Source organism: Sphaerodactylus townsendi, linkage group LG05 (assembly GCF_021028975.2).
Source record: "Sphaerodactylus townsendi isolate TG3544 linkage group LG05, MPM_Stown_v2.3, whole genome shotgun sequence".
NCBI classification, from domain to species: domain Eukaryota; kingdom Metazoa; phylum Chordata; class Lepidosauria; order Squamata; family Sphaerodactylidae; genus Sphaerodactylus; species Sphaerodactylus townsendi.
In genome coordinates this window covers 117,773,759-117,917,937 of record NC_059429.1, presented here as the reverse complement: position 1 = coordinate 117,917,937, position 144,179 = coordinate 117,773,759, and the positions used below count along the sequence as shown (strand labels likewise).

Here is a 144,179-nt window from a genome sequence, read left to right as displayed (position 1 = left end):
ATGCTTTGGTGTTTGGTGCTCTGTGTGGCATGCTTAGAGGAGTAGAAGTTTCAGAAACATAGGTTTTATCATCCAGGATACGAGGGGTCCAGTAAATATTTCACAGCCAACACTTTTGGGACCAAGTACAAATGGGGTCCCTCAATGGAAAGACAGGTTAGCAACAATTATTTTTCTACCCAGTTCTAGAATTATTCTCACAAGTGTCGAAGTCTTGTTGCAGTTGAGACTAATTCCTAGGTATAGGGTTGCAGACCAGTTTCAATGTGATTCCTCTAATAGAACTGTGTCACAGCATCCTTGACTTGGTTGAGAGCTTCCTGAGCTTGGCATGAAAGAACATTCTTTGTTGTACTTTTTAATGACATTTTTGATGTTAGGGTGTGTTTGAGTCCTTGAGATGTAATTAGGAGCCTAGGAATTTCAAAGGATCTCTACTATTGGATGCATGTTTAATCTAGTATTGTGAGAGGAGAATTGAGATGGGAGGGTTTATACAGAAATCTACCATTTTCTACAGTTTTAAGTGTGTGTTGGTTCACAAGTTGTTCCAATTAGCACCACGAACTAGTTGTTCAAACTCCTCCCGTCTGCCTTCATCAGGACATAGTGTCTCGAATAGGATCAATCACTTTCTGTGTCATCTTACAATTTCAGCATTTTAACAGATGGATCATTTGAGATGCAAGTCATTGGTATACAGAGAGAAGAGAAGTGGTGAAAATTACACAGCCTTGGGGGACCTGTGCTCATTATTACAGGTGTGCGATGTAATTTTTTCTAAACACACCTGTTGTTTCCTGTATCTATTCAGGAAACTTGTCAGATGCTACTTAGAAATAACTATAGGTGCTGCTAGCTGATTTAGTTTGGTTAAAGAGAATATCGATTCTGATGAATTATTGAATGCTGAATTCGAAATTCAACAGCAAGAGGACCCTTACGCGGGTCTTTACGCATTCAAGATGCTGTAGGATATAGTTTAAGCCATATTAACCAGCATCATCGGCAAATCCTATTTTGCCTCGGGTATACAAATTGCAAAGGTTAACAGTGGATCCGGTGGATGGTTTCAAATGGTACATCACCAGCTCATGCCAAGTTTTCTATACCTTCTAGATGTTGAAACGTCTATAGTCGTTAAGTTCAACAGATGGAAGGCTGTGGCTTTTTGGGAGGATGATGGAGGCCCCGTTGAGAAGCTAGGAAAAGGAACATAGCACATCTCTGGTGATTTGTTAAAAGACTTTGGTGAAAGATGGGGGAGCCAAGTTGGACATACACGTACTTTAGGCAAAGAAAGGGTGTTATCTTGTCTGGGCCTGGTATCACATATCATTATTATTTTTAAGCAGGCTTTGTTAAGATCAAATAGGTTAGGCTGACCCAGCAAGTTTCTATGGCAAAGCAGGGATTTGAACTGGGGTCTCCCAGACCCTAGTCTAACACTCTAAATACTACACTGCACTGGCGCTCTTTAAGGGGAAAAATGCCTGAAGCTTGCCTACCATGTTAACACCTTCTGGTGCATAAATTCCACATCAACAACAAAATGAAGGAGGGAAAGCCATTTGATTGAAGCAACAAATTCTTTTGTTGACTCATGAGTGCAGTTAAATTAATTCTGAAGGTTGTGGATCTGTTGCAAAATGTAGGCATCTTAATTGGATCATAGCTAGCAAGATCTGCTTTGAATTTCTAATCAGATTGCAGTTCACCTTTTGATAGGAGAAATACCTGAAGATGACTGGACACTTCATTAGCCCCCCTTAATTGGGGTCTTCATTAGCCACCCTTAATTGACTACCAGCACTGTAGTACATTTTAACCATCAATGCATTATTCTCACTACACACTAGAATAAGCTGATAAACAGATTACTGTTTATAGAATTCCAACTCTGCTTTGTATCCTAGATCTAGTATCCTAGATCTAGATGTATCCCCTCCCCTTTCCTCCCCTCCCTTGCATGCCACCCCTCCCTTGCATGCCACCCTTCACTCCCTCCCCTTCCCTAGCATGCCACCCCTCCTTCCCCTCTCCCTTGCTTCACTAGGGTGGGTGACCAGGTCCCAGATACTTAGACCCCCTCCCCTTTCCTCCCTTCCCTTGCATGCCACCCGTCACTCCCTCCCCTTCCCTTGCATTCCACCCCTCCCTTCGCTAGGGTGGGCCAAGTCAAAATGCCAGGCCCCCTCCCCTCCCCTTTCCTCCCCTCCCTTGCATGCCACCCTTCACTCCCTCCCCTTCACTTGCATGCCACCCCTCCTTCCCCTCTCCCTTGCTCCACTAGGGTGGGTGACCAGGTCCAGATGCCAGGCCCCCTCCCCTTTCCTCCCTTCCCTTGCATGCCACCCGTCACTCTCTCCCCTTCCCTTGCATGCCACCCCTCCCTCCCCTCCCTTTGCTAGGGTGGGCCAGGGCCAGATGCTAGCCTTGTTTTCCCTCCCTCCCTTTTCAGCCTTGTTTTCAAAATGGGTGGATTGGAACAGTTAATCATATATCTACACTTTTCATCAGGGCTCCTGAACCCAAGGCGAACTGCTCAGTTTCCAAAGAGGGGACGGTGAAAAAAAAACCCAGGAACTCTGGGTCAGTGGGAAACCTGGCCATTTGGCCATCCTGCCAAGGGGATCTGATGAATAGGACGAATCCATCTGATGGATGGGCATCATAAAACGTGATGAGGGAGAGCAATACAAGGGCTACCTGCCCTGAGATCCCATTGGCAGAAGGCAGATCAGTCCCCACAAGGGGCAACATTCCTTTAAATCTAAGCAGCAGAAGTGTTAAAAGATGAAACCTTCATTTGTTTGGATTCTGAACTGTTCATGGAGATGTCAAGACAGGGGGAGGTATTTGCTCCATCTGATGATGTAACTTGGTCAGATATATGTTTTCTTTTATTTCCTTAGATTCTGTATTCTCCTATGCTGCCTATATCCATGCATGTTTGATTTTTAGTAATAAAGTTTCTTCCCTGTTTAAGAAGAAGAAAAACAGTTTGAAATTATGCCTTCCCTTTCTCTCCTATAAGAAGACTCAAGGAGGCGTACAAATTCATTTCCCTTCCTCTCCCCACAACAGACACCTTGTGAGGTAGAAAAGAGACTGTGGCCTCTTCCGCACATGCAGAAACATGTATTTTCAATCCACTTTCAGTGCACTTTGCAGCTGGGTTTTACTGTGTGGAATAGCAAAATCCACTTGCAAATAATTGTGAAAATGGACTGAAAGCGCATTATTCTGCATGTGCGGAAGGGGTCTGTGCCTGAAATCCCACCTACATGCTGAGAGCACTCATACACTCTGAGTACATGCATGGGGGGAGCTAAGATGATTGGAAGCTCTGCCTTTTGTACTTGCTTAAAGGCAGCCTTACCAGTATACCCCAAGGTGCTGGTTACTGAGAGGCTGGGGTTTATATCTTGGTGTGGTGACAAGAAGCAGACGCATGTTTTCACAAGCAGGCAAACATGCAACACACAACTGAGAACACAGAGACCCAATGAGGGAATGTGACAACTACTGCCACTATTACTTCTAGCAGTAGTAGCAGTAGTAGCAACAGCAGTAGTGCTATTAGTATTATTTTCACATAATCACTGACAGCAATATAGCATGGTATAGTGGTTAATATGGAGAACCAGATTTGATTCCCCACTTCTCCACATGAAGCCTGCGGGTGTCTTGGGCTACTCACAGTTCTCTCAAAACTCTCAAAACCCCATCTACCTCACAAGATGTCTGCTGTGGGGACAGGAAGGGAAAGGAGTTTGTAAGACCCTTTGAATCTCCTTACAGGAGAGAAAAGTGGGGTTTAAAAGCAACTGTTGTTCATTTTATAGGGTTTTTTAAAAGTATTTTAATCATACTATGTAGCCATACATTTAAAAACAACCCTGGTGAAGTATTACTGTTCCACCATCAACACTGTAGAATGCTGAGAGTGAAAGAAGCCTGCGTGTTAACAGATGACCTCATTGCTTGACAGAGTGTTCAGTGGCCTGTTCACACAGCTGTCAGGAAGGAGCCAGCAAGGAAGGAACATAAGTGTCATGACATCATATTCAAATGTGCAAGAAATCCTTGCCACATAGAATGATCCCCAGATGTCTTGGCCCAGTAACGGACTTAAGAGGCAAGAGGTATAGTCAATCAAGTTATTTAGCTGAAGCACCAGTTTCAAGAGGCAGAAGCAAAGAGCACAAAAGGTGTCCAAGTTTTAAAGAAGTTTACAAAGTCATAAAGTCAGCATCATCATAATATCTTCAGTGAGGTCTCTCCTACATATTCTCTCATGTGAAGCCCACTTCATACAATGCAAATTCCAAAAGATGCCCCTTAGTACCTCCCCTGGGTGGAGATTTTATAATATAATAAATATAATAAATATAATATCATATTATATCATATTATATTATAATAAATATAATATAATATAATATAATATAATATAATATAATATAATATAATATAATATAATATAATATAATATAATATAATATAATGAAGCCTAGGTCAAGCCAAGGTGCCAACCTGACACCATGTGATACATTATTCTGGAATCTGGGTGATGTTTTGAAAAACAACAACAATATGTGGTTCTCATCCTTCAAATGCATTTCAAAGCTTCCTTGGCATTTATTGTTACAACTGGGAGGAATGTGATGGGCGACAGAATGTCTGTCAGTTACTCAAGGTAGCCTTGAGTGAGAATATTCGCATCTTGAGTCCCAGGCCAGGTTTTGCAAGGTTGCTATGCTAACTGAGCGGGCATTGCATAGTTTTATGGCTGTGCTCGATGAAGCCATCTGATTTTAACCAGAGCACCTAGCTGACAGAAAAGGAAAGACTGAAGACAGAGTTTAGAGCCATTTAACCTAAGCGTTGCTACAATTGTTTCATATGGCTGTTTTCCGATAAACATTTATACCAGAACACCTGAGAAATGGTCCTGAGCTGGACATCACAGAAGGTGCTGAGCTGTGAATACACAGAACACTGCCTTCTACTGAGTCAGACCACTGGTCTATTGAGGTCTGTAGTGTCTGCCCTGACTGGCTCTCTAGTGGTTCTCTCGATAGAACCTCAGGCAGAGGTTTTGCATATCACGAGCCACTACCTGATACCATGAACTGGAGATGCTGAAGACTGAACCTGATTCCTGCTTCATGGAAAGCAGATGTTCTGCTCCTGAGACATGGCCCCACCCCATGTTCCAGTGTTCACAGGAATTCCAAAAGGAATGCTGACCAGTCCTGGTGGACCTCGTTGCCCTATCTGCACTGACATTAACTGTGCACTGAAGGGGAAAATCAGCAGGCCAGTAGCTTTCAGGGGGAAGCTGTCAGCTGCTATGGAGCTTTTTGCTGAGGAACGCTCAGTACGTTTCCAAGAAACCTCAGGATCATCATTTGACAGCCGGTGGTGTCGTGTGCTAATGAACATGAGCTGGCAAGTCCTCATGTTCAACTCCGAAATCAGTCATAACCTTTCTAAGGAAGATTATTCCAATGCATTTTTGACAGCAGTTGCTGTGCTGCCATTTAAAGGGTCTGTTTAATCCTTTCCCTTATGGCATATTTTTCTCCACCAAAATTTGTCACCACATCCAGGATGCTTTTGTCTTCACTAGAGAAAACTTATTCATGTATTCCCTTCCCTCACTTGACTAGGAGCTCCGTGACGCAGAGTGGTAAGCTGCAGCACGGCAGTCAAAACTCTGATCATGATCTCAATTTGATCCTGGCAGAAGTCAAGTTCAGGTAGTTGGCTCAAGGTTGACCCAGCTTTCCAACCATCTGAGGTAAGTAAAATGAGTACCCAGATTGCTAGGGGTAAAGTGTAGATGACTTCGGAAGACAATGGCAAGACCACCCTGTAAACAAAGCGCGCCTAGTAAATGGTGCGATGTAACGTCACCCCATGGGTTGGTAATGATTTGGTGTTTGGTGCTTTACCTTTTTAAAAACATGACTAAAAAAATGTATGGGCATATGTGGGTGGGTATGGGAGAGTGATTTTTAGCAGGGAAATGTCACAAGAACTAAACACCCCCTCCCACAGATATTTACCCTACACATCATGCTTTAAACTGAAGACCCCAGAGACAGATTTCTTGTTTGTTTTTAAACATCAAACAGAATCATGAAACAATCCATTAGTATATAGTTCTGGGCTAAGTGGCTGTAGCCACCTATCCCTAGCTTTAGACTGCAAGATGGAACAATAATTATACTGACCTACCTAACAGGGTTACCAATAGGATTAAGGTATGGCAGATCTATGTATTGAAACCTGGAATTCCTACAACCATAAAAGGCAGGGAGGGAGGGTAAAGATGGGCTCCATTTCAGGAGAAAAGGAAATCTCTTGGCAGGGCTCTCTGCAAATTAGACTGCATTCCACAGTGGGCTCACCTTATGACCTTCACTTAGCAATGAACCACCCATCCGGCCCTGACTCAAAGCAGATACTTTTCATTTCACTGAATCACCAACTTCCTTTCCTGCAGTGAGCAAAACTTTCTCAAATTTCCTTAGTACTCTTGAGCCCCTGCCCTGATTCTACTAAATTAGAAATGCATGGCTGAGACTGTGCTTTGGAACGTTAAGCAAGTTTAAGCCATCGGTGGGTGGGATGGCCAGTTCTGCCCTGGGAAAAGTAAAATTCTATTTTATGATGTGTTTTATGGAAGACACTTGTCAAATTTTGGCACATGGAAACAACTCTCTGAATAAAGTAGTGATTTTTAGGTGAAAAAGAGACGGATACATTTTTTTCTCTAAACAAAAGTCCAGTGGCACCTTATTCTGCTATGACTAACAAGGTTTCAACTTCATAATACAAGAGGCACCCATAAGAACATAAGAACAAGCCAGCTGGATCAGACCAAAGTCCATCTAGTCCAGCTCTCTGCTACTCGCAGTGGCCCACCAGGTGCCTTGGGGAGCTCACATGTAGGATGTGAACGCAATGGCCTTCTGCGGCTGTTGCTCCCGATCACCTGGTCTGTTGAGGCATTTGCAATCTCAGATCAAGGAGGATCAAGATTGGTAGCCATAAATCGACTTCTCCTCCATAAATCTGTCCAAGCCCCTTTTAAAGCTATCCAGGTTAGTGGCCATCACTACCTCCTGTGGCAGCATATTCCAAACACCAATCACACGTTGCGTGAAGAAGTGTTTCCTTTTATTAGTCCTAATTCTTCCCCCCAGCATTTTCAATGGATGCCCCCTGGTTCTAGTATTGTGAGAAAGAGAGAAAAATTTCTCTCTGTCAACATTTTCTACCCCATGCATAATTTTGTAGACTTCAATAATATCCCCCCTCAACCGCCTCCTCTCCAAACTAAAGAGTCCCAAATGCTGCAGCCTCTCCTCATAGGGAAGGTGCTCCAGTCCCTCAATCATCCTTGTTGCCCTTTGTATAGAAGATAGTAATCTTCAGATGTTATATTCACACATTCCCAAAGTACAAGAATCAAAGCCAGTACTCTGCCAGTAATCTAAGACCTCTCAATAAAATATGTTTACATGTTTCATTGCATCTGCTACTTATTCCACCTATTCCTCCAGGGAAGAAAAAAATGCAGCTCAACAAAAACATGGAGTTTCTCTAACCAAAACCACAGATTTCCTCTAACCAAAAGTACAGCTACAAAATCCCTGTTTTTCTTAGAAGGGCTCAAAAAAGCTACTGGAGAACTCTAAGGGTCTACTTAGTGGTTAGTTGGGAGTGGGAATATCCATTTCCAGTCAAGCAAACCTCCAAAAATGGCTTCTCGATGTAGCCAGAAAGTTTTTAAAAGAAACGAAAAAATCTATTTTAGGGATGTGGTGGACTATGGCCTGGGAAAATTCAAAATAGATTCAGTCAAGAACTTCAAGATCCAGCTTTCTCAGGGGTTACTTACCCTATGACCTCAAAAGTTGGGCCTAGCTGAGATTCAAGTCAGTATGTTTTTCAAGAACAGCTCTGTACCACTAAAATATAGCCCAAAATAACTCCAGTCCTAACTATACATGGCATGGTATCTGATTACTGTTACTTAAGCTCCACAACATTCAGATCTTATATTACTTTAGTATGGTGCACAGGTTTAGAGAACTGGAGAACTAAAACATGCACATGCAGCTTGCTGGATGACCTTGGGATAGTCACAGTTCTCTCAGAACTCACCTACCTCATGAAGGCTCTTTCTGCATAGACACTTTAAAACATTTTGAGGAAGGAAATGAAATATTCCTCTGAGGAGTTCTGCATTGGTTCCACCACCACCACCACCCCCCGCAAAAAATGTTTTATTTGTAGCCTCAAACCATTTTTGTGAATCCCCTTTTAAAATTATTCTGAAAAGTTTTCTGAAAATTATTCTGAAAAGTTTTCTGAAAATTATTCTGAAAAGTTTTCTGAAAATTATTCTGAAAAGTTTTCTGAAAATTATTCTGAAAAGTTTTCTGAAAATTATTCTGAAAAGTTTTAAAATCATTTTTAAAATGGCTTCATTTGCTGAATGGTCCTTCATTTCCCATGCTTCTCCGCCTTCCCTGTGGGCATTTCCCCACTCAGCATGATTCCCCCCTATGCCGTGCGCTGCTCTCAGTGCGCGGCATCCCTGGCGCGCGCCCGGGCGTCCCCACGACGCAAGCGCGGGGTCATCAAAAGGCACCCTTTGCAAGAGCACCAGGGATGCCGCCTGCTGAGGGGGTGCCACAGCGGCAGCGTTGGGGCGGCTGTGCTGTCGCCGCCCCTCTCGTGGGGAGTGCTGGGGGACCCTGCCCTACTCTCCTCAAGTAGCGAGGGGCTTAAGGTAAGTGGGGAAAGGCCCTGTATTTCCTCATCAGTGCCAGGGAATCACAGCATGAGACTTCAAGATATAGAAACACTGATTTATCAACACACTGGGGAGTGGGGGGAGAGAGAAAAACAGAAACGGCAGCCAGGAATTGTTTCAGATGGGTGAATGTGAACAAAAATTGTGTTATTTGGGGAATCCAAAACATGTTATAAACGTTTTAGGAGACTTGTGCAGAAACAGTCATGGTGTCTGTTGTGTGGAGAGGAAGGGAGGGAATTTGTAAGCTACTTTGAGACTCCTTACAGTTGAAATAATCATGGTATAAATCCAAACTCTTCCTCTTCAAACTAGATAAAGATAGGTATAGCCATGGGACTCTTGGAGTTATATAATCATTTCCACTCTTAGAATGATAAGAAACAACTCCTAAGCGACATATTATCGAATGCTTTCACAGCCAGAATCACTAGGATGTTTCTGGGTTGTATGGCCATGTTCCAGTGGTATTTTCTCCTGATGTTTCGCCTGCATCCGTGGCTGCCAGATGCAGGCAAAACATCAGGAGAAAATACCACTGGAATATGGCCATACAACCCAGAACACCCAGAACATCCTCCTAAGCAATAATTTGCTCCTTATTGCTCTCTACCTGACTTACATTATTAATTTTTAGAAGGTTGGTTGTAGCCTGGTAGAACATATTATGAGATTAGCCTCCATTAATAGTGATTAATTAAGTAGATAGTTCAATCTAACAGTAAACAGGAGTAACATCTGCAATTATTTAATCTATACATACTTGCTGAAAGGAGTGATATTCCTGGCTTGTAGTACAAGTTTTTGCTCAGCTCTCCCCCCCCCCCCCAAGATATTGGGGACCTTAAATTTGACTGCTGGACTAGAAGGGTTCTGACGTGGATCCACTAGTTCTGAGAAATGCTAGAATAGTAAGTGTGTGAGAGCCATAAGATCTCAGTAGCTGACCTCCGTACCTTCTCCCTTTATATTTTTTTATTTTCTCTTTCTTCTTGTTAGTTTCTTTTTCTTTTTAAAAAATTATTTATGACTTATTTTTGCTTTTTTATCTTTAACTTCTTTCTGTTGATATATTTAACTACCAGGGCACTTGTGTTTCGCTATGCATACTTCATCACAGGCTCTCTATGAATTTCGTGGTGACATTCAACATACTTCTTTACAGCCTGTTTGTGCACTTTGGGGTGTCATGCAGCATATTTCCTCACAGCCTGTCTGTGGACTGATGGGTTTCGCATATTTTGCAGCAGTTTCCTGTAGTTGTCTTTTTCTAATGCAATGTGTTATTGCTCTCTTTCACCTGGTGGGCTCCAAAAGATGTCATGTGGAAGCAGCTGTTGTATTTTTGGGATGCATAAAAGAAGTGTTCTGCAATTTGGATGCTGATGAGTGAGAAGACTGTGAAGAGGTTCAGGGTAGGGTTGAAGGGCAGGGAGCTGGACTGTACCGCCACTGCAGCACATTCCTGGGGACTCATCCCAACTGCTTCCAGAGCATGACACCAAGCACAGGGAATTGATCGGAGGCCGAGAGCAATAAACTTGTCTCCACAGTAAGCAATCTGATGTCCATATGTTTAGTAGTCCAAGGTGATAGTGTGGTTTGTAATCTGTTTTGATAGTATTTGGCTGTAGCAGTGTTGTTAACGTGAGGGTGGGTGGAGGAGTACTTTTTCACAGCCTGTCTGTTAACTTCGGGGTGACATTCAGCATACTTTTTTGCAGCCTGTTTGTGAACTTTGGGGTGACATGCATCATATTTCCTCACAGCCTGTCTGTGGACTGATGGGTTTGTTTTCAAATAGGTTCACGTGCATTGTGGAGGGTAGTAGTAGAGTGCAGTTGGTGAAGGACATGAAGCTGGTGGTGTTGAACTGTCACTCTTAGAATGTTTGTGCAGCATGTCTGTGGACTGAGCGGTTGGTTTGCCCTTAGAATGTTCGCGCAGATGGCCAGAGATGAGCAGTGAAAACAGTAAATAGGTAATAAATTGAGTGAAAGTGAATATTTTGGGAAATCCTTTCTTAGTGAGCACCTGGAGTATGTAAGGAACAGGTATGCCAAATTTCATGTGTGTGGCTTTGGCGGTTTTTGAGTTCTGTGCATGAGTCAGTCAGTGAGTGGTATTTCGCATTTATAGATATAGATTGGTAAAATAACTTTTTAAAAAAAAATACATATATTAATATCACAAGAGAGAATTGTAGCAGAAAATCCTAATTATTTCCAACTAAAATTTTAAAATTCTCTTCATTAAAGTAAAAAAAAAATCTCTAAAGAGTAGCTGGTACTGCTGCCCTTTACATTACTGAAGGGTTTTTTTTTAAAAAAAATTCTTAATAATGTTTGACTTTCCCCTATCATTTCCTAATTAAATTACCTCAGTACAGCCATGAGGAAGATTCCCAAGCTTGTCTGGAAAGCTTTCGTACGGATGAAGTGTAAATCTACAAGGGACTCCCTCATAAAATGTGCCATCCCATTTCACATTTACCAATTTGACAAGAAACGTAATTAATCCAGGAGGAAGACTTTGAAAACTCATTGAGTAGCATACTTGCTAAGAAGTAAACACAAGTCCCAAAACTGGTTTGCAGCAAAATAGAAAAGGGTTTTACATTTCCCAATTCTTTCTCTAGTGCTTTCATCGAGAGCATGAGGCCATTCGAGTTCATTCTAATGAGCATGATTTAGCAAAACCCAGATTCTTAGTGGAAGATAGTGCTACTGTGTAGCAATCAAGAATATCCCCATTTCCAAATAAACAGCAGTTTTCATTGAGGGCCACGCTCAATGCTACCTTTAGGTCCATTTTATGGTTTGGGCATTTATTCATCTAGAAAATTCATACGGCACCTATCTAGAAACTGGCTTGAGGTGACTGAGGCTGGTCCTACACAGAGTTCTTGTTCCATGCCCTCCAAACTTCAGCAGTTTTTTAAAGGGTGTCTGTAAGGTAGTGTTTAGAGTGGCTACAGCAATTAGAATATTGGGCTGGGATCTGGGAGGCCCAGGTCTGAATCCTCACTGTCTACTGCTCATGAGGAGCAGTGGGGAATCGAACACAGTTCTCCAGATTACAGCCTGCTATGCTGAACCACCACACCACACTGGCTCTCAGATAATGGTAAAGTAAGAAAGGGAAGTCAAGGAGAGCATTACTAGATGTATTAGGATAAACAACAAGAATTTCTTTAAACACACCAGAAGCAAAAAAACCAAACAAACCCATCACTCAATCTGTCAGACCGTTAGATGACAGAAGTATGAAATGATTTTTCCTTAGTCTCCCATGTCTATAATATGCACAGTGCCCCAATAAACTCTTTAATCTGTTTCAGTTCTGCGAGTCTGTAGGTTCCCCTCCTAGCAGTCATTTGTGATACTGCTCATATAACTTTCAGTTTCTGTTCTTACTTTCACCCAAACTTGCGAGAGCATTGAGATCCATCTTTGGAGGGGTTTATATATACATTCTACTTTCAAGAAAGCTCTTCCCTCACAATCAGGAATCTGTCAGTACTCAAATTCCCAGAACAACTGGGCTTGCAATCAGAATCCATTAACATTAATGGATGCTTTTCCTCATTATATTATACAAGTTGGACTGCAGTCCTAGGACACAAACATCAACAGTCACTAGTTCTTGGCATACTTCTTATTTTCCAGTTCCTGTATCAGTATCAGGACCGTCTGCACCATATCTGCCTGGTGCTAAGTTCAGAGATGAAAACAGAAAAGAGAGTGTCATCGCATCCTTTTGCAAAAGCTGTTGCCTAAATACCTAGCCTTTAAAGAAATGGCTGTTGTGAGTTTTCTGGTCTGTGTGGCCGTGGTCTGGTAGTTTTACTCCTAACATTTTGCCCACATCTATGGCTGGCATCTTCAGAGCTATGTCATGGTATATTACCTATATAGTAATGCATCAGTTATCATAATACATAACACATGTACAGCTTAGATTGCAACATGAAAACACGACTTTTAGTCTCATAAATAATGGCCAACCATTCCAATAGACAGGAGCCATTTTGTCTAAAAAAGACTCGGTTGTATAGTGGTTAGACTGTCAAACTAGGAAAAACATGGCCAAACACCATTTCGGGAATTAGCCCATAGAACATGCAAGGCAGAGCTCCTATACAATGATACTGAGAGTGAGGCAATTTAAAGGATTGGTGAGTGGAGCGAGTGGGTGGGGTCTGGTATTACACAAGAGGTTCATCAAGTCTTGATATGTTTGCTTAATAGACCTACCTCAGATCTCAGTGTAAAGTTTGGTTCTGCATTTTTCTTCTGTTTTCCTTGACGAGAAGTAGAATGTTTGTACTAGTGGCTCCTCCCTGTGGTTTTTGTTTGCCATTCCGCCTCACGAGACTCATGGTTTACAGCAGAACCTTTCCCATTATATGATGGGTTATTGGTCTCTCTCTCTCTCTCTCTCTCTCTCTCTCTCTCTCTCTCTCTTACTGTTTATTGGCTATCCACAATGGACTGTAATATTACATTTGTTTTAATTTTATTATGTTTGTATGTTTGTGAAGGTGCTTAGATTTCGGAAAGTGAATAGTAGCCACTTGGCATGAGGGAAATAGGAAGGTACATAAGAATATATAGGTAGCCATGCTGGATCAGACAAGGATCTTGTTTCCAGCATTAACCAGTCAGATGCTGTAAGGAAGACAACTGTCCACTGGCAATAGCTCTTACCTGCTGAGGGCCTCACTTCAGAATTCAGAAGTCTCATTCAGATATCATAACTGTTGTTCTCCATAAATTGTCCTCCATATCTCCTGTTTAAAGCCATCAAAACTAATAATTATCACCACACCAGATAGCCATGAGTTCCACAAGTCAACTATTAATTGAGCGAATCAGCACATAACTGGAGAGGAGCTATGGCTCAGTGATCGAGCACCTGTCTGGTATGTTGAAGGATCGGGGTTCAGTCCTTCAGGCATCTTCAGTTGAATGGAGCTGATAATAGGTGGTATGAAGGACCACTACGAGATAGATTCAAGATGCCACTAAGAGTATACAATGCTCTCCTAGATCTGGTTCAGCATAAGGAAGCTTCACACCTGGCAAATAAGTGAAGCACTCCTTTTGTCTGTTATAAATCGTAGTTTGTGGTGACCCCAAGTTCTAGTATTATGAAAGAGTCAGTAAAAGTTTATCTCTGATCCACTTTTCCACACAGCCCTTAGTTTTGTAGGTCTCTCTCATGACACACCTCATTTGCCTTTCTCAATTAAAAGTATTTAAAAATAAAAATGAATAAAAATCACTCAGTACACACACAAGCCTTTATTGGTATATAAAATCACTCAGTATGAAAACTGAGAAGATTAAAATCAAGAAAACTGAGAAGATTAAAATCAAGAATTCAAACACTGCAAAGGAAGTCTCCAATTAAAGGGATTATCTTTTTTTCCCTTAAAAATGTTAATAGTTTTCTGGTATTATACCCTGTTCTACATAGAGACCTAAGTAAAACTGTAATTTCATCCGCCATTTTCCCCTGCCCCCCCCCCTTCATGTGCTCCACTCCCCCACACCTTTTGTTATCTAGTCAGACCAGGCTGCCATGAGTGGGGACATGAAACGGCAGGGGGGGGGGGGCAGGAGGAAATGGCGGATGAAGTTACAGTTTTATTTGAGTCATTGGCCCCTTCTGCACATGCAAAATAATGCATTTTCACACCACTTTCACAACTGTTTGCAAGTGGATTTTGCTATTCTGCACAGCTTCAAGGAGCATTGAAAGCAGTTTGAAAGTGCATTATTCTGCATGTGCAGAATGAGCCATTATGTGGAACAAGTAGAGTAAACATGAGTCCTAAGCAACTTGACAGAACTTAATATACACACACATATTTTAGCAAACAGCCTGTCCTTAAAATAATTCAATACTGCCATCTGCTGCCTAAACATGTCATGACAATTATGTACCCTGCCCTTGGTTGGTGTCTATCAGCAATCTGATGATACAGAGAAATATGAATTAATTGGAATAGTATTTTTATTGGACAGTTTATTTGTTTGAATAAATTGCAATATACAATTGTGCAATAATAACATAATAAATGTCATCGTTACAATATTATCAACCATTACAGCAAAGAATCAAGCCAATCTGCAAATTCCAAGTCCATCCAAACTAATCAGGTTTCCAGAGACAAAATATCACCAGCAGCATCCTTCAGGGCTGCTGAGAGAGGAAGGAGGCTAAGGAACATTTGTCCTGCTGATGGAAATTGCTTACATCAGCAGAGATTAGCTGTAGGATCCAAGACATGATACTTCCAATAAGTTCCAAATACTGGAGCCACCAGTTTAATAAAGCTGTACTGTAGATACCTTCCATGTCCTGGACATCATGTGTATGGAGGCAATCCCTCAGGTACTTTGGACACAAGTCATTTAGAGTGATAAATGTCAAAAGCCAGCATTTTGGACTAGGCCCAGAAACAATCTGGAAACAACCGATTGATTGGTGTTCATTACACTAATTTCCCTATTAAATCCCAGGTGCCACAGTTTGCTTTTCTTTTCTTTTTTTGAACTTTTGGGACAGTGTTCAGTAGTCTAATCTTGATTTTACCAAAATATGTGTGCAATCAGGTTTGTTTTCTTCAGAAAAAACCACATCAAGTTCCACAGTGAGTCAAGGCATTCAAGATACTGTAGAGCGGATTCCCCCCTCCCCCCTGGAATTAGATAGCAAGGAAGATATTACTTTCTCTCTCTAAATCTCCAGATGATGTCTGCCAGCAATTTTAAAGTAAACATTAAACACCATGGATGGCAAGAGATAACCTGGTGGCACCTCTCTGGCTAATGACCATGCAAGGAGAAAAGGTTTTCCAGGACTACAGCCTGAAACCTGCCTATCAGGAAGGGTAGGGACCACCGTAAAACAGTGCCTCCAAAATATTTTCCAACCAGGTAGCTCAGATGGATACCATGTTTGATGGCAACGAAAGATGCTGGCAGACCCAGAATAACCAGCAAGAATGCACAGCCTCTTTTGGCTGACCATCATAGGATAATGGCCTTTCCTGCACACACCATTTGTGACATTTCCAGCCTGGAAATAACATTTTCCTCTGTGGAGTTAGACACCCTCCCTCCCTCCCTCCCACACACGCACACACATACACACACACTTTCATTTCGGAAATGTTTCCAAGACACTTTTTCTCTGTTGTTTCTGAAAAAGCTTTTACGAGGGTGTATTTTTAAAAAAACGTTTCCAAGCAGGCTTCCCTTGTGGGGTGGCGACACTTGAAATGTTTTATCTTTCTTGCTCAAAAGTCTGGCCGTTTTCAACTCGCCGGTGCCACTGCCCAACTTCTACCTCCGTGCCTTGTCCACCATTTTTTTTTTTTTGCATCCCTCACATCACTGGGTTTTCTTTTCTGTTTTGGGTGGATCAATAAAGCTTCAATTAAACCAATCTACAAAGCATCGAATCAGTGGATCAAAGAAGCATCATTCCAGCAAATAAAATAAATAAACAAATGAAAACATTACAGCAGCCATAAAATGTTTTGAGGGGGTGAGTGTGGACAAACATCACTGTAAAGGGTGGGGCCAAAAACGTTTTCGAAAAATTCTAAGTGACTTGGACAGAAAAGGGCAATGATCAAGGCAGTTTTCAGCCGACAGAGGGCTGGTGTGGCATAGTGGTTACAGTGTAAGACTAGGGCTCATTTCGCACATGCAGAATAATGCACTTTCAAACTGCTTTCAGTGCTCTTTGAAGCTGTGCGGAATAGCAAAATCCACTTGCAAACAGTTGTGAAAGTGGTTTGAAAACGCATTATTTTGCGTGTGCGGAAGGGGCCCAAAGATGAGTGGGTTCAAATCCCTCACTCAACCATGGGAGCCTGCCAGGTGAGTTTGGGCCTATCTCATACCCTAATCTACTGTCACAAGGTTGTTGATGTGATGATTGGGTGGAAGATGAAGGAAGATGTGAAATAACGCTTTGGGACCCTTGTGTTCGCTTCCAACTCTATGAGGGAGAAAATGGGACATAATTTTTTTTTTAAATCCCAAACCAGAAACAAGACTGGGTATGGATTGAATAGAAAGCTTGTATGCCTCATGCCTCCAAGTATTTTGTCTCCATCTTCAAATTATGCTGACTGAAAGCTGGTAGAAATTGAAAAATAAATCAAGGAAAGCTTGCAAAATATTATACAGTATTAGCAGTATATTTTATCCTCACTGATCACTAAGCAAAGGCCATTATTATTATAATAAGTCATTAATGTCCATTGACCTTTCCCACGGAGATTAGTCTAAATCATGACAATGAGAGAGACATGTTCTGTTTATTCTCTGTCCGAGCAACCAGGAGCAAAAGGTATCTCTGGCAGGCAGTGGAGATTGAGCCAGGCTGAGCAGCATAGAGCTAGAAAGCAGGGAGGCATCTAGGATTAGCTGGAGCTGGAGCCAGCAGAGGCTAGAGCTCAATTGAAGGCTTATAGAGGCAGATGATAACCTCATCTCTTCCTGTTTTTGGAGTCCTAATAAGGCTGCATCCTATTTTCAGATAATTCAAGCTAGATGCTCCCTCTCAAATGCTTAGATTTAGAAGAGTTTGGATTTATAACCCCCTTTCCCAACCATAAGGAATCTCGGTGGCTTAAAAACTCCTTCCTTTCCTCTCCCCAGAACAGACACCTTGTGAGGTCGGTGGGGCTGAGAGAGTTCTGAAAGGACTGTGACTGTCCCAAGGTCACCCAACAGGCTTCATGTGCAGGTGTGAGGAAACAAATCTGTCCACTAGATAAGGGTTCGTCACTCATGTGGAGTAGTAGGGAATCAAACTTGGTTCTTTAGATTAGAGTAATCCATTTTTAACCACTACACCCTGTTGGCTGTCATCCCACACCAAGATAATTGTTGCTAGTGTTATAGCACTACTAAATATTTTTAAGTAATTGCAGCAGCTGTCAAGGCACTGCCTGGAGACTGCAATTAAGAAGAGAAATTGTGTTGGTTACAAAATAGTAAAAACATAAATATAAAAAGCCCAAAACAAATGAAAATTGAGACTCCAACGGAGAAAACACAAGACTAACAGGTTGAGGATGGTGATGACACTTGGGAGCACTGTTATAACTGCAGGGATATTTATTGCACCATATTTGACTACTCCACCTTGCTACAGCTAGCAATAGCTGCAAGTAATGTCATCCACAGGTGATGAAGGACATCTAAACTGGAAGCTGAGTGAATAGCAGGGTGTGGTGGAAGAGAATAAGCAGGTGGCATCAAGTGACAGTGTCACACTATGGCCTTCAGTGATCAGCTGAGATTCCTTCTGACGCAGAGAAAAGAAGCATGAGAATAAGAGTTGGTGAAGTGAATGGAGACTAGGATCTAATCTCTGGAACCAGCAGAGAGGAGTAGCAGCAGAAGAGACTTGGCCAGGAAGAGCAGAGTGACCTGCTGGTGTTCATTTTGGCAGCTCTTCTACCAAAAGCCACAGCACAAAACAGTGTATTTTAACTTAGAAAGGGTTATACCTCTCTTTTCTCCTTGTAAGGCTGCTGAATGTGGAAGGTGGGGCTTAACAGGGGTTAACAGAGTTCATCTCTTGTTCCTCTTTGTCCTGAGAGGTGGGGCTTTTGTCCTGAGAGGTGGGTCTTTAGTTCAGTCTCTGGAACCAGCAGAGAGGAGTAGCAGCAGAAGAGACTTGGCCAGGAAGAGCAGAGTGACCTGCTGGTGTTCATTTTGGAGGGCTCTTCTCAAAGCCACAGCTTTTTAAAACAGTGTATTTGCTAACTAGGGGTTTATCCTCTTTCTTTCCTTGTAAGGCTGCTGGAATCTGGAAGGTGAGGCTTAACGAGGGAGTTAACAAGGGGTTTCATCTCTTGTTCCCTCTTTGTCCCTGAGAGGTGGGGCTTTTGTCCTGAGGAGGTGGGGAGCTTTTAGTTCAGTCTCTCTGGAACCAGTGGCGCGATGCCCGTAATTTTTTGTTTGTTTTTAAATTGGTAAGGACATATTTGACAGATAGTACATGCAGATAGCTCCAGGGGGGGGCAGTGACTAAAAGCTTAATATTTAAATATCTAAACAAAATCAGATATGAAGGCAGAAAGCCAGCAGGGGATGGGAGGGCTTTCCAGTGTTTTTGCTACTGAGTGTCATGCATGTATGACTATCTGCCACTAGTACACGAGAAGTCGTGGGTGTGCCCTTGCTGCAATGAGCTCCTGGCACTCCAAGGAACGTGTGCGTTCTCTTGAAGCCAAAGAGTGGCGAACCTGGAGAAGCTAAGAAAGAGAGAGGCAGAGAGGGGTGACTTGAGGAGCCGAGGAGCTTTCTAGAGGACCTAACAGCTGGCGAGTCCCACTCCCAAGGTGACATCTCTTCGAGATGTCATGGAGGCCATGAAGGCCTTAGGGATGTGGAGGGTGCCAGTCTGAGGTGGGGGAAGATATATGCTCCCATAGATGGGATCCCACTTCCTTAACTGGTGATCAGCTATCACCTCTACACTGAGGATACCCCTCGGGGGAGGTGGGGGGCTCCTTGTAAGTGGGTGATTTGATCATTAGAAATGTAAGAGAGTTGGGTTTGTGAGAGGCGTGATGACCGCATGGTGACTTGCCTGCCTGGTCTGTGCGAAAGGAGTTCGCGGATGTCATGCTTACGTCTAGATAGGCTGTTTAGACAGTGCTGAGAGGTGGAGTCATGCAGTTGTGGTCCCACATTGGCACCAACGACGATTGGGAAATGTAGCCGGGAGGGTTCTGGAAGCTAAATTTAGGCTGCTAGGAAGCAGGTTGAAGTCAGGACCTCCAAAGGTGGCATTCTCGAGAAATGCTACCCGTTCCACACGTGCAAGAGGCCGGGAGCTAAACAAAGCGGAAATACAGGGTCTCAATGCGTGGATGAGAGAAAGTGGTGTAAAGGCAGAGGGTTTTCAGATTTGTGTCAGGAACTGAGGGAACCTTTTTGGGACAAGGGTAGGCCCATGTACAAAGCGGGGACGGGCTTCATCTTAACCAAAGAGGAACCAGGCTGCTGGCTCAACATTAAAAAGGTGGCAGAACAGCTTTTAAGAAAGCTGATCGCACACTGGGGAAAGCCCGACCCAAGGAGCTGAGAGTGACCGGTTGAATACAGTATCTATATGGGGATGCAGGAGACAGAGAGAGGGGAGGTTTTTCACAAATCAGCCACATACAAGCGAGGAACATAGCAATGTGCATGTGACAAAGGGAGTTAGATGTACCTACAGGAAACTTGAGCGTAAAAGCACATAAATCCCAGGTTAAGGACAGGGGCAGAAGGGGTATACAGGTGTCTCTATGCTAATAGTAGAAACATTACGACCTAAAAATGGGGGGGAGCTGGAGTACAGAGTTTTGAAGGAGGACTTTGATATAGTGGGCATTACAGGGCATGTGGTGGAATAGGGAGAACCAGTGGGATGCTGTTTTTTACCAGGCTTCAGAGCTCTATAGGAAGGATAGGACAGAGCATTGGGGGGTGGAGTTGCCCTTTTACATCCAAAGAGAGCATAGTATCACATAAAATAAAAGACAATGCAAAGGGGAGCTGGTTCCCCCTACAGGAATCACTGTGGATATCAATGCACCAGGTGTGAAGGACAGTTTAATATTAGGAATATATGTAGTCCCTGACCCAAAGGGTGCACGAGAGGATTACTGAGATGGAAAAAAAAATTAGATTAGAGGCCAACAAAAACAAAAAATGTAGTGGTAATGGGTGATTTTAACTATCCCCATATAAACTGGAAAAATGCATGTTCAGGTCATAGCCAGTAAGGAGAGAGCATTCCTGGATATGCTAAATGACTGTGGCTTAAGAGCAGATGGTTGTGGAACCAACCAGGGGAGAGAGTGATCCTAGATCCTAATTCTATGTGGGACCCAGGACCTGGTGCAGGAAGTCCAGTGTTGTTAGAGCCGATAGGGAACAAGCGACCACAATGCTGTCAGATTCAGTATCTCAGCATGTCACGAACAAGTGCTTAACTACTAATGTAGTTACACATTCGCCTTCAGAAAGGAAATTTCTCAAAGATGAGGGGGGATAGTCGCGCAGGAAGCTGAAAGGGAAAATCAAGAGAGTCAAAACTGTCCAGGATGCTTGGAGGTTATTTAAAAACACAGTCATAAAAAGCTCAGCTGGAATGTGTTCCCACAGGTTAGAAAAGGCAGCACCCCAGTCAAAAGAAAGCCACCATAGTTAACAAGAGAGGTTGAGGAAATTATCAAGAAAAAAGAAAATGTCTTTTAGAAAATGGAAGTCAGTTTGGCTGATGAAAGAATATGAGGAGGGAGACACAAATGGTGGCAAAAGAGAGAAGCTAAGTTAGCTGTAAGGGGAGGCAAAAAAGGATTATGAAGGCACGCATGGCCTTGAACATCAAGAGACCAGCAACAAACAGTTCTTCAAGTACATCAAAAGCAGGAAGCCAGCAAAGGGAAGCGGTAGGCCCGTTAGGCGTGACAAAGGAACAAAGAGGTGAAATTGCTAAAAGATGGCAGGAGATTGCAGAGAAGCTGAATGAATTCTTTGCATCTGTCTTCACCCAAAGAGGAGGTGAGGAACATTCCTGCACCTGAACCAAGCTTCTGTAGGAGGCCGAATCCGAGGAACTAGCTGGCGAAGATGAGTGGTAGACAAAGGAAGAAGTTCTGGCAGCCATTGATAAACTAAATGTTGCAAATCCCCTGGCCCAGATTGCATTCACCCAAAGGAGTTCTTAAAGAGCTCAGAAGCATGAAATTGCCGGATGTTCTCACTTTAATGTACAACTTATCCCACTGAAATCCAGGCTCTATCCCTGAAGACTGGAAGATGGCCAATGTCACACACCAATCTTTAAAGAAAGGGTCTAGGGGGGACCTGAGGAAATTACAGGCCAGTCAGTTTTGACATCTGTTCCTGGTAGAGAATTAGTAGAATCTATCATTAAAGATAAAATTATAAAACATGTAGAAAAGCGAAGACCTGCTGAGAAAGAGTCAGCATGAAGCTTTTTTGCCAGGAAGAGCACAAATCCTGTCTTACAAAACTTACTAGAGTTCTTTGAGGGTGTAAACAGGCATGTGGACAGGAGAGGAGGGTGAACCCGGTGGACATTGTCTACTTGGCAAAAAAAGTTTCAAAGGCTTTTGACAAAGTTCCTCACACCAGAGACTGTTGAGAAAACTCAGCAATGTGGAAAGGGAATAAGAGGGGAAGTCCTCCTATGGATTAAAAACTGGTTGAGAAACAAGAAACAAAGAGTGGGTGTAAATGGGAAGTTCTCACAATGGAGAGATGTCGGGAATGGTGTCCCCCAAGGATCCGTTTTGGGACCAGTGCTCTCTTTTAACCTATTCATAAATGACCTGGAAGTAGGGAATTACTTGGGTAGCGTGGTGGCCAAGTTTGCAGATGATACCAAATTATGTAGGGTGGTGAGAACCACAAAAGGATTGCGAAGAGCTCCAAGCGGACCTTGATAAATTAGGTAGAGTAGGTAGGCTCCAGAAAGTGGCAAATGCAAGTTCAATGTAGCAAAATGTAAAGTGATGCACATAGGGGCAAAAAAAATCAAACTTCACATACACGCTTCTGAGGGTCCTAGTGCTATCAGTCACAGACCAGGAAAGGGATTTAAGCGTCTTAGTGCAGTGATAGTTCCATGGGATATGTCAACTCAATGCATGGCAGCTGTGAAAAAGGAACAAACTCTATGCTGGGGATAATTGAGAGAAAGGAGTTGATAATAAAACTGCAAAAGATTGTCTTGCCCATATATAAAAGCAGTGAGATGAGACCGCACCGGAGTACTGTCCGTCAGTTTCTGGTGGTGCATCTCAAAAAAGGATATTGAGGGAGATAGAAAAAAGTGCAGAGAAGGGCATACAAGGATGACTGAGGGACTGGAGCACCTTCCCTATGAGGAGAGGCTGCAGCATTTGGGACTCTTTAGTTTGGAGAGGAGGAGGCTGAGGGGGGATATGATTGAAGTCTACAAAATTATGCATGGGGTAGAAAATGTTGACAGAGAGAAATTTTTCTCTCTTTCTCACAATACTAGAACCAGGGGCATTCATTGAAAATGCTGGGGGGAAGAATTAGGACTAATAATAAAAGGAAACACTTCTTCAGCATAGCGTGTGATGGTGGTGTTTGGAATATGCTGCCACAGGAGGTGGTGATGGCCACTAACCTGGATAGCTTTAAAAGGGGCTGGGAAAGATTTATGGAGGAGAAGTCGATTTATGGCTACCAATCTTGATCCTCTTTGATCTGAGATTGCAAATGCCTTAACAGACCAGGTGATCGGGAGCAACAGCCGCAGAAGGCCATTGTGTTCACATCCTACATGTGAGCTCCCCAAGGCACCTGGTGGGCCACTGCGAGTAGCAGAGAGCTGGACTAGATGGACTTTGGTCTGATCCAGCTGGCTTGTTCTTATGTTCTTATGTTCTTAAGTGACTTGGAGGTCTGAGTCTGAATCCCCACTTCTACCATAGAAACTCACTGTGTGACCTTGGTCCCATCACATTCTCTCACCTGAGCAGTGGCGTTCCTACCTAGGGACAGGGGGTACCCTATGTCCCCGGGCGCCCCCCATTTGGTCACGTGGGGGGGGGGGCGCCAACATTTCAGGGTCATTTGTGTGTTTTTAAATTTTTAAAGTGTTCTTTCACATTCTGGCCTGAAGGGGGCGCATTTTAAGGCAAGTGGCACCAAAATTTCAGGGTATCATCCAGAGACTGCCCTGATGATACCACCCAAATTTGGAGATTTTTGGTTCAGGGGCAGCAAAGTTACGGACCCCCAAAGGGGGTGCCCCCATCCCCATTGTTTTCAATGGGAGCTAACCTGAGGATGGGGGGCTACTACCCATTTTGAGGGACCTGGCACTTTGGTCCCCCTGAACTATAACTTCTCACCAAACTTGGGTGGCATCATAATAATAGTTAACAGATGATACCCTGAAATTCTGATGCCACTAGCTTTAAAAATACACCCCTTCCAGGCACCCCAAGAAATTTGCCCAAGATTCTTAGTTTTGCAGTGACTTTGCTCCATTTTAGCCAATGGGGAATTTCTGAGTGTGTAGGCAGGCTGCACATTTTTGAAGATAGAGGCACGAGACTTTCAGGGTGGCTCCAGGAGGGCCTCCTGGTAATAGCACCCAGGTTTGGAGACCTTTGCTTCTGGGGGTTCAATTGTATGGGCCCCCAAAAGGCTTATTTTGTTTCCCCACTCCTGCACATGAAAGCCTGTGGGCTGAGTTCTCTCAGAACTCTCTCAACTTCCCCCCCCCCACTGCAGAAGCAAAGCTCACCAAGCTTGGATGCTATTACCAGGAGGCCTCTTGGAGCCACCTTGAAAGTGTGGTGCCTCTATCTTCAAAAATGTGCAGCCTGCCTCAGAAATTCCTCATTAGCTACAATGGAGCAAAGTCACTGCAAAACAAAGAATCTTGGGCAAATTTCTTGGGGTGCCTGGAAGGGATTTATTTTTAAAGCTAGTGACACCAATATTTCAGGGTATCATCTGTTAACTATTCTTATGATGCCACCCAAATTTGGTGAAGTTAGGTTCAGGAGGACCAAAGTTATGGTCCCTCAAATGGGTAGCCCCCATCTCAGGTTAGCTCCCATTGAAAACAATGAGGATGGGGGCATTCCATTTGGGCGTCCATAACTTTGCTCCCCCTGAACCAAACATCACCAAACTTGGGTGGTATCATCAGGTCAGTCTCTGGATGATGCCCTGAAATTATGGTGCTGCTAGCTTTAAAAATGTGCTCCCTGCAGGCCAAAAAAAACACCAAAAATACCCCCCAAAAGCCCAAATACCTTGCATTCGCATTTGTTCATATTTGGGCAGGACAAAATCGAACAATTTTTGTCCGAATGTGCCCAAATTTGCCCAGATTCCAGCCAAATCTGCTATATGTTACATCTGAATCTCCAACCCTCAAAAGTGATGCTGTTTCAGGGTGGGGGAGAATCCACCTCCCAAACAGCATCACTTTTAATTTTGTTTTAACCCGGGGACCCCAGATTCTCCCTTTAAAGTAGATTTAAAAGAAGAATCTGAGCTCCCTAGTTTAAACACCATTGAAAATGATGCAGTTTAGGGGTGGATTCCACTGGAGATGATGCTGACATTTGTTTGGTAAATGTTTTGCTGGGGGTGATTTGTGAGAGATTTACATGCTTAATACCCACTTGCACTGGTTTGGAGTTGTTTCTCAGGCTAACAACCTACCTCATAGGGTTGTTGTGATTAGGAAATTAGGAAAAGAGTTGGTGGGGAGAGAGCCATGTATATTTTGATGGAAGTGGGAGGTGTTTTGTGAGCTGGTACAAAAAATCATTGTTTGGTCATGGTGGGGGAGGGTGGCTGCCCATACGCTTGGAAGCCAAACTCAGGAGTTTTGTCCCGAGGCCCGGTTTGCACCTAAGTAAGCCCTGCACTTGAGTAAGTGGGTTATAGATCAAATCAAGCCACTGAACCCTCCTTTAACACTAAAATGGGGCTGTTGTATTTTGATTACATCACAAGAAGACACGAGTCACTGAAAAAGGCAATAATCCCAGGAAAAGTTGAAAGTAGCAGGAAAAGAGGAAGCGTGAGACGCATGGATACCAACATGAGATGAATGGATTCTATAAAGGAAGCCATAGCCCGCAGTGTGCAAGACCTGACAAAGGCTGTTAAAGGTAGGGAGTTTTAGAGGTCATTAATTCACAGAGCTGCCGTAAGTCAGAAGTGACTTGACAGCCCAGGACACAAATACAACATATAGAAGATGGAGCAGAATTTTTAGTAATTCAAAATATTGCAGCCAAGGCAGGAAGTTTATAAGAACACTAGCGGTACCCGGCCACGTGTTGCTGTGGGTTATTGTAGTGAAATGGGAAAGGAACAGTAGCAGCAAATCAATTGCAGAGGCCAGCAGTATGTGCGCATGGAAGTCCCATCACAGCAAACCATGTTTCAAAGGAGATCAGTCTAGACATGAAACAGTTGTTTATTCTGTCAACTGGGTTTTCTTTATGTTTCAAACCAAAGGGGAGAAAGAGAGGAAGACGGAGGGAGGAGAAGCGTGGATGAAAATGGTGTGTGAAATCAGCGGCAGAGGAGGAGAATCAATTTTATCTCAGCTTCGCAGCAAACTGTATTAATGAAGTGAAATGTTTGGCATAGTATTGCAATCAATGGGACATATTTGGTGGCAATGCAAAACAGCGCATACAGGGGACCGATTGTGCTTCTGACATGCCTGCCTCACCCACCTCCCCTGCCATCCACACAATGGTTTTCTGTTTTCGTTTTGGTTCTGGCACAGCACCGTCTATTTTTTCTGGAAGCTCCCACACATGAAGAAATAGCTGTTTTCAATTTTGTCATTCTTCTAAACGTTATCCTAATTAAAAAAAATACTAATGGCATATTTTCCTTTTTATTGCTTTAGGAAACCTATCGTTTTGGCGGATTGGCTCTCATAAGAGCCAGTTTATGGCAGTGGATTGAAGGTTTGTCACAGGTTATGAATAAATTATTATAACTTAAAAACTAATGCTTGGATCCTAAGACACATGAGCAGAGTCATCCATGAGAAAGGCTGCTTTCCTCTCCCCCTCCCCTTCCTGTATTTTGTGTCCTCCAAAATGTCCTTGTGTGGGTCAGTGGACACCCGCTGGAACAGGGAAACTGGGGCAAAATAGAAGTCTGAAGCATGAGGGAAGAAATGGCAAAAGATCCCCACTGTAATTTTCCTTGTCTGAAATGTGGGCCAGAAGTATCCCAAATAAATAACTATTTCTCTGATTTTTTCCATTCATTTCTTTTAAACTCATTGAGCCACAAAGGCTGGCTGGCTATGTCTGTATGAAAAGGAAGATTGCAACCCCTTGTTCCTTCCAGCAAATTTTCTCATCTGCTTACCTGTTCAGACGTTAAACCCTGATGTTTCCAAATTGTTCTCTAATGTCACCCATTGCTGGTAACATCTGATCATGTGGCTAGCTCACGTCATGTGACTTACTTCCACGCCACTCTTTGTGATCTACAGACACAATCACAGAGACAATACCTTTGCTGCCACTGATACAAAGCATGATGGTTTATTTTTTCGATTTCTTTATATTCCGCTTTTCTCCCTCAGAAGGCCCAAAATTAATTCATCACATAATTATCTCTTTTTCCACTTTTATCCTCACAAAAACAACCCTGTGGGCTAGGTCAGGTTGAGGGACTGTGAGAAATACACAAACTCCCCTGGCAAACTTCTGCGGCATGGATGGCATTTGAACCTCGTTGTTTAAGTCGTGGTCCTCGGTGTTATGGCAACTTTCATTATGCGTTAGAATATTCCATTACTTGACATGTGAGATTATGGCACCACCTTCAGTTTTAACTCTTGTGGATCTAAACATTAATTCCTCACTTAGGTGAACAGGCAGATGACAGATAAGATGGAAGCAAACAGAAGGCTTGTTAAGTAAACACTGAGTTAAACCACAGTGTTTAAATAGTGTTACTAATTTTCCCATTAAACAATTGTTCTTTTTTAGAGCACCCACCCTTCATGTCAGTACTAGATCAGCCACATTTTTAAACGAGCTGTAATTCATCTTCAAACTACAAATATCTTCTGGACATAAGAAATTGCCTTACTGGACCAAGGATCCATCTTATTAAGTGTTTGGTTTTTGATGATAGCCAAAGAGATTATCCTGAGAAGTTCACACACAGGACATTATAATGTGTTCTCCATTGCATCTCTTCAGCTTTTGGCAATCAGAGATAGCCCAAAGCAGTATCTAGATCAGGGGTCTGCAACCTGCCAATTGGCCATGGTGGCAGGGGCTGATGGGAATTGTAGTCCATGAACATCTGGAGAGCCACAGGTTGCAGACCCCTGATCTAGATCTACTCCATGAGCTTCATTTGTTGCAGAGGCTACCACGCTCTTTCATAGGGGGACCTAGTCCAGGCCTCCCATTTACAGATACACCAGGGAGAATTATCTGCCCCTGAACCCTGTCTCCTGCCCCCAAGAATCTTACAAGGAAGAGGAAAAACTTGTGTCCACATAGGGGCACTCTAGAATTTCCCCTTGTCTCTGTGGTAAAGATGATAAAGACTAGGGCAGGGATGGCCAACCTATGGCGCTCCAGATGTTAGGGTTAGGGTTAGAACTTCTCACGATGATCATTTACACACTTGTGGTCTCCTTGTGGTCTCCTTGAGTATACTTTTGCTTCAGGTTGGATTCTTTTCGCTAACTTTTTCTCTTGGCTTTGTTCTCTCTCCTTATGGTCTAGCAAAAAGCAAGATGCTGCTGCAGATCTCTACTGTGCAAGCAAACCAGGACCACGCCTAAGATCTAATTCTTCCATGCATATACAGCTGGATTATAATAAGATTAGACTTCTGTTTCTTCTGCTGCTACAAATGCACGTGAATGGGAATAAGCTTCCATAAAAGTAAGTTCTTATTTCAGTTGCATACTGACTTGAAGACAGGTGACTGTTCATTTGTTCATAGCCCACTTTTCTCCCCAGTGGAAACCCAAAGCAGTTTGCATCATTCTCTTCTGTCTTATCCTCACAACAATCCTGAGAAGTAGTTTAGGCTGAGATTATGGGACTGGCCCAAGGTCACCTTGCAAGCTTTCATGTCAGAGGGAGGAGTCAAACATGGGTTTCCCAGATCATAATCTGACACTTTAACCGCTACTGTACACTGGTTCTTTGAATGTCATTCCACACTCTGGATTGGGAAGGAAGGAAGGAAGGAAGGAAGGAAGGAAGGAAGGAAGGAAGGAAGGAAGGAAGGAAGGAAGGAAGGAAGGAAGGAAGGAAGGAAGGAAGGAAGGAAGGAAGGAAGGAAGGAAGGAAGGAAGGAAGGAAGGAAGGAAGAAAGGAAGGAAGGAAGGAAGGAGGAAGGAAGGAAGGAAGGAAGGAAGGAAGGAGGCAGGCAGGCAGGCAGGCAGGCAGGCAGGCAGGCAGGCTACAGTTCACTGTTTTGAAGATCACTCCCTCAATCCCAGACTAAATAGGGATCTAAGCAGTGGTGGGATCCAAAAATTTTAGTAACAGGTTCCCATGGTGGTGGGATTCAAACTGTGGTGTAGCGCCAATGGGGCTGGGCGGGGCATGACGGCGGCATGGCCGGGCATTCCGGGGCGGGGCATTCCTGGGCGGGGCTGTGGCAAGGATGCAGCCGCTGCATGGAGATCCTTAGGCCGGGGAAAGCGAATGCCACGCAGAAGCAGGCTGCCACCCATGCAGTGCACCTCACTGCTGAAGCTGCTTCAAGTTCTGCGCGCTACTGCTGAGAGGAGGGGCGTAACTAAGGCAAAAATCACGTGGCAAAATCACCAATTAGTAACCCCCTCTCGGCACACACAAATAATTAGTAACCTACTCTCGCGAACCTGTGAGAACCTGCTGGATCCCACCTTTGCTTTATCCGCTACTGTACACTGGTTCTTTGAATGTCATTCCACACTCTCTGGATTGGGAAGGAAGGAAGGAAGGAAGGAAGGAAGGAAGGAAGGAAGGAAGGAAGGAAGGAAGGAAGGAAGGAAGGAAGGAAGGAAGGAAGGAAGGAAGGAAGGAAGGAAGGAAGGAAGGAAGGAAGGAAGGAAGGAAGGAAGGCAGGCAGGCAGGCAGGCAGGCAGGCAGGCAGGCAGGCAGGCAGGCAGGCAGGCAGGCAGGCAGGCTACAGTTCACTGTTTTGAAGATCACTCCCTCAATCCCAGACTAAATAGCGATCTAAGCTAAGTGGTGTGATTCTGCCGGTTCGCACCAATTCGGCAGAACCAGTTGTTAAAACGGTGCTTGTAAACAACCACTTGTTAAATTATTTGAATCCCACCACCGGAACCAGTCAAACTATTTGAATCCCATTACTGGATCCAAGTACTGGTCACAAACCAGGAAGCTCATGTATATTAGTTCAAGGGTATTTTTCGTTGCTTCTACTGAATAGCAAGCATGGTACAGCTGCTTTTTAAACATGGGGGAATCTTAAAAAGCAGTTGGAGGTGCAGTGGGAGTGGATGAGTCAGCTATTGTTTAGAAAAAGAGAACACAAGACCTCACCCGTGCGTGTGCAAAATTCCCCCACCCCACTAGTCTGGAAAATGTCCATTCACTTCCCTAGTGGGAGGGCCAGGAAGCAGTTTCCCAAAGAAAAGTTAATTCTTTTGTATTGCTGATGCTAACTGCAAGCTGGCAGAAAGCAAGGGTGTATTTTCAGTGACTGAGACTCATGAGTCAGGCCAAGATCAAGCCAAATCAGGTGACACAATGAAGAGAAATGTCTACATGAGAAATGCCAAAGCGAGAGAGCAAAATCCTCTGGCAAATAAGGGTAAAGCAGTTCTTCTCCGGAGTAAACACGGCAAGACCTTGAAAGAAGAGATTTTGCTTCTCATAGGGTAGCAAATTATTATCTGCTGGGTGGCCTGCCTCTATGAGCCATTGTCTTGAAGAAGCAGTACAAAGGATTGGGTGTGTACACCAAGATGACCATGCAGCTTTTCTTGCTGTGTTGCCACGGTCATCTCCTCCAGTTCACGTGTTAGTTCATCAGTCGCTGATAATCTTGTTCCCCTTTCCACTTCTGCTGGCAACAAAAAGAGGATCTTTGAGAAGAAAAGGAGGCTCGCTATCTTGAAGGGCACTTCAAATGAGCTTTCATGTATTTATTGTAATAATTTCGTTGTTTTTCCTCTACAAGCTCAGAACAACTCACAGCTTCTAGTTCTAGGCAGTCTCTTATCGGGGCACCACTCAACACAAGAGCATCTCAGTTTTATCAGCCGTGCACTGCTGACCAAATGCAGCTACTTTCCGTACTCTGGGTAGTTTATCCATCGCTCAGCTTTCCTGCGGTTTTCTGTATGCTTTTCTCTCTAATGGGCACCCCACACAAACAAGTACCCTGTCTATTTCCCACCAGGTACCAGCCTTTGACTGGCAACCCTAATGGGTGTATTATAGAGCCCAATTTGCAGACAATGACAATTTGCTCTCATGGGCCAATGTTAACTGAGGGCCAAACTGGATGTTATGGAGCATATCCATGACTGGATCTCTTGGCCTGTATTCATCATCCCCATTTTTTAAAAAAAATCAGTTGTAGAAACGCTCAGTTCAAATGAGAGCTGGGCTGAGGGTTAATTGGTTCCTTAGTCCAGCACTTCTCCAATGCTAAAATTAGCCCCAGTAGGGAAATAAGACAGGTACTGTTTTTACCTGTCTTTTCCCCTACTGATGTTAATTTCAATCTGGAAGAATAATTCAATCCGGAAAATAAAGGAGTTTTTTTTTTAAAAGCCCCCTGATCCCCACAGCATCCCAACTCTAATCCAGGAGGGAGGAATCCAGTACTACAGCATCTCACTCGAACATTAAAATAGACAGACAGAGAAATGGTGGGCATGAATCAGAATCCTCATGATGACCCATACAGTAAAAAAAGAAGATCAATTTCCTGTCCAGGAACAGTGATATATGATATCATCAGGAAGAAATAGCCTTGTTTATGGATTAGCTGAAATAAAAAAACTTAGAACCGTGAACTCTATTTCTGCTCAGGTAATATTGACTGCATCACAACAAACTGAGGATGATCTGTGATGGGCAAAAATAAAGCTTGTTGACGTACCTGTGGTTGCCCCTCCTCACTCTTCTTTTTTGTGCATTCAGCACACCTGACAGCTTTCAGCTTCTCTGGAGCTCTGAATATTAACAGCACAATGTCTGAGGGTGGGGGTGGGAAGACAGAAGGAGACATGCATCATGTAAGATGTCTGTAGGATATTACAGTGCCACCCTTAGCAGAGTGAAGATCAAAGCTGAAAGTGAAAAAATGAGCCTCCATCTCAATGTGAAGAAGACAAACATCATGACGACAGCTAGCATAGATTGGGCCCAAATTAGCATTGACAATGAGGTCATTGAGTGTGTCCAAGACTTCATCTTCCGGGGCTCAAAAATTGACTGTAGTGGAGAAGTAACCCCTGAGATAAAGCGGAGAATAGCATTAGGACGAAGTGCAATGCTGAGCATGGATAAAATTTGGAAAAGCAGAGACATCAGCATCCAAACCAAGCACAGGCTAGTCCAAGCCATCATCTTCCCCATAGCCATGTATGGGTGTGAAAGCTGGACTACAAAGAAAGCCAACAGAAGACGAATAGACATGTTCGAGTTGTGGTGTTGGCGAAAGCTACTACGCATACCATGGACAGCTAGGGTGACGCAGAAGTCTTGAGCTGCATAAAACCAGACACATCACTAGAAGGGAAAATAACCAGGCTCAGACTTACATACTTTGGTCATGTGATGGCATCAAATTCTCTAGAAAAATCTATGATGCTCGGATTGGCAGTGGCAGGAGAAGACCTGGATGCCAAAGAATACAATGTCTAGATACCATAAAAGCTGATACAGGCATGACCATCAATCAGCTGAAGGAAGCAGTACTTAATCGAAAAATGTGGAAAGAGCTTGCATATTGGGTCTCCAAGGGTCATGAATGACTGAATGGATAACATCATCATCATCATCAAGATGGGGTTGCCAACCTACATGTAAATGGGGTCTGGAGTTCTCTCAGAATTGCAACTGATCTCCAGACTGCACAGATGAGTTCCCTTGGAGAAAATTCTGCTTTGGAGGATGGACTCTATAATATCCCCCCACCCTCCATAAGCCCTGCCCTCCCCAGACACCATCTCCCAAATCTGTACAAATTTCCCTACCCAGAACTGGCAACACTATTTAAGCCAAATGATTTTCAAGTTCTCAGAATGATGTAATTCTACTTAGAATGGTGCTGCTCCCTGGTTTCAAATTGTAGCTCTAGCATGCTGGGAAGAAATAAACAAAGAAAAATGGGATGCGTGCTTTGAAAATACAAAATCCAGTTGGTGCACGGGATACGTACTCCCTTTAAAAGCCTGAGTGGGGGAAAAAATGGGGTCATCTTTTTATCAAAGATGCTGGAAATAAATTTTAATTGGGGTACAAGGTAGCAAGTCAGTAGGAGTCAAACTGGGTTGCGTTGTTTTGTGTTGTGATGAAAACCCACAAATAAAGTATTTTCACGGATTCTTTCTCATCCAGTTGATAAATCCCATGCTGAAAAAAATCCAGCATGAGTTCAGATCTGATTTTTGGCTCTCTTTAAATTGCTGGGTTTTTTGGGGGGGTGACCCCCCCCCCCGAAAAACACCAACAGCTTTTGCTGAATGCATACCCCTGATGGCAAATGGCTATTTATGGACCCACCTTTTCTGAATGTGTCTAATTTCTGATTAAAGCCACCCACGTGAATTCTACAAATAGTTATGATGAACATAAAAGCATCAGTAGAGTCATGCTGGATCAGACCCAAGGCCTATCAGGTCCTGCATTCTGTTCATTCAATGTCTGACCAGATGTCTCGAAGGAAGATCACAAACAGCAACAGCATCCTGGCACTGTTTCTTCTGCTGGAAACACCTGAAGAGCTACTTGCTTTTGTTCATCTTGAACTGATAAATGTCACTGAATGCTCCAGGCGTCTAGCATTTGTGCACTGTAAAACAAATAAGCATAAGCATTTTATTGTCATTGTGCACGCACAACGAAATTTACAGCAGCATTCCTCGATGCACACAATTTCAGACTCATACATCATCCTCACTTTCCCCTTCCTCCACCCATCCCTACACAGCCCCAAATACATCATAGCCCTCTTTCTGTTTCCACCTAAAGTTTTGATCATTTGACAGTGGAACTCCCTGCTACAGTACACAGTGGTGGTCTTTTGTCTTCCCTTTCAGGTGTCAAATATGGAAGGAGGTCCACTAAAAGGGTGTTTTCTGGTTTCTGTCATTCTTTTGTATGCTCATTTCCTAGTAAGGCCATGTAATTGGCTACACAAACCGTTTGTTTAAAAAAGAACGATTTGTTTTTCAGGAAAATACATTGTGTGCCTTTAACTGAACAGGTTTGGGTTGCCCTGCAAGCCTGGTAGGGAAAATAGTTTAGCAGGGCAGTTGAGTGTCACAAACCCCGCCCTGTCAGTGTGTTTCCACTTTAGCGTTTGCGAGGTTTCATTCTGAAGATTGCCCCAGGCGAAGTAAGGCACCTGCTGACCTCTGGGAAGGGTTATATTCAGACATCTGCCTGAAAAGCTTAGACTTTCCAGCCTGTTGGCTGAACATCTCCACCAGGTAAGCGATTCTCTCATTTTTATTTGCTTCTTTCTCCGTTAACTAAAAATAAAATCAGGGGGGTGCTGTTTTATTTTTCCCAGCTCCTTTCTTTCCTTCTTCACTGTCCTCTGCTCTTAGTCTCTTGGAAAGCTATGTAGGCTGAACCTTTAGAGGAACTCTCTGCCAACTTCTGCTATTGCAAAACAGAGTGGAGTTTGTTTGCTTGCCAATGTGGCTAGTGGGTCTGCTAATCCTCTTTGCTGGAGGTTGGTACCTCTGAGCTGAATGCAAAATACGCCACAAGGCAATGCAGAGCTTTTCCTACCAAACTGAGATCTCTGGTAAGAGATAGGGCCAGCTCAAAGGCATAAGTTACCCACCCAAGAGGAACCAGGGAAGCAATAGGATCTTCAGCTGTTGGGTGCAACTGTCGAATTGTTCAAGCTGGGACAACAGAGAACAAATGCATATTTAAATAAATATCAGATTTGCAGCAAACAGGAATATCAGTAATTAAATCCCCTTCCTCTGGGGTGAAAACTAACAGAAGAAGAGCTCATGGAGATCTGGAAAAAACGGGGCCTCAGTTCTGGAAGAGGGCAGCTTGAACATATTATGCAAGCCCCTATATGGCCTCCCTCTGAACCCAGTGTGTTGTCAATGGGGACCAATCTCACTTCTTTCTCACAACAACCCTGAGAGGAAAGTAATGCTGATAGGGTAAATGTGACTGGCTCAAAATCATTTGAACCCTGATCTACTCATTTGAGCACCCCAAAATGCTAACCGTTACCCCATTCAGTCTCTCCACAGGGCAGTGGGTAGTCCGATCGGAAAGACTCTGTTGGAAACACACTGTCCTATCTTCCAGCAAAGTGGTTTTAATCTCCCTCATCAGGTTTCTGTAAGAGTACTGCAGGGCTGGAGCAAGGGAGAACTGCACCCCTACCCTGCTCCAGAACACCCCTGGAACACCTCAGAATGCCACACCCATGCACTGGCACACACCCGGTGTGTTGTGCACCCCCTTATCCCCTTGGCGCTACGCCACTGGAGTACTGTATATGTTGTCCTGAACTCCTTGGAAGAAAGGCAGGATAAAATGCAATGGGAACACCAGCCCCTAATTTGGAAATGGTTTCCATAGTGCTTTAAGTGCATATGTTCATCTCACTAATTTACCCAACAGTCCTGTGAGGTAGACCACCAGTGTTCCAATTTTACAAAGTGAAGCTGAAGAGAAGAAGGCACGGCGTACTAAACAAAGCCAGTCCAGACTGACATCCATTCCGTAGTAGGAAACACCAATGCGGATTACATGGATGGCATGCACCATTAATTCATTGGACTGGGCAATTCCTGGAGATTTGGAGTTGGGGCTCAGAGAGAGCAGGGTTTGGGCAAAGTCTTTAAACCATCGATTCTATTCTCCAAAGTAGTCATTTTTTTTTCCTCAAGGGAACTGATTTCTGAAGTCTAGGGATCAGTTGTAATTCTAAGGCCCCTTCCGCACAACAAATGTATCGTGGGTTGCATTCAAGCTAAAGTAACTCATTTTCCAGTTTTCGCATTCACATGCATCCGTGCAGTCTGCGATTGGAGCCCACGGAAACAATCCGGGTTGCTATCATGCCTTCTCACGAGATGAGTCTCTTTTTAAAAAAATTACTTTCCACCGATGCACCGATGAACCCCCACAGCCGTGCTGACGTCTCACTATGTGACCATCTTCACCTGCGTGGCTATGCAAATGTAAGCCATGATTTATTTATTTTTTAAGGAAAAGGGGGGTGAATAAAGCGCCTCCTACCCGGCTGTTCACTCGCAAGTGGCTGCAACCTGGGATTTTCAAATAGCGCCATTCTCAAAAAAAAAAAACCCCGGTTTATGGGAAATAACACGGGGCAGACTCATTTTAGGGATGGGATTCATGCTGAGTCCCCCCCCCAACCCCCCCCCCCCGGCTTTTTACCATCCTAAGCCCCTATTTATTGACCTGCGCGGAGTGGACCTAAGAGATCTCCAGGCTCTGCTTGAGTCTTTTGCCAACTGAAACCCGGGTGCACTGTGGTTACATTGTGTATGAACAGCTTACACGTTTAATCCTTTGCATCGTATCGAGATATATATATGATTCTTGCCTCTCGTTACTGTTGTGTGAGAAGCAACGCTGAGCAGGGATCTGACCTGAATTAATATCTAAAATGCAAGTCTTCTTCATTCTGTTCATATCAAGTTTACAGCCTGGTTCTGTACACAGTCAGGAAAGGGTTTTAAATAGTGGGACTTGATTTCCTCTCTGGGACAGCTCCGAATGCCCCCTGTGTTGCTCCATTTGGGATGTGATACTCCTGAAGAACAGCACAAAGGGGGAACTGGAAGTCTTCCATGGGAAGAGAGAACAAGTGAAAATGGACTCCCCTTCTGTCCGTGGAAGTCCTGTTTAGGATCTGACCCATCATTATGGGTCAAATACCGTCACTGCAGACGGTATTTCACAAAGTTACACAAACAAAAAGGCCTCTGCCCCATTGAACTTACAATACAAACCTAAGTGGGCAGGGAAAGATAGAGCAGTGAGGCGAAGATAACAAGGGCTGATGGAGAACTGGGGTTGATTCCCCACCCCTCCACATGAAGCCTGCTCATTCATTTGGGGGCAGTTATCTCAGAACTCTCAAACCCTGCGAAGGCAGGCAATGGCAAAACACCTCTCAAACATCTCTTGCTTCGAAAACTCTGCAGGGTCTCCATAGGTTAGTTGTGACTTGACAGCACTTTGCACCGCCACCAACTGCAAGGTGACAGTCTTAACCCTTTCCCCACCTGCCAGAATTCTTTTTTTATTCCCTATCCCTCACCTAAAGCTGCTTTTTCCCTTGTGGAATTCCAATAGGGAGTTGTTCTGCTGAGTATAATGTATTAACTGGCCCATTTAAATTTGAATGCCTGGAATGAGCACTCTGAAGGCAAATGGGAATCCTACAGACTGGAAATATGGTACTAGCTCAGCTGTGCTCCAGTTTGTGTTGCTCAAGGGTGGGTCTTGTTTACTCTGTATGATTCATTCCAGTCCCTACCCTTGGCTGTCAACTCTGAAGCAGGCAAACTCTTTAAAAAAGAAGATAAGACACCCCCCCCCCTTAATCTGTCTCTAGGTTAACAACTTGGCCTCAAGAAAATCAACCTGGTTGGGTTCTGCCCCTTCAACATGCAAGCATCAGAGAATTGAGTTTTTAAACAATTATTATCATTTCTGCAAATCATCACTAGTTCCAGAGTAGACTCTCCTATCTGTAGGATAGACTGTTAAATTGCAAAAATGCGGGGGGAGGAGTATTTCAGAAATCTCTTCCCCACATGTTATGTGTCCTTGGGTAGGTAAATAGGCAGAATCCTTTTTCAAACAGCTGTGGAGAGTGTAACCGGATATTTATTTTAGCAACAGGTAGACATGTGTTCAACATATTTCCCCCGCTGCTTCACATGGCAGAATGTAATCTGACACCTGAGACTTCTGGGTTCCAGACTCATGATCCAATCCTGTTGTTCCTGAATTGTGCAACCAAGCTTCCTCTCTTAATGTGCTTTAGGCATAACAATTAAGCGTATCATACAGGATGTTTGGGTATTGCCATCGCTCAGGCGACTCAAAGGGGTAAAATGCAGCTCTCTGCAAAAATCCAACAAGGGCATGTGACAGAGGCAGGGCTGAATATTTAAAAGCACCCCCCTTCCCATCATGTATAAAGCAGTATATGTGCGGGAGAAGGTGTGGTCACCAGGGGAGAGGGACCTATGTCTCACCCCACCCCATCGTGATTCCCTATCCAGCCAAGTCGAAATGCTGGAAATGAGTCCAGCTGGAAGAAAAGCTGTGCAAAGGGCAAAAATTCAGCATTTCAACCTGCCTGCATCTTTTGCACTGTAAGGAATTTTCTGTCTCTAATATAAACAGACAGATCTGCCAATACAAAATGGAGTTAGAGCTGCACAGGTGATTTACAACAACTGTCTCTCTTGAGTGGTGTCTTTAGCTGCCCCTTTTACAAGCCTAGTCAAATCGATGCTTTCGGGAGCTTGGGTTGACAGCTCCAGATTGGGAAAAAATGTTTTGAGGGTGGAGCCTGAGGGCCTTTCCCCACTTACCTGAAGCCCCGCGCTACTCCCCTCAAGTAGCGCGGGGTCCCCCGGCACTCCCCACGACAGTGGCAGCGACAGCGCCTTGTAGTCCATGCATGACGCTGCTGCTGTCAGCGCCCCCTCAGTCTTGCGCGCCCAGTGCATCCCCTGGCAGCTCTTATGCTTGGAAAACGCTTTTGATGACGCCTATGGGCGCTGTGCTCCAGGAATGCTGTGTGCTGAGAGCAGCGCGAGGCATAGTGGGGATCCTGGTGAGTGGGGAAAAGCCCTGAAAAGGGCACGGTGTAGGAGGAGAGGGATTTCAACGGGGTATAATGCCAGAGAATCCACCTTCCAAAGAGGTCATTTTCTCCAGGTGAACTGATCTCTGTTGCCTGGAAATCAATTGCAACCCCAGGAGATTTCTAGTTACCAATCAGAGGTTGGTAACCCTAGAAACTGCCCCATGCATGTGCATAAACCAATTACAGAGTGCTGATACATAGAGGAAAGGAGAGGAAAAGAGAGGAAAGTTATGGAGGAAAAGCAAGATGGAAATGGGAAAAATACACTCCCGAAGTTTTCTGATCAGAATGGGAACAGACTATTCCAGGGGTAGGGAACCTGCGGCTCGAGAGCCGCATGCGGCTCTTCTGCCCTTGCACTGCGGCTCCACGAGCCACCGGCCCCATCCTTGCCCACCCTGCAGGTAGCAGGGCGGGCGCACCAACTGCCGCCGCGGGCTTCCCCTCTCACCTGCCCCGTTGGAGCGGGGCGGGTGCTTTCCCGGCGGCCGGTGAGGTCGAGCCGCTGGCCCCATCCTTGCCTGCCCTGCAGGCAGCAGGGCGGACGCATCCATGCGCTTCTCAGAATGAGCGGAGTAAAAGGTTAAAAAACCCAATATATACAGTGTTAACTTTATTTTATATGTCAAAAATTATTTGCGGCTCCAAGTGTTTTCTTTTCCCATGGAAAACGGGTCCAAATGGCTCTTTGAGTGTTAAAGGTTCCCTACCCCTGGACTATTCACTAAAAGAAAGGGTGTCCCCTTGTGAAGTTGAATAGAATGTTAACTTTTATTAAATTGTTAGCAGAAAGCCCGTTCTGCGAGGAAAATACAACAGGCTCTAGAAAACTGTTGTTGGTTATTTCTTTCCATTGTTCACTGAAATTATTTCCATTTCTCCCCCCTCACTTTTTTGTGTGTGGCTACCTTCTGGGATTCCAGAAAAATGGGTGCGATCGAGGTAGAATTAAGTAAAATCCAGTGTTGCCCGTTGACATGGCTGTGAGTTAAGGAGGTAGGTAGTTAGATGATGGATACATCATACAGGCAGGTGGCACAGATAGAAAGTTACGATGCCTGTCTATCACCCCTCCTCCCTGGCCTGTCTTGGGCACAACAGTTTTGGTATTTTATGAGTTTATATAGTGTTATTATTTTTATAGTTTCATTCTGCCCCTCTTCCCCTGCAATTTGCCTCTCTTTTCAACTTTCTGCCCTGTTACCCCAGCTATCTTTTTCTGTTCCCCGACCCCAAGTCTCTCTTTCTGCCCACTTAGTCCAGCCCTCTCTTTCTCTCCATGTACCCCAACTCTCTCTGATCCTGGGCACCTTTTCATCGCAAAAAGAACATACCGGTAGTTTTACTCAGCTCTTCCTGCTGATTTCAGCAATATATTGTTTTTCAAAAAAAAATGGGATGGGGGGAGGAGCTGAATTTGTGTCTGCATATCTTCCCATGGGCCTGAGCGGGGAGGAGAAGCAGCCACAACACAGCAAGCTGGACTGTCTTTTCTACTTGGTGGTGGTGGAAGAGAGCATAATCCTACATGCAGGACAGAGCTAGCTCCACCCCACATGCAAGATCACTCTCCCTGCCCCACTTCATGTTTATTGGACATAACTCTCATTGCAAGGACAGCTTCTTCTTTTAATCCAACTGTTCTTGCTTTTAATATCACCATACATAATTTGGGGGGTAACGTGTGGATGACTGCAGAAGGCGATGGCAAATCTGCCTAGAACACATCGTGCTGTGATGTCATCTCATGAGTTAGTAATGACCTGGTTTTTGCACCAGGAACTATCTTTACCTTTACATAAATCTAGAGACATACCTCACTAACTGACTCCCTTATATTACATGGCATGCACTGTATAGTACTCCAGTAATGTACTACTCATGATCTTCATGAGCATCTGGAGGAACCAGGTTTGATTCCCCGCTCTGCCACCTGAGCTGTGGAGGCTTATCTGGGGAATTCAGATTAGCCTGGGCACTCCCACACACGCCAGCTGGGTGACCTTGGGCTAGTCACAGCTTTCCAGAGCTCTCTCAGCCCCACCTACCTCACAGGGTGTTTGTTGTGAGGGGGGAAGTGCAAGAAGATTGTAAGCCCCTTTGAGTCTCCTACAGGAGAGAAAGGGGGGATATAAATCCAAACCTCCTCCTCCTCCTTCTCCTCCTCCTCCTCCTCCTCCTCCTCCTTTTCTTCTTCTTCTTCTTCTTCTTCTTCTTCTTCTTCTTCTTCTTCTTCTTCTTCTTCTTCTTCTTCTTCTTCTTCTTCTTCTTCTCCTTCTTCTCTTTGCATTGTGAATCTATGTTTTCAGTGTTGATTTTATCATACTATAACAATATTCTGAGCCAGTTGAAAAGCAGGGTCGAAACGTTTTAATTAATCAATAATTATTACAGGCTTTAATCCTGTACAGTATAAACATGTTTGCAATGTGGTTCTTTCCCACTTTTGCCCTACTGCCCCCTAAGACCCCTGAAAGATACTGGAACCACATGGCCAAAAACCTGGAAGGCATTAGTGAAAAGGGAGAATCGAGTGAACTCGCTCTCCCATTCATTTTTCATCCAAGCTGCTGCTGCTGGCCCACAAATGTATATATTTAGAAATGTTCTATGCAGCCTCTCCAGGGAACATGCCTGAGGCACCTTACAAAAAAAATCCCAAAATGCATATAGGTTATTAACTAAAGCCCCAGTCTGAGTAACATGCAGCAACTTAAAATCCATGGTTCTCAGTGCTAAAAGCAGACTATAAAAATCAGTCACAATTAAAAGTCTGGCTAGGCCCCGTGCCTAAAAGAGTGTAGTGTAAGCACCAGGGAGTTTCCAGGGGAAAGAAAGGCTACAGATGAGGTGATTGTTTCTGTGGCATTGAATGTAGTTTCTGGAGCACAAACAATACCTAACATGGGGTCTTCAAGGAAGCATGAGGGTTATTAGATGTTTCCATATGCCCTTGGGCAAGCTCAGTGTTTTCTAAGAACCTCATTTCCTGCCAGGATTGTTGAAGGGGTTGGATGAATGGGCCTAAGGGCAAAGGATTTAAAGAAAGTGTCTTTGAGAATGTGCCAGTATCCAAGAGAGGACTGGATATCAAATACTAGCTTAAATATCTGCACCCCTCTCTTTAATGATCTTCTAACGTTAAATTTAGGAAGCATGTGCCATTGTTCTGAGAGAGGTGAACATTGGTATAAATCTAACTGCAAAGCAAAAATAGAAAGAAAAAAAAGGGGGGGGGGGAAATACTGTGCCTAACAAGCCTTTAAGAAAGATATAAAATAAGTCAGTCACTGAAAATGGTGAGTTATGGCACAACACTCAGCAGTTTGCCACATGCAGGATCGCAAAGAGCAATCTTGTGAGCACAATAATATTTTCAGTGTCAACAGCTCCCAGAATCTCCTCAGGTCCCAAACTGACAGTTCTCAAAGACAATTCAAATAGCAAACCAGCTCTACCCCAAAACACTTCAAATGTCAAACTGTAGGCCAAAGCAGACAAATGTAAATAACAAATCCAAGTGAAATCTCAGCAGTTCAACATAGACGAAGAGCTCTGGCATGCTGGCTACATATAAAGACTGTGAGTGGAACAGACCTTCCTCCTGATGCTTCCTTTAGGCAGGTGATACACAAGTCTGATAGGAACACTATCAGAAGTGGGAGAAACTGTAGCAAAGGCAAGATACCTCTTTCTCTCAAAGGCCCCTTCCGCACATGCAAAATAATGCGTTTTCAAACCACTTTCACAACTGTTTGCAAGTGGATTTTGCTATTCCACACAGCTTCAAAGAAAGCAGTTTGAAAGTGCATTATTCTGCATGTGCGGAATGAGCCAAAGTGTTAGTTTCCAGCCACTGGAAAGAGCTAGCTGCCAGGAGTTAAGAAGTCCAAAGATCTTATCAAGTCAAGAGATTTCAGTTAGAGATGTTAGCCTCTTGGTGGGAGCTGGGGATCCCCTGCAGTTTATTTATTTATTTATTTATTTATTTATTTATTTATTTATTTATTTATTTATTTATTTATTTATTTATTTATTTCTTAAATGTATATACCGCCCGATCCCCGAAGGGCTCCGGGCGGTGGACAACGATATCCAAACATCAATAGGAGCAATCACGAAAATATAAATACACAGGCTCCATCATAGAATAACTTAAAATTCATAAAAACAGCGAACCCACAATACATAGTAACATGCTACCAGAATAAATTAAAAGCACAACAAGAGGTGTCCGACCCCAATTTAAAACCTACCCCCATGGGGGGGGGGGCGGTGAGGCCCTCAATATGAGGGGACCCTGATGGAACCGCCCCAGGCGCAGAGCAGTTGCAGTGCATCTTCAGACTACTGAGATTAGTTCCCCTCAAGGAAAAGGATGGTTTGGAGGCTGGACTCTGTGACATTCTACCCCACCGAAGTCTCTGGCCACCCCAGGTTCCATGCCCAAATATCCTGGAGTTCCCTGGTCTGCATCTGACTGCCCTACCCCCTCATTCCCTGCTGGAAGCCAAGGGAGACCTGGCAACCTTGATTCAGGACCTTTTCGCACAGCAAATGTACAGCAGCTGGGTTGCAGTCAGGATAAAGTAACCTCCCTACGCTCAGCAGTCCTGAGCGGCAGATTTCTCCAGATCCCATACCAACAAAGAACGTGTCCCTGCTCACAAAAAAGCCATCGAAACAATCGAGCACATCCTCCTAGATTGCGAACTATATGTTTCACTTAGAAGACAATATATAGACACATATACTGAGAACTATGCCTATTCATCAGACAAGGTCAAATCTTTCTATCTGCTTTGTGATCAGTCTCCTCAGAGATCCCTAGACGTTGCCAAATTCCTGGCGCTGGCACAACAGATTCGCCACAGATTTTAGTTTGTTTATTTGTTTGTTTGTTTGTTTGTTTGTTTGTTTATTTATTTATTTATTGTTTTAACTGTTGGAAATGTCTGAATCTATCTATTTTAACTTGACTCTCCTCAACCTCTCTGTTGTATTTTAAACTCATGCCAATAAAAGGTTGTTGTTGCTGTTGTTGTTGATGATGATGATGATGATGATGATAAAGTAACCCTCTTTCCTGTTTTTGCGTTCACGTACCTCTGCAGCCAGCGATCAGAGCCCATGTGCCTTTCCACAGTGGCATGTCTATTTTTTACGTTTGCCTCCCACTGATGCATAGCTATTTAGAAAATGTACATAGAAAATGTACATGTACATTTTATATTTACCTCCCACCGATGCATGCACAAATGAACCCCCGCAGCCACACATCTTACGATACCACAATACGACCCTTTGCGCCTGCGTGGCTATGCAGATGTATGCCGGAAAATTTAAAAAAGGAAAGCACAGCCAAATAAAGTGCTTCCTGCCTGGGCGTTAGCTCAGAAGTGGATGCAACCTGGGATTTGTAAACAGACTCATGAATAGCGTGATTCTAAAAAAAAACCCGGTTTAGGGAAAATAACACGGGACAGATTCACTTTAGGGGCGGGATCCATGTGAAGTCCCCCCCAAAACCGGATTTTTTACCATCATTAACCCGTGTTTCTTGGCCCATGCGGAACGGGCAGTGAGCATTTTGCCAGGTAAAAATTATTCCTTTCCTCCAGTATATAGAAAAGAACTGACATTTTCACACCACCTCTAGCTAAAAGCTACAGGTTAGGGCAGTGGTGGGATCCAAAAAATTTAGTAACAGGTTCCCATGGTGGTGGGATTCAAACAGTGGCGTAGCACCAATGGGGCTGGGCAGGGCACGACGGGGGCGGGCATTCCAGGGGCGGGGCATTAATTATTTCTCTGTTACTGTAAAAAACTCTTACTATAAAAAAAGTTCCTAATTTCCAGCTGGTATCCTTCTGTCCATAATTTAAACTCATTATAGCAAGTCCTATTGTCCACTGCCAACAGAAACAACTACTTCTCCTCTAATTGACTGCCTGTCAAATACTTAATACTTTCAAATACTTAATTTTGTTTCTAGAAATCAAAAGAAGGATACTTTCCTTAAACAAGGAACTTTACCATATTTCTAAAACATATTTTTGCAACAGCCCAACAGGGAGAATGATCCCGTTTTCTACCTTTGCTAACCAGCCACATAGGAAACAACAGGACTTTATGATTTTTGGACCTAATGGAATTTCAAATGGAAAAGCAGACCCAATTAGTAACCCCCTCTCGGCACACACAAATAATTAGTAACCCACTCTCGGGAACTGGTGAGAACCTGCTGAATTCCACCTCTGGGTTAGGGATGAGCAAGAAGCTCTGTTAGTAGCCTCTTCTCTGGCTACAAGAGGCATTAACTAAAATTCATAAAGTCTTACATCTTACAAAGAGAGATATCCTCTCTAATCCAGTCCTGCAGCGGGTTCCATATCATAACATTCAATTAAAATTCCACGGAAGCTCCAGAGATAAAATGAATTGTAAGCAAATTATAATGTTCTCATAAAGGAACCTTCCAGTCTTCCAAACTCTGTCTCTTGTTTCCCGGGGAGGAAAATTTATCACACAGATTAAAACAAATTAAAGCAAACAGATTAGGAAGAGCAAGATGTCAGGATATCTGCACCAGACACCATTCTCACCGGAAGACAGACTGTTTTATCAATATCATTTTATGCAGCTCATTATTCTTTTATGCTGTTTTATGCCCCTACCTTGTTTTTAATAGATTGCTTTTATGATGTTGGTTTTATTGTATTGTTTTAGTTCATGAGCTAAATGGAGCAGGTCTGTGGAGAAGCACTATGCACATTTTCTAAATAAATACATAATTTATAATCTTACATTTTCAGACCTGAAGGCACAGCTAAATTCTGTTCGTGGCTAAAACCTGCAGTGGCTCAGTGGTACAGTACTTGAAAGGCCCCTTCCGCACATGCAGAATAATGCACTTTCAATCCACTTTCACAATTGTTTGCAAGTGGATTTTGCTATTCCACACAGCAAAATCCAGTTTCAAAGTGCATTGGAAGTGGATTGAAAGTGCATTATTCTCCATGTGCGGAAGGTGCCAAAGAGAAAGTCCCAGATTCAATTCCCAGATCTTCCAGTTAATGATCAGGTAGTACCTGGTACGAAAGACCTCTGCTTGAGACCCTGGAAAGCCGGGACAGGTCTAAGGAGGCAATACTGTCTTTGCTGGATGAGGCAACTTCATGTACGTTCAGGACTGCATCTTCTGAACTTCTATTTTTTTCAATTTCTCAAACACAGCCACAATGGGGAACAGCCTAACGAAAGAAGAGGAGCCTACAGATCAAGAAATCATTCACAGAACGTCATATTCAGAGGTAACTTTCAGTCGAAAGCTTTGTCGTGTTTGACTTGGATATTGCTGCCTGGAGAAATCAAAAGGCACTTTAAAAGTCATACATTTGGCCTTGCCAAGCATAATTGTCCAGAATTAAGGCTTGTTGCAATGCGGTGAATACTGGTGATATTTAAAGACGGAGATGGGATAATTGGAACGGAGAGGCTAACCAACTACAAAGTAAGGGATTAGAATCTGGATTTTCTTTTTGGATGTTGTTTTACTTACCGGTATATTTGTGCTCTGGTATTAAGAGATAGGTCACTTACATAATGGGTCTTTTGTTCTGGGTTGGATGCTACTGGAAGGTTATATTTTCCTTGCTTCCATGCAGCATTATGGAATGTTATTTACCAGGTTATTTCCTTCCATGCCATCAAAATTTTCAACTTGAAGCCTCTGCTAAAGATATAGGACTTTTTTTTCCCAGAGTGGTTGCCAACACAACTGGTGAGGATTGTGGACAGTTAGCATGCATAGGATGTGTAAAGTGCCATCAAGTTGCAGCCAATTTACGGTGGCCCATAAGGGACTTTCAAGGCAAGTGAGAAGCAGAGGTGCTTTGCCCTCACCCTTCTCAGCTGAGTCTTCCTTGGTGGTCTCCCTTCTGAATACTGGTCCTGTTTAGCTTCCTAGAGTGGGGCTATACCAGGGGTAGGGAACCTGCGGCTCGAGAGCCGCATGCGGCTCTTCTGACCTTGCACTGCGGCTCCATGAGCTGAGCCGCCGGCTTCATCCTTGCCCACCCTGCAGGCAGCAGGGCGGGCACACCAATTGCCCGCAGCCAGCTGGGCCACGCCACGGGCTTCCCCTCTCGCCTGCCTCGTTGGAGGGTGGCGGGCAATTTCCTGGTGGCCGGCAAGGCCGAGCAGCCGGCTTCATCCTTGCCCACCCTGCAGGCAGCAGGGCGGGTACATCCATGCACTTCTCAAAATGAGTGGAGTAAAAGGTAAAAAAACCCCAATATATACAGTGTTATCTTTATTTTAAATGTCAAAAATTATTTGCGGCTCCAAGTGTTTTCTTTTCCCATGGAAAACGGGTCCAAATGGCTCTTTGAGTGTTAAAGGTTCCCTACCCCTGGGCTATACCATGCTGCCTTCTCTCCTGAGCATGCAAAGTACTCTTGTAATAACTTTCCAGATTTTTTTTTTTGCTTTACAAGGTAATACATTTACAAGGTAATACATCGGACTGTGGCAAGGTGATTTGGATTACTAACTTATCATTTAATATTCTAGATCTCTTCTGAACCACCTGACAATATTCAGAATGGGCCTGTCACAATCGAGACTGTACAGATCTCTTCTACAAAGGGTGAAATAGGTATGTTCTGGAAAGGAAGACCTGTTCTGTCTATTCCCATAGTCTAGTATGATTATCCCCACGCCGTGTTGGTCACACAGAAGGTAAAGTGATACATTTCCAGCTGCAGAATTGCAGTGTTGTCCTAAGCAAAGTCTACTAAAGTCAAGGGGGTTAATTAGAAGGTTATAATTCTGATTAAGAAAATGTTACTGTGTTGGACTTACACTTGAGGAAAGTGGTTCAGTTGTAAAGCTCATTAAGTGACTGGGGACTATTTACTGGCTGCATTCAGATAGAATGACAAACCTTGGGCCCATGGGCTGCTCTTTGAAGGTTGCCATCCTCCAGATGAGGACTGGAGATCTCCCAGAATTGCAACTGGTCTTCATATGACAGAGGTTAGTTTGTCTGGATAATATGTCTGCTCTGGAGGGTGGGTATTACACGCTGCTGAGGACCCTTCCCCAAATCCTGACTTTCTCAGGCTCCACCCCCAAATCTCCAGGGATTTCCCAACCCAGAGGTGGGAACCCTGTCTCTCATTCTCCCTCTTTCCTCCTCCCCCAAGGCTTAGGAATTGACAATTTCTGCATTCCCAGCATAACTGTACTTGGTTGTTATCATCCGAGTCAGAACTTTGATGTATTTTAAAAACTGGGTTTTTAATGTGTGTTTTTTAAGAATATATTTTGACCACTTCTGATTTAATTGTTGTTCATTTGTCCTTGTTATCCACCTTGATCCCTTCAGGGATAGGAAAGGTAAAAGGAATAAGTGGGCAAAGAGATATATTTTACTGAGTCAGGTTCTTTTCTATGGAGACCTGTTGCTCTACGTGGTATGTAAAAAAGTTTAAGGTGGTTTGTTTTAGACAGCAAACTTGACTGATGTGTGTACACTGGTGTTACATAGGTGTTCCCACATAACATGGACACACCTTTGACAGTCTTAACCATGTGCCTGGGAATAAACTGGCTTCTACAGTTTATAAGATTGTTGCATGCCAAATTGGTGTTCAGTTCTGGCGTCCATGTAGAAAGTGTGTTTGAGGTATGAAATGTGGTGTTGCATTCATTCTCATGTCTACATAGGGACTTATCACTTATTTCACATAGAACTAGTTAGATACTTACAAAATAGTTTACTTTTCTTTTCTCCGCAGTTCATAAACTTATTTTTCTTTACTATACTACAAAAAAAGTTAGACCCATACAAGAGTTCAACTGGTGGTATTCTCTTACTCATGCCCAGCAGATATTGCAATTCATATACATAGTGTAGTGGTTAAGATCAGGTATGTTTCCTTGCTCCTTTACATGAAGCCTGCTGGGTGACCTTGGGCCAGTCACTGGTCTCTCAGAACTCTCTCAGCCCCACCTACCTAACCAGGTGTCTGTTGTGAGGAGAGAAAGGGAAGGAGTTTTTAAGTGGTTTTGAGACTCCATGCAGTTGAGAAAAGTGGGGTATACATCCAAACTCTTCTTTTTCTCTGTATTCCTTGTGCAGTGTGGAATGAGGTATTCATTGCTGAATTTTAGTCGCCATCTGGTTTTGCTAATTGTTTTAAAATTGTTTAAAATTATGATTTTTTTTGGTAATGTGTTGTATTGGAAGCCAACCTGAGCCCGAAAGGGAATAAATGAAATGAAATGAAGGAGGAATGACAGTGTAAACCTAAGAACACTTTCTTGGAGGAAACCCTGTTGAGTGGGCCTGAGCAGGGTTCTCTGAGCACACCTTTTCAGAGCTGTTCTCTTCATCATCTTTAGCATGGGCAAAAGCTAGGAGCTAAAAAAAAAGGCTTGAGATAAAACCATGCAGGACAAACACCGCAAGAACGATCACACCCCCTTAGGAAACACCGGCTTACTACTGAGCTCCATGGCTTTGCATGACTGATTAGTCCATAAAGGTGTGTGTTTTAAAATCAGGACATGGAGAATCAGTTTGAAACACAGAGAACCAGCATCTCAGACAATCCTTAGGGTTGCCAACCTTCAAGCTGTTGCTGGAGACCTTTTGGGGATTACAACTGATCTGTAGGCCAGTTCACCTGGAGAAAATAGCCACTTTAGGAGTTGGACTCTATGGCAGTGGCATAGCGCCAATGGAAAGGGGTATGCATGATGCAACAGGCGTGCGCTGGTGTGGGGCATGGCAGAAGCATTCTGGGGGGGAGTGGCAGTGGTGCAGGGCACCGCATGCCCCGGGCGTAGTTCCCCCTCGCTCCAGCCCTGCTCTATGGCGTTATACCCCATTGAAGTTTCTCCCCAAACTCTACGATCTTCAGGCTCCTCCCCCTAAATCCCTAGGTATTTCCCAATCCAAAATTGGTAACCCTATGCATCTTGGATGGTGAATATTAATCCATCAGGCCCTTAAATCACATTGAAGCGGCTCCGCTTAGGTCCTTGAAAGGGCATCTGCTAAACTGGTTACAGCCTTTGGCTCTTGCCAAATCCAAATCCAAAACCTTTATTAGGCATAAAACCGGTGTGTGTCAAGAATTCCAAATACAATAAGAAGATCATTATTGCACAACTTGCAGTACACAGAGTAAAAATATAGCAACAGCTTCAGAGATTTCAACATTAGAGTTATTTAGAAGCTTAGCCATTTTTATCTTATCAGAAAGGAGCATAAACTTTGGCTCTTGCATGAAGTAAAAAATCACACGAATAGTTGGATAAAGGGGCAGATTGTAGACCACCAAAAAAAAAAAGATGTATTGTGCTTTACCAGTGCTTAGTACCCTTCCTCCATGGATTTCAGGCACATGCACGGGCTGGGATCCAGCTGTGTTTTTCACAGCAGAAGGACTTCTGTCTGTGGAGTATAAGTTTCTTGCTTCCCCCCCAAATATATTTTGGGGATCTCTCCCCCAGAAAAGCATTTTGGAAATACTTTAGGCTGCAGTGGCAGGGGGAAGGCAGGAAAGTTACTGTCTAGAAGTGGAAATGTGCCTGTGCATGGATGAATTCCTTGGGATCTGAGAAGCTCCAGGCAAAAATGTGCACTTCTAAAATAACACGGGTACAGTTCAAAAGTCATACAAAAGCTGTGTTATGTTAGCTAATGTAAAAAAGCATCTGATAATGTGAAAACCAAGCGAGTAGTTCCGGCTCGTCTTGAACCCCAAGTCCTGATCAGCAAATGTGTTTTAGTGACATGTGCTGTGTGTGAGATTGTAAGATTGTGAGTTTGGGCAGCTCCAAATGTAAGGATTTGTCACTGATCAAGTTAATTCATGCCATTACATTCCCTATTACTAGGTATGGGCATGGTAAAAAATCTGGGCAATGAAAAAAGGTGACAGGGAGAAAGGAGATGACTTCGAAATGTGGTGTAGAAGGAGAATGTTACTGATTCTGTAGACCACCAAAAAGACAAATCAGTGGGTTCTAGGTCAAATCAAGTGTGAAGCTACAATGACTAAACTGAGGCTATCATACTTTAATGAGAAGACACGAGTCACTGGAAAAGACAATAACACTAAGAAAAGTTGAAGGCAGAAGAAAAAGAGGAAGGCCCTTTCCACACATGCAGAATAATGCACTTTCAATGCACTTTGCAGCTGGATTTTACTATGCGAATAGCAAAATCTGCTTTCAAACAATTGTGAAAGTGGATTGAAAGTGCATTATTCTGCACATGCGGAAGGGGCCGAAGACTCAACATGAGATAGATGTACTGTTATAAAAGGAACTATGGCCCTCAGTCTGCAAGATCTGAGCAAGGCTGTTAGTGATAGGACATAGGTTTGCCATAAGTCGAAAGTGACTTGATGGCACTTAATGCACATATGTTTTCTTTAAGATATTCCTGCCATTTCCAGGACCCAATGATTATTTTAAGATATATACAGGTAAGTTTTGATTAAGGCGTTAGAAACAACCCTTCCATTATCTAGATTTTTAATTTTCTGTTGTCAGACTATTTCTGTGTGTTTGTGTTGTGTACAGAGGTGGAGGCATATTGTTTTAGTACAAAAAGGTTGATATGTCAAACTCATGTATGAACTGTGGGTGTTAGCTTGGAATGATTAATGATATTTGACTAGGTTCTGATTCATGCAGAGTTGTCACTCCTGTCTTTCACGTTGTGTTTTCAGTAAAATAGAAAATTGTTTGCCTATACTCTCATCCACCTGTTTGTGTGTGTGTGTGTATTTTTTCATGTCAACTCACAGGTGACTCATGGCAACCTCATAGGATTTTCTAGGCAAGAGATGTCCAGACATAGTTTGCTGTTGCCTGCTTCCACATCATGTCCCTGGTATAACTTGGAGGTCTCCCATCCAAACACTAGTCAGGTTCGGGACTGAAAGTATGTGACTGGCTCAAGGTCACCTCATATATTTCCGTGGCAGTGGGGATTTGAATCTGTGTTTTTCAGACCCTAGTCGGACACCTTAACCACTATGCCATGCTGGCTCTCTCCTCTGTGTATAAGTTCATATAAATGCCCAATTATAAGGGCTACAGGTCTGTAGTCTGTAACTTAGGCCCCTTCCGCACACGCAAAATAATGCGTTTTCAAACCACTTTCACAACTGTTTGCAAGTGGATTTTGCCATTCCACACAGCTTCAAAGAGCACTGAAAGCAGTTTGAAAGTGCATTATTCTGCATGTGCGGAATGAGCCAGAGGGAAATCTGATACACACAGACTGTGTGTAACAGACTTCCCTCTGTTATACACCTCTGAAGATGCCAGCCACAGATGCAGGTGAAACGTTAGGAACAAGATCCACCAGACTACAGCTACACAGCCCGGAAAACCACAACCAGTTGAATCCAGCCATGAAAGCCTTTCTCAGAGCATTTGCAGCAATAGCTTGCAGGGGGTTGGAGTCAATTTGCAGAACATGAGTCGAACAGCTTGCCATCACTCAGAGTGAGTGGGAGTGGGCTTGTCTACTAGGTCACCCTAGTCTAGGTTTGCCAGTTTCTCATTGCGGGCAAGAGATCTCATTAAGTAAATAAGCATTCTATTTTATGCATTTGCAATCTTTTTTCCAACCCCGGCTTCTTTGCCTGGAGACACCAGGGGTTGGACATGGAACTTTCTCCATGCAATGTAGCCACACTTCGACTTCATACTTCCTTGGTTTCTCAGCACCCTGACGGATGCTGTGTATTCAACTACATATTTAGTAATTGGGTGTAGTAAGTGTGCCAGTCTGCTAAAATAACAGAATCAACCCAGTTAGTCAACCTAATCAAACAGTTCCTCTGCTTTTCCTTGATGTGGATGCACCAATGGCTACCTATTACATTACTTTCCCTGATTCCATAGCAAAGTGCTCTGGCTTGCTGGAATAGAGTGAACTCAAAGCTGTGTCTACATGCTTTTCTTTGGCCATTACAAGTGACCAGTGGTGGGATTCAGCCGGTTCGCACCACTTCGGCAGAACCGGTTGTTAAAATGGTGCTTGTAAACCACCAGCTGTTAAATTATTTGAATCCCACCACTGGAACCGGTTGTTGAATTATTTCAGTCCCACCACTGGAAGTGACCTAGTACATTTACACATTAGACAGATCACAGGTTGGGTTCAGGCTTCTCACCTGCATCCTGTGTAATGGTCAAATATGAGTTGGAGGCTCTCGTAAACAATTCCCTTGTGATTGTTGTTTGATTCAGGTGTGACACAGTCTTCAATACCATTTAGAGGTGTGCACAATTTTTTAATCAGTATTTTTGGTGTTTTGGTTTAATGGACACAGAAATTTTCCCAAACCCCTGGGAAAAAACCAACACACATCTTCATTTTTCTGTCTCTCTTTTTCACAATACTAGAACCAGGGGGCATACATTGAAAATGCTGGGGGGGGGGGGGGGGAGAATAAGGATTAATAAAAGGAAACACTTCTTCATGCAACGTGTGATTGGTGTTTGGAATATGCTGCCACAGGACGTGGTGATGGCCACTAACCTGGATAGCTTTAAAAGGGGCTTGGACAGATTTATGGAGGAGAAGTCGATCTATGGCTACCAATCTTGATCCTCTTTGATCTGAGATTGCAAATGCCTTAGCAGACCAGGTGATCGTGAGCAGCAGCCACAGAAGGCCATTGCTTTCACCTCCTGCATGTGAGCTCCCAAAGGCACCTGGTGGGCCACTGCGAGTAGCAGAGAGCTGGACTAGATGGACTCTGGTCTGATCCGGCTGGCTTGTTCTTAAGTTCTTAAGTTCTTATGCTCATACCAGCTTTTATCAGGTTTTTGAAAATGATTGGGTTATTAGACCTGAACCCAAAAAAGGTCCACCTGCCTTTGAACTCAATTTGGATCTTGGAGGAAGTAGGCAGTGCAGAGCTGAATGTACTTCCTGCTGCCTCTGGGCTCCATGTAGAGTTTAGAGCTGAACACTGAATCCAGTCAAGCTGAGCCAAGTTTTCCACTCCATGCCATCTCCAGGCTCCATGCAAAGTTTGGAGGTGGCACATGAAGTTGAATGCTGGGCTCAGCCTGGCCACACCCCACCTCCAAACTCCACATGAACCCCAGAGGCAGTGTGTGAAGCTGAACGCTGGGCTCCCACGGTTCGAGTCCAGCATTCAACTCCACATTGCACCTCCAAACTCCACATGAAGCCCAGAAACAGTGCGCCGAGTTGAACGCTGGACCTGGCCAGCCAGCAGGTAAGTGAGGAGGGAGAGGGATTCCTTGTATTTAATGGCAGTGGGGCCAAAGCAGCCTGGAAAAAATGCCGAAAAATTCGGCATTGTTCAAGATCAATTTTTCGGCTCCCTTATATGGCTACCATTTTTCGGGAGAAAACGCTCCCCAAAATATTCATAAGGTATTTTGGGAGGGGGTGGGGTTCAGTTCAGCTTTGCCAAATTGCACACCTCTGAAGATTCTGGCACAGGTGCTGTAAGGTGAGGGTTGCCAACACTGGATTGGGAAATACCTGAATTTTATGGGTTGAGCCTGGGAAGGGAAGGGATCAATGCTATAGACTCCACCTTCCAAAGCAGCCATTTTCTCCAGGGGAAACAATCTTTATTATCTGGAGATCAGCTGTAGCAACAGAAGATCTCCAAGGCCCACCTGGAGGTTGGCAACCTTATGTATGGCCCATTGGAGGAACCCAAGAGTGTACACATAGGTTTGGTGTAGTGTGTACTAAATCTTATGTCCATATAAAGTCCAAGTGTTGCCCTCTTCACGTGAAATGGCGATGGTACATAGCTTCATGGGTATTGTGTGTCCCATTTCTCCCAGAACTTGTAGTTGTAGGGCAACATTGAATGTAATATAAGAACTGCTCAAGTGCACACCAAAAAGGACATTGTTACAGTGTACACACACACATCTGTTTGTAAAGTAAATTCACTTTAAACATAAAACTAAGAATTTGGGGTAGTTGTGGGGTTTAAATGGGACACTGAGGTACACATGCTTTCACACAAGTCAAGGTTACACACAAGTCTTGTTTACAAGTTATACTGAATGCAAGTGCAGTATGGAGTTTTTCTTTATACATGTGTTGAGTCATTTTCATGTTCTATTCAACGCTTATTTTGTTATTGAGGCCACACATTTATCCTGGTACTGGTCCCTGTTTTTGTTTGTAAAATGAACAAACTTTGACTCTTTCATGCAAACAGGTGAACACTAAAGTTTCCAGCCTCTAGGTCAGGGGTCTGCAACGTGCGGCTCTCCAGATGTTCATGGACTACAAATCCCATCAGCCCCTGCTAGCATTGCCAATTGGCCAATGTGTGAGATCTCCATGAACTTCTGGAGAGCCACATGTTGCAGACCTCTACTCTAGGTGATACCTGGAGATCTCACACTATTAAAACTGATCTTCAAGTGCGTTCAGTTCCCTTGTAGAAAATGGCTGATTTGGAAGGTGATATTAGATCACACTGAAGTCCCTCCCCTCTCTCCCTCAGGCTTCATCCCCAAAATTTCCAGGTGTTTTACCACCCAGAGATGGCAACCCACAAGTGGGACAGATGTGTGTTCACTGTAACATGTGAAAAGAGCTAGATCATACATATATTGACTATAAAATGTACAGAGCTACTGTTCTGCCACCCAAGTGAATCTACTTTTGGTGCCCTGTACATGGATAGGACAGAGTGGGGGAGACACAAGCCAGGTTCAACAGTTCATACAGTAGGTTTATTACTGGAGAGAATCAAGACTCTAACTCCTCCCTTGTGTCTATCTAAATCAGGGTACTTGCTTGTCTTGAGCAGGTTTGAAGCTGTAGACGGTGTCTTCTCTTGACTGCTTTCAAGAAAGTCCACTGTGCCTTGCTTCCTTTCAGTTCTTTCAGTCTTTGTCTAGTTCTAACTGCTGTTAAACTGAACTTGTGCTCTATGGACCACCATATACTAATATGGACATCACAAACATTCCAGTCTCCAACTACCCTTGGCACCTCACTCTGACTGACTGGCTAGAACTAAAACAGGGGATTACTGGGTAAAGAAAGGAAACTGCCCATTGGGAAATGTCTTAAAGGGACAGGTGCTAACTGAAATACCCTCCCTTAGACAACTTAACAATGAACTAAAGCCATGCTTTAGTTATGGGGAAACTGAAGCATAATAAGGAAACTGAAGCATAATGGGGAAATAACAAAAGCCTCTGTGGGGGCATGACAGCTACTATTTGTGTTGTTTTGGTTGTCCTTAATTAAAGACATTACACTGCTTTTGGATTTTACTTTGGACTGCAATGGCTATCTGCAGGAATATAGTTATCTACCACCTTTGTCATTTTTCTGGGGATTCTGTGAGGACATGTAAAACAAGCTGCATGCATTTTGTGGTTTTTTGCCAGGTCTGTATAAAGTCACCCCCACTCCCTCAGATAATTCCCTTTCCTTGATTTAGCCTTGGCTCATATCTTCTTACAGCTGTTCAAGAAATTCCCTCAGAAATCATTTTCTTGTTCTCGCTTCAGTTGCTGCTTCTAAAATCAAAGGCATGCCAATCTACCATAACCTGCTTTTATCTCTGTGTTTGGCTTCGCTTAGATAAGTGACAGGAGTTTCATTTTGAGGCCAAAAGCTGCTACGGTTTGCATCTTGACTAATAAGTTAATAACAAGGCTTTTAAGCCATTGCTGCAGGACCCAAATTCTCAAAGGATGAGGGAGTTGTGGGGCGTAATTAGGATAAGGTGACCAGATGGTCACCTTTGTAAACCAGGACGGGCGGGTAGGTGGGCAGCCGCGCAAGCACGTGCGCATGCACGCACAGCCGCCGGAGCGCACTGCCTTCTGGGGCGCTTCCCGGTTTCCCGCCCTGTCACTGCCCAGAAGGCAGTGCGGCAGCCTTCCAAAAATCAGGACACTTCAAAAAACCCACGGGACAAATTGTTTTAAGGCAGGACTGTCCCGCCAAAAGCGGGATGTCTGGTCACCGTAAATTAGGACAATCACTACCTTGAGAGGAGGATGGATGCTGGGCAGGTACTCCCATGTCAAGAGGTGCATTTGTGGTGTTCTTCAGGCTAAAATGGTCAGACAGACCAATATGACTTAGTGCATTCTAAACATGAAACATTTTCAAAACGTTTTTACTTCCTGTGCGATCTATTTACTGCATTTTCCATGCCTCTGTCTCATCACCAAATTTCCTCCTCGGCGCCATTTTATCACGGCGCTGAGTTCGCTCCATCCCCCCTTCCCTGTTGTTTGCATAATTTCTGTGTGTTTTTTTAATGGGGGGGGGGGTTAAAGTCTTAAAAGCATTGAGTACACAAGCTATAGAGAATTGAAGCAAGAAGCATTGAAGTACTGTAGCATCAATTCAACAAATAACTAAACAAAAAAAGAGGGAAAACCCCTCCTGGCAGCCATGAATCATTTTGAGGGGGTGAGTGCTGACAAACATCATGGTAAAGGGGGAGCTGAAGGGGTTTTATGCAGAAAGGGCCACTCTCGTCCTCTATCCTGGCAAGTAGGTGTATGGCTGACCTCCAAGGAATGCCAGGGGCGTAGCACAGAGGCAGGCAATGGCAAAACACTTCTCAATGTTGTGACTTGACATGAAAAGGGCAGTTGTTGGAATCTTCTTTTTTATAGTCCTGTAAATCTTCTTTTTTATAGTCCTATGATTTGAGGCATTATTGGAGCAGGCCACAAGAAGGCAGGGTTGCCAATGCTGTGTTGGGAAATTCCTGGAGACTTGGGGAGCATGATTCCACACATGATAGTGTGGAAAGTCTTGATCACTTAGATCCACATGCAAGAAGAAGAGGAGTTTGGATTTATACCCCACCTTTCTCTCCTGTAAGGAGACTCAAGGTTGCTTACAAGCTCCTTTCCCTTCCTATCCCCACAACAGACAACTGTGAGGTAGGTGGGGCTCAGAGAGTTCCAAAGAACTGTGACTAGCCCAAGATCACCCAGTGGGGATGTAGGAGTGTGGAAACCCATCTGGTTCACCAGATAAGCCTCTGCCACTCAGGTGGCGGAGTGGGGAATCATACCTGGTTCTCCAGATTAGAACCCACCTGCTCTTAACCGCTACACCATGCTGGCCAAAGCTTGCCCTTTATAAAGAGGATAACACACTCACTAGCCCTTTTCATGCTAAGATAATGCATACTGGGAGCCTGTCAATCACATGTATCAAGTGTAAGTACTACATACAATTCTCATGATATGGGTGGTACTTATGTTTTTTTAAAAAGGGGAATGAATAGATTTTGCATGCACATATATCTCCTGTAGAAAACCAGAGTTCTGGTTTATGTGTATTGAATCTGAAGATTCGATGACAACAATGACAACGATGACAATGCGTATAAGGAGGATCTATTTACAGTTGCCGACCTCCAGGTACACATGGACTTTAGCATCTGAAAAGGGCTCAGTGCGCATTCGGGCCATGCAGTTGACAGTCCATTGAAAGCCCAAGCTGTTAAGATTAATGGCGCTTCTTTCCTGTCAGAAAGGATAATGGTTGTTTTCTTGTTTGCACTTGTAGTGGATGCAAGAGTGAACAGCGTCCAGGATAATGTGGCTGTTTCTTCCCCAAAGACAATGGAGATAAGCTCCGTCTCCGAAGCCCCGGGAAATAATCCCGGGAAGGAAGCCAAAACAGCCCCGCCAGCTGCCAAATCTCGTTTTGCCTTTGCATTTTCACGGCCTGTACCAGGACGTACCGAAGAGTCGCCGACAAATGCATCAGTTGCATCGGCCCCACTGGACACCAGTTCAGAAGCAGGCCGGGCGAACAAAGCGGCGAGTGAGTCTGTGGATCTCCCCGCTGCAGCTGTGCCGGAGGAAGCTTCAGATAAAACCCTAAGTGAAACATCTCTCACTGAAATCGAACTCTCCGAGCCAGCTTCGTCGGAGGCAAAGGAGCCAGCTTCGTCTGAGGCCAAACCCAAAGAATTAACCTTTTTCGACAGACTCTTCAAATTCGAAAATCGGAAGGATAAGAACCAAACGCAAGCCCAGGGCCGAGGGGAGGTAGAGGCAGAAAATCCTGACGGGCCCATCACAGTAGAAGAAACTTCAGGATTACAAAGTGCACCGGATAATGCCCTGCCAGGAAAGGCAAGTATTTAAACAAATGTACCTGATTTGGTTCTTTATTAAACCTGTAAAAGTATTTATGGGGAGAGGTAGCATCTTATGGCACAGGTAAGGAAGATGGGGAGATTAAAGCTGTAAGTGAAATGTTGATGATTCACAGAACACATTGCCCACTGGAGGCCTACAAGCCCAACATGGCATGCAAAGCAATATTACCTGTCTGACAGTATTTTATTTAGTGAATTTTAAAAATCTGGCCCTTCCTCCAAGGAACTAAGGGCAATATACATTGTCTCCTTGTCTTCCATTTTCTCCTCACAACAATCTTGTATTGTAGGTAAGATAGGCTGACCAGACGTCCCGCTTTTGGCGAGACAGTCCCGCCTTCAAACAATTTGTCCCGCGTCCCGCGGGTTATTTCAATTGTCCCGATTTTTGGGAGGCTGCCGCACTGCCTTCTGGCTTATAGAACATTTTAGGGACTGACGGGTGGCAGTCGCGACGCCAAGAGTTTCTACCCCTCCGCCCCGAAAGTTCACAAAGGTGACCATCTGGTCACCTTAAGGTAAGATGGAGAGATAATTACTGGCTCAAGTCTCATGGCCCACCAAGGATTTGAACTCAGGTCTCCTTGGTCCTAGTTACAACACTGTAACCGCTACACAGCACCACCTTATCAAACTTTAACCAAAGTTGTTCACAATTCGTCATTATTATTTTCTGAAGTTGCAAGAAAAGGGGCTGTTCCATTAGCATTATACTGATCTTTGAATTTGGTGCACAAAGTTTAGTTCGAGCTCCAAAATAGCAAATTCATTCTATGTCCCAAGCTTTATTGTAGAGCTTCACCTCTACATAGCATTGTGTTTGGATAAGTGGTAAAGCTGACTTCTGGTGAATGGAGTGACCCCTGACAGCAGAGGAGTGGTTTTCGGTTTACATTATCTTATTAGAGTTCATTCCTTGGTTGCAGTAGCAAAAGGTAACTTCTATATTTATCAGCCACCAGTGGCCAGGGTGATCCAGGCAAACCTGTTATGTGTGAGTAGTTTTAACTCCAGTGAATTCAGCAGGCTTTGAAGGGGTAACTTGGCCGAAGATAGCATTGTAAGAAAGTTTCAAATGCAAGTGAGCCTTGTGGAAAGGCTGACTGGTTTGTTGCGACAGCCTACGAAAACTAGAACTGTCTCCACCACATGCCACCGAATCCCAGAAGAAAGTAAAGAGAGAAGTCAGGCTTCATGTTGTACAGGACCCCAAGATATATAAAATATATACGTAGGTAGAATGGCTGTTAATAATTATACACAATATCAATCCATGCCAACATGAACAAAAAAATCTGGAGATGAATGCTGATCACAGATAAGCCAGTTCCACTGACCACAGTCAAGGAACTATCAAAATATATCTAACTATTCAAAACATTTAGTGAAAGCTGGAATATCATCTTACATCAAAAGACGACTTCCTTAAGAGCATTCAGAAAGTTCCTTTAAGAACAGTCCAAACACCTGCAGAGGCTGTTGAATCCAAGAGTCCCCTATAATTCAGGTTCTGGAAAACATCTCCAGATTATATCTGAAGATCGTCAATAGCCAGTCATGCTGGCACCTGATGATACTAACGTTTCTATAAAGTGCAGTCAAAACATGCTACTGTAAGTTCAATCATAAAGCCTACTTTTTAAAAAGAAGGAGTCTTTAGAACTGAGATCATTGCTGGATTCTCTTCAAATGATGTACAAGCAGCTTGTCGTCCACTATTCCATAGGTCATAATGACCTGTTGCGGAAACCAGAAGCAATTGCAGAAACTGTCTACAGCAGGGGTAGGGAACCTTTAACACTCAGAGCCATTTGGACCCATTTTCCACGGGAAAAGAAAATACTTGGAGCCGCAAATAATTTTTGACATTTAAAATAAAGTTAACACTGTATTTATTAGGTTTTTTTTACCTTTTACTCCGCTCATTCTGAGAAGCGGATGGATGCGTCCGCCCTGCTGCCTGCAGGGTGGGCAAGGATGGGGCCAGTAGCTCGGCGTCGCCGCTCCAACGGGGCGGGCAGTTCGGCTCGTGGAGCCGCAGTGCAAGGGCAGAAGAGCCGCATGCGGCTCTCGAGCCGCAGGTTCCCTACCCCTGGTCTACAGGGTGAAACAACAATTAGCAATCCCATTCCTTGAGCTGCCAGTTAGTACTTGACTGGTTCAACCAGTAGAACCACGTTCTGGCAAGTAACCAGCATCGTGGTATAAAAAACCCCAATCAATTCAAAAGCCTTCACCATCATGACCCAACATTTTCCTCCTGTAACCTGTCAACTGGCTCTGCCTCAGCCAACACTGTTCTTTAGATCTTTCCCCAAAACTAGATTTTTAAAATTAAAATGTGTTGTTTCTACCCATGCCTCATTCTTAGAAGGTTTCAGGGATAGCCTTGTAGACTATTGATCTGAGATAGTGTACCACATGCTGATATCTTCCTTTGCCTTCTTCTGTCTCTAAAGCGCTAGCTGTTATTAACAGAGCTGTTGCTTGATTAAAGAAACATTATCCAATTCCTTGTGTAAGACTGAACTGAGTATTTCTATGCTAATCTGCAAAATATGAACAAAGCATTAGTATTCAAGGAGGCATTCTTTATTTCATATGTAGTGTACTGATCATGACAGGTACCACGTCAGAAGACGCAGTCCCTCCGATCTGTAGGAATGCCTCTTGTGAGAAGGTGTTTGGAGTAGTAAACATTGAAAATGCTCAGAGATGGGATCCAACCAGTTCTCACCACTTCTCTAGAAGTGGTTACTAATTTTTTCTGAGTGCCGAGAAGGGGTTACTAAAGCAACCTCCCTGCCCAATAGGGACTGGAGGTGCGTGTGTGCGGCGGCGCCACTGTTTGAATCCCACCATCATCGGAACCTGTTATTAAAATTTTTGGATCCCACCACTGAAAATACTGGCTGCTGTGGGTTTTCTGGGCTGTGTGGCTGTGGTCTGGTAGTGTTTGCTCCTTTCACGCTCATCTATGGCTGGCGGCATCATCAGAGATATGTCATGGTGAGATGTGCCACACAGAGAAACACATCTCACTGTGACACACCTCTGAAGATGCCACCCATAGATTCGGGTGAAATGTTAGGAGCAAAAACTATCAGAACGTGACTACACAGCCAGGAAGAAGAAGAAGAAGAAGAAGAAGAAGAGGAGGAGGAGGAGGAGGAGGAGGAGGAGGAGGAGGAGGAGGAGTTTGGATTTATATCCCCGCTTTCTCTCCTGCAGGAGACCCAAAGGGGCTGACAATCTCCTTGCCCTTCCCCCCTCACAACAAACACCCTGTGAGGTAGGTGGGGTTGAGAGAGCTCCGAGAAGCCGTGATCAGGCCCGTTGTCACCCAGCTGGCATGTGTGGGAGTGCACAGGCTAATCTGAATTCCCCAGATAAGCCTCCACAGCTCAGGCGGCAGAGCTGGGAATCAAACCCGGTTCCTCCAGATTAGATACACGAGCTCTTAACCTCCTACACCACTGCTACCCACAACAGCAGAACGTGACTACACAGCCTGGAAAACCCACAACCCACAACAGCCAGTTGATTCTGGCCACGAAAGCCTTTGACAATACATTAAGTGCTAAGTGTGCCTGAGAACTCCTTTTCAAACAAAATAAATTGAATAGTCTAATAGCCTAACTGCTTATTTGCCTAATTGTGGCAGTCCCTAAAATGCAAGAGCTGATTCCTTGGCTGCCAGCTACAGCCCTGCCTCCTTTACACCAGGCACAGAACTCACAAACCCTCACATTTCCAGCAATCTCTTGTGCGTGGGCTCCATTCCCTGGAAGCCACAACTCTGAGCCACTTCGGGGAGCCCCCAATGCATGCCTGTAAAAGAGTCACATAATTTATCAGGAATTCCAGTCAAGGCACTGCAATGTCACGAGCAGTTTGATTCTGAATTGTGCCTTGTTTGCCAAAAAACTGGTAATAATTCCTTACCAAGCAACATTGGTTTTATTCTGAAAAATAAATGTACCGATTCAGATTAAACTGCAGGAGAGTAAGTCAGTATGTTTCCTATAAAACTGGTTTCTTTCCTTGACCAATGGCAGACAGCCTAATTTCTGATTATATGGGTGATGTCTTTATACTAGGAGGCTAAATCGTTGATATAATCATAATTATCCAGATTTCATTCCAGGCACACATCACTCTTTGAGAAAGCTGTGACTGATAGCTTCTGTGGGAGCTGAATCACATCAAAGCTTCTCTCCCCCCCCCCCCCCCCCCCCCACCCCCCCCCCCCCCCCCCCCCCCCCCCCCCCCCCCCCCCCCCCCCCCACCCCCCCCCCCCCCCCCCCCCCCCCCCCCCCCCCCCCCCCCCCCCCCCCCCCCCCCCCCCCCCACCACCCCCCCCCCCCCCCCCCCCCCCCCCCCCCCCCCCCCCCCCCCCACCCCCCCCCCCCCCACCACCCCCTCCTCCTCCCCCCACCCCCCACCCCCCCCCACCCCCCCCCCCCCCCACCCCCCCCCCCCCCCCCCCCCCCCCCCCCCCCCCCCCCCCCCCCCCCCCCCCCCCCCCCCCCCACCCCCCCCCTTGCCTCCCACCCCCCCCCCCCTTCCCCTCCCCCCCCTCCCCCCCCCCCCCCCTCCCCTCCCCCCCTGCCCGCCCCCCCCCCCACCCCCCCCCCCTCCCCATCCCCCACATAGGAACCACCAAATGCAGCGCACAGACACGTATCAAAGAACACGAAAGGCACTGCAGACTATTTCAGCCAGAAAAATCAGCAATAGCAGAACACATGATAAACCAACCTGGACATAGAATATTATTTGAAAAAACAGAAATTCTGGACCACTCTGAAAGCCACTACGTCAGACTACACAGAGAAGCAATTGAAATCCATAAGCACATGGACAATTTTAACAGGAAGGAAGAAACTCTGAAAATGAACAGAACTTGGCTGCCAATGCTGAAAAATACTAGGGTCAAGACTGTGTCAAACCAGCTCCACACAAACACAGGATGACCATAGACAAAAGAAACAAAGGCCAGGATACTTCTATTCAGATGCTCCCACCAGTGACCTTGCTATCTACAGGGTTACTCCCAGGCTATAGTCTTCATTGTTACTCATACTTCTATTCAGATGCCCTCAACTATTGACCTGGCTGCCTTCTTTGTTACTCACAGACAAGGTTTCTTCACCCACCCTGGACACTCCAACAGATATATATATTCCACTTTCCCCCCCCCACCCCCCCCCCCCCCCACCCCCCCCCCCCCCCACCCCCCCCCCCCCCCCCCCCCCCCCCCCCCCACCCCCCCCCCCCCCCACCCCCCCCCAGCAGGCGAAACGTCAGGAGAGAATGCTGCTAGAACACGGCCATACAGCCCGGAAACCACACAGCACCCAAGTGATTCCGGCCGTGAAAGCCTTCGACAATATATTTTACAATGTATTTAGATTTTTATATCTACTTTTCTTCTCAGTGGCAACCCAAGGCATTCTTCTTCCTCCATTTTAAACTCATGACAACAGCCATGTTGTCAGGTAGTTTAGGCTGGGTTAGGGATGGCAGGCCTCCCAGTAAGGTGAGTACCTCATTGTACCTCATAGGCTAGTGAGGAAGAAAATGGGACATATGATGTCACTTCCTGCAAAAATGGGAAGTCATGATATGACATTGGGGCAGTTGTTTTATGGTTTAACCACAGACTGTGAGTAAGGGCCAGGTGTTTGTTGAGGTGGAGAAATAGACCATTAAAACATGAGTGCATACTCAAGGGAAGCTGGCTTGGAAATGGATAGAAAAAATGCGGTAAAAGTACTCAGGAAAACAAGGAGGAAAAATGAAGGGAAAACATTTTTGGAACCAAATGAAGGGGGAAAATGTATGGAATTTTAAAAACCCATAGTATTTGGCGGAAAGATTTGTTATAAACAACTCGTACGGAAAAGGCTCTTCATAGAACTCAGAGAAGTATAAATAACCCCTGTTTCCCGCACCCCACCTCACAACAACCCTGGGATTTGAGCCTGGGTTTCCCAGTATTTTGCCCTACACTCTAACTACTATACAACACTGGCCACAGGCAAATGAAGGAGTCAGGGCCTGAGTATGGGGAAGAGTGTGCAATGGCCTCAGAGTCCTAGGAGGACTCATTGCCATGACATGGTCTAGGTTTGTCATTTCAAAAATGAAATAATATTGTCCCTTTCACGACTCATGAAGCTTTATATATGGGATGGGATTGATGTGTTCGCAGCCTTGTGTTCCAAGTTTTTACCAGGCCCAGATAAATTAGTAGTTTTGTACACAGGGTTTTTCATTCAGTCCTTGGGTTCCTTTTGAGAAAGCCACTTCTTGATACAGACACAAGGGCTCATTCCACACATGCAGAATAATGCACTTTCAAACTGCTTTCAGTGCTCTTTGAAGCTGTGCGGAATAGCAAAATCCACTTGCAAACAGTTGTGAAAGTGGTTTGAAAACACATTATTTTGCGTGTGTGGAAGGGGCCTAGGTTTACTAGGATGTTGAAGACTAGAAGTACATTTTGGGAAGGACTCAGTACTATGAGTCCATCACTACAAGCCACATGTGGTTCATCAGAAGTTCAGCTGTTCATTTTGACATGCTGACGTCTCTTGCTGATATCAGAGGTTTATAGGCATGCTGTTACAGCAGTACTTTTGCTTAATAATATACTATTTGATATTGATTCCACCTTTTCAGTGCAGTAGTTCCAGAATTCCTCTGCCTTATTTATATTATTATTTTTGTTATTAATTCAGTATGGGAAAAACCTATCTTTATTGCATTCCCCCCCCCCCCTTTGGAAAGTATTTTCCCTGCTTACTGGTAGCTTCTTTTAATTGTTGCATAAAGTTTCTTAAAAGGCATTTTTAAACTCATTGAGACACTTGAAACCATTGTTCTGTATAACTTTTGGGGATCAACTTCCAAAATGTTATGTGGTAGGAGGAAATATCTGGGGGGTGGGGGTGGGGGGGTCAATTTCAACAGATGCCTTTAACTCTCTGGATGCCAGCCTGAAAATTAATCCTCCTTCCATGACTTTTTCATGAAGTTAAGGAGGACTTTTGTTATCCTGCAATTCCATGCATGCAAAATTTCACACTCATCGCTGTCCCCAGCCCACTGCAATCCCACTCAAATGTTGCTCTCTTTTAATAATATGTAAACAATTCTCCATATAAATTCCTTGTGAGAAGAGAGTGAAAAGGGGAGAGGAGGAAAACCGGAGCTAGGAGCAGGCCCAACTATGTCCCCAAAACAATCTTGGCAAATTACAAAAAGGTTTTTTTGCACATGGTCCTAAACAGAAAAGCCATAATTCTTATTAAATATCTCCAAGTATCTCTATCTCGGGGATATCTTCTGGCAGAATTTCTAGAGTAAGGCTGTTATAATAGTTAGACTGGGATCTAAGAAACCCAGTTTGTAATCCCCACTCTGCCAAGAAATCTTAATGGATAGCCTTTGGCTTGTTGCTCTCTGGGCCTTTCCCCACTCTCGTCGTTCCCCTCTATGCCGCGCGCTACTGCTCCTTGGCAGCTGCGAAAGCATCCCAGGCACGCGTCTCGACCATCCCTGACGACCCCGCTGCCTTCTGGCGCCTGGCCATCAAAAGGCTGCTTAAGAAGAGCGCTCTGGATGCTGGCAAGGCTTCGAGGGGCGCTGACAGCCGCAGCTGCCGGGGCGGCTGCACTGTCACCGCCCCTGTCGTGGGGAGCGACGAGGAACCCCGCGTTACTCTCCTCAAGTAGCGCGGGGCCAAAGGTAAGTGGGGAAAGGCTCTCTCTTTCAGCCTAACCCACCTTACTGGGTTGTTGTGAGGACAAAATGGAGGATGGGTGATTTTCATAAGCACTGTTAACAGCCCCAGTTTGTACTGGGATCATGTGGGGAAGGGGATGAAGGTTTAACCCTTCAATCTTCTCTTAGGCCTTTTCCGCACAGGCAAAGTTCAGCGGGTTGCACTCAGGGTAAAGCAACCCGTGTTGCTGTCAGGGCATTCGCATGCCTCCTTGCAGGCAGAGAACGGAGCCCGCGAAGGCAATAAAGGTTGTTGTCGCACCTTTGCACGGAGGTTTGTTTTCTCTCTCCCCTCACCCTGCCTCTGCTGCATAGCTACAGAGCCAGGCAGGCATGGACCTCCACAGCCTTGCTGCTTCCCCTATGCCCCTGTGTAGCTTCACAGCAGAGAGGTGGAGACTGAAAAAAAAAGGGAAGAGCAGCAAGTAACACACTTCTCGGGGCAGCCATTAGTTTGCAAGCAGCTGCAACCCACATTAACACCAAAGAATCGCAGATAGCGTGATTCTCAAATAACCCATTTGGGGGGGGGGAATGTGGGGCGGACTCATGTTAGTTAGGTTTTATCCCATTGTTACTCCGGCTTTATTGGCCCATGTGAAAAGGGCCTTAGTTTTGCCAGTTGAAACTGAGTTGCCCAATTTATTAGCATCTTAAAGGAGAAAATAGGTATTTTAAAGAGCTTTCCCCCTTTTTTAAAATTCTAACAATAGTATGAGGAAGATGCAAAAGACCAAGAAGAGACCGAAAGGTTATTTCCCCTTGGGTCACTATTAGTCTGCAATGTGCATTTTACAGATAAATGGTGTCATATGATCTTCATCTCAAGATCAGAGTATTACAGTGCAATCCTAGGCAGTTATATCCTTCTAAGTCCATTGAAGTCAATGGGCTTGGGATGGTGTAACTCAGTTAAGGACTGCCCTGTCACTCTTGTCCAACTGGACTGGACCGGGGGTATATCTAGCCTAGTCTCCTTGCTCTGAGTTCAGAGGTTTTCTGTTTCTGACTATTAAGATTCTTTTTCGTAACTTGAGCTAGCAGCCACTGAAGGGCGTATCCTCCAGAAATCTGTCTAATTTCCTCTTAAAGCTGCCCATGCTTGTGTCCATCACTGTGCCCATTAGTTGTAAATTCCACAATTTAGTTCTTGGCTGCTTCCACACGGCCACGCTGGGGGATGCGTCGGCGTATACGACGCCGACACACACACCCCGGGACGAACGGTCCTGGTAAGGACAGGGAAAACAGAGCAGCACTGTGCCGTCGCCCGATCGACTTACCTTCCCTGCGACCTTCCAGCGTGTCGCCGAGGCCAGGGGATACCCCCCCCCCGCCCTGCGCAACTGCTCTGGAGTCACAGGGCGGGGTGTAAAAGCCCCCCAGGTCGGTGCCATTACGCCAGAAGGTCGAGAGGGAAGGTAAGTCGATCGGAAAAGGTTGGGATATAGTCTTCCAGCCTGGCGTCGCCGGTCGACGGGCAGCGGCTGGAAGCCAGTTTCCAGAAAACCTAGCTCAAGGAGCGAGGTTTGGAAACAGCAGCTTCGCGCTGCGATGTAGCTGTGCCCCCCATGCAAACAGCTCCCTAGGGACGGCGTTTTTGCCGTCCCTAGGGCGCTGTAAAAGGCCCGTGCGGAAAGGGCCCTTCATTGAGTAAAGAAGATTACCAAGCTCTGGCATGCAGTGGGAGAGGAAGTGTATCAAGGCAAGAAATCCTGTTTTGATGCATGCTTCCTGTTTGCAGCGCACCAAGAGAGGAGTTGCATCAAGGCAAAACAAATCTTGTCTCAATACACTTTCTCTTTTCAGTGCACCGAGAGAGGAGGCATCTAGTCCCGACACATTTCCTCTGGCCCTGCATGGGCTTCTCACTTTCCCTAGAGAAAGCAACAGCACTTCTGGTGCAACTTTTCGTGCCAGAGCAGGGCAAGGAACGCCAGCAGTGGCTAATCAGCCCCTGTAGGGAAAATTGCAGCTTTGCAAAATGTGTGATTTGCATGGGGAGAGAAAATGAAGCCTACCTCATCACCATTTGCCTGGTTTTTGACCAGCCATTTGAGCTTGTGTCTGTGTATTTTGCCAGATAGCTTTGGACTCATGGAGACCCTATGAATTAATGACCTCCAAAGCATCCCATCATGAACAGCGTTACTAGGGTGTTGTAAACTGAGGACTGTGGCTTCCTTTATTGAGTCACTGCATTTCATGTCGGGTCTTCCTCTTTTTCTATGGCCTTCAGATTTTCCTGGCATAATTGTCTTTTCCTGTGAGTCTTGTCTTCTTATGCTGTAGCTAAGATACAATAGTCTCAGTTGTGATATTGCTGGTTATCAAAACAGAAGTCCAGCGGCACTTTAAAGACAAACAGTCCTTATTTCAGCATGAGCTTTCAACCTCTTTGTATTCTGCTTGGCATCAAAAATTGCCTGGTGTCCATCAAAACCATTTCTAGCCAGTTTGCTGTTTGTTTAGTTGTTTAGGGTTAAACATTTGATATCATGCTAAGAATCAGACATCAGTTCAGCAAACAAATTCTAGAACATTTTCTCCCAAGTGAAACTGAGTCTTGTATATCATGTCTGCTGTGTTCTACCTGTCGTAATTTGCAGGGATGGCCATTATTGGGGGTGATCCTATTATTTTAATATTAATTATCAATTATTCTGCATATAGTGTTTTTGGGGGGAAATTTAAGTGCAGCCACCATGTGCTTTAGAATTCCTGGCCTCTATCCACAATCTGAGCATTTATGGGCACAAGTTTTCTTAAGAGGGGCAGCAATTTACACTGGTGTTTTCAAAGCAACCTCAGGGGGAAAGTAAATCTGTTTTTAGCAAGGAATCAGCCAATGCATTCAAATTCTTTACAAAATAAATGTTTATTCTGCATTCTCAATCCATGTGGCTTCATGTGGTGGCTGACAGCATCAAAACATGGTGGGGGGATCCCAGTAAAATGTGTGGAATTATTTAACTGTCTGAACATCAAATCGTAACTAGCGTGAAAAGGGACATCTGAAACTGAACACTGAAATTAGCAAATCTAATGATTGCTGAACCTTTATTGGTGTGCCACCACAGAAAAAGAGAAGACCCTCTCTTGTGTACCCAACCACCTTTATTTAGAAAAGGAGGACAAAGTCAGAAGACCTTTATAATCAGGCAGGAACTGTTCAGTCCTTCTCTTCTTTTGCTGTCAAGTAACATCTGAATTATAGTGACACCTGGTGGGGTTTTCAAGCCAAGAAACGTTCAGAGGTGGTTTGCCATTGCATTGTGGAACTCTTTCATGGCTGGAATCAACTGCCTGTTGTGGATTTTCTGGGCTGTCTGGCCATTTCTGGTAATTTTTGCTCCGAACATTTTGGCATTTTCAGAGGGATGTCACAGTAAGATGTCTTCACAGTCACCAAGAGAAACTCATCTTCCCATGACATGCCTCTGAAGATGCAAGCCATAGATGTGGGTGAAACGTTAGGAGCAAAAACTACCAGACCACGGCCACACAGCCTGGAAAACCCACAACAGTTGGTTTGCCACTGCCTGCCTCCTTGTCCTGACCCTGGTATTCCTTGGAGATCTCCCATCCAAATATTTGCTAGTGTCAACCCTGCTTAGCTTCTGAGACCTGACAAGATCTAGCTAGCCTGGTCTATGGAGGTCAGGGCCTGCTCAGTTCTAAGCATCACTGAATTGATTTGGACACTCTCTAGTATGTGTGCTTAGGACTGCAACCTAAATAACTGGTCTCAGACCTATTAGGGTCCTAAAGGACTGAATTGCAGGTGTATTTGTGAGGGGTGGGATAGCAAAGGAATTCGTAACATTCAGCTAACACAGGGCCTTTCCCCACTTAGGTTTTGCAGCGCGCTACTCTGAGTGCGAGCGATTTCCGCCCCGGGGTCGTGTTCCCCACTGCCCCACTGCCCCGCACAGTAGCCGGGGAAGGGTGCCCGCTTTCTTCAGCGCTCGTTCAGATATGACGCACGCTTTGAAGGAGACGTTATGAAACTTCGAGAGTCGGAAATGCGCGGACTGGGCGTTGTCGCCGCCCGGACTCGTGGGGAGCACCGCTGGACCACACGCTATTTGGGGGCAGTAGCGTGCAGCAAACCGTAAGTGGGGAAAGGGCCACAGTAGTCAGTGCCAGACAAGCTTTTGCAGAGTCAATGAGTATGGCAGGGAAAGAGCCTTCCGTCATGGGGTGTGCCATGTGTTCTGAGAAGATCCTCCTTATTGTCTGTGAAGTGTTAGATGCTATGAAATCAATTAAGAGTTGCTGCTGAACAGGCAGAGAAAAGAAAAGGGAGGAATGGAAAAGAGGAGGAGTGGACGCCCAACAGGTGTGGATGCTGAACTTTGGACAGTTTCCTGGCTTCTGTGCTTTGCAGGAGTCAGCTGTGGAAAGAAGAAAGCACATTTATTTCTTCCTTTGCTTTTCCCATGAGGATGTTTGGCACAATTTGAAAGCAGGGTCGGGCGGGGAGCAGAGCATGGACACCAATCAAATCTGAGCACAGAGAGACACAGAGCTGCATACAGGACAGGAGGAAGCCTAGGTATCTGTGAGAAACTTTCACATCCAGTTCAATGGCACATCTTCTGTAGAAATATGGGTCTCACCCAGGTACCTACACATACCACACCCTACCCTGGTTTCTTGAAGCTGTGGGGAGGACTATTTGAAACCTACTCCTGTTGAGGTTTGAAAACACCCTTTCTTTGAGCCCAGTTCCTTCCAGTTTGTCCTGAAATGTCCACTAATCGCCATTATTTTCTTTTTCATGTATAATAAAGATTTTAGTTTTTACAGATATAAACAGAACAGAAAAAAATTAAAACCATATCAGAACAGCAGTTACAATTATATCAAAAGGCAGACAATACACAAACAAAATAGTAAACAATGATACAATAAACAATAGACAATGGCCCCTTCCGCACACGCAAAATAATGCGTTTTCAAACCACTTTCACAACTGTTTGCAAGTGGATTTTGCTATTCCGCCCAGCTTTAGAGAGCACTGAAAGCAGTTTGAAAGTGCATTATTCTGCATGTGCGGAATGAGCCAATAAGTGATAATAGCAATTATGAACAGTAAATATTGGCATAATAATAAGCTTTAAATAGTTAATTTCATAATAGCATAATTCATGATAGCCTGTACATTATTTGATAAAACCAATAGTTATACAATATTATAAGATGAATGTTGTAATATTATAATATGCTGTATAATATTATCAGATGTATTTTAATGAAATAGAATAAAAAGCCTGCAGTATGGATTACTATTGTACATTTCTTAAAAGTACTTCCCTAATATTGAAAATTAAATTCACATTTTATTAACATCTGTTCATAATATATTTAAACGTTCCCCCATTTTCAGTATGACTTTACAAAAGCTTATTAATAATTCATACTTATCATTTCAATAACCTCTTTTTCTGCTCCCCATTTTTTAGGGATGGTATAAATAAAGTGCTTTTTATTTATCATGAAATTCTTTAATTAGTCTTTTATTCCCAAAGGCCGTTTCCGCACGGGCAATGAATGGCGACCTGGAGACGGTAAAAACGCCGTCTCCAGGACGCCATCGATCCGCCATCGGGCGAAGCTGCAACGCTAGCCGCACCTGTACCCTCGCAGCCCTCCCTGCCTGAAAGCCGGGCGGTTTACGTTCCCCAGAGCCGCTTCCCAGCACTCTTTTGGGAACACGCCCGCGGTGAAGCCGCTGTCCGGCGAAACGGCAGCAGCTTCACGCTTCGCCTCCCCACCGGCATCTTCACCCTTCGGGCTTCTGGCGCTGCCGAAACCTGGGGACACGCCCTCTCTGCCCTGCGCCCGCTGGAGCAGGCGTGCAGGGCCAGGGTGCGTGGTGCCCAGCCTTCTCGGGCGACGCCGAGGCCCGGGGACATGCCGGGTCGGCCGGCCGCCGGCGTTCCGTGGCGCCGGGCGTTCTGTTTATTCCTTGGTGGACCATCCATGCGGACGGTCCCAGCGTCGTCGGGTCGGCATCATAAACGCCGACCCGGCCGTTTCCGCCTTCGTGCGGAAACGGCCAAAGTGTATTAGTTTTGCCATTGCTGCATATTCAGCTAGTTTGCTTTCCAAGTCCCCTTAGCATGGGCATTCTTTTGCTTTCCATTTCATTGCAAGCATAACTCGCGCTGTCCTTATTATGTATCAAAACAGTTCTAAGATTTTTGGAATTTTTTTTGTAAAATGACGAATAGCATTCTCTGGGATTCCATTGCAAATTTATTTTTTAAAAAATTCTGGAATACAGCATGCATTTTTTCAAATTTTGTTTTGTCTTTTTACACATCCACCATATATTTTGAAGACTGCTGTCTACTTCTTTACATTCCCAACATTTTCCTTCATGAATCTGGTCCATCTTTTTGATATCCTTTGGAGTAATATACCCCCAATATAATATCTTGTACCAATTTTATCTTAATGCTTGACTAGCTGTAAATTTAATATCTTTTGTCCATAAGGTTTCCAATTGTTGAAGAGGTATTTTTCCTCAAAATTTTGCATCTTTCTAAGCAGACATGTTTCTGTGTCAAATTGAAGTAATATCATATAAATTCATCCTAATAGATTGTCGAAGGCTTTCACGGTTGGATTCAACTGGTTGTTGTGGGTTTTCCGGGCTGTGTGGCCGTGGTCTGGTAGATCTTGTTCCTAACATTTCGCCTGCATCTGTGGCTAGTATCTTCAGAGGTGTATGACAGAGAGAAGTCTGTTACACAGAGAGTTTGTACCTACAAAAGGTGGTTTCATCACCTTTTTGCAGTAGACTTGGAAGGTGATGCTAGTGAATAAACCAGGGATAAACCATATTAGGCTAGAATGTTGATGTTTGAACATCCCATAAAACTGTAGTTAAGAAGAACCTAAGATGAGCCCTGCTGGATCAGATCAATGGTCTATCTAGTCCAACATCCTGTCACACTCAGTGACCAACCAGTTCTTCTGGTGGCTAGTAGCCACTGAATTGCCATAACCCCCCTGGAAGCAGGAGATTCCTCTCTTTGGACCCCCCCCCCAGTGCCACTCATGTGGCCAGTGGGGATCTTATTAAGGGTGAAGTGTGGCCTAACCCCCACATAATTGATGACACATCCGCAGAACATTATCATGTCACCAATGATGTAAGCATGCTCTGGTATTTGGGCTTGTAAAACAAGCTTATACCATAGATTTTGCCCAAATAGCAGAGTGTCCCTATGTCATCAGCAAAATGATGACATCACTTCTGGTGAGAATCAGAAATCATGTTGACACATCACTGACGATGTTATGCCTCAGTTTGACACTGGTAACTTCCCCCCACCCATCCCTCCCCCGCCAGTTGCCAGGAGGAACCTGGTAACCCTACTGATAGATCCATGTATCTATCTAATCCACTGTGGTTCATGAACCAATTTTTGAACCTGGCTTCAAATTTCACGGGCCTATCTTAGGCTGATTCCACATGGGCCAAAAACAGTGGTGTGAAAACGGTGTGAAAACAGTATAATCCCTTTTAGACCATTTTAAACCCTTTTACACCATTTTCACACCGTTTTCACACTGCTGTTTTTGGCCCATGCGGAATCAGCCAGAGTTAGACGGTTGGTTCTCCAGAGATTTTTCCCAATCGTGCCAGGATCCTGGGATTGTAGCTAAAATCTTACGCATAGAAAACATGTGCTCTATCCTGGGGTTTGGGTTTTCCATCTCTTCCGCAACTTATTCATTTTTAGGTTAATTCATGGGAACTCTTTAGGAGTTTAAAGGCAAGAGAAGTTCAGAGATGGGCGGCCATTGTCTGGCTCTGTGTAGCAATTCCAGTCTTCCTTGGTGGATTTCCCATCCAAATATTAACAAGGGCCAACCCAGTTTAGCTTCATAGATCAGATAGAAAAAGCCCAGCCTGAGCTAGCGAGGGCACCCCCCCCACACACACACACACCCTTAACGGAGACCATTAATGTCTGAGCATAAAGTCGGCAGCTTTATCATCCATGCTGAGAAGCCAGTCAGTCAAAAGCTGGTAGCTATTTGTTTTGACAGATTTCCCTGAAAAGTCAGGATTCCCTCCCTCTATACTTTTCCTCTTGCGCATAGAGGATCATGTGACTTTTCTGAATGCTAAGAATGTCCAGCTCTGGGTAAGGTCCTGCATGACAATTATATTCTTAACCTTTCCTTGCCTTTTAAATTAGCATTCCATTTTATCTGAAGAACCGTTTCAGATCATTTAGGCCACGTCTCAGCTTTCTGTACTCTCAGAGCAGGGCTTTGTTTCTTGTTACTGAAGTGCAGTTTGACTACGACGTTTGTTTCCCAGACGCATATGATGAAGCTAGCAATCATGTCTGGCTGCTGTGAAGCTCCCAATACGAATTTATACGTATTTATACGTATACGCCGACCCAACCCCAATCAAGGCCGTGCAGAAATGGCCTTTTTCTCAGCCTAACTTCCCACACGGGGACAATAAAATAGAGGTGGTGAAATAGTGGGTGTCGCCCTGAGTTCCTTGGAGGAATGGTTGGGATAAAAATGTCCTATACTCTATTCTACATAAAGGTGATAGCAGTTTTATATCCCTCTGCCACAGAACAAAGCATGCCAGACCTTCTTTGTTATAGACTGCTCTCCCTGAGTCCTAGTGCCTACCTAGCCCTGCTCCCCCAGTCTGTTTGAAAGTAAGAATACATTTTGGCATAAATGCTCTTGTATCAAAGTACCATGTTCAATAATGCACAAAATTATGGTTTTGACAGGCAGTATGTAAAAATGAATGATAATTCACATATTTGTTCAGGGCTATGTTCTACTGTGGAAACATACAACTTTCTTAGCCAGTGCATCTCCACTGACTGCACTACCATCTTTGTGTGCAACAGAGTATAGATCAGTGGTGGTGAACCTATGGCACAGGTGCCAGAGGTGGTACTCAGAGCTCTCTATGTGGGCACGCACAGAGTCACCCCTACTCCCCCCCCCCACACACACACACACACATCTAGGCTGGCCTGGACCGCTGGGATGAATTATTAGCATTAAGCCTAAGATCTAGTTTTGGGGAAGCAGTATAAGTAACCCTGTTAAGCGCTGCTAAACCCCACTGATTTTCATGCAAAGAACTAAAGCATGATCCTTTACCTGGGAGTAAGCTCAGTTGCTGGCAATGGGGCTTGCTTCTGAGTAAACCCTCCTAGGGTCGTGATTCACCTGTTGGAAGAGTTGCACAGTTGCTTCAAAGCAAAGCCACCAACTACCACCAAGCTTACTCCCGAGTAATGCACGCCTCAGAGCCAAACGTTTTTTCTAAACTAAAACCTCAGTATTCAGGTTAAATTGCCATGTTGGCACTTTGCGATAAATAAGTGGGTTTTGGGTTGCAATTTGGGCACTTGGTCTCGAAAAGGTTCGCTATCACTGTATAGATGCTGGAATGCTTATGGTCCAGTTCAAGTTCACGACAACATCCTGGACTGACTTAGCCAAATCTCAACAATAACAGATAAATGAAATCTAGCCTGAATTATCTTAACTTGCACAAATTCATTTCCATATTTTCTATAAAGAGTGGCAACCAGAACCCTAAAGGCTTCCCATGTCTGTAGTGATCTGACACAAAGAATTTGGAGATCAAACCTGGAGCCACGCATCACTTACTATTCAGCTGCATTGAACAGAAGGGGCAGTTTGCTCAGAGTGCCGTATGCAACTTGACTGCTTGTGTTTGTTGTTCTCTATCATTCGGAACAATGTTCCCCCAGCCAGTGGCAAATACTGCATATATTAGACCCAGCAAACATCAATGGCTGATTGTTCTGACTATGTAGGCTGAAGAAATATGGATGGAATTAGGACTATGACTCAGAGAGCAGATGGATGCAAGTGGCAAGTAGATTACTTTTAAAGTCTTCCGCCGGGCACTCAGCAAGCAAAGGACTAAAGGAACGGTACTCCCTTTTTGCAGGACGTAGAGTGTGAAGAAAACCCTGTGCAGCCGGACTCTCTGGGTGTCAGTTGTTTAGCCTCTGAGGATCTTACCCCAGAAGAGGTCGAACCAGAGAACGTGAAAACAGCAGCCGGAACAGACTACAACAACAGCGTCATGAGTTTCTTTAAAACCCTGGTAAGACTTTGCTTTCAATTTTACTCTGTTGCGTTGAGGTGAATTGTGAGTATCTCTTGTGCAGATGTAGAGGCAAATGCAAAGGGAAAATACTTGTCATTCAAAGCAGAAAATAAAATGACTGAGTTTCTGAAACTTGGGTTTGGATGTTTCAGGTATGTGGTGTGCAGTAGAAATATGTTGGTGTGCAGTAGAAGAGCTAGATTCAAATTCAGTAGCACCTTCAAGGTTTTCGAGGGCCTAGCTCTCTTTGTCTGTTTGGATGTGAAATAAGGGGTTTGAACATGGAGTTAGAAATGTTTGAAAATGAAAGTACTGGCTTCTATCCTGCTGGTCTGTTCAGCTAAAGAGCATTAGAAGGTTTCTTGCATTAGAGGAAATCACTAGCTGAGCAGATCTATAACATAGTGAGAATACCAGGTAATTATTAGCTAAAGCAGATCATTATTTGTCTTTTTAAAAGTTTTTGAAATGTAATTAAACTATGGAGAAACTTATGTTGATGGTTTTAACTAACTGTGAAAATCAGAACAAAATAATCAGTTTTTGCTGTATAAATGCTTCCCAATAGGGCTCAACTAAGAGAATTCAGTATTGTATAATGGAATGGTTGCTCTAAACCTAATCAAATATCAGTGCAAGATAACAGGAAATACTATGGAGAATTAGAAACTTTCCAAAGTGTGTTTGGTTAGAATTAGAATGTGTTTGGTGAGAATTAGAAACTTTCCAAAGTGTGTATGTTAGATTTTTTCAGTCAAGCTTCCTTAAGCACATGAATTAAGCCAGTTCTGGAACAATAAGAGCTGCTTATTTGGATCAGACTAATGAGCTTTTGGCAACAGATAATGCAATTTTATAGGGTTGTTGTCATGATAAAGTGAAGAGGGACTGCATGCTTCCATGAATGTCCTAGAAGAATGATGATATTAGAATAGTTTAAAAAATAAATGTGTTCACTGAATGTGGTATTCAGCTGTCTACTACCTCTGCTTACAGAGCTTTGAGTTAGATTTCTCCTCAGTGATTGCAGTTTTCTCAGTCTGAGAGCAATTAGTCCCATCATCTTTCTGTGACTTGACAGGTGTCTGTCAAATCTTCAGAAGAAGGCTTCATGCACCCCACCTAGGTAACTTGTCTAAGCTCTGAACTGCTATTTCAGTTTGTAAATTCTTCCTAGCATTTAAGGGTCTCCTGTAAGTTACAATGTCACGTCTGCCCCAGAACTCCTTACCTTGAATTTAATTCCACAGCATATCTAATTCAGAGAGGGATCATGACATGCAGGAAATTATGCACACACACACACACACCCCTGCCCAGATACAATATTTTCCTGACCTGAAATCACCCAGGGGAGCTGCTTTTTGATCCACTGGAAAGACTTACACGGGCAGCCCCATCCAAAGGGCCAGGCACCCTTATGTAGTGCCACGGCTGCACTGGCCCACCATTCCCAAAAGGGCTTTCCAGTGGCACAGAGAGGCCAAAAACACATTAAAAACTTCCCTGCCACCGGAAAGCCCCATTGGGCTTAATGGACTTATGTCACTGAAAAGGTGCCATAAGTCCACAGTTCTGGCTGCCAGTGTAACAGGCCAGTGGCCAGGTGGAAATCAACTAGTGTCAGCTTCTTCCCCGGCCACATCCCAGACCACCCCCACTATGCTGGTGGCAGTGGCGCAGGGACACTGGCACAGCATTCAGCACCGCATTCCACTGCCTCAGGGAGGGCAACTCCAACTGTGTGACTCTGCACCACTCCCAGCCACAGATTTGCTTCCCCTTTGGATGGTGCTGTTAGCCTTTCATTATTTCGACCCCGAGGAAAACATTTGTCCTCAGGCCTGCTTCAAGTAAGAAAACAGTGCAGGGAGAGGGCTAAAGTTCCCTCACTCTGTAGATCATGGTCCCAGTCCACATTTGGCCAGTGTACACCTGGAAATTAAATTCTGAGCACAGAACTCCCAGCTCCTACCTGATCAACACGACCAAGGCAGATATGAGATTACCTTGTGGTAAATGTCACTTACAGAGAGAAATCCCAAGCAAGTTTTCCGAGAACCCTGCTCAAGTCCATTCATTGAGGCTTACTCCCAGAAAAGTTCTCTTAAGATGACACTGACTAATGACAGCCTAACTTTATTTAACAATGCATACCATACCTTTCCTTTTGGCACAAGGCAGCCCACAAAACATTTCAAATTAAAACCAAATAGAATGCAAATCATAAATGCTTCCCTCCCCACCCTAAATGCCTGCTGTTCACACAGCATCAAAATCCCTGGTAAACAGGCAAGACTTGCAATACCTTCTGAAGATCTCCAGTGTTGGGGGGTAGGGGTTAATCTCTTCAGGGCTCCCAATCCACAGAGTGGGAGCCACAGTGGAAAAGACCGTCTCTGTTTGATGCCAGGAACTGGAAAAACAGCCAGCAGGGGGCAGCCTGAAGACAACAGTTGACATATCAGAGGAGATGTCTATCTCCCTGTCTGGTCCTCTTCCTATCCTCCATGTCTATCCTTAATTGTAAATGTGCACATCTGTAGTTTTCACCTTTGACCTTTGGTCGCGGATTCTTCTTCACATGCTTATTTGATGGTGCAGATTCCATGGATTTTTCTTCTTCTTGAATTCTAAGGTTTCTCCAAGTAAAGCAGATTCTAAGAGTGATTCAGAGGACAAGGTGAGTGTTTTGTTTGTTTCTGTCTAATCTGGACTAATGTACATTTTAGTGCTAGTCCATGCTAATTCTCATTTGAATGTGGGAACTGTTTGCATTTAAAATAAAGTAAAATAATTGCATTTGAGTAGGTATGATGTGATGCAGAAGTTCTGTGAGTGGCATTAGATCAATGATTTATTTATTATGACTTGATTTGTTGCACTTTTATCTGCCCTTTCCTTCAAGGAGCTCCAAGTAGTGTATCCAGACAGGGAATGGATCATTGTCACCTGATGGCATCCTAGCTGCAGGCAATTTTCACATGGGTTTTCTCAGTAAAAATTTGACAGTACACTCAGTCACATTTGCAAGTCATTCAAGGACTTTACCGCACAAGTCACTTAGGTTTCCAGGATGATAATAAAACATTTCTTCTGTGGACTTCTGCACATTTTCCCCTTGTTTGGTTCTGAAAACAATTCCGGGCAGCTTTTTCTCTGTTGTTGCTGAAAATACTTTGACGGTGTTTTTTTTTTACAATGTTTTTAAGTGATCACATGTAAAGCAATTTTTCTTTCCTGCCAAAACAATGGGCTGTTTTCCATGTCCCCTGTGCAGTCAGAGAACCTCTCCTTCAGTGCCTGTACCACCATTTTTTCCATTCCTCTCCTCACCACTTTGCCCCTCTTCTCTTAAATTTTGGCCCATTACCCACTGCCGGCGTTCCCTGGCCTTGTCCTGCTCTGGCATGAAAAGTTGCACCAGAAGTGCTCTTGCTTTCCCTGGGGAAAGCGGGAAGAACGCATGGGGCAAGAGGATGCACATCAGGACAAGCAATCTTGCCCCGACGCCCCTCCTCTCTTGGTTCAAACAGGAAGCACATCAGGAAGAGATTTCCTGCCCCAACGCACCTCCTCTCTTGCCATACTTCAAACAGGGAGTGTTTCTTGCCCTGACACACTTCCTGTCCAGTGGTAGGATTCAAATAATTTAACAACTGGTTCTGAAAGAACTCAGTGGTGGGATTACAACCAGTTCTCTGAACCAGACAACAAATTAGCTACCGGTTCTACAGAATAGGTGCAAATAGGCTGAATCCCACCACTGTTCCTGTCCCACCGCGCACCAGAGCACCAGGGGGTAATCAGCCTTTAAGTGCCTTTTTCTTCCCACACCCCTCATTTTGTGGAACAGCAAATCAGCGATGCTATGAATCATTGCTATAGTGACAGGAAACAAGGCATGGAGGAGTGCAGACAAATGCCATGGTAATCAATGGAATTGAAAACGCCTTCAAATGCGTGTGATCCATTTTTTGCCCCAAACACTTTAGACAGCAGCCATAATAGCCCTGAATAGCCTGATCTCACCAGATCTCGGAAGCTAAGCAGGGCCGGCCCTGGCTAGTATTTGAGTGGGAGGCCAGGCCACTGAGGAATACCAGGGCTGCTATGCAGAGGCAAGCAATGGCAAACCATCACTGATTGTCTCTAGCCTTGAAAACCCCATGGTCGAAGGATCACCATGAGTTGGTGGCAACTTGACAGCACACCCTTACATTACATACCTTTGATGTAGACAGGTAGATGCAAATGTGGAAATACATGGGTCCCTATTTAAATAGGGCCTTTACAAAGAATTACAATTGATTTATGAAATACAGAGATCTGTTCCCTGGAGAAAATAGCTGCTTTGGAGGGTGGACTGAATGGCTGCAGTACCTCCCCTCCCCAAACTTTGGCCACCCCAGGCTCCACCCACAAATAGACAGGAACTTTTCAAGTGTGGGTTAATAAGCAATAATGCAAAATTAATCCAGCTTTGTTGTTATTCTAATTATTAATTTTCCAGTAAGGAGTCACATAGTTGGATATCAGCTTTTGCATATGTATGGATGCCATTAGGTCACAGTTGACCTATGCTGACCCCATTGGGTTCCCAAGGCAAAAGATGGTGGTTGTGTGCCATTACCTACCTCTAAATTATTTCTCTTTGGTGGGGTGAGGCTTGAGAAACCAGAAGAGTCAAGTTAGGTGTTTTCTTAATCTTTGACATTCTGAGCCCAAAAGATTGGCCATTGCTGCTCTAGGATATGGATGGAGAGCTGGTAGCTTTGTGAGCTCATATGGCTACTAGGGTGCTAATTGGTCTCTGATGGTCCAACTACAAAAGCTTCAAGTTTTATGAAATAAACTGCACGCTGAAACGTTACAGTTCTTTTGAATTTTGCTTGTAATGTCTTAATGTACATATTTTATATCCAGTGCTGTGAAGTCTTTCTCATGCCAATTTCATTATGAGGCTGACCCATCATGGCCTGGGAGCCTACTGAAGCTAGACATCCTTTGGAAATGATTAAAGCAGAAGAATGTTCCAACCAACATGTGTTGTGACTGTGCCCTGCCCTTCACAGAAATGATTTTGTCTGTCCTCCTTAAATCGTCCAGCTGTGTTTACACTCAAAGCAGACCCAGCCCATATAGTATATTTGCTTCCAGGTAATCTAGTCCTACCTGTGCCAAGTTCCCGTTGATTTTAATGCTAGGAATACAGAGTAAGAATACAAAGTCATTTGCTTAAGTCAGTGTATTTACCATCTCCTTGGTCCCACAGAATAAGCAGTAGCCAGTGTGGGTCAAATCCAGGCTGCAGTTGGTTAGGCATCATGGCTGTATTATGAAATCATTTGCTAAACAAAATCCTTGTGGATTGTTGGGATGTAGACTGTTCAGGACCTAAGAATACATGATTAAAGCTGCAGAGTCCTCCATTACTGATGGGCCATTTGAGAACAGGGTTTAGAGTTGTGGGGCAGAATGACACATTGGTGAATGCTGGTAGCCCTCTTCTCTCCTGGTTTTGCACTGAAGCATCAGAAAGGATTGCTCAGGGAGAAAGGTTTGTTCAAGATGCCATAAGCTGATTACCCCTGACTTATAGGAAATTCAGTAGAGTTTCTCATTCTCCATGCTTTTTGGCAGGAATCTTGGAGAACCTGACCTCTCAACTGTTACATGTCTGTGAGATAGGTTTAGTTCTTAGCAAATAGCATTGTACCGTGAAAGACCAACGTGGTGCCTGTGGGTGCCATGGTACCTACCAACACCTTTTCTGGTGCCTGCCAAGTGTTTTTAGAAAGTGAGAGGAGCCAGGTAGGTCTTTTGCCCAGAGAAACTCCTGGTTGATGATTGGAGGTTCAGTTGGCTGTGTTTTTAATTTGTAATGTTGCTTTGGCAGCAGCTGCCAACATAGCACAAGGATCTGCACTGTGTTACTCGAGTGAAGCTGTGGCAATCATTTCGTGGCTGGCTCCGCCTCCTGCGGCAACCATTTTGTAACTGCGGCTACTATGCCATGTCAGAACTTCAAATGTGGCTGCAGGCTCAAAAAGATTGGGGACTCCTACTATAAGAACTAAAATGTTAACTTGGATTCATTTAACAGCTATGCATGTTCAAAATGTTGCCCTCACAGTAATTCTGAGAACACTGTTATTCCAATTCCAAAGGAAGGAACTGGGGCTATATGAAAATATTTTTTTCTGCCACCCACTGTATTCATAATTGAACAAAGATTTGAACACAAGTTTCCCAAGATCAAATACAACCTATTATCCATTAGGTTATACTCATTTAATTTTACTCTGGGGAGTGGTAATTCCATAATTATCCCTTTGTTTCCAAAACCTCTAAAAGTGAGTGGGATTGCCCTAGTGCATTTGTTTTCTAGCATTTGCAGGGAGGTTATCAGGTTAGGTTAATAAGATGAGGAGTACTGCTGGTAGACTGAAGGCAGATAAATGAACCAAATCAATGAATAATGGCCAAAATGCTTCCTTCAAAGACGGCTGATTACCGACAACCCTTTGAAATGCACAGCCTTGAGATTGTGTTGGGTGTGAATCAGGTTGCACTCTCAATTCGGGCAGACCGGTGAGGTCCAACTGGTAATGCTTGTCTCATCTCACAGGGATCAAATGGTTGAGGTCAAGGCCTGCCAAGAAGTGCTGAGAATATGAAACCCTATTGGATTTTCTTCTAAACTAGGCACTGATCTGCAGAATTTCAACATATGTCCTAAATCTTGTCCCAAAATCCTCTGCGATTCTCAGGGGTTTCTCAGCAGATGAAGTTGAAAGTATTGTTCTGGGCAAGAAGGGGTCATGACTCTTATGAGGCCTGTCAATCAGCAGAGTGTTTGAAGACCACTGCAACAGAACATATAATGGTGGAAATTGAACCAAGCTGTTAAACATATGAAGCTGTCTTATATTGAGTTAAGTCATTGGTCCATTTTCTCTGACTGGCAGCAGCTATCTAGGGATTCAGGCAGAGAAAGATCCTTCCCAGTACTTGCTACTTGGAAGATAGTTTCAGAGGGTAGCTCTATTGGTCTATAGTAGAAGAGCTAGATATGACACACTTTAGAGAACAACAAGAGTTTTGGAGTTTAAACTTTGTTAGATTCCTTCTGATAAAGGGAGTTTTGGCTCAAAAGCATACACCCTGAAAATACCTAAGACTCTAGTGGGCTTGAATCTTGCTATACTCTGTTCCACAGAAAGATGATAGTTCGATTAGTTTGAGGTGCAGTGGTTGGGAATATGCTTCTGCATTAGAATATAGTCCTGAACGAATATGAGAATTATCATTCATTTTTACATGCTGCCTTTGTCAAAACCATTATTTTGTGCATTATTGAACATGGTACTTTGATACAAGAGCATTTATGCCAAAATGTATTTTTACTTTCAAACTGAAGGGAGGCTACGTAGGCACTAGGATGCAGGTGGAGCTTGCTATAACAAAGAAGGTCTGGCATGCTTTATTCTGTAGTGGAGGAATATACAACCCTACTATCCTCTGTTGAACAGAATATACCTGGAGATACCAAAGATTGAATCTGAGACCTTGTGCATGCAAATCACTGATCCACAGCCCTGTTTTAAAAATGTACTTTAATGCATTTTTAAATAAACTGAGAGATGCTAGGCACAGATGCAGCTGAAACGTCAGGAAAAAATACTACTGGAACACGGCCATACAACCCAGAAAACCCACAACATTCTACTGATTTTGGCTGTGAAAGTCTTCGACAATACATTGAAAGATAGTTGCCAACACAGTAAAATACAGAATTCTCTTCAGTGAGTCATTGTCTATGGATGTAATGTTGTATTATAATAATGTCACTGATGTATATGGTGGATAAAAGGAAAATGGAACTCAACTTTGAATGATGTCGCACAAAGGCAACGCAGGCAGGCAAGATCCATGAAGGTCAGCTTGCTGAGAGGACGACGGCTGATTCCCATGCAAAGGGTACCAAGAAAAAGAAAACAGACAGCCCCAGATTAGGACACAGTACATTTAGCAAACTGTTTAGACACAAGGTCGGTACTGGAGAATACTAAAAGAGAACCCTGAATGGCAACAGATGAGTCCTAGTTAAACACCGGATGAAATGTTACAGCTGTCAGACTTCATAAAGGGCAAAATTTTGGGAGGTGTTTTGATTCAAAAACTGATCCCAGCAGAGAGGGGAGGGAAATGTCTTGAACATTTTGGAAGTCTGGAAATTTACAGCATCTGTGAATTCAGGGTTCAGTCAAAATAAACCCCTCCGAACATATCATCATAACCATTTCCTGTGTCATTGTCCTAAGTTTTTTTTGCTAACCAAATCTGTGTCCCGTAACTAGAACTTAGATCTGACAAACAATGAACAATGGAAGGCAAACCTTCTGCCTCATTTAACAGTAATGCTAAGCATGTCTATCTTGCGTTTGAAGAGATAATGTTCCAAAAATGTAGACCTTAACCCTTTCCTACCTGTTTCCAGATGGTAGAATGAATGCATGGTGGGAGGGGAGGAGAATGATGACAACAAACTCTGTGGCTAACCCACATGTGCTAGTCAGTAGGCATGTATTAAAAAAGATTCTCATGTACAAGTCTCTTGTATTCATAGCTCTCTGTTCATGCAATCAGGAATACTGAAAATGCAATGTTCCTAACCACACTGTGCCCATATATATGTGTTCATTCATAGATGGTGCACATATATTTTCAATGGATCTGAGTAGGTTTATTTATATTCATGCAGATCGAAGGTGGTGCTCACTGTCACAATTCCCATGCCACATGCATGTTCTATTCCCTTTGAACATCAGAAGAGAGGTTATATCTGGTTAAATGAAAAATCAGTTTCCATGTGTATTAAAAATAACTTTTCCCCCATTTCCAAGCTCCAGTCAGTTACAATGAGAATATTTTCCCCTCAAAAAAGCCTTTAAAAAGATCCCTTCACAAATCAATCAGAACTCATACCTTTCCATAACTATCGATGCTGTTTGTATTTTGATCACCCATGGCAAGCTGCAGTACTGCAGTCAAGACTCTGTTCGCAACCTGAGTTCGATCCCAATTGGAGTCAGTTTCAGGTAGCCAGCTCAAGATTGACTTGATTTTTCCATCCTTCTGAAGTCAGTAAAAATGAGTACCCAGCTTGCTGAGGGTAAAGTGTAGATGACTAGGGAAGGTAATGGCAAACCACCCTGTAAACAAAATCCTCCTAGTAAACATCATGATGTGATGTCACCCCATGGGTCCATAATGACCCAGTGCTTGCACAGGGGGCTACCTTTACCTTTCAAACACTGTCAAAAGCTCATCAAAATTCAAATTTGCTCATTTATCTGTCACCTTTTCTTGCTGACTTGTAATCAAGTCAGATTATAGAAAACGAGCAAAGAGCAACCAAGATTAGATTGATCAACGTGGATGGGTGCTTGCAAAAATGACAACGGCCCCTCGGAAAAAAGTTCCAGAGCAAAGCAAATGCATTTTACTTACTGAGACAGCATCCTGCTTTCAGCTTTCCCTGTTTCAACTTTTAAGAAGCACAGGCACCCAACAGGCAGGGAACAAATAGTGGTTGATAGTAGCCAAGAAAAGAGAACTGAATTGTTCTCAAGCTCATTTCAACCAGCCAGTATTCTCATTCCAAATATCACCCAGTCTGCTGTTGATATTTTTTATAGCTATATTTCTGTTTGAGCACCTAACAAATTCCATTAACAGTAGCAATAGATTATTGTTTGTTTTAACCCCACCTGCAAAGAGGATTCTAGTTTTTCTGGCTTTGAGACAGGGGTGTGTGACACAGTGTTGCTTCTGCTGGCAACTGGTTTGTGTTCCCTGTCTCACCATCATGTATACTAGCTACTGATTGACTTATTGCCTAAATGGTTCCAGGAGTTTATCAGTAATAAAATAGGCTTGCTTAATTTTGCAAACTTCATTCTAATAGGATTTGGGTTAGTCCACAATTCTAGGCTTCCTGACTATGGCTCCAACCACGTTCTTAACTTTGCCCGTTACTCAATAGTTTGACCGATTGATGAGTAGGGGGTTAGAGGGAAAGAACGGCAGCATTGTATCCTCAAGAATGTACAAGGACAAAGACCCTTGAGAAGTGGATGGAAAATATTAACCTCATGCAAAAATTCCACAGACACCCACATGGAATTTTTGTGAGTAGGGGGGCTTGTATAAGAAAGTACATTTATTTGTAATGGAAGAGGCAGCAGAGCTGGTATTTATACCCGGCTTTTTCTCTACCTTTAAGGACTCTCAAAGCGGCTTACAATTGCCTTCCCTTCCCCTTCCCACAACACACACCTTGTGAGGTAGGTGGGGCTGGGAGAGTTCTGAGAGAACTGTGACTAGCCCAAAGTCACCCAGAAGCTTCAAGTGGAGCAATGGGGGAAAAAACTCAGTTCACCTGATTAGAGTTCACCACTCTTAACCACTATACCATGCTTGCTCTCCACTGGAATATCAGTGGAACATAGGGGGATCCTGTGAAAATGTATTATATTTGATGTTGTTTTTAAAGGGGAAAAACACACACACAATTTGCTAATTGTACTTTCAGCACAACAGTCGTGAGCACCAGGCTCTCTTTGGGGTCAAGTTAAGACAGCGGCTCTAATTGTATTTTCAAGGACATCAGTTCCAAATAATACAGAGGCGCTTAGTTCTAAACAGACTTGGTCAGACAGGATGTCAGCTAGTAAACTTTTCCAGTGTAAACAGTCCAGCTAGCTCCATCTGGGAGACTAAACAAACAAGGATGAGGCAACATCTCTCCAGCCTCTTCCGAGCAACCCCCAACACGGAAGCCTCTGCTCATGTAGAGCTCCATATGTGGCACAACAAATTCAACACTGATGCAAGTGCAGTAGCCTCTGCTCATGTGGAGCTCCATTTGCAATGAATCAGTCTTAGCTCACACAGGAGGGACAATTAATCATTGGTCATCCCATGTGCTTTTCAAAACCACAGAACTTAGCCTGTTGACTATTCTGAGTTGAGACAAGACTCCCTGGGAAGGGAACATTGCAATTTTGGCACCACCATAGAAAAGGCCCTGTCTCATGTACATCCACTCCTTGTACATCCCATGATTGAGAGCTACAATGAATGGAGAACAGGAACCACCAGTTCTTTCGGCTTTCTGTCCTCCTTGTAGCTTCCTAAGTCACATTTATTTATCTATTTTTGCAAGAAAGCATTGTTTTTCAGGTCTTGTTGTTACTACTAACTCCAAATAAAAACTTTCCCCCCCTTTTGGAAAAGAACTAATTTTCTCATCGATTGATCATGGATCTAACAGCCGGATAAAAGTTCATTGTTACCCTTGAATTAATGGAGAAGTAAAATATTTTTGAATGGGAAATGTGTATGTAAATGTGTTTATGTAAAAATGTATGTGTCTTCACTTCCAAAATATTAATATTCAAGTGAGGGATTCTTAAAAATATTATTATTATTTATTAGATTTATAGCCCGCCCTCTCCCACCAAAGGCCTTCAGTCAGCAACAGTTTTAAACTCTCTGTGTTATAGGAAGACTTGGTAAAAAAAGGAGTCATTGGAGCCTACTTAGCAGATTCAATCCTCTGTGTAAGAGTTTATCTGCAGAGGGAAGAATTCACCAGTTTTTAGACTAACTGTTTTAACTGGGATTGTCAGAATGGTAGGTTGGGACCTACTGATTTGCCATGGAAGTGTAGATGTCTTGCTTGGAAAGATCTGAGAATACCACAAAACAATAGCAGGACTCATAATTTGGGTCTGGCAGAACATAGGAGATTGAGTATAGAGTCTGAATCTTCAGCTAAGAGACTGGTAGAAGAAGGAGGTAGAGGAGGAGTTTGGATTTATACTACCATGCTTTTCTCAACTGTCAGGTGTCTCAAAGTGGCATACAAACTCCTTCCCTTCCTCTCCCTACAACAGACTCCTTGTGAGGTAGGTGGGACTGAGAGAGTTCTAAGAGAACTGTGGCTTGCTAAAGGTCACCCAACAGGCTTCTTCTGTAGGGGTGGAGAAACAACCCTGGTTCACAAGATTAGAGCCTGCTGCTCACGTGGGGAATCAAACCCAGTTCTCCAGATTAGAGTCTACCTGATCTTAACCATTGCACAATAGTAGTTCTCATCCCCACAATGAATATTCCAAACAAGCAGGAAATTTTTTCCAGTGTTTCCCTTCTTCTGTCTCATAGAGCATCTCCTGGAAAACTGGAAATGGCCCCACTGTCCTCTGTCTACCAACACCTAAGAGATGAGAAGTGACCTTCCTGATCTTTACTATTGCTACTTGTAAATAAGCTTAAATGATCTGAACAGAATTTAATTCCAAGTAAGCATGTTATGAATCACAGCAGTCTGGGACCCTCGTACCTACGAGACCTTCTGGCCCCACATGTCCCACATCGCTCTCTGCGTTCAGCAGAGGCCAACTTGCTGGTGATCCCCGCCCCCTCTATGATGCGGCTGGCCTCCACTAGGGCCAGGGCTTTTACGTCCCTGGCCTCTGCCTGGTGGAATGCTCTCCCTCCAGCTGTCCGGGCCCTGCGGGACCTTAATGAGTTCCGCAGGGCCTGCAAGACTGAGTTATTCCACCGGGCCTTTGGGGAGACCTGCTGCTGATATGTGTGCCCGGAGCAAAATCTAAGGCCCACTGTTCCCCTCTTAAGAGGAGTTTTAATAGCCGGGTGCCATCTACATTTTAATTGGTTTATGGTAATTGAGCGCTGCATTTTAATGTTTAACTTTTATGTACTTTGTTTTCCACTTGTCTCGCTATTGTTGTAAACCGCCCTGAGCCCTCCGGGGGAGGGCGGTATATAAGTAGAACAAACAAACAAACAAACAAACAAACAAATAAATAAATAAATAAATAAATAAATAAATAAAAATAAAGATTTAAGTGTAAGGATCAAACTGCAGGTTTTTTCCCCAGAAAATTGATTGCCTGGAGATGTTCTATCATAAGCAATGTTAGAACCCTTTGGTACCACACCTTCATATCTTGTGGCAGTCAGTGTGGAATTGTATCACATTCTAGTGTGTCCTGTCATAATTATGTCACATTGGAAAATCACCCACATTTTCCAATGTGGGTATGGCAGCAATCAACTTCATCACTTGCCATGGATGCTTGGCGAAATACATTTGAAGACAAGAAAAGCATCACTGTAAGATAAGGATTGGTTGCAATAAATAATGTTGTAGGAAATGCTTTCCAAAGGGTAGACCTATGTCCCATGAGGGAAGATTTACATCAGATGAAGTAAAAATCAACAAGTAATTTAATGCATTAATTGTCTTTACCATAGTTAAAGAACTGAGATATCACGTTAATTTCTATTACGGCTGGTTCAGTGTATTCATTTGATAACAAGTGTATTGTGTACTAACCAGCCCATCTCATCTCCAACTCTAGACCCTAATTCACTTTCCCAGAAAACCTGAATGCATGTGGTTAACCATGTCAGCATGAGGCAAAATGTGTGAAGCGGCCCTATGTGATGGATTTGTGAAACTAACAATCAGAAATACCACCGGCCAGTACAGAATAGCAGTTAATCAGCGGCTTGACTTTGTGTTCATTTTCTCTCTTGCAGTCAAAGAAAGATCCTCAGCAAACAGCAAATACCAAAGTGAGTAATACTGCTGAAAAGCATTCATGTGGTCCCTGCTTTCCTATTGCAAGTAACATTGATGTGCATTTCAGTTAGCTCCCAAAGGTACCTGGTGGGCCACTGCGAGTAGCAGAGTGCTGGACTAGATGGACTCTGGTCTGATCCAGCAGGCTCGTTCTTATGTTCTTAGTTTTATGGTTAAAGTGACAAGCATTCAATTACCATGAAGCCTTCGTCATTGCCATAAGTCCATCTTTGGGAGTATGAACATGAATGCATAGGTCAGTACATGATTCAGTGACACAATGTCTTCCTTGTCATCACACGGGAGCAACCTGACTAACCCAGTTTGGCCTGAGCTTGACAGAGCTTGGGAGCTAACCAGTATTGACCCCAGACAGGACTTGGATGGGAGACCACCAAGGAAGACTGAAATTGCTATGTGGAGGAAGGTAATGGCAAAACCACCTGCTCCTCTCATGCCTGGAATGCCCCCTTAAAGTTGTTGGAGAGGGGGTGTTGGAAGAGAAGGACTTTACACTGTTTCCTGCCTCAACCACAGAGGGTTTTTTACTAGAAAGCCAGATGCTAGATAGGGACCTAGGGATTGACACTTTTACTCTTATCATTCTGGCATTATCCCTTTGATGTTAGACTGATACTCTCAGGGACTTCCTTCTGGCTCACTCACTCTCTCTCACTCTCCATCTTGCTCTCAAACCTACTGCACCATGTGCGTAGGGAGGACGGATGCTGGCTGCATCCATTCCCATCCAGCCTAGATTAGATTAGAATAGTGAACCTATCTATCTACCCTTCTATCCAGAACGAAGTTCACTAATAAATACTCTTTTTGTTAGATTAGAAACTACAAACGACTCCGTTTTTCTTTATGCCTAAGCTCACACGCGTGTTCGGGAAATGCTCCGCCGCGCTCCAGCCTCTGCGCACTCTGCTCGTTGTGAAAAGTGGGTAATCTCTACGAGGAGATTATTCAACAAAAGTCAGTTGCGACTTGACAACGCTTTCTCCTTCATCATCCGCTGTTTTTTTCCCATGGGTGGTATAGAGAATTGTTCACTTGGTGGTCTTACGAAGTCCTGTCATGCCTTCTTCTAGAGTGCTGATCAGCCTGTAAGCAGTGATAATGTGAAATCGGAAGCAAACGTCCCTCCGTCGCAGGAGACGCCCGCAGCAAAGCAGAACACAAAAGCTCCCGAACCTCCAGTCCAACCACAGGCACCGCCGCCGCCACCCCCTCCAGCAGCCATCATCACCAACGAAATTCCAAAAGAGGTGACGAAGGAGAGGTCTGCTTCTACCCCCACACCTCTAAGTAAATTCTTTTGGAGAAAGGTACGTGCGGACCCTAGATGTGGTATATAGTCATTCATTCATTTATAGCTCACATTTCAACTTCGGCAGAAATTCCCGAGGTGGAAAAGAGCATTAAAAATTACAAAACAATCAATAACACTAAATCCTAGAAAGGGACAAGTAAAGCTTTCTTGCAGGTAGTAAAGCAGCTGAATCCAAAGAAAGCTGTGTAATGCAAAAAAATCCCTGTTTTAAAAGGTCATTCTTTAAGGCACCTAGTTTCTAAAACCGGTGATCATAAAAAAGTAATTTACCTGGATCCATGATTCGGGGGGGGGGGGGGGGATTTTGGGAGTCAGAAGGAAGGGGGAAGAGAGGAAGTTACACTCTGTACGTGGTAATCTTTCTGCCCTCCAAAAAGCTGTGTTGTATCCTAGCCACTAACTATGCAAAAGGCCCTGTTTCCAGGGATCAGCAATCTGATAGATGGGGTTGCCAGGTCTGTCTGTGGACTCTATGGTACTGTACCCCACTGAAGTCCCTGCCCTCTTGAGGCTCCACCCCCAGTTCTCCAGAAATCCTCCAAACTGGGTTTGTTTCCCCACTTCTACATATAAAGTCTACAGGATGACCTTGGGCCAGTCATAGTTCTTTCCCAACTCTTTCTGCCCCACCTACTTCACAAGGTGTCTGTTATAAGGAGGGGAAGGGAAAATGATTGTAAGCCACTTTGATGCTCCTTAAAGGTACGGAAAAGTGAGGTATAAAAACCAACTCTTCTTGTAGCTCAATAGCTAGAATACCTCTAGCTCAATACATTTAAATGTATGTCATTTCAAAATTTGTCATTAGGTAGTGTCTGGTCAAAATGGTTCTTTGCACCTCTTCTATATTCTGCTTAATCCTTCAAAGTCCAAAACAGTCCAAAACAGATTGCCATAAAGAACAACAACATAAAAAACTTCACTTTGGGGTTGGCATGGTTTCCACCCAAGGCCCCCCAAAGTCTTCCTGAAGTGGTATCATCAACCTTAGCTGAGACTCTCTGATTCTATAATACCATTCTTACCCTATCACTACAAAATCTATTGTTCTTATTCTGTTTTTAGCAAACCATTAAAAAGCCAGGTGATTAGGTTTTCAGAGTAATTGAAGATCCCGAATTTTCTCTGAACAGAGGGGTGTCTGGAATTTCCTCCCAGGATACAACTGTTGTCACTAGCAAAACTAAACCCCCTGCATCAACATAGCCTTGGAGACAAATCTGTTGGGTCTACAGCTGCAGCAGCGGTAGCTGTAATCTGATCTACACTATAATGTTTTAAAAATGAACCCCTGGAAGACAGTTTCTTCTTTGTTGATGATGTGTTCTGTTTTGTGGAGAGAAGCAATTGCTACACCGAAATAAGTGAGGAGGTTTTGTCGGGCTTGCAAGAGCTTATAGTATTACAGCAGCAGCAGCAACAGAGATTAACTACTGAAGTAGGGTTTTGTCTTGTTTTTAACAATAGCCGTGGCAAAATCCCATCCAAGACATATTGGTTTAGCAAAATGAACATGGAGAGGATGCACTTTGACAAACACCACATAAATATTGGTTGTGTCTAAATTATTCAAAGGCTTTGAGAGTTTATTTAATGGCGGGTAGTTAAGTGCTATTAATATGAGATATCATCTTTGATTGGGTGATGTCTTCCTGTGTTTCTCTTTTCGCCTCGTCTGATGTATTATACCGTTATGGTGTGATACTTTGTATTCAGGAGCAGTGGCGTAAGTAGACAAACTGGCAAAACCTGAGTTTGATGCCCCCCCAGGCGCGTGCCCAGTGCAATGCGCACCCCTCCTGGCCCCCTTGTAGCTACACCCAAATTGGAGCTTGGCGCCCACCCCGATGGGCAGCCGCCCTCCCCCACTGTGACCAAGCAATGATTTTTTACACCAGGTCGCTTCAAAGTCACCATCACATTATAGAACATGCCCCAGCTCACAAATCTGAACACAGCAATAGGCCATGCCACACAGTAGAAATATTTTTTTGAAAACATTTTCAAAATGCTTTCAAAATGTTTTATTACTGCTATGAAAACATTATATGGTGTTGTATCCAGTCCCCCCAATTGGGGGAAACAGCATCACTTTCAATGTTATTTAAACTGGGGACCCCCGATTCTCCCTTTAAGGTGGATTTAAAAGGAGAATCTGGGCTTCCTCGTTTAAACAAGTGATGCTGGAATCCACCCCCAAACAGCATCATTTTCAATGATGTTTAAACTAGGGAGCCCAGATTCTCCTTTTAAATCCACCTTAAAGGGATAATCTGGGGTCCCCAGTTTAAACAACATTGAAAGTGATGCTATTTTGGGGTGGATTCTCCCCCACCCTGAAACAGCATGACTTTCAATGTTTAAACTGGGGACCTCAGATTCTCCCTTTAAATCCAAGCCAAAGGGGGGGAGGGTTAAAAGGAAAATCTGAGGAAATTTTGGGGGTGCCTGCTGTCAGGGGTGCAATTGTTAAGCTATCAGCACCAAACTTTCAGGGCATCTTTAGGAGACTATTCTAATGATACCACCCAGGTTTGGTGAAGTTTGGTTCAAGGGGTCCAAAGTTATGGACCCTCAAAGGTGTAGCCCTCATCTCCTATTAGCTCCTATTGGAAACAATGGGGGATGGGGCACCCCCTTTGGGAGTCCATAACTTTGGCCACTTTGCCCAATGGGCATTACGTCCCTGTTCAGGAGCAAAAGCAGGGTATCCTGAAAACTCACATAGATTACTGCTGTGAGGAATAATAGCACTCATTCTTTTAAATGTTAATTGTATCAGGATCTTACATATTTTTATATGATGGAGGGCTGGAACTCTGTGATCAGATCTAAAAATATTCGCCTTAACAATAAAAAAGCAGATATAGGGAGGTATCACTTTTGATTAGAGACTTCCCACTTTGTTTCTCCTGTAGGAATCCCTCATCCTCAAACTGCTGCTAGCCACAGTAGCTAATAAGAATACTTGTCTTTATTTTATTTATTAAAATTATTTGTTGCTACCTTTCTCTTGTCTCTATTCAAGACAGCTTACAGAGTACAATAAAATCCAACAGTGACCGATCGCAGTGAAATGCCATAAAACAAGAAAGGGGGGATATAAATCCAACTCTTCTTCTTCTTCTTCTTCTTCTTCTTCTTCTTCTTCTTCTTCTTCTTCTTCTTCTTCTTCTTCTTCTTCTTCTTCTTCTTCTTCTTCTTCTTCTTCTTCTTCTTCTATTGGAAGGAATGGTTACTGTTGATCTCTAAACAAAGCAAGCACAAGCAAATGTAAGAATTGATGAGTACCACAGACTCCTCTGGGTGCCCATGGCAAATCCAAGGAGAATGGGGTCTTGATATGTGCCCACCATGCTGGGTCAGAATTCCAGAAGTGCCTATAGTCTCAAAAAGATTGGGGACCCCTGGTGTATGTATCTAATGGTTAGACAGCCTAAGAACTCCTTCATAGAAAAATCTACTTGTGGATGATCAAAAAAAGAAGGAGACAAGCTCAGAAAGGCAAAAATACAAATGGCAATGAATGACTTCGGAACTGGTCCTAAGTGATTCCACTACCAGGATTGGTGAAGATTAGGAAGTTGTTGTTTTTTTCCATTTTTTAAACTGAAGGGAAGGTAGACTCTTGCCAACCTCTCCTCCATCCCTAATTGCAGTCAGCAGCCCCACACTGGAATGTTTACCTCAGAGATCATAATGTCCAGGTAGACTGAAGCCCTCTTAATCAAGCACTGTTTGGAAGGAAATAGGGAAGGAGGGAATGGACCATACCAGCAAGAACTTCTCTCCTTAGTACACTCAGGTCCCTCTTGTCTCCCTTCTTCCAAACTGGCTCCTAGGAAAATCTCTTTAGTTCATAGGTGTCAAACTCGCGGCCCTCCAGATGTTATGGACTACAGTTCCCATCATCCCCTGCCAGCATCATGCTGGCAGGGGATTATGGGAACTGTAGTCCATAACATCTGGAGGGCCGCGAGTTTGACACCTGTGGTTTAGTTGATGAAATCAAAAGGGTTGGGGGGGGCATGAAATTCTGGAAAACAGAATGTCTTGACCTATCTAGCTGCATTGTCATGGATGAATCAGCTGTGCAATTTAAAGCCAAATTGTTGCCAATAATCTGCAGACTCCAACAGATGACATAGAGGTGATAAACACAGAGAGAATGGAAGCCTCCCCTGAAGCCCCCGCAAAAGATGAAAGGAGAAACCTGGAAGGTGCAGAAACAAGATCCAAAGGAGAGGAAAAGCCCTCCAAAACAAACCTGAGGAAGTTCTTTAAGTTGGTAAGAAGCATATTTTTTTAACGTATATGGGAAAATATAAAACATATTCCAGGCAGCCAATAGCGGCCAAAGTTTTATGTGTATTCTGTTAGTCTAGGAAATTTTATCCCACCCTTCCTCCAAAGAGTTCAGGGAAGTCTTTTTGGTTCTCCTTTTTTATTTTATCCTCACAACAGCCCTGTGAGTTAAGCTGGAATGAGAGAGTGACCAGCCTAAGGTCACCTGATGACCTTTATGGCTGAGTGGGATTTTAAATCAGGTCTCCCAGATTCTAGCCCCGCACTTTATCCACTGTCTCACACCGTCTCTTGACACAGCAGTAGTCAGTCATTGGTGACTTGGCTGAACCAGTGCTGCAGAAATAATTTAAATAAATAAATACATGGCTTCACCAGTTCCTCTCCAACCCCTCTGGCCTGAAGAAATAATCCTATTAGAACCAGGCAGTGGGTTAACAATAAGTTTTCTCTTTCAACATATAAAAGCAGATAGATGCAGATACAGTTTATATAGCTGTTATATAGCAATTAAATGAACATTTTCTTTTCACACTCAGCTTGTGAAGAGCTTATGACTCCAAGCTTGAACACTGGCATCCCTATTTGCATTTCTGTGTGTGGTTGATGCAGAACTTTTCTTCTGTTTTCACAATGAGTATGCAGGCAGGGTAGGGCTTTGGAGCAAAGCCAACCAACCCCTCCTGGTTTCTCTACTATGCATTAGCAATATGCAATATGCGTGCAAGCAAGCATTTGGAAAGCTGTGATAAAAACTACACATTGAGCTATCTCTAGTACTGTAGGCTTGCAAATTGTTTATTAAACTGGCTTCCATTGCCATGAAGAGCTCTACAAATGTATTGGTTTGTCCTGCTTCTGCAAAGTTAGAAACGTAAAATCTATAAAATGCCTCGGCTGGTCGGTGACTTAAAACTGATAGTGCTGCTTGTACCTTGTTGAATGACCACTGTCATCCTCTCTAAATTTATCAATAATCCTGTCAGGCAAACATATTCAGTGTGTAATAGATGAAGCTGACTTATTCTAAAGCAGACGGATAGTCCATTTAGACCAGTACGATCTTCTTCAGCTAGCAGTAGGCTCACCCAGGAGCCTAAGTTCTCTCCGGCTCTCTTGCTTGGGCCAAGTCCCCAGCATTCCAAGGTCTGAGTCATGGACAGACGATATCATTGGGTGGGGCAATGATATCACACTGAATAGTCATACCAGAGGCATTTCTAGGAAAAAATGTAGCCTGGTGCAAAATCTGAGTTTACCCTCCCCCCTAGGGGCAGCCGTCTTCCCCCTACCACGACCAAACAACTTTTTTTGCACCAGGTCTTGAAGTCAGTGTATGGACCTGGGGGGGGGGGGGGGGGGGGGGGTCGGGGACAATTTTCTGCCCCCCACTTGACTAAATAGCCACTGTCTGGGGACATTTGATCCCATATGTCCCCCTGGGCCATACTTAGGGCAATATTTGCACAGTCCACTGGATGCTATCTGGAAAAGAAGATACAGTTATCCCTGCTACATCGTGACTTTCCCGTTCGCCATTTTGCTATATCATGAGATGGCATATGAAATTAAATGGGGAATTTTATTTTTTTAGGGAGTTTTGGGAAACTGCAGTCAACATGTGAAGGCCAGCATATGACACAGAAAAAGTTCAGAAACCCAGAAATGCATAGAATATATTTATAGTATTGTATAATATCAACATATTTTATCTTTTAATATGACAAATATACACAATTTCTTTTTAAAAGAAAAGAAAAAGAAAAAAAATCAGACTTAGTCGGAGGACCAAAATTTTTTACATGGATGTCCAGATTGCGGCGGATAGAATCATAGAATCATAGACTTGGAAGAGACCCCCAAGGGCCAACAAGTCCAACCCCCTACAATTCAGGAACACACAGTCAAAGCACTGCATTGGTCATCCAGCCTCTCTTTAAAAACCTCCAAAGAAGGAGACTCCACCCCTACCCCCAGCAATGTGAAAGGAATAACTGTCGTCATAATCTTGTGATTTTGAAGAGAGGGACTATTTACCAATCTAATGAATATATAAAATACCTTAGTAATGAATTTTGTGCTAAACATAAAACATAGTTGGGTTGATACCAGATTGTTGCCATTCCTCTGAATTGTATATTACTCATTCATTTATAATTTAATTTATATGCCACTCTTCCGTTGTAGTATATTCATCCACAATTCAGTACTCATAAATTTACAATTAAAAATTCCCAATATAAAATATACCCTTGGCGCCCTAACCGATTCAAAATAAGGGGTAGGTGGGAGAGAGCAAAGCAGAGGGAGGGCAGCTGTGATAAAATGCTGTTGCTGCCCTCACCTGTAGGCCTGGTGGAATAGCTCCGTCTTATAGGTCCTATGGAACTGTGATAAGTCCTGCATTGGTTGTACCTTGGCTACCATGCACTGGAAGTTCTAGCTGTCAGTCCTGAGATTTCAACCAACCATCTTGAAACTCTGAGAACAAGGCCCAAAAATCTCAGGCCCAAAGGCTTTTTTGGTAGCCATAAATGGGCCTTCTTCCCAGTTGACCTTCTATCCCATACATTGGGAGAGCCCCCTACATTTGCCCAAAGGAGCTGGCTATTCTCAAACCTGCACACGGCTTCGAGGAACATGCCTACTGAAAAAGTGAGGAGTCCCCAAATCAGTCTGAATAGGCCAAGTCCAGGAATCTCCCCATCTTGGGAAGAGGTGGGGCTGTGTAGTCCAAGAGTTGTGATTGGCCTTCTCCCTTTACAAAGGCTGAGAAAGAGACACGTGGAACTGGCCAGCGTCACCTGTTGGGCAACCTTAAGGGAGTTTGAGATGATTACCACAGAAGCACTCTAGAAATGCATGTAATGCTTTGTTATTTTAGTCAGTCAGAGGAGATGCAGGGGTGACCCCTTCAGAAGAGATAAACGGTCCAGCTCCCGATCAGCAAGTAAGTGTCTGGGTCCAGTCTTATCTTGGTGATGGGCTCAGGTGTGCTCAGAGCTTTACTCAGGGCTGGTTCTCCAGCCAAACCACCAAAACAAATGCTGGAGGTGTCACAATGCAGGGGGCACTTATGACCTTCAGGGGCTCAGCTCACTCTCTGGCATCAGTGGCGCAGTAGTGGAGTGGAATCACTTGCTGGTACTGTGCCTATTCCAGCCAGGCCCAAGATAGTGGACTGCCCAGATGAGCCCAGTAGGTTGAGCAGGTGATGAATTTGTGCTGACTACCTTGAACCAGCCCTGCCTTTGCTTTGATTTCTTATAACACTGTCAGTTTCATAAAATACTTGTGTTGTACCAAGTTCAGCCTCTGATCTACTGTATTCCATTCATTCTTTGTTTCCTGTAAATGTTTAGATTCAATGTGGCACTGTTAGGTGTATTTTTTTAAAAAAAAATTTCTTGGAAAGCAAATCTCTAAACTTAGTTAAGTAAGAAATGATTCCATTACATTCTCCATGCACTGGACTCAACTCTGTGATCTCTCCAGTATAAAATGTGGACCATTTAGAAGAAGAAGAGAAGAAGAGTTTGGATTTATATCCTCCCTTTCTCTCCTGGACAATGTGGCAAGTATGCCCGTTACCCCTGGTTTTCTTCAAAGAGCGGCACAGAAGTGTAATGAAGAAACAAAAGCCCTTTCCGCACGGGCAGTAAAGAGCGCCCCAGGGACGCTTAAAACAGCGTCCCTGGGGAGGGGTTCGCACGGCCACCGCCGCTGCATTGCAGCAGCGCCAGCCTCGCAACCCCCGAGCGGCACGAAGACGCTGCTTCTGAACCTCACTCCCCCAGCGAGGTTTTTTCGGAAGCAGCGTCTTCCAACCGCTGTCATGCGAATGGCAACGGCTGGAAGGCGCCATTTCCCCTGCACCGTCTCTGAACGCTGACCTCATCTCCTGGCTTCCGGCTCGTTGTCCAGCCTGCAGGGGTGTGTCCCCTGGCCTCTGTGACGAGGTAAGCGTTCAGGGCCGGCGCAACCTGTGCGAAGGCTGCGCCACCGCCTGCAGCCCTCCCAGGACCGTCCGTGTGAACGGTCCCGGGGGTGTGTGTCGGCATTGTATATGCTGACGCACCCCCGCACCGTTGGAAAGGGTCAGATAACCATTCTAAGTATGCATAGTGTAAAAAAAAGTTAAAACATGGGGGTGATGTCAGATCACAACGTTTACTAGGCACACTTTATTTACAAGGTGGTTTGCCATTGCCTTCCCCAGTCAACTACATTTTACCCCCAGGAAGCCAGGTACTCATTTTACTGACCTCAAAAGGATGGAAAGTTGGGTCAGCATGATGTAGAGGTTAAGAACGGTGGACTCCAGTCTGAAAAACCTGATTTGATTCCCTGCTCCTCCACATGAGTGGTGGACTCTTATCAGGTAAACTGGGTTTCTTTTCCCCTCTCCTCCACAAGAAGGTGGGTGACCACCATGGGGTAATCACAGTTGTCTCAGAACTCTTTCAGCCCCACCTACCTCACAACATGTCTCTTGTGGGAAGAGGAAGGGAAGGAGTTATCTGGTCACCTCTCTGCATCATGGGACTCCTAAAAGGGGACATGCATTTAACTTTCAGCATCAAGTTTTGCAAAGATGGCACTGGCGAGTAATTTGTTCCGCCAACTGTTCCCTTTGCAGCCGCTTTGCAAAGGAGCCCTTAAACTGGCCTTAATGGGGATCCCTAGCATCAGTATGGCCCCAATATTTCACAGTTGTTAATCACAACAGGGAAGCCAAGTGAAGAAGGGGAAGAGGTCACTGAACCAGCCGTGGAGGAGTCCATTTGGTGGGGCCAGCCCCCCTGCTCAGATGCTCTAATCTCATTTTCTGACTTGTCACAAACCAAAGATTCAGGAGCTGGACTGAGTCAGCTCCAAAGTCGATGAGAATCTTTCCTTCAGCCCCTGGGGTTGATGTGAGAAGAAACCCACAGGAAAGCATGCCATCCTGTGAGTCTGGCTCTCCTTTCTCAGGAAGCACCAACTGCTTATGAGCTGCGACAGGCTGTCAGGTCTCGATCTGCAAGAACAATAAGAGGAATGAATGTCTGGTTCATTATTTATGGCTTTCGTTTTGTATTTTCCTCTCTCCCTTCCATCAATATTGAAAGTGTCAATTTCAGGCTTTACAACATTAATACGGGAACCAACTCACAGATTATCTGCCTATTTTCTTTCTCCTGAGGTTCAGAAAGGAGTCTATCAGTATTCTGGCCGATCCAGGGATAAAATGACACACTTTATGAGGCTCCAACATGAGAGCATGAGCTTTTCTTGACATCCCTATTATCTTCAGCTGAAACATAAAATAAGAGACATATTGAAATTCACTATAAGGAATGTAACTATAATTAATTTTGAGGTGCAAATAGGGGCATGGGTAGGGAGATCTGCACACATGAGAGGAAGGGCCGAGAAGGGGAAACAGGCCCACCCTCAATCTCCTCACCAACATTTGAACCTCAACCAAAATTTTTGTGTGTGTGCTGTCCAGGCAAGAGACATTCAGAAGTGATTTGCCATTGTCTGCCTTGGTCTGGACTGAAAGAGTTCTGAAAGAACTGTAATTGGCCCAAGATAACCCAGCAGGCTTTGTGTGGAGGAGTGGGGCATGGATTCCAGTTCTCCAGGTTAGCAGTCGCCACTGTTAACCATTACGTCATGCTGGCTCTCAAACCAAAATTTAGACTGAGGTAGTTATTCCTGAGGTAGCAGTTCTATGCAATAAAGGGCTGGTTTGGAATTACCATTTAGAGAAACTTTTCATTACCCCCAGTTTTTAATGAATTCAGTGCCCATGCAAACCATCAAAGAGGGTTTTGCAATCTGTAATTGTTGTGAAACTGGGTGTTTTGTACTCAAAGGAATGGTGCCCTAGCAAATTAACAGGATTGTCCTATGTAGTGTTGTTTCAGTCTATTCTTAGAACTTTGCCTTCAGATGTAAGGTATGATATGATTACAATTTAAAAATCAATAAATAAAATAGAATGTTCCATTTCCCCCTCCCCCCATGTATGTCTTGTTTCCATAAATAATGATAGTCAAACCAGCTAAGGCCCTTTCCGCACGTGTGGAAACGCACCACCACCGGCATGAAGTATGCCGGTGGAGGCTCAGGGACCATTTGCACGCTAGCGTGCACGCAGCCCTGACGTCCCCTGCAGCCAGAGAGGCAGCTCTGCACGGAGCGGCCTCTCAGTGGTCCCCCTCCACTCACCTTCTTGTGCAGCGTCCCTCTTGTGCAGCGTCCCTCTTGTGCAGCATCCAGAGGTCGCAGGGCAGTGTGCGCGGGTCTCTGCAGCCCTCCAGAGGGACGCTGCACAAGAAGGTGAGTGGAGCCAACGGGGAAAGCAGCGGCTTCCCGGCGGTGCAGTTTGCACCGCACCACCGGGAAGACGCTGTTTATCAATAACCTCACTCATTGAGTGTGGTTTTCAGGGGCAGCTTCATGCCGCCCCGGGGAAAGCCAGGACAGCGCTGCTGTGCAGCAGCAACACATCCTGTGCAAACACTCTCCCAGGGATGGTGTTTTTGCCATCCCTGGGACACTGTATTTGGCCCGTGCGGAAAGGGCCCAAGAGTCACTTTTGAAAAATTTATGGCTTGGTTCCAGTGCAGTTTTTTCCATGGGGGAAGGATTTCCATCCCCAGAATGACTTTCTTGCCACTCCCTTTCGATATGGGGTGCAGTGGGACTGGGGAGAGAGGAAATTCACACTCCATCAGTGGAAAATCTGTCTACCCAAAGAAATACTGGCCTGGATCGACAACCATTTGTTTCTCAGTGCCTGACAAGGACATGACATCCACAACTGATGGATACAGACCAGAATGTGGGGAGGGATAAATAATTGGAGGGCCCAAACAATTCACTTCGTGATCTTGGAAAGCAGGAATACCAACAGTGCCACTTGTTTTCTTGTTCCTTCAAAAACTGTATCATTGTAAATCTTGTAAATGTTGAGCCTTGTCTGCGTCCTGCTCTTTTCTCCTCCTTCCTGTGGCGTAATAAATTGTTTGATACTAGTTTGGGCTTTGCCCAAAAAAAAAGGAAAAAAAGGAAAAATCACATTTTCTCTATTTGCAATTCTGTGCAGAATTTTGTGTGGCATTGGATTTCCTTGATCAGATCATGGCTTGTCAATCTTCTGGTGGAGTATTTTGATTTTACACAGTGGAATCTGTTCAGATCACCTTTCCTTTCTGTAACCTGGTGTTATGTATCCAGTGTCCTTAAAATCTCTTTCTCTCTACCCCCTTCTTTTCCGGTTTCTGGTTTCATAGCTTAGACTTGGAGGAACATTATTACTGTTTTGGTGGTGGTGTTCATGGTGTTGCATACATGTGAAAACTTTCTTACTGGGATCCTATGAACAAGTTTGGTGTGCACAAGGCTGTTAAGAGGGGGAGCTGGGAGGACAAAATTCCCAGGGCCCAAGTCAGCTGGAGGGCCCTTGAAGCCAGTGTCATGATGCAGTCATTCATTTGCACGCACGCACACACACACTCAACAAAGCGTTTGTTTTGCAGCCACTTGAGGTGCAGGGAAGGCACAACACTGTAAACAGGAGTTGTTCTGACTCTGCTGGCTGGGTTCTTCTGCAACAGGAGTCTGAGGCCCCTTCCGCACATGCAGAATAATGTACTTTCAATCCACTTTCACAGTTGTTTGCAAGTGGATTTTGCAATTCCGCACAGTAAAATCCAGCAGCAAAGTGCATTGAAAGTGGATTGAAAGTGCATTCTTCTGCATGTGCAGAAGGGGCCTAAGGGAAGCCCATCTCATATTCTGCTAAACTCATCAGCCAAACCAACACTGGAGCAAGGCAAGACCAACCAGGACACGCTATAGTCATTGCCTAATAACGTAATAATCTCCATGAGACTATGGTTTCTCTCTTCCTTTAGTTCCGTGCAGCTCCATAGTATTATCTATATAGCCACATCTTGCATAGAGGCACCCCTATTAGTGTGTGGTAGGGAAAAAAAACTCTTTCATTGCCTTTTCCTGAATTTCTCCAACTCTTTTTCCCACTTTTCTCCTCCTTTGTTTTGCTGTCTTCCTTTCATGATCTACCATACCTCTAACCCCACTTCTATTTTTTATCTTTCCTCTCCCCTCGTTTGTCAGTCTTGGTCTCAACTTCTTCTCATCCCTGGTTGGCAACTTAGAAAGTATTTAATAGTAGTACAGCAGCAAATCTATGTTAATCTGCCTAAGTGATAATAAATGAGAAGAAGTTTGAACTTAGTTTAGTTTCCATTGCAATTAGCATGGGGAGGGTGTCCAGAAGAAAGGAATATTCCAATTCCTTTCAAATTTGCCCTGAAACTCCCACAATCATCCTGAAATCAGTGGCCAATTTTGAGGTTCCTTGTTAAATTTTCTGATGAGTTATGCCTGTCACACGTGGACAGCCAGATGGACATGTGGATTCTTTTATTATTATAGATGCATAACAGCCAGCCAAGTGAATTGTTTTGTTATGATATCTGGTTTAGATCAGGGTTGTATGGAGACCCCAAGTGGAATTGTCATCTGGGAACCCATGGTGGCACTCGGTAGCCCTGTGCATGTGTTAGGTAGCACATTTCCTCTTGTGTTATCACATCTGTTTGTGCAAGGCTGGTTGAAAACAATCTTGCTTGGATGAAAGTGCCAGTAGGAGAGGAAGCAAACTGTGCAGTGGAGACAATCTAGCAGGCACTGAACTTGTTCATAGGATCCAAACCTCTGTCTTGAGGGGTGTGTCCAGACATCAACCTTGTGGGCTTCAGGCTGATCCTGGGCAACATGAACAGAAGAACGTGGGACATTGTCGCAGGGCACCTTTCCCCCAGGGAACACTGGTGCTTGGAATCAGTAGCATTCAGTGCAAACCCAGCATTTATCCTCTACTAGTCCTTCACCACTACATTGATCGATGGGTGGCTAGCATTGACGTAAGCATCCTGCACACCTGTCAAATGGAAGCTGACATACTGTAACACTCCAATGTGAGCACGGAAGCCCCCCAATTGTAGTAAGGCCTATGTAGCCTTAGACAAGCCCTGTCTCTCCATCTAAGCACCCCATCTATAGCATGGAGTAGATAATGAGTTGTTTTATAGTGGGTGTAGTAGGATGAGAGAATGTAGTAGGACTGAGAGAACACATGTGAGGTGATTTGAATACACGAAAGCCTTTCATGCACAAACACCTGAATCTACCTTATGATGAAGCCCTTTTCCACCCAGCAAATGTGAAGTCCCCCCCTCAAAAAAAGTTTTTTAGTGTCCTTAACCCGTGTTTATTTGCCTATGCAGAACATAGGCCTATGCAGGCCTGAGCTAGACCACTGATCTATCAAAATCAGTATTGTCTGCTCTGACTGGCAGTGGTCCTCCAAGGGATCCTATTTTAAATGCCTAATAAAGGTTGTTGTTGTTGTTGTTGGTCCTCCAAAGGTTCAAGCAGAGGACTTTCAGATCATCCTTCCGTGACTCTTTTAACTGGGAGATGTCATGGACCGGACATGGGACCTTCTTATGGCCAAGCAGATACACTACCACTGAACCATGACCCCCCAACATCTGTAATTATTCTAATTCGTCATCGTCTGTACTATAAGGAAATGCTAAAATGGCATGGTTAGCTTACAAAATACGAGTCCTCTGGACTTGCCCTGTGCCTTTAAAAAATTTCCTTGTGCAGGAAGGAATAAGAAAAATACAGAAATGTGTATAAAGAAATGCTTGGCAGACAGTGCAGTTGTCAATCATGTGAGCAGCCCTGCAGTTGTGTGAGGACCTAGTCATGTGAGCAGGGATAGCAGGCTGAACTCCCTTTTTTCCATATGTGGTGCGTCTGGATCTTCCGCACATTGACTTAGAAGTCAGTCCCAGAGAATTCAGTGGGATTCGCACCCAGTCCAAGCATGCAAAGTATCAACACCTCAGACATACTCAGTCCATGGTGGCGAACCTTTGGCACTCCAGATGTTATGGACTACAATTCTCATCAGCCCCTGCCAATTGGCCATGCTGGCAGGGGCTGATGGGAATTGTAGTCCATAACATCTGGAGTGCCAAAGGTTCGCCACCACTGTACTAGGTGAAGTGGTTTCCACAGGGCTGGTACAGTAGCCACCAAACCACTGCTTGGGGTTGCACAGTAAGGTCAGGGACACACTGATACCATGCAGGGGCTTGGCTTGCTCCACCCATCGACAAACAAAGTGGGAGGGAATCAAAGATGCTTCCAGACTCCACTGGCTGTGTCTGAGGGCTCAGCTCGGATGTGGACACGGGCAGCATGGAAGGGGGTACCGGGTGGATCTTGCTTGGGACCACACAGTCATTTGGGACCAGCCTTGGGTTCCCACCCAGTTGATGTCAAGGGCCAAGCTCTACATTGCTTCAGTGGGGATCCTCCTGCCAAATCAAATCTACTTCTAACTCTTCTTTTTTTAAAAAAAGAAAAATAACTACTGTTTGAAACTGCTTTAGACACTGGACTTCCCAGACAGGCCCTTTGCCCAGGCCGAGAGCCGAGAACCTGCAGGGACACGGAGTAAAGAGGGCTCAACAGAGGCACTGAACAAGCTGAAAGGAAGCAAACCGGATGTCAGGGAGCAGCAGGAGCCCCGGGAGCAAGAAAGAGCCGAGACGGACTCCCTTCAGAACGGAGGGGATGCGGCAAAAGAAAACACTCTCAAGAGGACAGAGAAGAAACAGTCGTTTGGAGGGTTTTTTAAGGGTCTTGTACGTTACCTTTCCTCTTTCTTTAGCAATCTGCATGTAGCTGCGGTGCCAGGAGCCTTTCTCATGTGGGTGAAACAGCAGCAGAAGTGTTATACATGTCAGTAGTATACACCAGTAGCATTTTCTGTTGGTCAGGTCAACAAATGTAGAAATATATGTTTCTGTTCCTGCCGAAAACATATTCTTTCCAGGTTTCTCCTCTTGCGGGATTTCCTGCTAACCTTTTCTTTTTGGTTACACTCACCGTGAGAATTATCTACCTGCCAGGTTTGTATACAGGTATCAATCCTCTGAAAATAACTGGTATTTGAAGGCCTTGCAGTGCTGATCAAGAGCAGGCTCGTGGGTACTGGTAACAACTTTCTGTGTTCTACGGGATATTTGCATAAAGTTAAGATGGGACTAGGAGCCCCGTGGTGCAGAGTGGTAAGCTGCAGGGCTGCAGTCAAAGCTCTGCTCATGACCTGAGTTCAGTCCGGACGGGAGTTGGAATGCCCACACGCTCACCAAACAAAATTGGCAGCATTCATCATGGAAAGGGAGTTACGTGCAGACACTTCCCCAGTGACAGAGCGAGAGGAAACTGCGCCCCGGGCACGACCTGCCCATGCCGGCCCCCTCTGCCCCGATCCACCCACGCCCACCCTGATACGCCCCTGAGAGGAGGGTCTGGGGGTGATTTTCTGCCCCACATGACGCCAACGGCGTGTGCCCGAGGCACGATGCCCCCCCACCTTGTTGCAGCTTTGCCACTGCACTTCCCCCATAGATTTGTCCCATGCAGACCATTCCGTGATTGCACGGAGGTCTGAGTAGGGCAGTGATGGCGAACCTTTTTGAGACCGAGTGCCCAAATTGCAACCCAAAACCCACTTACTTATCGCAAAGTGCCAACATGGCAATTTAACCTGAATACTGAGGTTTTAGTTTTGAAAAAATGGTTTGCTCTGAGGAGTAAGCTTAGTGAAGCAACCGTGCAATGCTTCAAATGGGTGAATCACAACTCTAGGAGGGTTTACTCAGAAGCAAGGCCAGCCTAGATATGTGTGTGTGTGTGTGGAGGGGGTGATTTTCCGCTCCCCCTACATGATGAACACTGTGCGCGCGTGCCCACAGAGAGGGCTCTGAGTGCCACCTCTGGCACGCGTGCCATAGGTTCGCCACCACTGGAGTAGGGGCTTGCAGGCTCATGCACTCTCCCATGTGGTGAGTGCCTATGTTGGTGGAACGTCTGTCTAGGGCACATGCGTATATGGGGCAGAAGGGGATACCCAACCCACATATTATTTCAGCCTTATATACATAGCACCAACCATGGGCTGGCATTATGTCCACACCAAGCCACTTTATAAACTAGGTAGTGACCATGATACACCACAGTGACACATCATGTGGATCAGCAGGTTTAGCAAGTTAGAATGGGACTGTATTTGGTGTGAGTTGAGTTAATATCAGTATGTTTGTCTTGGATGCACTTTGAACAGCAGATGCTTGTGCTCCCGCTCAGGCTATCGATGACTTAAATGTATTCCCGAATTTCTCAAGACAGCTGCAGTTTTCAGTCCGCCAGAAAACTGTGTGTGTATCAGATAGAGTTGTAAGTGGTGTGATAAAGCTGTCGTTCATGTGCTTCAAAAATCCACAGAATGTATTTTAATCAGAGATGATAAAGGAATTGCAGCAATGGGTATGCACACCGTTTGCGATGATAGCAGTGCCATGCCATTTTCAGCTCTCTGGAACATTACTGTCTGATCTCAGACTCTTCAAATGTTGGAAAAAAAATTTTCTTAATCCTTTTGTTTGCTAGTGGAATTCAGCAGGAGTTCTCCAAACTTATGGCATTTGTACTGAATTTTGCTAGCAGGACCTTTGGAAGGAAGTCTATATAGACCGGGTCTATATTAAGCAATCTACTCTTAGGAGCAGAGCATTAAAATGATGAGCGTGTGAGTGAGCCCAACTCCATTCAACTTCACTGCATATAGCTTGTATGACGCAGACAAGAGCCACTTAAGTACAATTTAAGCCAGCACACAAACTGTTCCCACATAAATCAGCAGACCTCAGCTGATTCGTACCTGCCAGCACTAAGAACGCAAATGCTTTCAGAATTAATCTTTGAACTGACAAAGCCCCATCCTGGACTCTAAAGCTCTGTCACTTTGACACAACATCCGAAACGCCACGAGTGTTACCAAGGACATGGCTGCTGCCATTTTAGATTGTGAGCCTTTGGGCAGGGTTCTTTGGGCAGGGTTAATTGTAAATCAGAGTAGTAGGCATTGTTTTAATGAAATATGGTAATTATGGGTTGGATCTTACCATTCTGATCAATAGCACCAGCCTGTTCCTGTGACCCAGGGAAGTTTGGGTGGAGACCAAGATGTCTTCCACTGGCAGAGAAGACTCTTCCATTTGCAGTAGGCTCATTGTACCAGAGAAACAAGCTGTCACCATTGGAACAGACTGGTGGGATTCAACCCACCAACGTTTAGGTGCTAATAAAGCTGTTCACTTATCCTATTGTCTGCCCAAAGGGGAGTAAAATCAAGGTCGACCCTCGTGGTCCCAGCAGGCTCTTCTGCTTTAACAATCCTTGCAGGTAGAAATGCTATTGGTGGAATTTTATTCTTTTTGTAAGCAAGGACAAAAATTTACGATGTGCTAGAATTAAAGACAATTCGTCCTGATCTGTCCCTAACATTCAAAGCACATCGAGACCTGTTTATGGGCTTTTTGCAGGAGCAATCCAGAAAAGGTTTTGCATTCTCTATGTATTTGGTGATTCTGGATAAACAAAGTGAAAAAAAAATACAGAATGTATGTACAATCTTGTTCATTTCGTTTTTAAAATTAAAAATAAACTTCTAGGCCTTTTGTGCCAGCAAAGGTATGCCTGAAAGTTTATGAACAACACCTGCTGAAGTAACAGACACCAATGAGATTCCAAAGGGACAAGGTATAGTACATCAGAGCCTTCACAGCTCCATTCCACCATCTACCCACCATGAGTAAGAGCAGGTTAAATTCAGCAAAATTAAGCCAGATTCCCTGTTGTTGCAGAATTTATCTTTTCCTGACACAGACTTTGACTTATCATAATAGAAAATTTTCACTGCAAAATAGAGCTCTGGGTATAGCGTACCTCATCATCTGTGCAAAGGGTCCTAGAGATTTTTTTTTAAAAAAAAATGTCTGTGTAACACTTCAAACTAATGATACTTGAGCTCTAAATCTCTCTCTCGTTCTCTCTTCCCACCCCCTCTTCAACAGAGCCCCAAACGGATGTCTGACGCCGAAGTGCAAACGGATCCAGTGTCTTTTGTGCCTGCTCCTGTGAAACCCAAGTAACGAATCCTCTAGAGCTATCGAAGAATCACTGGATCTCGATAATTTCTTAACCCTTCAGTTAAAAAAAATGACTTCCTGATTTGGTCCCTATCTCCCTTCCACCCTACTTTCATATGCCTGAATGAATGCTAGGCCTAAGGCAAAAACAGGCGTGCGTTTTGAAACCATCTTTTACAGAATGTTTTCTTCTACAAGGTCGCTTAGAAACAATGACTATGCTGTAAGAGCGAATGAATGATGGGGGTACAGTTAATAAAAAAGGGAGGACTACCAGAGCCATCCCTTGACTGTATAAAGCCTGCCCCCCCCCCTCTTTTTAAATCACAGTTTTAAGATATGGGCTTCTGTTCCCACATTTAGCTTGGACCTACCTCCTTATGACAACATAGCCCCCCACATCCCATTTCTGTACGGCCGCTGCCAACCTCTTTGCATAACCAAACCTCAGTGCATAGTCTATTAGCTTAGAGCTTTGGTTGTCAACTGTCCTGGAGGAAAGAAAAATGTCCTGGCCCTTTACCTGAAGTTTGCCATGTAATAATGGGTGGATATGACATCCTTGGTAAATAACACATCCTTGGTAAATTCCATTAAGTCTTTCTGAAAGGGCAGGACATCCCCACATCCCCGATGCCACTTAGCAACACTGGCTAGAAGTAAGACCACTGGCTCATCTCAGATCCAAATTAGAGTTTGGGAGTTCTGTGATACTTGCAGTTTGCCAGTCGATTTAATGTATACCCAGTGTGCACAGTCATCATCTGTGTAGTAATTGGTAACATATATAGTACACAAGTTATGTCCACCATTGTTCGTGGGGCTATGACATCACAGTCTTGACTGCGTCTGACCTTCCTTTTGTCCCCCTGAATTCTCATACAAAGATGCAGTTGGATTTTTAAAAGTCCACTGTTTTTATGCTTATTAATAATCCTTGCAGTGCATTATGTCCCTTTAATCTGGATTCGTGATAGAGCAGGCTTCACGTGGAGCCTCCATTTCTCCTAGAATTAAAACATCTCCAGACTACAGAGATCAGTTCCCAGTTCCCCCAAAATCTTCATTTGGAGCTGGCAGTTCCAATCCATGGATTTAAGATACAGAAGAGTGCTTGAGGGACCAGTTGAGAGACCTCAGCTGTGCCTGAGGGACAAATCAAGAGGCACAGATTCTTTCCTTGCTACAGCAAGAAGACAACATAGACTGATAGGGGTGGTATATCTAGGAAACGGTGCTCAAACATGGCATTTGCTTTGGCCAGAATAATTATGGACTAAAGAGTCCACTCTTTCTACCACTGACCCCATGAACTACTTTATATTGTTAGCAGACCACTGGTCCACATAGCCCAGGACTATCTTCTCTTAGAACTGCATCTCTCCCCAGGCAAAAATCTTCCTTGTTACCTAAGATCCTTTAACTAAAGAGCCAAGGGAGTGAATGTGAGCATTCTGCTTTCAAAGAACATGTTCTGTCTGTGACACATAAGCCTGTTCTGTCTGCTGTGGCTGGTCTAAGGCCCCTTCCGCACATGCAGAATAATGCACTTTCAGTCCACTTTCAATGCACTTTGCAGCTGGATTTTACTGTGTGAAATAGCAAAATCTACTTGCAAACAGTTGTGAAAGTGGATTGAAAATGCATTATTCTGCATGTGCGGAAGGGGCCCTTGAATGACAAATCTGGCTCAGTGAGAGATCTGCTGGAGTATGGAACAATAGTCCAGCAAGCCTCACTTGGGAAGGAAACAATCTTCTTGTAAAGATGCAGACTTAACAGTTAACCGTGGATATGATTGTCTTAACTCCCACCTGCGGTACAATGGTGGTTTAGGCTTGCCAAACTAAGTTCTAGCCCAAAGGACACACTCTGGGAAACACCAGTGAGATATGAAAAGTGAAAAGATACAGAAATTGTGGCTTGCTGTCTGCAGATCCATTGCTTATCTGTGGCCAATATAAATAATAGTTTGCAAGCACAGTTCGAACCGTGGCTTGACTCCATCAGAGATTTCCACAGATTGACTAGATTTCAAACTACAGAGTGGGACTTTTCTTTTCCTCTGCAGCCCAAAATGCCTGGGAACATCTTTGAGAGAGGAGTCAGAGGTTTGCAGTGGGAGAGATTCAGCAAAAAGTTACCCCCCCCCCTTTCATCTGTTAAAATTGTCTGCAGGGTCCAACCAAGGGATACAACGCATAAAGTCTAGCTGCACAAGACGAACGGGGCATTGAACTAACAAGTTTTAAGTCCTCTTTTTTTAAAAAAAGGAAATTATTGTTAATGTGATACAAAAGACTCAGTTTGGGTACGCAAGGAAGACATGAACCATTGTAGAGTTTTAAAGAAGCCATCAAAATCACCTTTGTGTAAACTATACAGTGAAATGATTTTTTTAAAAGTGGGTCACGTTTAAAAGACTCAAATGTAGAATCATCAGCTTTTAATCTATGCTTCAGTTTTGTTATCAAGCTATTAATATTATTTAAAGGCTGAAATGTACAGGGTTTATCATTCTCATCTGTTTCTTCCTCGATGTAGTGAAATGGGAGAAATTAACGTTTAGGGGGCAAAAATTAATTAAGGTATTAACAAGAAAGCAACACAAGGGGGCAGACCTGATCTCCTTTTTCTTACTAATTCAGAGATGTATCTACTTTTGTGTTACTAAAAAAAAAAAATTCTATCTTGAGGGGGGGGAGCAGACAGCTTTCTTAATTTATGTTGGTGGTTAAAGCTACTTTCTTTTTAAAAAAACAAACCACCAAATCCTAAGACTGGTCACAATTGTATCAGCTTTATGAAGATCCTGTGATGTGCACGTTTGATAACGCTGACAGAAAATCCAGAAATCTGCATTACTGTAACAGGGAGGGGAAATGACTAATGCTATAATTCAAAGCTAGCATCTGGACTCTAAATAAGTGTATATTTTGATTTCCTTCTGATTCAATAAACATTCAGTAAGAAAACTCATTTGTGTTCTGCGTCTGTAATGAGAGTCATCATCATTCATTCTTGCTGTATTTTAATGATAGGTTATGTGTTTAAGAACGCTGTTACATAACAGCAATATTATATAAGTGCGTACACTCACATACATTTGGAGATTGCTTGGGGAAGAACTAGGCTTAGTTCAGATACCTCGGTGAAACCAATCCAGTTTAACTGGCTGTTGTGGTTTTTCAGGGCTGTGTGGCTGCGGTCTGGTAGTTTTTGACTGTCACGGTGAGAAGATGTATCACAGTAAGGTGGGTTTCTGTGCTCAAAGAGACACACATCTCACATGTGACATGCTGCTGTGACATGCCGCTGAAGATGCCAGCCATAGATGTGGGCAAAACATTAGGAGCAAAAACTACCAGACCACAACCACAAAGCCCAGAAAATCCACAACAACTAGTTGATTCAGGCCATAAAAGTCTTTGACAATATACCACACTATACTTTCCCTTCTCACTTAGGCCTATAAGGTCACTTCAGGCCTATAAAAGTCTTTGACAATATACCACACTAAACTTTCCCTTCTCACTTAGACACAGTGAGAAACAGACTTTTCTCTGTGATACATCTCTGAAGATGCCAGCCACAGATGCAGGCGAAACGTTAGGAGCAAGATCCACCAGACCACGGCCACACAGCCCGGAAAACCCTCCAGAACCACTTTGACAAGATGTTTATTTTATCTGTGGTTCATATGTGAAACAAGGTTTTGACTAATGATCACTCAAATCCTGGTTTGCCTTGACCAAAGTCGATTTCATTGCTTCTGCTGACGCCAGATGAGTAAGAAGTGCCAAGGAACAAATCAAAATTAAACCAACACCTACATGGACACTCAACCCTGACAAAATGGAGGGGCTATTGGTAGGTGGAAGATAGGGTTGCCAAGTCTGGCTTGGGAAATTCCTGGAGATTTTGGAGTTATATGGGGAGTGGAGGGACCTCAGCGTGCTATAGTACCAGAACCCATCCTCCAAAGAACCATTTTCTTCAGGAGAACTGATCTACATAGTCCAGAGATCAGTTGTAATGATGGGAGATCATCAGGGCCTATTCAGATATTGGGAACCCTAGCAGAAGGATTGGCCCAGGAAGTGAAGTGACTCCTATTCTGAATGGAATTGGATTTCCCCTGATGTGGAGAAGGTTGGGGGGGGGGGGTTGCTGGGTCAGCAAGTAGCAGCTGTTGCTGTGTTTCACCAATGTCTGCTAACTGCAATTCACTGCAGTTCAAACCATGATTTCAGATCCTGTTTTGATAGACATTTACTAAACAATTAGTGAGGTAACTAGTGTTCAGACAAACATACCAATTATATCATACTGTTTCACTGTGTCTGAACCAATTTTAGCCATCACCCAAAGCCACTAATACAAGTTATGCCCAAATTAATTTTCCACTGTCCCATGTCTGCAAACTGAATAGGGTTTAGACTTAAGATACGCATTAGATACAATTTGGCCAAGTGATATTAACAGATACGTGTTCTGGATTGGATTAATTAAGTTTCATTTTTCTTAATCATGGTTAAGCACTGTGTTGGAATGATGCTCAAGAAATAGTTCTCAGCGTCTTAGAGATTGGCCTGAAATGATTTTTCTCCACGAAATAACAAAATCAGGAAGAAATGCAATTGAAATAAAAGGTCTGCTTAGTATTACTTGTGAAAATACAGTCTAGTCCAAATGCAGTATGAAGTCTGGTCTTCACTGATTGATTTTATGGTGCAATTGCATGAATACACATTCCCTGAAGAGTACAAACTGTTTCTGAGTGCAGTCAATGATTCAAGCATCTTGGATAAACATGAGGCAGTGGTGGCCAGGGGAACTTTTCAACAGCTTTGGCTAGAAAGCCAGCTATAGCCATTCCTGGGCAGGAAGCATCTGGCCACTGAGGCACATACCCTGGTAACATCTACATTAGATTACTGCAGTGTGCTGTGCATTGGGGCTCCCTTTGAAGACTGTCCAGCAGCTATAATTGGTACAGAATGCTGCTGCCAGAATGCTTACCAGAAGAGGTCATACGGACCATATCACTTCAGTCCTGTTCTATGTGCACTGCCTTCCAGTTTGCTTCCAGACTAGGCTTGCCAGTTGGCTGGCAACTGGCAGGAGTCTGGGAGGGGTGGAGACATGGGAGCTACTGGCCGATGGTCTTACGTCAATTCTGGGGAAAATCTGGAGGTGATGTCACTCTGCTTTAGGAATCTCCAGAAACTCTATGGGTTTACTGTGGAGTTTTGGCAACTCTTGCAACAGGCTAGAGCAGATTTTCCCCAGATGTGACATAATACTATTGGCTGATTGTGATTCCCCCAGCATAAACCTAGCAGTCCTATTTCAGGCCCAGTCAAAGTGCTGATATTGACCTATAATGCCCTATATGGCTTTAGGAATGCATACCATAATAGATCACCTATTCCCATAAGACCCTGCGGCCAACCACTTGAGTCATCTTCAGAGGCCCTGCTTCAGATGTCCCCCCCCCAGCAGAAATGTTTCTAAACTCCTACATTCCTGCTGGGTGACCTTGGGTTAGTCACAGTTCTTAGGAACTCTCTCAGCCCCACCTACCTCACAAGGTGTCTGCTGTGGGGAGAGGAAGGGAAAGGAGCTTGTAAGCCACCTTGAGTCTCCTTACATGAGAGAAAGGTGGGGTATTAATCCAAACTCTTCATCTTCATCATACTAGACAAATGGCAACCCAAAAAAGCGTATTTTGGTTGTGGCATAAAAACTTGGAAATTCCTTCCCCGGGGAGATTCATCTGTTGCCCTTTACTGTTGACTTCCACCAGCAGCTGAAGATGTCTCTGTTTCGTTTGATATTAACTCTTATTAGCTCTTATTAGCCTTCCTCCCTTTCGCTATGTTTTATGAATGTATAAGTTTAACTTTTAAAAAATATTATATATATGTAAATATTTTTGTCTGTGTGTTAAATGCTTTTTTATGTTTGAAATGTTTCAGTGTGTATTACCTTGAGGATTCTGAATTGGATGGAAAGGTAGAGACAGAAACGTTTTAAACAAATAAGTAAATGCAATTTTCTTCGATAGCAATAGTGCTTGATTGCACACATAAGTTTCTAGTAGTGTTGTTTTACACTTGGAGGTTAGTAGAAATGAAACTTACAGCAAGCTACTAAGGTTGGTTGACCTAGATTGCAAAATCAATATATTTCAGATCTCTGCAGAGTTTGCTGCTCCCAGACCGGAAAGCTCTGAATCATTTCTTCAGCTGACTTGCAGCATCTCCACTGACACAGCGAGGCCAATAAAGAAAGGATTAGAAGGAATGAATTCAAAACAAGATTCAGTTTAGATATTGGGAGATACTTCCTCTTTGTAAGATGAGTTAGTAGATGGAAGATGCTGCCAAGGGAAGTTGTGAAACGGCATTCTCCTAGTGGTGTTTATTAATTTGGAATTTCTAAAAGCATCCTGTCTCATAGGGTTCAAGGAGAGCAGGAATGTAAACAAACTAATCCCAAGTTCAGTTCAGTTGTTCAGTGGAGTTTATTTACAACTATTTGACCAGCAAATAAAAATGTGAAAGGGTAGTCCACAAACAATCAGCAAGGTGACAATTTTGTTACACCAATCAGAGATCTCTGCATTCTACTGGCTATATAACAAAACTTAACCTCTGTGTGAGAAACAGTTATATCCTTATCCTTGAGTAAAAAATTTACAATAACATCATTTGAATGTCTAAACCACAGGTGTTAAACTCGCGGCGCTCCAGATTTTATGGACTACAGTTCCCATCATCCCTTGCCAGCATGATGCTGGCAGGGGATGATGGGAACTGTAGTCCATAACATCTGGAGGGCTGCAAGTTTGACACCTATGGTCTAAACATTCTGGTCAACATGGGTAAAATCAACTGATTTCTAACATCCTGATAAAATCCACAATACAATAAAATGTGGGTAGTTATTTCAGTTGCATCAGAGTTGCAAGGGCACAGTTGGGCCTCCGCTGGTGGCGTACCAGGCCTAAATGTCACTGGGGGCATGACCGCCTCCCTGCCCACTTATTGTGTCCCATTAATGGAAGCCAGCAGGGAGGGCAAGGCTCGGTGGGGGGTGGCTTCCATAAGTGGGGCACAATAAGTGGGCGGGGAGGTGGTCTTAAAAAGAAAAAGCAATACGTTTGTGTAATTGACAGGTAATATTGCGTTTATTCATGTAGTTAAATTACTGAAATGGTGGGCAGCCACAACGTCAGCTGAGGAAACATCCGTGGAAACATTCAGCAAATGGCGGGCAGCTTGGAGAATCTTGAAGAAGCAGGAAATGGCGGCTGTGAGCAGCGGAGAAAACTAAAGTGAGAGCTGTAAACTAAGGCAAGAAATATAAAACATTTCCTGCCCTCTGCACAGCAAGCAGGAAACATATTGAAACTGTCTTGGGTGGGGGGAAATCTCCAGCATTTTCATAAAAACCTTTCTTGGGCTGAAATAGACCATTTTCAAGAAGGTTTTGGGGGAAAAGCTGCGCAGAGTGCCTCCCAAAATGCTCTTTTTCCTATCCTGAAAACACTTTATTTGTGCTGCGCAGGAAAAGTCAGTGTTCAGATGTAGCACTTACATATGGCTTGTTTCTCTTAATCCAGTTTTAGAGATATGTCTGAACTACCTAGCTAAAGATTGGCAGCAAATCAAAGATGTGTAACCATGGGGAGAACGCTGCTATTCTGCTTAGCACAGTCTGAATCCTTCCTCCAAAGTAAGAACCGCTTCTCCCGACGGAAGAACTACTTAAACTGAAGGAAGTCTGCTTAGACTGAAGCAGGCTGCAGACTTTGCTCAGTGAAATAGCTGGAGCCACTCCCATGTTTGAAGTGGTTTGATAAACCACGGTTTGTATTCACCATGGTGATGTCACATCTACTTTGAGCAAGCTGTGTTTAAGGCAGCTTTTCTTCTTCTACAACATGCCTTCATGCAAGAAGTCCAGTTAAGTTTCACTGCAATCTCTTGTAGCAAGTTAAACTGTAATTTCTCTGCAGATCTGTCATTGTAACCAAAGTTAAGAACTTGTGGTTTGTGCTAACCATAATTAGCTGTTATGTCTGCACTAGGACTGAAATGATCTTCTCATCCTAGGACACAGGTTTCTCCCTTAAATACAGAGCTGTCATGCAACCTAATGATATAGAGACAGTGGGTGGAACAAGATCCCGGTTGTCACTTCTATTAAAAATTGCAAAGGACTTCAAAAGGATCTAATGGCTACAAGCCTAAATGGCCCGGGAAAGTTAAATCCCATAGATAACTGCTGGAGTCAATATTGCCACTGGATCAGCCTATAGGACAGTCAACATATTGTAGTCATTTAAAGGATGAAGTTGATTTTTATTGGAACCTTAAGTCCACCGCTCTTCCTATGGTCTCGGCGCAAAAGCCTGGGAATTCAGAAACCTACATCTTGTCTCGCTTCAGATCACTGACAATGTGGTGTAGTGTTGTGTGTTGGACCAAGATTCCCACTCTGCCATAGAAGCTTGCTGGATGACCTTGGACCAGTTACATACTCTCAGTCTATCGTACCACACAAGTCAGTCGTCGTGATGATAAATGTAAGGGTAGAGAATTACTTAAGCCACCTTGGAGGCCCGTCTGGGAGAAAGACTGGGCATAAATGAAGTAAATGAGAATGTCAGTAGGTTGAGGAACATACCGTTCGCTGAGTAAGAACACAGTAGGTTGATGTGTTGTCATGTGCAGGGTGATTACTTTCTAAAGACTTGTCTGATGCCATTAACATCTTCTGGTTTTCAGAAATATTTTGTTATGAACGAAGAGTGGAGAGAAACAGATGGGCAACACATTTATCTGACACACACACACACACACATCTGAGATAGCATCCACTGTGGAACTGTTTTATATTCCTAACCCTTCACTTGCAAGTGCTAAAACAAAAAATTTAGGAGAACCACAGACTCCTTTTTCATCTAGACCATACACCCCAAGAATTTGCTGACAACCCAGCTTAGCAACGTACAGACTGCAAAAACAGGAAATTCTTCACCCAGCACTGGTAAAGGTTACAGCGGTGAGTTAACCCCCTTGTGTAACCAGCTGAATAATTTGCTTAAAGAAAATGCAAAGAACCCCAAATACAGCAACATCTTTCTCATTTTGTTTTTTATTGTTCCTTTTCTCCAGACCGGGACCACAATCTGTCATAGAAATATATGACCTTAAGTGCACTTCACTCATGCCAGTCTGCTGCAAAGGAGATTTGTGGTTCTTTGAAGTCGAAGGAATTTATAGTTGCCCGAAGAGGGTCTTGCCCCCCCAGACATTTGTGCTGCAAGTAGGGGGCTAGTCTCAAAGGTCCCACAAAGCTCATTATTTTTATTTATTTGTCTTCTGTAACAGATTAACACAGATACTGTTGTGAACTATTCATGGGAGAATTGCTGCTCTGCAGTGGATTCACATTGCCATTTTTAGACTTGGGTATTCTAGAGCCTTTTCGACACAAATTATTTGCCCTGGGTTAGATACTGTTGGAAAGAGGGTTGTTTTCGCTTCCCCACAACTGCTCCGTGCATTTCCATACCTCCTGAGGTATGGTTTTTCCTTGATCTTTCACCAGTGGTGTAGCGCCAATGGGGGGCGCAATGCCCTGGGCAGAGCAGCGGTGGAGGCGCTGGGCCGTGGTGGAGTGTTCCGGGGGCCCATGGCTGGGCTGTGGTGAAGTGTTCCGGGGGCCCATGGCTGGGCCGTGGTGGGGTGTTCCGGGGGCCCATGGCTGGGCCGTGGTGGAGTGTTCCGGGGGGCCATGGCTGGGCCATGGTGGGGTGTTCCGGGGGCCGGGCAGAAGCAGGCAGCACCGCGGCAGGGGTGCAGGGCGCATGCGTGCCCCGGGCGCGGTTTCCCCTCGCTCTGCCCCTGTCTTTCACAGACCTGTTTTGCCCTAAAGTTTTGGGAAAGATCACAACAGGCTGAATGGCTTCCAGGCAAGTAGAAAAAAGTCAGATTTGACCAGTCCCACCCACATGGTAGCCATTTTCTCCACAGCAGTTCCCTTCCCCCCACCACCAGGGGGCCTTTTGCTTTTGTTTAAAATTGAAATCGTCCTGGTGGAAATTTTTGGGGTGGTGCCTGGAGAGGATAGAGACTGCAGGGTATAATGTCATGGAGTCCACCCTCCAAAACAGCCACTTTCTTCTGGAGAACTTCTCTCTATTACCTGGAGACCAGCTGCCATGTCAGGAGCACTCCAGCCATTACCTAAAGGTTGACAACCACACCTGACATAGCACGTTTTTATGGCTTATGGAGTCACAGTTGACTTATGGTGACCCTAGGCAAAAGATGTTTGCCGGTGGTTTTCCACTTTCTGCCCTGGTATTCCTTGGAGGTCTCCCATCCAAATACTTGCGAAGGTCAAGGCTGAGACAATTCTGCACAATTCATTTAGAACATTTTGAGGCAGGAAATAAAAAGTTTCCTCCATAAAGCTCGACATTGTTTTTACCACAAAAAAATTTATTGCTAGCCTCAAAATGTTTTAAATGAATCCCCTTTTGATTCTCTCTCTGAAACGTTTTGAAAATGTGTGCTACTTCAGAAAGCCTGCTTCTCGGTGTGACCCCTGGTCTCTGCCTTCCGGATTTGCTCTCCGGACTTGTGTTTTGGACTTACTACTCGGTTGGCCGGTGAGCTTTCTTAACTCGGACTGGACTCTGATAATTGTTTTGCCTAGTGTTTGGGGGACTATTTTGCCTGTGAAATAAAGACTGTGGACATTTGCTAACTTCAGCCCACCTCCTTGGCTTTCCTGGCAGCCAGCCCATGACAAGTAGAGAAGCAGGAAGGAGCAGGCAATATGGAATGGGGCAAGGGGAAGTCATGGACGGCAGTGCCAGGAGTGGGGAGGGTGGAGCCATGGGCAGACGGAAGAGGGAACAGATCTGGGGCAAAGCTGTGCTTGCTGAAAGATTTCCCTGGTCTAACTGCAAAGCAAAATTAAATTTGTGCTAGAAGTAGTCTTGCTTGCCACAGGGGAGACTACAAAGTGAAAGTGGAACTGGAGGAAAAACATCCGCACAAGAAATCTTGCTGTGACAGACATTTGCCCTCATTGCACAGCAGATGTTTTGGGCGTAATCGACCATTGAAAATAAAAGGAGTACAGAATGTTAACACGAGGCTGTGAGGCGTTGACGCATCGATGCAACACAGAACGAAAAAAGGGAAAGTCACAAAATGGCGGCCAAGAATCATTTCAAAGGGGTGAGTGAGGACAAAAGGGGAGAATTGAAAACATTTTGTAAATGTTTTAGGAGATTTGTGCCGAAAGGGCCTTTGTGAGGGTGTGGGGGATTCCAACCTGGGGTTCCCAGTTCCCAGTCTGACACTTTAACTACTTCACCACACTAGCTCTAGTACAAGTTAACCTTCTCCTTTTTTCAGGCTTTCCTCCTTTCCTCCCTGTCTCCATTAGGGAAGGACAGTTATTGTGAAGGAGTCTGTAAGGGAGCCGGAGCCTTTGACTAAATAATGCTACTCCACTCTAATGACTGTGGCTGTTCCCTGAATGGGCATTTGAACGACCGACCGAGGTGGAGCTGAAGAGTTGATTGTGTGTGAGATTAATGGCTTGGAAAGGCCGAGGAAAAGAGCAGAATGTTTCTAGATGGAGTGACATGAAGCCAGGATCCAGTTTGGAGGCTGGCCAAGTTGTGCTTGTATAAACTGAAACTTGTTCATATGCCCCCATTTGTGCTTCACAGGTATATATTTTAACACAACAAATGTTAGAAAGGCACATTGAGTCTCCAGCGCTCCCTTTTCCAAAGGAAGCCAAATCTGGCAGTGCCATAAGGAAGTGAGGAAGACGATTAGAAGGACTTGGCAACAGGAGAAGGAAATCACAGCGGCACTCACTTCCTTGACAGCTGCAGAATCAGTCTCTTCAATCTATGCTCTCCTTCTGCAGGTGCCAATTCTTTTATTTCCACAGCTTCTGTTTTGAGCTCATGTCCAGCATTTTTGCTCCCTCTGTGTCAGGCCTGCGCCATTCTCGGCCTGGCAGCTCGCACATCTGCATCAAGGCCACAGCTGGCCCAGCCATTATCATCACCCGAGGCGAAGGAGGCCTCCCTCCGCTCTTATGTAACTAGTTAATAGAGCTTATCCGTCCACTCTTATCTGCCTTCCTCCAAAGGAGTGAACAGTCTGCCCTTAAACAATGCTTCTGTTCTCACCATCCTTTATAATGCTGATATTATGGGAATGGGAGAGTGGGAGGATTATGGGTTCAACCAAACTGTAACTTACAGTTATATACCAGAGGTCAGAGAGCCAAACTTCAGTTTTGTTCATCTGAGCCTTGGACTGACACGGTTCCAATAAAGCTCTTGAAACCTTCATGAGTCTCATTTGTTGATGGTCCCTTATGCTCTGCTGGTGTGGGTGCCTATAGGGCAGGGGTGGCCAACCTATGGCACCCCAGATGTTCATGGACTATGATCCCCATCAGTCCCAATTGGCCATGTTGGCAGGGGCTGATGGGAATTGTAGTCCATGAACATCTAGAGTGCCATAGGTTGGCCACCCCTGTTTAGGGGGAAATCCTGGGAGGCCAAAGGAGGCCAAAGGTCTCCAGCAGAACAGCTCCATAAGAGCTGGGTGGGTCAGAATCGATGGCCTTTCCACAAGGCTGGTAGAAGCCATTGCAGTTACAATAGAGGGGTGATGGCTGTTTCATGTGAGGACAATGGGTGGGATTAACAGACAGCCCTTGCTTTGAAAGTAAACCCTCAAAGAGTGGTTGGAATTTAGTCACAAAGGGCCAGTGAGGATGCTCATCAATTTTTTTATCCCAGTGTCATCACCTTACATTTACCAACACTGAACTTCATTTGCCACATTGTCCCTCACTCACCCAATCTGTGGGAATCCTCCTGGAGCTCTTCACAGCCATTCTTAGTTTTCACCATCCTTAATAATTTTGTGTCACCTGTTAACTTGGCCACTAAGCTATTCACCCCAGGTTACAAATTATTTATGAACAAATTAAACAATACCGACCCCAGTACTGATCCTTGTCAGACTGACATTAGGCTGACTGGCCTGTAATTTCCTGGTTCCCCTCTTGACCCCTGTTAAAAAATTGGTACAACAGTTGAATTTAGTGATAGGTTACATATGTGGGTCAGTAGATCAACCATCTCACCTCTTGAGTTCCCTAAGACTGGGAGACTTTTTGGTTTTTAATTTCCCCAATAGAACTAGAACTTGTCTCTTGTCACTTCAATTTGCTTCAGTTCTTCAGATTCCCTTCCTGAAAATAATGGCTGTGGCATGCCCCACACTTTCCACAGTGAATATAGAAGCAAAACATTCATTGTGTTTGCCATCTCCCCATCTTCCTTTAGCAATCCCTTCATTCCTTGGTCCAACTGCTTCTCTGGCTGGTTTCCTGCTCTAGATATATTTCAAGAAGTGGGGGGGGGGGGGCAGGATTGCCTTGAGGTTAGCAGCCTGCTCCTCAAATTCTCTTTTTTGCATGCCTAATTATTAATTTCCTGGCTATTTCACAGTGACAAATCTGTCCAATTGGGGCAATTTCGCTAAAGAAGCTTCTTTACTGAATTTATAAGCTCCCTTGACTTGTATTGTTAACTATGCAGGCCTTCTTTAATTTTTATAGCTCCCTTGACTTGCATTGTTAACTATGCAGGCCTTCAACCCTAACCCTTTCCTAGCCTGTGGAATGAATGCGATCTGAGCTTGAATTAGCTTGGTTTTAAACAGCTTCCCAGCATACTTTAGGGATTTAACTCTCTTGGGCGTTTCATGCCGCGGGCCGTGCGTACAGAGTGGTAAAAAACACCGCCCCAGGCATGCGTCGCACCTGGCGCCCGCTATACCGCAGCAGCGGTCTTCCTCTGGAGCAGCGTCAGGCCACCTAAACAACAACGAAGAGGGTTGTTGTTGTTGGGGAAAGTGTCTTCAGCGGCAGTCTTGAACATGGCGCCCGGAAGGCACTTCTCCGCTTATCCGCGGTTGATAAATTAGTGATGCCTGCGCAGCCCACCACACTGTCCTCCGATCCAGAGTGGGACGGGCAATGAAGCGGTACGGCACTGCAGCGTGCTTGGAGCCGCCTGCCGTCAACCGACCTCCGCATAGCCCGTTCATCGCGGGCGAGGCTTGCGCCCCTAAACCAGAACTCTTGGCGGCGTGGGGGCGCATCCTGGCCGTGCGGAAACGGCCTTGGTTTTTTTCCCCTTTCAACTTCTTTTTACCTATTCTTCTGATTGTGTAAAGTTCCCTGTTGTGAAAAAAAATGTTACAGTTTTGGACTTTAGGGGTAATTTTCCACTGATGGGAATGCTGAACTTTATATCATTGTGGCCATGATGCCCAGTTTGTGCAACAACCACTACATCTCTCATCACGTCTTGAACTTGACCCTTTTTAGAAGAACAAGAAGAGTTTGGATTTATATCTCCGCTTTCACTCCTGTTAAGGAGCCTCAAAGGGGATTACAATCTCCTTTCCCTTCCACCCCCCACACACAACAAACACCCTGTGAGGTGGGTGGGGCTGAGAGAGCTCAGAAGAACTGTGACTAGCCCAAGGTCACCCAGCTGGCATGTGTTGGAGCATACAGACTAATCTCGTTCCTCAGATAAGCTTCCACAGCTCAAGAGGCAGAGCGGGGAATCAAACCAAGTTCTCCAGATTAGAGTAGCATTCTAACATCAATAGATACAAACATGGCACTGATACATGATATTTTCATTTATATCAAAAGACAAATATGAAGCCACAGATCTGGACAGAAGAGTGACTGCCCAGTTGCAGTAGAAAAATAGTGACCTTAACAGATCAAGGAAAAGGCACTTCATGTATTCATATCTATAAATAGTAAGTTTTTTAAAAAATATAGTCCACACATATCCAAACCCGAAAATATTTATGCACAAGATGACAAGAGCTGAGAGTTTTTAAAGACTCCTCAACAGATTGGAATACAAGGAGACACCGTTACACTGTACTGGAACTTGGTTTGTGTCAGAGAAACATGTGCTATGATACACATGATATGCTGTGAAATTATGATACACATTCAGGATACATGTTGAGACTGTGATACACATTACCATTTAATTGGATCATGGTTTTGTCTAGAAGTGTGTTGAAAACCATGGCTAGCAACGCTTAACTTCTTCCCCTGTGCATGTTGAAAATCTTAACAGAAACCTGTTTCTAGCATTGTGATGATTCACTGGCTCACCCATATCTTGATTCACGTCAAAGTGGGTAGTTATGATTACATGCTGCTTAGTCAAAATAGCGGTGCATCCCCATATTTCTTCATAGCCTTTGACAGATTTCCAACTCTCTCTTAAAACTAATCTGTAAATGTGTTTCATTTAGCACTAGTTTCATCCAAACGTTTTGTAACAAGGAAGACAAATACAAATACAAATTCTCATTGTCATGAGAAAATCCTAATCCACTTTTCTACTAATGTCACTTGAGAGTCGGAATAATAAGGTGACTTCATCAGAACTTCAAGCAGGCCCACCTGGAAACTGCTGCTGGAATAAAATTTAAATTAATACATACTTTTAATATTGGTAGCAGTTCTCAGTACCACATAGACCCCCACAGTCTTGGACATGCTATCTTAAATGGAGGATGTCAGGGAAAGAGCTGGCAGTTGGCAAACAGCTTTTCCTCCAGACCATAAACCATCTCTGTGGTACCCAAGAGAGGGGAAATGGGAGAATTAGAAGCAAGACCTTTTGTCATTGCCCCCCCCCCTCAATTTTGGATCACCTCTACCTTGTCCCATATTGGGGTGATATTCCCACTCCCCTTCTGTGTCCCAAGTAAACCACCTCAGGTATCCCAAGCTGACATTTGTTCAATTTGATGATGAGACCTGCACTCTTGATGGCCCTCAGCATTCCAGCTAAATGTTCCAAGTGCAAATCCAAATCCTTGCTAAAATCGCAATGTCGTCAATGTAAGCCTCTGCAAACTCTGACGTGCCTCTCAACAAGTTCTTCCCCAGTCTTTGAAAGGAAGCAGGTGCATTTAAATCCAAAAGGGAGCACCACAAACTTGTACAGTCCATCTGGGATAATAAAGACAGACTTAGCTCTTGCTTCTGGGTGCAAATTTGGGGACCAAGATGTCACCGTTTAGTGCCGGTGTCTTCAATTATAGGCCCAGGAAAACATTTTGGTTTTACAGGCCCTGGGAATTGATTGATAACCTGCAGGGTGTCTGCTGGGAGGAAATTCCACCAAATAGGAGCCAGAACCCTGGTTCTGGTGGAACTCACCTCCTCTCTCACCCATAGCTTTAGATTCACGGTGAGAGTGGGATTGATGTGGGTAATGTCTGGGCAAATTGCCATCTTGTACTTATGATATATTGGAGGATTTTAATCTTTTAACTTATTAATTTGTAAAAACTATTATTGTTTTTAAATATGTCTATTAGCCGCTGCCCTGAGCTGGCCTATGGTCACGGACAGTGGAATATTTAGTCAAATAAAATTAAAATAAATGAAATCAATCCAGAAAGAGAATGTAAATAAATAAAAATAACTCCAGTGGAGCAGCAGTGGCGTAGGAGGTTAAGAGCTCGTGTATCTAATCTGGAGGAACCGGGTTTGATTCCCCGCTCTGCCGCCTGAGCTGTGGAGGCTTATCTGGGGAATTCACATTAGCCTGTGCACTCCCACACATGCCAGCTGGGCGACCTTGGGCTAGTCACAGCTTCTTGGAGCTCTCTCAGCCCCACCTACCTCACAGGGTGTTTGTTGTGAGGGGGGAAGGGCAAGGAGATTGTAAGCCCCTTTGAGTGTCCTTGCAGGAGAGAAAGGGGGGATATAAATCCAACTACTCCTCCTCCTCCTCCTCCTCCTCCTCTTCTTCTTCTTCTTCTTCTTCTTCTTCTTCTTCTTCTTCTTCTTCTTCTTCCCCTCCTCCTCCTCCTCCTCCTCCTATTTAGGAGCTGGCTCAGAATTTGCACCTGCTTCTTTTCAAAGACTGGGGAAGAACTTGTTGAGAGGCATGTCAGAGTTTGCAGAGGCTTACATTGATGACATTGCGATTTCTGAGCCAGCTCAGAATTTGCATGCTTTTGAGCAAGGGAATGCCCATCAGATCTCCCAAACCGAGATTCGGCCAAAATGCTTGCCTACCATTGATGTGTGTGGATCATATTCTTTCAAATTCTTTAATTTTTTTCCCCTGGGTACTTGGTGCCAACCCAGGTGGAGCCTGGGGATCTCCCAGAAATACAACTGATCTCCAAATGACAGAGATCACTTTCCCAGGGGGGCGGGGGGATGGCTGCTGTGGAAAATGGATTCCCATGGCATTATACCCAAGTGAGGTTCCTTCCCTCCCCAAATCCAGGGACTTCCCAACCCAGAGTAGGCAACTTTAATACATGGGCATTCCCTTGAATCACTCTACCCTCTCTCCTATTCAGAAGCATATAAAGTATTAAAATGTCGGCTTTTAGACCAGGAATTTGCTAACCTATCTCTAGCAGCCAAACGAATGGCCTCTCCCTCACAATTTTTAATTTCATTTGAGCAGGGACGGATGGCCCATTACTTATATTCTTTAACCAATCCCTGCTCCAGGAGAACTCTCTCAACTGCTAGATTTAATGTCATGCCATCTGCCATGTTAAACAACAGGTTTAATAATCTTGAAAAATCCAAGAGGCTACGCAGTTGTAATTCCAATCAAGTTGAAACATTGGCTCACCAGTTATTACACTGTACTAGATTTGCCAAAATGAGATCTAAGTATGTTAATTTATCTCCTCTTTTTCAACCCGAGTTAACAGATTTGTTCAGATTATTTCTATTGTTGAATAACTCCAATTCTGCTTTTTGTGAAGAAGTAGCAAATTTTCTCATGGAAATAATTCAGTTTGTAATTTATTTATATTTACTTGAGTTTTATCGCCTGTTTTTAATATTATTTATGTTAGTCGTGTTTTTTTGTTATGCCAATAAAGGCTACGCTATTCATTCATTCATTCATTCATTCATTCATTCATTCAACTATAATACATTGTATTAAACTCCAAAGGAAAAATTATTCGTTTATTTATTTTGTAAGGATAAAGTTAATGGAGATGATTGAATGGATTCCCCAGCAGCTTCTCAGCTTTTTAGTCCCTTGGCCTGCAGAAACCAACCACCTTCCCAAATTGATATGAAAGTGATTTCCCTCACCTTGGCCAGAACTGCAGCTTTTGAAACTGGTAGACCATGCAGACATTTGCCATGTCAGAGAGACCATACATAAATAAAGAGCCAAGCCAATATTTAAAAGATATCCCACGTTGCGGGATAATCGTTGCTATCTAAGTATGTGTTTAAATTATTTTAATTATTAAATGCCAGAGTGCAGATAAGCCAGTGATGCCTAATGGGCATGAACAACCTCTTATTATCCTCCTGAGAGCATCTCAAAACCACATATACTAATCTTGCTACAAAATGGATGCCCCGTCTTCATTTTCCTTTTGGAAGTGAGCCTGGCGTTGTTCTTGGCTGCCCCATCAGACACAATGTCTTACAAGACAAAGGCATGATTGACTGGAGTTTGACCACACATCCACTCACATCTTCACACAATAAATGCGAAACTTTCTAGCCCTTGTTCCCGGCAGAAAAGGAATCCATAACAAAATATGAATAGGCTGCAGTGACGGCCTTGCTTTAAAAAAATGCATTTCCCCCCTCTTCTCTCCTTTATTTTCCACTCATGCCCATTGAATTTCAAAATGTTATGTATCAATAATTACAAGTTTATCACTTCCATTTTTATTTACTTATGTTATTTATAATTCCCCTTTCTCATTGGGACTAGAAACCAAAACCAGTCAATATAATCAACAGGACAGGACATCCAATGAACTACGTCTAAGTCAAGTCAACCTTTATCGGCATGTCAGCAAGTGATACAGACAAATTGTAGAAATCCGAAACCCACCAGAAATCTGAAAAACGAACTGAAGTAAAGCATAAGTATTCAACAAGCTTCCCCAGACTCTGCCCTCAAATCCTCAGGAATTTCTCAACCTGGAGCTGGCAACTATGGGGCTGACGAGGGCATTCTATAGCAGCCATTGTTATCCTCTAAACAAATTTCAGAAGGAACTGCCAAATATACACAAACTACTGCAGTGAACTTGTCCTGACTGGAGAGCAAACAAATAGCTGAGAAGGTATCGAGGAGTAATTGTTTTTTAATCCTAATATTTTCAGTTCCAACTGCTCGCCCACACCCAAATCCAGCAAAAAAACGGCCTGCCAGTTATTAGTCAGCCCTAACTGGATGTGAGTGCAGTTGTCAGATGAGACCTTGCCCACTTTATCAACTTTCAGCTGTTATTTAATTTCCCTTCCTGCTTCTGTGTTGTTCCTGCTGAAATTCTAGCCTCCGATGGCCAGCAGAGGGCATCGAGATTTACTTTCTGAGAGCTGAAACTGAAACATTGTGGTTAAGTCCTAGTAAAAGATTGTACACAATTTTGTTTTGTTTTTTTTAATACATAAACGTGCTTTCCTCTTCAGGGAACCAATATGAGCAGTGGAGTTGCCATAGAGGCACACTGTCTACATTCTGGCCAGGCAGATGACTGGTCATTTTTTTAAAAAATAAAAGCCTTGATTCTGTCAGTTTCCAGCAAAAGTCAGTCTAATACTGGCAATTAAAAAAAAAATCCTTGGTGGGTTTGGGTTTTTCGTAAACAAAAAACAAGGTAACAAATGTACACTCAGTTGAATGACTGTATATATGAGTTGTCCACTTTTTGTACATTTTCCCATTATAAATATATCTCTGTTTATCTATGGCAGGGGTCCCCAAACTTTTTAAACAGGGGGCCAGTTCACTGTCCCTCAAACTGTTGGAGGGCCGGACTAAAAAAAACTATGAACAAATTCCTATGCACAAATGATTGTAAAATGTTTGATTTCACCTTTCAGCCTTTCTGTCATGGTCTATTTTTAGAACAGTGACCAAAGTATGTCAAGTACAGGGTGGGCTCCAAATATTGTTGGGGAAGCTGTGGAATACCTTCCCCTGTAAAAAAAAAAAAAAGGAGAACTTTCCCAATGAAACATTCCATCTAACCCAGGATCGAGTAACTTCCTGGGTTCTTTCCTCCCTAGCAGCCAGCAAGCGATTAAGCCAGCCTGGCTGATGCCAATGGGAGTGAGGCGGAACAGAAAGCCTGAGCGCAACACATGGACTAGCTGAGAGGGAAGGGCGGAGCAGGCGTTGCCACATGTAAGGTTTCCAACTTTGGGTCAGAAAATTCATGGAGATTTGAGGGTGCCATCATGTAACTGCAATCAACAGCCGTTGGGGCCGGTTCCTCCTCTCCCTCGAGCCCCCACTGCACATGAATGGAGCCACTGCCGTCATGCCTGGCGGGCCGGATAAATGCCTTCAGGGGGCCACATTTGGCCCCGGGCCGTAGTTTGGGGACCCCTGATCTATGGTTTCAAAAGTTTTTTTTAATGTGGAGAAATTGCTGGAAGAAAGAGGGAAAGAAAAAAAATGACTGAATGAATATTGTATTCAACAGTATGTGCACTTCGTCTTTTATGCCGGAATTGAGCAGAACTTGTCTCAGTCTATAATGAAATAAACAACATTTCTACATAGACTCATCTTGGTTCTTATAGGTGCCAAACTGAGGACATGTATAGATTAAAGTGCTAGTCCAGTCTGTGGGGCCAAACTGGCATATGGGAACAGTGGGGGCTGATGTCATAGAGTTTGGGAGCAGGGATGTGATGTCATTTCCTTCAGAAATCTGACATTTCCTTCAGAAGCTTGGATCTCTGGAATCTGGAGATCAACTATAGTTCCAGGGGAACTCCAATCCCCTCCTTGAGTTTGCTCATCTCACATGTTTAGGAGTTATTTGCATGTAATTAGACTTTCCTTTCTACCTCAGTACTTGAGCTGTCCAAAACAGACCTCATATGTCCACAGAGGCAATTTCCTCTTGACTTACTCAGTGTAATGCTTTATTAGTAAGATGTGTTTGTTTCTCTTCACTGAAGTACTCTTAGCAACCTATGACATAAAACAAGTAAACTGAACTAACATAAGGCAACACCAGTCTCTTTTACAGCTGAATATCTCTATATTGTTGAAATAGTTTATTGCTGTTTGTTTCCCTATCATATGCAATGAATGAAAGAGATAATGAAAAGGTTCAGGGAGGCGTGCCCTCACAGGCTAGAGTACTAGGGTTGCCAAGTTCCACCCGGCAACTGGCAGAGGATTGGGGGTTGCCATCTCCCGGTTGGGAAACTCCTGGCAGTCTGGAGGTGGAGCTTGGGAAAGAGGGATCTCTGCAATGCCATAGAGTACACAGTCCAAGGCATCCCCAGATCCCACCTGGATGCTGGCATCCCTTTGCAGTAGTTCAGTCATTCATATATAATAATAAAAATTATGCCATCAACGGCCCACTTTGGGCCTTCAATGCAAGAGATGAGCAGGGATGGTTTGCCATTGTCTTCCTTTGCATAACAACATGGGTCTGGTTGAGGGGGAGGGTCTCCCACTGATCATGGCCCACCCTGCTTAGCTCTGGAGCTCTGCTAGTACTGGCCTATTCAAGCTACTTCATGTAGTCATAGGCAATTCAAGGGATTGTGGGGCTAGCTCAGAGATGCGATCCAGCAGGTTCTCACAGGTTCCCGAGAGTAGGTTACTAATGATTTGTGTGTGCCGAGAGGGGGTTACTAATTGGTGATTTTGCCACGTGATTTTTGTCTTAGTTACGCCCCTCCTCCGCTCCTCAGCAGTAGCGCGCAGAACTTGAAGCAGTCCAGCAGGAGGTGCGTGGCAGCCTGCGCCTGTGTGCATTCGTTTCCCACCCAAGGACTGGCGCAGTGGCTGTGTCCTTGCCACAACCCCACCCAGCAATGCCCCGCCCCCAGAATGCCAGGCCACACCCCCATCGTGCCTTGCCCAGCCCCATTGGCTCTACACCACTGTTTGAATCCCACCACCATGGGAACCTGTTACTAAAACTTTTGGATCCCACCACTGGGCTCGCTGTTGTTATTTTTGTCTTTGGCACAAAATCCAAAGGAAAGAGGAACAAGTACTTTAGTCCCACTGAAGCATCTGAGCAAATGGAACAGAAATGAATAGTCTGACTGAGGAAGGTGATGTGGGAGTAAACACCAGTCATCTGAAGAAAAAAAGCAATGCAAGAACTAAGGGGAGGGGCAGCAACTTTCTCTCACACACATAACAACCCATTTCAGTCCACAGTTCCCATGAATCTGAAGGATTTGAACTGGCATGCTGATCCTACACTGATGTGCAAGTTGTTTTCTTTTGAAATTGTTGGGATTCGCTTTCAAGAAAACAGCTAATGAATTACACCAACTTTGGCACCAAGTGAATTTACCAGTGGTTGAGCATAAATCTGCTAATGTGTTTCTGGCCTGCTCCTGCATCTTTGGCAGTAGTGAAGCAGGTAACTCTTTTCCTGGCCTGGGGATCAGAGTTCTCATGGCCTGGAGATCAAAGTTGCCAAGGCCTGAAATTTTGCTACCTGAGCAGGCCTCGTGCAAGGAGAGCTGAGCCCTCTGAGTCTGGACATAGATCTGTGATCTGAGGGGACTGTCCTGAAGAGAATTTATTTGGGGAAAAGGTGACTGGGAATTCTCCCCCTGAAACTCTTTACTACACATGCACAGGGCCAGAAAAAAATATGGCCACCATTGCTGGGTATTCTCTCTAGAGGTTTGCAAAGGTTATATATTTACTTGCCGCATCAGAATTTTGAAACAAAACACTGTTGCAGAGACATTTGCTCCAGATAAAAGACTCAGAGGTTCATTCTGCACAGCACAACTAAGATATCCTGGGGACTAAAAAAAAGGCTGCCTTGGGGAGGAAGTCCGCACAATTTTTTCTCCAAATCCTCAGAACCCTTTATTTCAGTTCAATGTGCTTTTAAAAAAATGCTAATTGAGGGACCTCCCCCCCCCAAAAAAAGTCACATCTAAGATGTCTCCTGGCTGCCAGATATGAACTGGTCCCAAGCTCTTGTGCAAGTATTTAATTAACAAAAGTGCAAATGCACTTCTAGGTTCCAGTTGTTTACTGTACCCATTTTGTTTTGTTTGGTTTGGTCTAGTTGCCCTCCAGAGTTGCCATTTCCACCAGCGTAGCTAATCTCTGGAGATGGGTTGTAGGTCTGAGATTCCTCTGGGCCCTACCTGGAGGTTGGCATCCCTAGTTCCCACTTTTGGAACATTCCCATTAGATGACCTTTCAGTCCCAAACCTTGTGTCCTTTTTGCCAGAAAGTTTTCATTTCGAAGAGACATTTTATATATTAGAATGGTTAAAAAAAATTCCGTATCACTTCTGTTTTATTTTGCCATTTGTGGCTTGATTGATTTTACCTTATTTTACCATTTTCTTAGAATTAGCTTTTGTTCCATGTTCATCCCTTCAAAAACCTGGTAGGGAAACGGTTACTAAATTTCTTTATAAATAAAGAAGACAAGGCATTTTTGATGCTGGATGATTAGAGTCAATGCTCTGGGATTGTTGGTTGTTGAAAACAGATAGTGTGACTGGGGCTCTCTTGGTGTTCCTAGTTTACAGATCCCCAAACATGCTTTCTGCCATGAAAGACAGAGAAAGATGAAAAGGAAAAGAAATGGGAAAGTTGACAATTGATATCAAAAGACTCTGGAAACAAAAGCCTATGGAATAATCATCACAGCCTGTCTGTCTGTCACAGGACATGTCAAGCTATTGTAAAGGCATCATCTTAAAAGGGTTCCATTTCCCTCACATGCTTACATGCAGAGGCACATTATCAGCCAATCTTCTGATGAATCATTTGATGTATAGTCAGTTGAGATGTCTCATGGGTACATTGTTAAGCTTGTATTATAGGTCTAGGGGTTGCCATCCTCCAGGTGAGGCCTGGAGTTCCCCTGGCATTTTAACTGATCTCTAGACTACAAAGATCACTTCTCCTGGAGAAAATGGCTGGCTTGAAGGGTGGACTCCATGGCATTATATCATCATCATCATCATCATCATCATCATCATCATCATCATCATCATTATTATTATATTGATACAAAAACAGTTATACATAGCAAACAAGATCAATATGCTGGATTTTGTATTACATCACACGTCGGACACTTCCCAAGCATCTAGGACTAGGTATTTTATTATTATTATTATTATTAGGTTTTGTATACTGCCCTCCCCGGAAAGGGCTGTGGGCAGTGCACAGCATATTAATATATATATAAGTTGAGCACAGTTTAAAACATAGCAAAATACAACTATAATAACATATATATGGCTCTATTAGGATTAAACAATTAAAACCCCTATTAAAACACAGCATTCCAGTATACAATATCTTGTCCGACAGCTAAAATCCTCCCAAGAGAGGGCGGTAGGTCCCTCAGATGTCATGGGACCACCAAAAAGGGGGGGGTGCATCAGCGGCTGGTTGCTCCAAAAGCCCGGTGGAACAATTCAGTCTTACAGGCCCTGCGGAACTCACCAAGGTCCTGCAGGGAGGAAGTGTGTTCCACCAGGCAGGGGGCAGGGCTGTAAAGGCCCTGGCCCGAGTGGAGGCCAGCCACATCATTGAGGGGCCAGGGACCACCAGCAGGTTGGCCTCCGCCGAACGCAGAGGCTGATATGGGACATATGGGGTAAGTCGGTCCCGAAGGTACGAGCTACATAAAGCCTTAAAGGCTTTATATAATCCTTTCCTCCCCAAATGCTGCATTCCCCACATATCTCCAGCTATTTCTCAACTCAGAGTTGGTCACCCTACCTTTTGCCACCTTCAGATTTGCACTTCACCTGCTGCTCACCTTAATGTCTGAGATTAAACTATTTGATAGCTATTTCAAAATGTGCAGAACTTAACAATGTGCAGAGGTTAAAAGCAGATCTTGTAAACTAACATTTAAGCCGGGTAAATCATATGGAAAAGATATCCAACTACCGGTATATGGTGATTTACGCTCTCAGGATTGAATACAGAGAACCATTGATCAAGTACTAATGTATATGCATCACTCACTGAGGCCCCCTTTGCACATGCAGAATAATGCACTTTCAAACCACTTTCAATCCACTTTGCAGCTGGATTTTCCAGTGCGAAATAGCAAAATCCACTTGCAAACAATTGTGAAAGCGCACTGGAAGTACATTATTCTGCATGTGCAGAAGGGGCCTCACCTATGAGTCAAGACCCGTATTTCAACTTTCCTGCCTTCCCAAATATATGACATGCAGATCTGGTATGTACGATTCTCCTCTCTTCAGGAGATACAACAAATACTTTCTCTTCCCCATGTGAGCTTTATAGTTACAGTTGTAGGTTACCATTTTGGCCATCTGCAATGCCTCTAACTCTATCAGCTTCTGTCATTCAAACTTCTTCCACTTCTGTTACACAGCACTGGACCAACCCAGTTTATCTGTGGGTTGGTTTCCTCTCAACCTGCAATACTGCATTACTCACCACTCACCAGCCTCCTGAATGCTGACACCTTTAAATACGTCTAGAAAGCCTTCATATCCTCTCTCTCAATCACTGTGTCATCCATCTATGAGACTCAATTCTTTACCCTTTTGTTTGCAAATCATTGTGAAATGAATTCCTGTTTTTGGTAATTATCTCTTTGTTTGTCTGAGTGAGTGCCATTCGTTATACAATTTAATAGGCTATTGGCAAACAAAGAGTTACTTAATCCACAAGTATACTGGTGGAAAATAAGGTGAAAGGGGGGGGGCAATCCAGATTTATTTATTTGTTTGTTTGTTTGTTTGTTTGTTTGTTTGTTTGTTTGTTTGTTTGTTTGTTTGTTTGTTTGTTTGTTTGTTTGTTTGTTTGTTTAGGGAAAATGCCTTTCTGCCCAATTAAGGCCATTAAGGAGGCCATAAGTATAAAACAGACATTAAAATTCAAGTTTTTAACCAGTTCACACAGGTGTATATCTGTGTGTATATATACCTATACCTATATCTATCTCACTAACAATTAAAAATCAACAATGGGTATATATACACAACCGATGTATTCATCCTAATCTACCAGAGGGCTAGTTTCTCTACCACCATCACCATTTGATTGTGTGTACCTGCATGGCAGGGGGTTGGACTTGATGACCCTTGTGGCCATTTCCAACTCTATGATTCTATCGCAAGCCTTGATCAACAGGGTCTCAGATTGTCCCTGACTGAGTCTTAGCGATAAAGGCAGACCATAAATAAAGCAAAGTGTCCGGAATCGGGGAGCCCCCCCTCCCCGGACTTACCGCCGCCGCCGCCACCAGCGCCATGCTTTCCTCCTCCCTGGCCGCCGGCAGGAAGGGCCGGGAACTCCCCGGCACGCCAGGTGGCGGGGCCGGGGCGGCTCTTCGCCAACGCTGCGGCGGGCTCCTTCCCGCCCGCCACGGAACGCCCTCCCCGGCGACGAGGGAGTCACGCACCCCAGACCATCGGGGTCGCCACCGCGGAACCCACCCACCGGCCGCTCCCCAGGCGGGAGCCCAGGACGGCTTCAGCAGCCCGACCAGCTGGCAGCGATGGCGGCGCCACGCGCCCGGTCTCTCCCTGGCGGCCGGGTCGGGCCAGGAGGTCAGGTGGGAGGCGGGGCTGGAAGGAGGAGGGGTTTTCAGGTCAGGTGGGCGGCAACCGGGCTATAAAGGAGGAAGAAGAGAGGCACCTGGAGTTCTGCTGGAGGTGGGAAGGCAGGAGCTTGAGGGGTGTTGGTGCAGGAGACTGGGGAAACAGAAGGGAGGGAGAGAGGGAGAGTCCAAGAGGGGGGGCGGAACAGGGAAAGAGAGGGGAAGGAAAGGAGTCGAGAGGGGCCCGGAGACGGTGAGGAGCCCTGTGAAGGGAACAGGCACCCGGGCCGGAGGGCAGGGGATCTAGGGAAGGACTGGGAGCTCCTGGGCTGAAGTAAACAAACCCTGGTGGGAAGGAGGGCCGGGGCCAAGCCAGCCCTGAGGGAGTGTAGACAACCCCCCCCCCATATTGACCACCCCTTCTTCGACCAGGGGTGAGACCGGGGAATACTAACCCCCGGGAAGGGATTGGAGGGACGGCATCAGGGTCCCCTGGCTGGACTCTGGAGGGGGACCCTGACACAAAGAAACCTGGAACTTGGCAATTGTAGCATACAAGAAGTCTAGATTTGGTTCAGAGCTTTTTTTAAAAAAAAAAAGAGAAAGAGATTTGGTTCAGAGAAAGCTTTTTTTTAAAAAAAGAATCTGACATAAATAGCACTTCTGAAAACTAGTGCTGGAACATTTCCTTTTTCCTTGTTCCTCCTTTACAATGCCTTTTTGGTAATAATTTGCATTGTGAGCCTGCCTTTCTTTCAAGCAAGATTTAAAGCATCGAAATTTTATCCTCAATTGTTCTTCATGTTAGGAAAGTTCCAAAACAATCCCCATTCTCTTTGGAGCACCTGTCCACTCACACAGTGCTGGCATGCTAAATACAAAAGCACTGTCCCCTCCGTGCCCTCACACATGTGAAAGACCCATTTCTTATTTCTGAAAATATCTACCCTACGGTTTAGTCCGCTCCCAGAAGTTTCCAATAAAAACACTGCAATACACTTCACAAAACTGAAGACCTAATACACAACCCATCAGGAAAAGTGACCCATTTGTTTGCCTAAGAAACAGCCCGTTAGAACAAGCAGAACTTTCATAATGCCCTCTTGAAGCCACTGCTGTCAAAAATCAGTAGCAAAAGCCCACTGAGATCGATTAGCTATGCATGGACGTTCTGCAGAACCTTTATGCACCTCCTCTGGTAGGCTATTTTATAGAGTGGAGGCCACTACCGAAAAGTCACAGTTCTTACTCAAGCCAAAAGAACTTCTCAGAAGGAGGAAATGAACTTCTCAGAAGGAGGAAACAACCTTGAGGGAGCAAGTTTGTTTTCTGCTGCTCCAGAGACTAGGACCAGGAGTAATGGGTTCAAGGAAAAGGAAAAGAGATTCCACCTAAACATCAGGGAAAACTTCCTGACAGTAAGGGCTGTTCGACAGTGGGATGCAGTACCTCGGAGTGTGGTGGAGTCTCCTTCTCTGGAGAGTTTTAAGGAGAGGCTGGATGGCCATCTGACAGGAATGCTTTGATTGTGTCTTCCTGAGTGGCATTGGCGTTTGGATCTTCATGGAGAGAGGCAGTCTTCAGTCATGAAGTTTCTAAGTTGTGAAGGGTTCAGATGCCAAAACCTGAGCCCAGAAACTGACTAGAAGCCAATGCCACTGTGGTGAAATGAGGGTTATAGACCCAGAAACAACAAAAAAAACCCCAGGTTTATGCATTTTGCTCAAACTTATAAGTTGCTCTCAAAATATATCCTATACACCACTAGGAATAAATGCCAGGGCCCCAATTATTCCAGTGCCTCACAGCATTTCATCTAGATGGAGAAGCCCAATTCACCCCACTCAGCACCAGCTAATCACAATACAGAGAAATCTGGATGCTGCACAGTTCTGACCAAATTGAAATACTAAAACAGAGGATTATAATATTTCAAGTGGGGAACCTGCAAAGACTTGCAGGGATATCTCATTTTCCACTGTATCCCCCTCCCCACTCTATTTCCTCTTTCCCATGGGGTCAAGAAGGTGGGAACTCTTGGGCTAGGGTGACGGGGTAGGTTGAGAAAATATCTGAGAGCTGTATCTGGGCAGAGGCCATAGCTCAATGGCAGAGCATCTGCTTGGCATACACAGGACCCCAGGTTCAATCCTTGGCATCTCCACTTACGGTTAAATCTTAGGGGGGTGGGGAGAGATGGGCACCGTTCAGGCATGGCACTGCCCTGCTGTCTCCAAAGAGAATTGTGGAGCTGCAGCAAGCCAGGAATTAGGGAAACATCTCTGACTACACTGCAAGCAGTGTACTACACTACAATGCTGTCCAGTGGGCTGATCCTGCCGTTTTGCAGATTTAAGTAGATGCCAGCAAAAAGGAGCATTCCCAGGCTGAAATGGTTTCACCCCGAGAATACTCTCATCAGTGCCAGTGTGGGCTCCTTCACTGGGGGAGTGTTGGTGCCACAGCTGCCTTAGCACCTGGGTGTCATGTGATTGCACGCTCCCCAGTGCCAGCATAAGTGTCCCCGCAGTGATGAAGGCTGGTATGGAGTGGCATCTATACTGGTGCAGGGGTCACACTGCTTCCAGAGCCCTTTTTATCCCTGCCCCAGAACTGCACTATTAAGGAAGTAGGTGATGTGGAAATACTTTCCTCTAAGTTAGACCATAGAGAATCACTGCTAGACATACCAGACAATACTAATCTTGATACACAATGATTCAGTACATGGAATGCATGTGAATCCTGTTGCAAAAGCAAGGGTTCACAAGAGGTAAAATCTCCCACACCTCCCTTCTACCCAAGGCCAGGAAATGTTCCCTAATTCTTCTAATCATCGTTTCTAATAGCGGTGGGAGGTGGGGGTGGGCGCCCGGAGCAGGTGTTGCCCCCAGGCACCATTTTCCCCTGGTATGCCTCTGGGTGTATCAGAGGAGCATTGGTCCACCATATCTATACTGTATATGTCATGAGATGCACATGTCATTGTGGTCTTCGCTATTGTGTTTCAAAAAGAGGAAGAAGGAAGGGTCATAGGAACTGAGTGTGAAGTGCATACTGACAGACAGCAAATGTTCAGCCAGGTCTGCAGCCCACTGAATGATATCCCAATGTTGACAACTCTTATCAAAATTCACACAGCACAAACAACGGAAAGGAGAGGCAACAGGATTTGCTGTGCAACGTGTGATTTAGGGGGGAGTTGTATATTTCACCTGCAGTGCAATCCTATGCAGAATAACTCCAGTCTACACACACTGAAGTGAATGAGATTAGACTGGAGTAACCCTCTTTAGATTTGCGCTGTACGTTTCAGATATATGTGGAACTTGTCGATCTCAGCTTGCATAGTTTTATCCTTAGTGAGTGGCAGCCCACTCACAGTTCTTCTCCATCTCCTTGTTTCTCATATATGAAGCTACCTTTAGCAATAGGTGATAATTCGGTACAGGTAAGTTATCCAAATACAGAATGAGGGGAAAAAAGTATTTTGCTGAATGAATACAGAAGATTCACTTGGGCCCCTTCCGCACATGCAGAGTAATGCACTTTCAATCCACTTACAGTGCACTTTGCAGCTGGATTTTACTGTGCGGCAAAATCCACTTGCAAACAATTGTGAAAGTGGATTGGAAGTACATTATTCTGCATGTGCGGAAGGGGCCTCACCTATGTGTCAAGGCCCATATTTCAACTTTCCTGCCTTCCCAAATATATGACATGCAGATCTGGTATATAGAGTTTCTCTGGTTCTCTGCCCCTGGCATTCCCCAGTGAAATAATTTGTAAATTGTAAGAGAACTATCACAAGCTGACTGCATTCTTCCTGATTTCCTCACTCTAAATGATACAGGAAACCAAAATGTATAGCAGTTCCTTTCTCAAGTGTTCACTGGTATGGGTCACAGATTTCTCTTCCTAGTCCAACTTGCAAGATGAAGAAAATAAAATAAGTACTTAAGAGCGCTACGGTTTTAGAAGGTTTCTAACAGGTTCCCGAATGGCAGGAAATTAACAGGCTTTTCTTGAACATCTGTTCTGCCTCTGCCTCAAATGGCTGGAGGCAAATGCTATCTGTTAAATTCAATAACATGCAGAGGTAATAAAACATATCCTTTGATTTCCACAGATGCTTTCCTCTGTTAGCTACTCGTTGCTGAAAAGGGCAGCTGCATGCCTCACCTCCTCTGTGTTTTGTATTGGGAAGAGCAAGATGTAATAGTGATACCCCTCGCTTAATTTAGAAAGTGTTTTGCTAATACAGTACTTTTCCTGATGTGCCTCCGCAATTAAAGAATCCCCCTCCCAAGGAAACCCACCAATACTCATCTGTCCAGATGCTCAGGAAATCTTGTAACACTTTTTTTGTCTTTTTAGAAAACAGTGTCCAGGTTTGTGATTCACAGAATAAATCATTCTCTCTGCCATATTCCTACTGTAGTTCACTACACTTTCCACGTTTGCCTCCGGGATTCAGAGGACCATCAAAAACAGTGTGGAGGAATGCTGTTTTACTAGCATAAATTGAAAAGAATTGAATACTCGCCAAAAATCTAGGTCTCCTGCACCTGGGTTGGATTCAAAAAAAAAAAAGGAATGCGAGGTTTTAAGCTATGGAAGGAATGAGGAAACATTTTAAATAAATTTAAAATTAGAAGATTAAAAGAAACTTCAGCTATTAGAAAATGCATTGATGATGATGATGATGATTGTTCTCCCCCCCCCCCCCCAGTGAATCTGTTTTTGGTGCCCTGTATTTGGCTAGGACAGAGTGGGGGAGACACAAGCCAGGTTCAACAGTTCAACAATAGGTTTATTACTTAAGAGAATTAAGACCCTAGCTCCTCCCTTGGGTCTGTCTAAATCAAAGTACTTCCTTGTATTGAGCAGATTGTGTCTTCTCTTGGTTGCTTTTAAGAAAGTCCACTGTGTCTGGCTTCCTTTTAGTTCCTTCAGTCTTTGTCTGATTCTAATTGCTGTTAACCTTAACTTGTGCTCTGTATATCACCATAGACTACTATGGACCACCATAAACGTCACAAATATTACAGTCTCCAGCTACCCTTAGCACCTTGCTCTGACTGACTGGCTAGAGCTACAACAGGGGATTGCTGGGTAAAGAAGGAAGACTGCCTCTTGGGAAAATGTCTTAAAGGGATAGGGGCTAACTAAAATTCCTTCCCTCAGAAGACTTTACAATGAACTAAACCCATGCTAACTATGGGGTAACTGAAACTTAATGGGGAAATTACAAAAGCCTCTGTGGGGGCATGACGACAACGACGACGACCATGATGATGATGATGAAATTTTCTTTAATATCACAACTGCCAGTTCTTTAGCTGGCTGTTGGCCTTTCATTACAAATGGAACCTCGCCCAGAGGTGTAGTATTTGTGTGGATCCCCACAGGGCTGCCTTCTGAATGTGGCAGATGTTGATTTTGTTGATTTGAAGATGTTTCAGGTGCAGCTCTAGTGTTTTCAAAATGGCGCCTTGGGTGCTGATCACCACTGGAGCAACCTCAGTTGGTTTGTGCCTCAGCTGCTGAACCTTGATTTTCAAATCATGGTATTTAGTGACCTTCTCGTGTTCTTTTTTTTACAGACCCTGCTGTCACCAGGTATTGCTATGTCAACAGTTGGTCACTTTCTAACCTTTTTGGTACTTACCAAACTGCACCTTCCTATGAGTCTTACATTGCTGCTTGCATTGCTGGCTTTGTCCCAGAAGGCGTTTGCTGGAGGTAGAGTGTGGTTTGGGTCTCGTGCATCAGCCAGTAGGGTGCTGATAGAAAGAGGATTCTATATTGGCTTTGCAGATTGAACTCTGTGGCCTTCCAGTATCTTCCAGCCTTTATCCTTGCTACTCACTTCACACTATTGCCGACTGTGAGTCATTTATATCCTTCTTTGTTTCACTATTGATTCATCATGAAACATGGGGAAATCGTTATAAGCTAACTCGATTCACGCGCATCGTGGTAGATGGCATTTCCTCTTGATGAGCAGCAGGCGTGAAGAAGTCTGATGTGTGGGTCTTCTCAAAGGGTATCAGAGCAGAAATTGGCACTCTTGTTTCCAAAGCCAAGAGTAATGGTACCCCCCCCCAAAAAAAACCAAGCAAAAAACAAGCCATTAATAACAGATAGAAGATTTATTGAATCACACACACACACACAAATTCTCAGTCGCTGACAGAGGCATCAAGGGGCATCTGAGGACCAGATTCCCTCAGGCTGGGAAGACTTGAAGCTCCCCTTTTTTTTGAATTCTCAAGTTAATGCTTTTCATTTCTTTAAAAGCAAGATTGCTTCTAAACAGGTGCACTGTAGTTCTATTGCTGCTGTGAATGCAAAGGAATTCAGGATGGCGATGATAACTCATCATGCAGCAATTCCTTGCTCCTTCCTCTTGTGCCTGCCATTCCCCTCTCTCACCTCCATCAGGACTTTTATTTTTAATTATGTAACACCACATTTTAATGCTATGGCTATATACCTGCTACTGATCAGGTTTAAAGAAATGGTCATCAATCAGAGGCGTATCTACAGAAAATGGAGCCTGTTGCAAAATCTGAGTCCCGCCCCCCCCCCCCCCGCAATATGGCTCCATTTCTCCTAGATACTCCCCTGAACAAGGGAAGAGGGAAATCACCCAGTGGGTGAAGGAGCGTCATCTAGGCAAAGCGCGCCATGAAGCGAGGCTCGGAGCAGACAGCTGCAGCAGCGCCCAGTCCGGGCCCGTGGGTCACCCTGTCTGGCTTCCGCTCACGCAGCCTGGGGGACATTGGCTCAGCAGAAGCACCTGCTGTGGCTGCTGCCCATGTACCTGGTGACCAGGCAGGACTCAACCTGGGCTTCGTGGTAACTGGGGTGGTAATCTACCTGAGCTGGAAGACCCGGCAGCTGGGCAAGGAGCAGTCGCTTCGCAGGGCCAGGCTGCTGCTGAGCAATGAAGAAGAGGCAGTGAGTGGCGCAACCAGCTCCACAGGACTGGGCCTGGGCAAGAGCAATCTGCCCGCATGGGTAAGAACCATCACCCAAACCACTTTGCCCTCAAACTGTGGCTCCTGTTCTAGGGCGGCTCCTGTAATGAAGGTGAGGCGCAGGGATGAGTAGCAGAAACACAGAGAGACCTCATTCAGTTCACGGAGGGGAGAGGCACCCCAGAGCCAGCGAACCCGCCCCCTGCCCTCCACTCCTGCCCTCTCCCTCTCCCTGGTGTCGGTGGGAGATATGGCTGTGGCCGGCAGGAGCCGCATGCCACACGCAGGATTCCTTACCAGGCAAGCTGGTGGGTGCACAGTGTGTGAGGGGTGTGGCCGTGTGGGGGCAATGTTCTGCCCCCCAGGTGACCAAGTGGTCTCCGCCCGGGGCACGTGACCCCACATGTCCCTGTGGGCGGTACACCACTA

General features: G+C 44.3%; 1 protein-coding gene across 4 annotated transcripts; it reads left to right on the top strand.

The window, feature by feature from the left end:
• Window positions 1–33,958: 33,958 nt before the first annotated feature.
• BCAS1 (brain enriched myelin associated protein 1) lies at window positions 33,959–113,040 on the top strand. 4 transcript variants are annotated; one of them, XM_048497714.1, is made up of 13 exons: window positions 33,959–34,090; window positions 45,736–45,812; window positions 47,074–47,158; window positions 58,103–58,677; window positions 76,486–76,644; window positions 79,286–79,330; window positions 84,561–84,701; window positions 90,286–90,321; window positions 91,423–91,659; window positions 95,794–95,952; window positions 98,854–98,919; window positions 106,460–106,714; window positions 109,991–113,040. In XM_048497714.1, the coding sequence occupies exons 2-13, from the start codon at window positions 45,741–45,743 to the stop codon at window positions 110,066–110,068; spliced, it is 1,908 nt and encodes a 635-aa protein (XP_048353671.1). In that variant the 5' UTR covers window positions 33,959–34,090; window positions 45,736–45,740; the 3' UTR covers window positions 110,069–113,040. The 4 variants fall into 4 exon arrangements, with proteins under 4 accessions (XP_048353671.1, XP_048353674.1, XP_048353673.1 ...); XM_048497717.1 differs by lacking the exon at window positions 84,561–84,701; XM_048497716.1 differs by lacking the exon at window positions 98,854–98,919.
• The last annotated feature ends 31,139 nt before the right edge of the window (window positions 113,041–144,179 follow it).

Excerpts from the sequence above, each read along its gene's own strand:
- BCAS1 (XM_048497714.1), top strand. The coding sequence starts at position 45,741 with ATGGGGAACAGCCTAACGAAAGAAGAGGAGCCTACAGATCAAGAAATC. Across the intron at positions 91,660-95,793 it reads GTAAATTCTTTTGGAGAAAG|ACTCCAACAGATGACATAGA; the intron begins GTACGTGCGGAC and ends AATAATCTGCAG. Across the intron at positions 106,715-109,990 it reads GAGGGTTTTTTAAGGGTCTT|AGCCCCAAACGGATGTCTGA; the intron begins GTACGTTACCTT and ends CCTCTTCAACAG.